This window comes from Mytilus trossulus, chromosome 1 (genome assembly GCF_036588685.1).
Source record: "Mytilus trossulus isolate FHL-02 chromosome 1, PNRI_Mtr1.1.1.hap1, whole genome shotgun sequence".
NCBI lineage: Eukaryota > Metazoa > Mollusca > Bivalvia > Mytilida > Mytilidae > Mytilus > Mytilus trossulus.
In genome coordinates, this window is record NC_086373.1 from 8,648,672 (window position 1) to 8,792,850 (window position 144,179).

Sequence of the window (144,179 nt, forward strand, 5' to 3'; positions counted from 1 at the left end):
TATGGACCTATAATGGTTACTTCTATAAATTGTGACTTGGATGGATTTTTGTCTCATTGGCACTCATACCACATCTTCATATATCTGTATATGGAGAGAACTTGTGTTGTGATGAATTATCCAATAAAATATTTAGGTCGTTTGAAAGCGGGTGCATATTTGCGTTACATATACGAATTCCCAGTTAATTGTGTGTATGTTGCCGATTCTCCTATAAGGGTTTGGATTGTTAGGTCGTCAATAATAAGAATGTGATTTTGGAAGCAAGACAACGACCGGGAGGAGGTAATTTGGCTTTGAAAGGTCGGAAGTGAAAATTTGATGGTAGGTTTGTTTTTACCGATGGCTAACTATCTCTAAGGTGAAGAATATTCTAATGCGAAGATTGGAAGATCCTCAGCTATATTACAGTGCACATTGGGAAATGATATATTTAAAATATCAAACTAGGTTACTTTCATCATTAGCTAGTTCAATTTATATCAAGGTTATATATTTATTTGCCTGTTACAACTTGATTTGGTCTCGAGTTTTATTGCCAAGACTGCAACGACGGTCTTCAAACATTACATTATATATATATATATATAGATTAGACCGTTGGTTTTCCCGTTTGAATGGTTTTGCACTAGTAATTTTGGGGCAATTTATAGCTTGTTGTTCGGTGTGGGCCAGGGCTCCGTGTTGGGGGCCTACATTTACCTATAATAGTTTACTTTTTTTTTTAAATTGTTGTTAGGATGGATAGTTGTCACATTGGCACTCACACCACATCTTCCTATATCTATTTGACAGTTTTTAGTTGCCTATATATGTTCTTAGTGAACAGTTAAACGAAATATCGACATTATTGGGCTGTTTTATAAATAATACAAATAGTTGCTTGTTAATTTACAATTTATATCATATAATGGCATATTCATTTATCAGAAAATTATTTTAATCAAATTTTGCTTGAAATGGCACAGCTATGCGCAGCTCCCCCAATTTTATTGGCGGTTGACGGTTCTGTGAAAATTTTAACTATAGGGTAAAATTGTCGCAGCACCGCCAATTTGGCAGATTTCGCTGCGCTTAGATAACATATTTGCAGTTTACAGACTTATTGTAATCGTATGATAGCATTAGCCTCTGATTTCCAGGGTTAATAGCTTATCTTGAACTTCCCCTTTTCATATATGGTCTGCCACCTCAAACATATTCGGCGATCATCATATAACATTTTCAAAGACACATATGCATTTTTATCAGTTAATTTTAGTTCATATATCTACATGTATCACAAATTGCATTTCATATAATAGTACATATATCATATCACAAATTGCATTTCATATAACAGTACATATATCATATCTGTTAATAAATGCTGTGGCCATTTCCTGCCAATACAAATCTTGTTATTTTTTATGAGCATCTAAGATAATAGGATTTAAAATCTAAAATTTAAATCAGTTATCGGTAGTGCTCATACCACTGTCCGTCGTTATACTACATCGTCAAGTAATAGTATTTGGTTTCTAGTTGGATTATCGATCTTTGCAAGTGATTGATTTACCCATAATCCCCCTTTTTGACGTCGACATTTAGGAAAAGCAGACGCATTTTTTAGCCATAGATTTATCTTCTAAAACCCGCCCACCCTCCCTTAAATTTATTAGTAGAATGCAATTCCTACGGAAGATACTGCTGTTTGGTTTTGTTTGTTTATTTCAGAACTGTATTGTCTAGACTACATCAAATCATCACTCTATGTGGAAAGATGTACAAAAGTTCTAATGACGAGACGGTCATCCAAGAAAAAAGATTAATCCTGGACGAGGAGTGGACGTGCATGCATATAGAAATTGAATGGATAACTTGGAAAGAAATTTATTAGTTTGTTGTATTTTTTCTGATTTTTATTAAACGTTGCGTTGGTAGCGATAACTTCTGATATCCAGGGTTAGTCGCTAGATTTATGGCAGATTTCGCTGCGCTTAGATAACATATTTGCAGTTTACAGACTTATTGTAATCGTATGATAGCATTAGCCTCTGATTTCCAGGGTTAATAGCTTATCTTGAACTTCCCCTTTTCATATATGGTCTGCCACCTCAAACATATTCGGCGATCATCATATAACATTTTCAAAGACACATGCATTTTTATCAGTTAATTTTAGTTCATATATCTACATGTATCACAAATTGCATTTCATATAATAGTACATATATCATATCACAAATTGCATTTCATATAACAGTACATATATCATATCTGTTAATAAATGCTGTGGCCATTTCCTGCCAATACAAATCTTGTTATTTTTTATGAGCATCTAAGATAATAGGATTTAAAATCTAAAATTTAAATCAGTTATCGGTAGTGCTCATACCACTGTCCGTCGTTATACTACATCGTCAAGTAATAGTATTTGGTTTCTAGTCGGATTATCGATCTTTGCAAGTGATTGATTTACCCATAATCCCCCTTTTTGACGTCGACATTTAGGAAAAGCAGACGCATTTTTTAGCCATAGATTTATCTTCTAAAACCCGCCCACCCTCCCTTAAATTTATTAGTAGAATGCAATTCCTACGGAAGATACTGCTGTTTGGTTTTGTTTGTTTATTTCAGAACTGTATTGTCTAGACTACATCAAATCATCACTCTATGTGGAAAGATGTACAAAAGTTCTAATGACGAGACGGTCATCCAAGAAAAAAGATTAATCCTGGACGAGGAGTGGACGTGCATGCATATAGAAATTGAATGGATAACTTGGAAAGAAATTTATTAGTTTGTTGTATTTTTTCTGATTTTTATTAAACGTTGCGTTGGTAGCGATAACTTCTGATATCCAGGGTTAGTCGCTAGATTTATGGCAGATTTCGCTGCGCTTAGATAACATATTTGCAGTTTACAGACTTATTGTAATCGTATGATAGCATTAGCCTCTGATTTCCAGGGTTAATAGCTTATCTTGAACTTCCCCTTTTCATATATGGTCTGCCACCTCAAACATATTCGGCGATCATCATATAACATTTTCAAAGACACATATGCATTTTTATCAGTTAATTTTAGTTCATATATCTACATGTATCACAAATTGCATTTCATATAATAGTACATATATCATATCACAAATTGCATTTCATATAACAGTACATATATCATATCTGTTAATAAATGCTGTGGCCATTTCCTGCCAATACAAATCTTGTTATTTTTTATGAGCATCTAAGATAATAGGATTTAAAATCTAAAATTTAAATCAGTTATCGGTAGTGCTCATACCACTGTCCGTCGTTATACTACATCGTCAAGTAATAGTATTTGGTTTCTAGTTGGATTATCGATCTTTGCAAGTGATTGATTTACCCATAATCCCCCTTTTTGACGTCGACATTTAGGAAAAGCAGACGCATTTTTTAGCCATAGATTTATCTTCTAAAACCCGCCCACCCTCCCTTAAATTTATTAGTAGAATGCAATTCCTACGGAAGATACTGCTGTTTGGTTTTGTTTGTTTATTTCAGAACTGTATTGTCTAGACTACATCAAATCATCACTCTATGTGGAAAGATGTACAAAAGTTCTAATGACGAGACGGTCATCCAAGAAAAAAGATTAATCCTGGACGAGGAGTGGACGTGCATGCATATAGAAATTGAATGGATAACTTGGAAAGAAATTTATTAGTTTGTTGTATTTTTTCTGATTTTTATTAAACGTTGCGTTGGTAGCGATAACTTCTGATATCCAGGGTTAGTCGCTAGATTTATGGCAGATTTCGCTGCGCTTAGATAACATATTTGCAGTTTACAGACTTATTGTAATCGTATGATAGCATTAGCCTCTGATTTCCAGGGTTAATAGCTTATCTTGAACTTCCCCTTTTCATATATGGTCTGCCACCTCAAACATATTCGGCGATCATCATATAACATTTTCAAAGACACATATGCATTTTTATCAGTTAATTTTAGTTCATATATCTACATGTATCACAAATTGCATTTCATATAATAGTACATATATCTATGGAAGCGCATATGGTACACCCCACAAATTGCATTTCATATAACAGTACATATATCATATCTGTTAATAAATGCTGTGGCCATTTCCTGCCAATACAAATCTTGTTATTTTTTATGAGCATCTAAGATAATTGGTTATTTTAAGGAAATTTTGCAGTTTTTGGTTATTATCGTGAATATTATTGAAGATAAAGATAAACTGTAAACAGCAAAAATGTTTAGCAAAATAAGATCTACAAAAAAGTTTGACCACTTAAGGAGTTATTGTACTTTAAGGACAGTTTTTCACAAGTTGTATATGTTTTTTAAATCTTCTCAAATGAATCTAGTATACATTTTGTATTTTATTTCCTTGTACGTCAAGAAACATAGACACTATGGCTAAAATGGAACATATGGGTACAATGCATTTATTAATTTGCTTTTGAAGAAAATATGATAGATGCAATGAACATTTAAATGGCATTTTAAGCCACTCATTAATATATATTGAAAAGCAAAAATATTCATTAATGAAAGATTTAAGCCAAAAAATAACATGAGCGATTCAGGCTCTTGAGAGCTTCTTGTTTATTTAATGTGTAAGAAAAAACTGAACAAATTGAAAAGATATACGACCAAAGGAATAGGTGCTTGAGGACATGCAGGATCCTATCTTGAGCCCCATAGTCCCTTCCTTTTTTTTTTTTTATGAATCCCCGATTTCTATTTGAGACCATTAAAGTTCGTCGATCATGCGATTCACTATAGTCTGTTCGACTTTTCTTATTAAAACAAATTTTAAATATGTTTGATAAACGTCAATAACCTGAGACATATAATATGTCTCTGATTAGACAATAATCCAACAACACAAACAAATCTACATACGTCCTAAAAAGATAGAAAGTCGCCTCGATTCTAGTTAGGTTGTGGAGTAATTCATTTTTGGGGAAATGTTTTTTGTTATCATATCAGTGTTTCTTTTTTTTAATGCTTCTAATTATGATTAGTGAAGTGGTGTATCTTGTGTTTTTCTGAATTGGTGATTTTTCTTGCTTAATGAAAAGAAAACGTAAAAAAATCCCGATGGGAAAAAAAGTATCGACAACAACCAATACAAAAATATTGGAACGATACATAGAAACTTGGATACACTTTATTTTTATGTAAAAAATGACCAAACCCCACACTTTACAAAGTCTTTCTCGTCTGATTACAATCCTGACGAACATTGTTGGTATTAACGTCAGAAAAGCATTATCATATATGCTCTTCTAGACTTTGATAATAATAAATACAAATTCAAAGTTGATGTGATAAAACTGGCGGAAAATCTGGATCCTACATGGATATACGATTCGAACAATGCTCTTTTCAAGTTAGCTGTAGTCAAGTCCTACGGTTTCTCAAAATTAAATTGTCCACAGAGCTTTGAATGTAACGCGCTTAATTCTTCTCTGAAAATTCAATCTTTTAGTCGTGGATTATTAAATCCCCGCTTTAAAAAAGGGGGGTATACTGTTTTACCTCTGTCTGTCCTTCCGTCAGTCCGTCAGTCAGTCCATCCGTCCCATGAATATTTTTCGTCGCATTTTTCTCAGGAACTACAATACAAGGATTTCTGAAATTTGGTGTCAGGGTTTATCTAAGTCAGCTATACCGTGTGATGCGTTTTCAGATTGATCACTTGACAACTTCCTGTTTACCGAACACTTGTATGATTTTACACATGATAGCCAAGTTGAAAATTTTCGTCACATTTTTCTCAGGAACTACAATACAAGGATTTCTGAAATTTGGTTTCAGGATTTATATAAGTCAGCTATACCGTGTGATGCGTTTTTCAGATTCATCACTCGACAACTTCCTGTTTACCGAACACTTGCATATTTTTACACTGAGCAGTAGCTCGCAGTTTCACTTGGGTTTTTTTTTATAATAGAAAGAATTGAAAATATCGTCACTCATTCAGCAAGCTGTTTTACTATAATTGAAAACAAATATAAGATGCAAAAGATATCATAGGGATATTCAAACTAAGAAGTCGAAAACAAACTGACAACACCATGGAAAAAGAAAAAATGACCAACAAACAAAAGTACACAAAACACACACATATAAAACTTAAGACTGATCAACACGAACCCCACAAAAAACTGAAGTTGTTCTGTATTTAGAGGGCATTTCTTTCTAACAAAAACGATAAAAACGGTTCAGCGAGCACACGTTTATAGTTTCTAACATACGTTTGCAAAGTTTGCATAAACTTTGACAAACTATAAATTCGCGAAAAATGCGTCTACAGTTTCACTGTTGACAAGCGGATGATGGTAACTGTAGTTTTTGTCTGAATAGAACTTATTACCCAGTTAGTAAAATTGTATAAGATACCGTGAAAAACTTTTGAACCCTTACAAGTGTTATTTCTAAGTGGTCTTGATTTATTTTCGATTGTCTTCTTATTAGAATATTTGTGGATATCCAAGTGTGTATTTGTTGAACAATCTAGCTTTAGAGGCAGTTATTTCATTGTGCTTTCAATATTATTATCTATTCATTTTTGTCCATTCTGTCTTCTATTTCCAGTATTTTCTGTTATATCAACAACCCATCCAGACCTTCATGCATGTGTATGACAGGCACCATTGTTTGTCTAATTAGAACGAGGTTCACATTTTTGTGATATTTTTGTCTTTAAGTTGTTGTTTACATATATATTATTCTCTATTGTTATCCTATTGTTTTTTATTCCCTTTTTTGTGTCCATTCTGTTGTCTTTGTCTATTATTCTCTAATATATATAAACATCCCATCCAGAACTTCATTCATATATATGACAGGTCAGGCATCGTTATTGGTGAAAAATATTAAGAACGAAAATTAAATCTTATTCTTTTAGCTTATAGTTTACATATTATTTAAATCTAAAGGAGATACTACAAAGCCAATTAAAAAATACTTACATTTTCAAAGTATTTATTCAAATAAATTCCGACAAAACAATTTAAATTATTTTAAAATGAGAAGAAAATAGTTGTTAATTAGATCTGTTTGTGAAAATACACATTTGTGGATATATGTTATTAAGTTTAAAAATGGTTGTGGAAGAACACAATGTTTTTTTTGGCAATTAGTTAAATTATATCAGTAATAGTTTTTCTCTGAAAAATTAAGACACTGTGCAAAGGGAGGCAAATCAAATTTTCCCAAAAAGGTGCCGTATCGCCAGCTGATGGTGCTATATCAGCAGGTGCTCAATCAGCAGGTGAGTGATCTAGACCTTACTGATTATAATAGCATATAGTCTTTTTTATAATATGTACTGTTCCCGGAATCTCGCAATTTATTTTACCGTAGCAAAATAACATCTATGGCAAACAATGTTAACAATTTAAAAAAAAACAAGTTGTATTTAAAACAGAGGTGTAAAACTGTAAGTGCTTCTGTCAAGTATCATTCGTACCTCTGATGAAGTAGCTTCAAGGGGCTTTTCCATGACAGACTTCCCCAGATGAGGATCTAGGATTTTGAAGAAAAAAAACAGAGGATTCCAAACGCGACAACGTTATGAGTAGGTCATGTAAAAAGCTTAATTATGTATTTACTATATATGCAGCTAACCAGTAAGCGCAGCAGGAGGGTATAGAAAGAGACCGTTTCACACTGGTTTACTTATTTACTAGTATATGCACAGAAACGTGGTTAACATTGCATCTCTTAAAATGTTGAAAATATGCTCCATTAAATGTGTATTGTAAGCAGATGGCCGGTTCAACAAGAGAGAAGATTACAACCCAGAAGAAAACGAGATGGAGGTATTGAAACTCGGCTTTTTAAGAAGAATACGCGGTGGAGTTATTGAGACTCGGCTGTTTTTTAAGAAGAATACACAGTAGAGGTATTGAGACTCGGCTGTTTAAGAAGTCTACGCGGTGGAGGTATTGAGACTCGGCTTTTTAAGAAGAATACGCGGTGGAGGTATTGAGACTCGACTGTTTAAGAAGAATACACGGTGGAGGTATTGAGACTCGGCTGTTTAAGAAGTCTACGCAGTGGAGGTATTGAGACTCAGCTGTTTAAGAAGAATACGCGGTGGAGGTATTAAGACTCGACTGTTTAAGAAGAATACGCGGTGGAGGTATTGAAACTTGGCTGTTTAAGAAGAATACAAAGTGGAGGTATTGAGAGTCGGCTGTTTAAGAAGTCTACGCGGTGGAGGTATTGAGACTCGGCTGTTTAAGAAGAATACGCGGTGGAGGTATTGAGACTCGGCTGTTTAAGAAGAATACGCGATGGAGGTATACAGACTCGGCTGTTTAAGAAGAATACACGTTCAATGTATTGAGACTCGGCTGTTTAAGAAGTCTACGCGGTGGAGGTATTAAGACTCGGCTGTGTAAGAAGAATACGCGTTGGAGGTATACAGACTCGGCTGTTCAAGAAGAATACGAGATGGAGGTATTGAGACTCGGCTGTTTAAGAAGAATACGAGATGGAGGTATTGAGACTCGGCTGATTAAGAAGAATACGAGATGGAGGTATTGAGACTCGGCAGTTTAAGAAGAATACGCGGTGGAGGTATTGAGACTCGGCTGTGTAAGAAGAATACGCGTTGGAGGTATACAGACTCGGCTGTTTAAGAAGAATACGAGATGGAGGTATTGAGACTCGGCTGTTTAAGAAGAATACGAGATGGAGGTATTGAGACTCGGCTGTTTAAGAAGAATACGAGATGGAGGTATTGAGACTCGGCAGTTTAAGAAGAATACGCGGTGGAGGTATTGAGACTCGGCAGTTTAAGAAGAATACGCGGTGGAGGTATTGAGATCCACCTGCGCTTTCTCAAAGAAATTTTTACAGTGTGTTGTACTACTTTTGGAACAAATATATCAAAATTACAGAAAACTTCATAGATCTAACTCAAAATATGGACAATTTCATATTTAGGACGTCTTGAAATCTTTTGACAGCTTCTGAAGTGCTAATTTTTAACCTTTTTTAGCTGGACCAAATCACTACTTTCCTTTAAAATTCTGGACCCAAGTTTTTGTACAGTGTAATTCCCTCCCTACTTGTAATTTGAGGCATAAAACTTGGAGAAATAAATTTTAAAGGGGTATACAAGTTAATGGCAAGTAACCCACTGGCGCAATAATGTAGCTTGTTTTCTTCTACTTTATAACTTTAAAATAAACCGTGAATCCACTGACTACCTAATCCGAATGTACCGCCTCTTTCCATGAAACGTCGCACGATACTGGTGTCACCTAACGTTACACACTCAAAGACGTAAGACAAAATAAAAACGTTGGAATGCATGTTGTTCAGATGGCTTTTTACAATAAATTTAAAAGGATTGTTTTTTTTCCTAAGAAGGATTTTTAATTCTTAGATGAAAATTGTTAAGCTTTAGTTTTATTAACAAATTAAAAATAAAAAAGTAACTTGAATTAAAACCATTTAATTATATACATTTTTATTATAAGGGCAATCGATTTCTTTTTTTATGGATAAACTATATGCACTGCAAATGGATTAATTTTTGCACTCCAGAATGTCAAGGCAAAAGGACTACGGCATATCTAGCATGGCAGTTCTGCACAACTTGAATATATGCAAGGGAATTAGCGGGAACAATTATTATAGCTGTTTTTTCTATTAATTTGTATTCTAGCGGATTCGACTATTATAGTCCGGAAAACACTTCAGTTCCGCGAGGAAATCTCCGAGTCTCCCCACCCCTGCTTTGTGAATCGGTAGAGCTTCAAAATACAACATTAATTTTAAAGTTTTCTTACTTTAAACAGGGACGTATATAGAAAACGTATATAGTGAAAAACACAATAAAACGTAGTTCAACTCATCAGCTAAAAACTTAAAAAGTTCTTGATTGATTTTGATGAAATTTATTTTGTCTGAAGTCTTAATGTGTTTTACATGTACAGAAGAATTTTCATTGTTATCAATAAGGAATAAGATTAAATATAAGCAATTTAAAAATGTATAGAAGATATATTCAAATCCAACGATTCTCTACATATTTTCCAAAAATTATGAGATTCCAATCCTTCTATTTTAAGTCCTTGCTTTAAAGCAATAAAATAAAATAGCCGTATTCCAAATCGTCGGTGAAAACTGCAATCATGACAATTAGACGGAACGTTAGAAGCATATTTTATTAAAAATAACGTCAAAATCGTATGTGGGGACATTGTATCGGACATTTTAGTTTTATCTGATATCTTGTATATTAGATTTAATTTATGGGAATTTAATATTAAAATAGAGATAAATGTTTGTACTTTTATCCATTATAAAAAAAATTATGTAGCGAATGGCACTGTATTAAATAAACATCATGAAAACACAGAAAACGTAACCCTACGTTTAATTTGGTTTGAAGGGGACAAAATGTCGGACATTGCTAATCAACTCGCATAAAAAGAATTTGTTTTAAAATTTCCTGATTATTGCATGAGGTGAAAGTGTGATCTTTGTACAAAATACTAGTATAGAAATTATTTACTTTCGACATGGGGATTGCTCTGTAATTCCCTTTTTGGGACAATTTAAAAAAAATTACGGCAAATTTTTTTGCATGGGACACATAATTTGTATCATCTTGATCCCTTTTTCTTATATTTCCGTCTTTTCGAGAGAGAAAAATCGACAGTATGTCATCGCCCACTTTGAATTGCTTTTTCTAGACAAACTTTTATATCGTTTGGTTAAAAAGAATATATGTATTTTTACAGTATTCAGAATTTCACAAAACTAAAAGTGTAACGCGGGACAAGGAAAACATATTGCAAAATAAATGTTTTATTGAGTTTTTATTAATGAAAATGGTCTGTTACATATGCAAAATTGTAATAATCTGAAAGAAGAGTTTAAAAGCTTTGAAATGATATACAACACTTTATAATATCATTGTTAATGTTTAAAAATTAAGAAGATGAATGTGACTTGTCCGTGATTTCACCAAAGTAACACCAGTAGCGTGCGACGTTTCCATATATCCAAGGTTAAGACTTTGAAGGTACTTGAGTAATTGAATCAAATGAGCCGAAATATAAAATATTCTTGAACTTTTATTATATACTTTATTTTTTCATGTATAAGTGATTTGACCTTATAGCATGATATAGATTATCTAACCGAATGTTATTATATTGCCTTTCTTTTTAACTATCGTGCACACTATTTATTATATAATTCTCTTTTTACGTATCACATTCTTACTGCAAATCACGAAATTAAATGAATATAATAAAACACATGAAATGTTGGAAACAAAATATACGCTAGTTGATTTTCTAAGCTCATGAATCGATATTAAAATTCCACGCTAAATATATATATTTTAAATGGTGCAAGTGTGGACACAGATCAGTGTGGATAGAATGTTTGGATGTTTGACAATGTTTTCTGACAAAAGGAGTTCTCTGTCCCCCCCCCCCCCCCCCCGCCCCGTAGCGTTCTATACTATTAACTGTGTTGCACAATGACAGCAAAACCTGAGCATTAAGAGTGTTGTTTATTCTATATCAAGACTGTCATGGAAGAGACACTAACTGCATCGACTACCAAATAATTATGATAGAGAATGTTCCACATCTTTGATTTTCGATATATTTTGTAGGAGAGGAACATATTGTTCATAATGTGATTTTTTTTAAATCTACGTGTATGGAGATGGTATCTGGGAACATATATTTGTGTACTATTTGTATGGTTCTATCTATGTTACTTTGTGGTGGATCTCCCCAGTATCATGAGTAAAGAAGTTCGTCTAAATTCGATTTTTTTTTTCTCTGATTAAAAGACATTTAATGTGTTTCAAGTAGTGTTTATCCTGAAATTACTCACAACAATTGAAAATTCAGTTATTTAAATCTAAATCATGGCGCTAATTTCTCTTTAACTTTGTACTTGTTTGGCTTTATAAATGTTTTGATATGAGCGTCACTGATCAGTCTTGTGTAGACGAAAGCGCGTCTGGCGTACTAAATTGTTATCCTGGTACCTTAATTTGATAACTATTCTCAAAGAAATCGACAAAGTTGAAACGCGGACCGCGAAGAGGACCCCTAAATAAACTGGTTAGGAAACAGACATATTACCGCATGCTCAAAATGGAAGTGGTATAACAGAAAACTTTACTTGTACAAATAATGCAAACACATATTCGTATATATACCTGTTATTGGTACAATACCTGGCTAATATTGCAGGATAAATAAGGTATATTTGACCGAGAATGAAATATCTGATGCAATGATCATTAATACGAAAAATCTAGTTCTATTACTTTATATGCATAATGCACTTTATATGTCTAAATGGAATTTGCAGTGTAACTTGAATACTGTTTGCTAAGAACAAGAAGATATATATAGTTATGATATAATGTACTATGGACTGTTTACCCTTTTTATGACTATATATATATAGATGTATATTGATAGTATCACTATTTTTTGAAAGCTATACAAACACTTTTAAACAGTGAAGAAGTCAAGTTGTAATACGAATTGATAAACTTATTAAACGGGAGTTCCAGTGATTTATTACAGGATGTAAGATATATAATTCATAAAAGTAAAGCAGTTACTTATGAATAGAACGTAATTATGTATTCCATGCCTGGTTATAACGTTCCTATAGAAAATTTAACAAGTTAATTAAATGCACTGTAAATATATGATCACCGTATCAATTTAATTTAAAATCTACAACAAGATCTAAAATTTCATCTTAAAACCACTTTGTTTACATTGGTATCATATAAAATATTAAAATGATCATCCTTTCAAAATTAAAAGAGTATGAAATTAAAACGAGATAAACATTGAAATTTGATAAAGAAAATAGAATACTCATGACTTATCGAGTCGACTTGAAGTTAATATAATAGAGGTAGAAAAAAACCCACACGCACTAAGTTTTTCATAAGAAACTGTCAGTCTTGGAATTTTAAACGTCTATAGACCTGCAATGTTACAATAGCCTATGTTGAGGGTAAAAAAGTTAGAGTGAATGCAGTCATTTGGATTGTGAACGTACAGATTTTACAACATTTATATTCATTATAAGTGGCATGGATTATCTTGTCGGATTGTGTTAGAGAACAAACACATTTTACAACATTTATATTCATTATAAGTGGCATGGATTATCTTGTTGGATTGTGTTAGAGGACAAACACATTTTACAACATTTATATACATAATAAGTGCCATGGATTACCAGTTTGGAATTGACCAAATAGTGACACAAACAACTTTCGTACGAGATGACAAACTTAAGCAGTACCATAAAGAGTTTGAGAGTACTATGACAACTAATCAGTTATTTGGGACTAAACTTCAGACAGATGAAAGTTTCCCACATTTTAAAGTACATTTTGACAGAGGACAACTACCACCAGGATCTCTGATATTTCAAACAGTTTTGGCGGAATTTTTACACAGGAAATCTTTGGAAAATGGTGAAAATAAAACACAATCGACTATGGATATTTGATAGTATAAGTATGAGATATGTTTTTCGAATACTAGTATATATACTTTTGATTGTAGATTATTGTCATATCCTTTTTATTTCTTGTATTTCATGATGTGACATGAATTGTTCGTAAATTTTGTAGATTAGCACCCTGATAACATGTTTATATCCGATTAGAAGTATTTCAGTCACCTAGCGACTTTACATCTTCAATTTTGCAAAAACATTTTGAAATTAAGGAGCAGTACACCAAATTATATGGTGTATGGGGAACTCGGAATATTCCCTTTGGAAACCATTGTTAAACGTAAAATGGGGTTGTGTTGGAATAATTTATTATCCGAAAATAACAAGTAATCTTCCATTATGTATAAATTAATGCTCAAATTACATTTTCAGAACCCCACAAAATTTGAATGGATTACGTACGTTAAATCCGTATTTGACGAAAATGGAATTAGTTTTATTTGGCAAAATCTACTTCCATTTGACAGAAACATATAATACAATTGTATAATATGTCTCTGCATTGGATAAACTGGGGTTAAGGAACATTATTTCACAAAAACTGAATGACCAATTCATTCAACATTGGTTTTCTCAAAAGAATAACTCTTCAAGAGGTGCATTTTATTCGTTTTATACAGAGGAATTTCGTTTGGAACCTATTTGATAAAATTGAAGCTGTGTGACAGGATTTATATGGCAAAACTCAGATGTTCAAATTTAAAATTTCCTGTAGAAATGGGAAGATGTTCCGGAATACAAAACAAATGCACGAATTTTTCATCTCTGTGGAAATGGAATAGGAGATGAATTTAATTATCTATTCAAATGTCAAAAACAGGAAATAAAACTGCTATGAAATAAATATATACCACAATAGTATACTGCAAATCAAACGGAGTACAAATTGAATCAGCTTATAACATTTTGTCATGTAGAACTTAGCAATATTTAAAAAAAATCTTACAAGATACTTGTGATTTATGTTAGTCTTTTTTGAGTTGAATGTTATGGTAGTTTGTAAATTGACACTAGATTTGCTATATTTTACCATGTATGTAGCACTATTATGTTTAGTGTGAATGTATTGTGTATAAAAATGTGTATACGTGTATATATATATATTTGATGTTCTCTTGTACATTTATGTGTCTGAGGTTTATTAATATAGATAATATAGACAATATTTTATTCGCTCAAACACATTTACATTAAATGGTTATGGCATACAAAATTAAGACAATAAACTTACAATAGTTAAATTGATTACAATTATATTAGAGTGACAGTGGTATTCACAGCAAGGAAGAAAAAAGGCTATAAATATCAATAGTTAACACATTATTAATGTTCATGAACAATTGAAAAAAGAACACAAACAAAAATTAGGTTGGCATTGCATATTAAAAGAAATACAAGTTATACAGATGTTCTTAATAAAAGACAATCATTAATATACTTTATGGTGATTTTTATAATGACTGGTAGACTGCTATTTAAAAGTACAGTCAAATGCTTAAGTGTTATAGTGGACTGCAATTTAATAAAATTGAAATTAAGATTTTTATTAATATTTTGTATATAGGTATCCCTTAATGATGTATAGCATGGACAGATTGAGAAGAAATGGTATTCATCCTCAATTTCTTGTCTGTTACAGGATAAGCAAATGCGTTTACTTCTATCAATGTTGGTATAACGCCCTCTTTCAATTGCTAGGGAATGTGCACTTAGTTTAAATTTACTGAAAACTGATCGGTCAGTTTTGAATTTACATATATCAATATATGGGGGCCTTTTTCTAATTCTTTTAGTATGACAAAAGAAATTTAGTTTTTCACATTTATTGATAGAACAATTTATAATTTGATAAGCCTGGTCATAGATTCTTTGTTGGATACTATTTATGTGATATTTTAAATTAAAAGTATCAAAAGTGAGATGACCAAAACATAATTTATTTAACCAGTCTTTTACAATGTTAACCCATTTACTTGTTTTCTCTACATTATTATATATTTTATGGACTAAAGTGTTAGGCGAGTTTACAATATGGTTTAGAAATTTTATAGCTGAAAGCTGAATTTTAAAGTACAAAGGGATTCTGTTTGTCTCAGTTAAACAGGCTACATTTGTCGTTTTGCACTGTACACCTAAAATTTCTTTAATAAATTTAATATGTAAATGTTCAAATGGATCTGAATCTTTGAACACTTGGCTTACACCCCAAACTTCACTTCCATAAAGAGTAATGGAACAACTAAAGTATCAAATAATTTTTCAAGCATACTGCAGGAATTATCTAAAGAGACTGTTTTTTTAATTTTAAACCAAGCCTTTCTCCCTTTTTCCATAAGATTTTTTTTTTGAATGACTTAAACTTCCTGAACAATTTATAGTTATTCCAAGGTAACAAATAGATTTAACAGTCTCAAGATGTTCTTTTTCTACTTTAAAATAATTACAGTGAGATTTTCCATTTGAATTGAATATTATAATTTTTGATTTTTGTTTGTTAACATCAAGTTTCCATAGGGAACAAAATTTAGTTAACTCATTTAGTGCATTTTGTAGCCCTTCTTGGGTTTCAGATAATAAAATAATGTCATCTGCATATAATAATGATGTTAATTTAATGAACTATTGTCTATATATTGTAAAGTTGGTGACACGTACACAATGTTTCACCCGGAGGATTTATCTCATTGGCAATCATACCAAAATTTCTCATCTTTGACTTTTTTAAAGTCTATCTGCATTTGAAAATTTCAATTAGATAAGAGGATATGACATTTTGGATACTTCAATAAAAGCCTGTTCTCTTTTAAAGCAGCAGTTGATATTGTAATGAATAATCCTCAAATTCTACTATGATTTTTATGAAAGTACAACTTGGTGAACTTTCCCATTTAATTCCTGTTTTAAGTTGGGGTTCCATCACATGCAAGTCATATAAAAATGGGTGTTCAAACCATATGTCCCTTTAAAAAAGCATTTTTAAAAGTGTTGAACAAAAAGGGGGGTTATCCATCCGAGACAATCAAGTGAAAACATGTACTTTTTATATAATTTAAAAATATTTAGTTATGACTTCACTACCCTTTATATATCACTACATCGAAACCTTAATAAAGAAAAGTTTTCCAATTCCATTGAATGACCCAGGATGTAACTTTATCTGTTTGCTATAGTTACAATTTATTTTTCAGTAATCTAACAATAATGATTACAAAAATACACAATTTGAAAAAAATCGTTTTTGTGACAAAAATGTCGGTTATTAAATTGGGGATGCTCGGCGGGCGGGCGGGCGGGCGGCAATCAAATGTTGTCCGTGCATTAACTCAAGAACCGTTCAACCAAAGCTTTTAATATGTTGTTACTGACAACTAAATGAAGGTCAAGTTCAATAATGGCCATTTTGACTTTTACCATTCAGGAGTTATGGATCTTGAAAGATTGAAAAATGGCGTTTCCAGTCGTGTCCGTGCATTTACGCATGAACAGTTCTACCAAAGCTTCCCAAATTTTAATATGTTGTTATTGGTGACAAAATGGAGGTCAAGTTTAATAATGACGATTTTGACTTTTACCGTTGAGTTATGGTTCTTGAAAGATTGAAAAATGGCGTTTCCAGTCGTGTCCGTGCATTTACGCATGAACTGTTCTACCAAAGCTTCCCAAATTTTAATATGGTGTTACTGGTGAAAAAATGGAGGTCAAGTTCAATAATGACGATTTTGACTTTTACCGTTCAGGAGTTATGGTTCTTGAAAGATTGAAAAATGGTGTTTCCAGTCGTGTCCATGCATTTTCTCATGAACCATTCAACCAAAGCTTTTCAAATTTTAATATGTTGTTACTGATGACAAAATAGAGGTCAAGTTCAATAATGACGATTTTGACTTTTACCGTTCAGGAGTTATGGTTCTTGAAAGATCGTAAAATGGTGTTTCCATTCACGTTGTTGCATTTACTCACAAACCATTCAATCTAAGCTTTTCAAATTTTAATATGTTGATACTGATGACAAAATAGAGGTCAAATTTGATATTGACAATTTTCACTTTCACCAATCATCAGTAATGGTTCTTGTGATATTGCCAGGACACAAATAAATGCTAAGAAATCCGGTTTGCTGTCATTGTGACAGCCTCTTGTTTAAAGTAAAAATCAAAGTGTCTGTAAGCACTGAAGGATAAAGCTTGTTTTACGGTGTCATTGTGAAGTAAAGTTAATAAATATTGCATTGAATAAAGCATTGCAGTGTACTTGATTATACAATATTTGAATAATAATTTCAATTCTGGACAATGATATTACCAGAGACATATATGTATATATGTCTCTGATATTACTGATATTTAGTGCAGAAATGCATAAGTAATGTTTATCAGTATGATTTGAACTTTCAGCTTGTTTTTAGTGACCACTTGTTATTTAATAAAGCGAGATATATGTGTCTCAATTGATACGTTACTCTAGAGCTAGTACGATGATTTTGTTGAAAGAGGAAGACTGCTTTCTCAAAAGTTCCTAAGACAGGGCTTTGAATCAATCAAATTAAGGTCATTCGTAGAGAAATTTTACGATCGCCATCATGAGCTGATTGGCCATTATGACAAAAGAAAATTATATCTGATATTCTTCCTCAGTCATAATAACCTTCCGTCATTACTGAACTGAACAACGAAATAACACGATGTGTGCCGTTTACGGTGCAGGAAATGCACAGGCACTTGTCTCAGATTGTTATTATAAGATATATAGGAAATTTTTTTGAGACAAGTGCCTGTGAGGAAATGCTTACCATTCAGGAGCACCTGATTTCACTCCTGGTTTTTAGTGGAGTTCGTGTTGTTTCTTATTTATTATTTATAACTGTTGATGTAAATGTCCTTTAGATTTTTGAGTCTTTGATTACTCCTTGGTTTTAATTGTTATTGTCTTATAATGACTAGACTATCACAGTATAATGGCATTATGTTTACAGTCTGTGCATCAACCCATTTGTAGAATCAAATTATTTATTTCTATTTTAAAAATATTCAGATTTTTGAGGGCGTACAAGTTTAATCATTTGGAAGAGATTATGTTTTTTTTCAATACCAGGACTACAATAGGTATTTTATAAAATCTGCATCAAATTCCTGTTGAAATACACCACACAACAATTGGTCATTATCATGAAGTGCCAATCCATATAGGGATTCTTCTGATTTTAGAAGCCATAATGATGTTTTTGTACATCTTGTACAATGTATCATTTATCATTTTGAAATTCATAGTTTCTGTCAGTCTGCCTATTTATTATACATTTTTAAATTTGTGGATATGGGAATGACATTTTGAGCAATTTTGTCCATATCAGATATTCTCTTATCTATTTTTGGTTTTCAATAAATAAGACGACTCACTCATTTTTCAAATTTTAGCAATGGCAGCCATGTCACATTACTTAAAGACAAAAACTTATTACTTTATTCAATCTTAGCTTGGTTGAAATTCACCAGCTCATTCTAGAAAGGTATCTAAAAAAATATGACAAAATAGACAGATAAGAAAGACAATTACTAAGTAAGCTCACCAAGCCCATAAGGTTAATTGAACATATAAGGGGGAGGGTTGAAATCATAAAAGGAACATGTGCTTGTACCAAGTTAGGAACATTGCCAGTAGTTGTTGTATCTGGATGTCGCATGTCATTTTGAACATTGGGTTTTGATGGCAGATATTTTGATTTTAACTATCATGGACTCTGGACAATTTAGATTTTATGGTATTGGATTGACCCTGTCTATTGTTGAAAACTCACTGCATGTTGTCCTCTAGAAGTCTTTTCATTATTTTTGTTTGTCACAGGTTGGGTTGATGTATACATCTTTCACAAGGCACATTATTTAAGAAATAATTCTATCCTGCCATGCTCTATGCTCATTTTAACATGGGTAGGCATTATATTTGCTAATATCTTAATACCGAGCGTTAGCGAGGTATTAAATGTTTACGAATATAATGCCTACCCATGTTAAAATGAGCATAGAGCATGGCAGGATAAAATTATTTCGATTCTAATAGGAATATTTGCACTCTTTCACTTCGAAGCGGACCTATAGTAGACGCTCGGAATGTCACCATTTTGATTTCATGAGCCAAAAACGTTATAGGAAATCAGCAGTTTATCAATAAAAAAAGAACAGAAGCATTTAAACTTACTTTTAGAATGTTTTTATTTAATTTCCTAGCGAGCAACACCAACAAAAATGTCCATTTATTATCTCTGGCGTTGTTCAAAATTCATCTGACGTTGCAATTTCAATTGTGACGTCAATCACGTGCAGCCCATGTTCTATTTGAATTAGAACACAGCTGTGTTTACAAAGCGTAATAAGGACGTCATATTAGAATAAGTATTAGTAACAGGATACCCAATAAGTGGAATGCATTGCAGTGAATGCTATCTTAGACACAGACACTATACTTTATGGCCTAAATATCTGTCATTACCACATTATGTAAAATATTTCAACAGATACAACAACAGAACTTTGGAAACAAAGTACAACACTATATGAAAGCAGGAAGTAAAATAAAGCTTTGTATAACAAAATATTTATCTTTATTCAAGCAGATGAGTGCATATATTACAAAATATTCAGTGTTTTATTTATTTATCTCAAACATCAACACTACAGATTAGGAATGTTATAGCTAACTACAAATATATTATACAACCCATCAAACAATGTACCTACTTAAAAATGACTCTATAATAACACAGCCATTCTATTACAAAGTACTACAGATTCATTATCATGATTATTATATATGAGAGGAATTCATTTTTATGCATTATTTAGTATATGCAAAAACCAACAGTTCAACACAATACAGATTTTCTACAGGCTTGTACAATTTATGCAGAATGTTGTTAAAAAACCATAAAATCATACATCCTTAACAACACAATTTTTTGTTTTTCCAGAAAAAAATGTTCCGATTAAATTTGCTTACAAAGACAAGCTCATACAATCTTTTTAGTCCCTTTGGTTGTAAGTCTGTAAGAGGTTTTAATTACACAGAATATTAATACATTGAAATGGAATTAAAAAATATGGATAATGATTATTTAATGAGATTCATTGCACATTTGGTTAAATTTATTGTTGATGATTAGTCCATATAAATAAGAAATCATTTTAAATGTATTTCCTTAAAATGTGGGTACAGAAAATGTCTTACTTTTGTTCTTGAAATTGCGCCCATGTATGTAGATGGTCACTTAAGAACTAACATGATAATTCTCATATGTATGATTAATGCCCAAAAGTGATGAAAGTACTCAACACATGTGTGGATTAAATAAATATCGTACATGTATGGTGAAAACCTGCTATTATCACAAATTTGATTTATTTTTTAAATTCTATTCAATTTATTAAAGAATTCCATGATTAGTATTTTTGTTATTATATATAAAAGGGTTCGAGATTTTTTTCAAAGGTCAACTTTCAGAATGCCAACTGAAGTTATGATTGTCATTGAGATTTCACTTTGGTTTGTATAAACATGTAAAAATGGCAGTAAAAAAAGAAGTGGTTTACATCCCCTATGTTAGATCTTATTGATAATAGTGTTGGTTGTAACAATTGAAAGACATGATTTAATATAGAAGAAAGGATCTTAAGAGAGGCAGATTAGTAAGACACATTTAATGTAATAGGGACTGAAATTGTCCAAAATGGATTTCTATATAAAAAGGTTAACATATATGTATCTTCATCTTACTTACTTGTTTTTTGACAATAACACTTACAGCAAAATCAAAGAGATCAATCAAAAAGTCTGATGATTTTTTTATACTTAGGTTAACAGTACAAAAAGGTACAAAAATACATAAAGGTATTCAATTATAGCACAATTTTATTCCACATGGATGTCTAAAAGCATAACTGATAATACATATCATTATGGAAGCAATGTTAAAGTTAAATGACTACTCTTGTTATCTGGGTTGCTGCATTTAAAACATTTATGAGGTGATTATTAATGACAGTGTCAGACATTGATGGGAAACAAAATTGATGCAGAGAACTAAAAAAAATCATAGACAAAAAATTTAACAAGTTTTAAGTAGGAATCAAAAGAAAAACAAACCTACTGATATTTTACAACTAACCATTCATCATTTCTTAAACATAACAAGTTAACAAACAATACACACAAAATATGCCTCATTATATAAATACCAAACATATAAAACCCTCTGTATAAAATCTATCAGTAATGTAACAAAATTTTTTGCTTAACACAGTAAAAATGGATTTCTAGAACACCAATAAGAATAAAGACCTATGGAACACATTTTAGGTCTCTATGGTCCAAATTAAACAACATCTCTTTTTTTATTAAATCAACTCGGACTATAGCTGCAGTTGTAGACAGTTCAAAGTCTTTCTATGAGAAATAATACATTTGATTCCAATCGTTATATTTCTGTCAAAGTATAAGGTTTTAAGTGATGTAATTTTTCTGCTGGTTTGGCATAAAATCTAAATCAGTATGTTGACCAACAGGATGAATATTATATATATTAGAAAGAAATTTTTAATGACTGCTTAAAATGCATCAATGTATAAAAAAAGATAAAATTAACATATTAATTTTAGCAGGGTTGAATTATGTACATAAGAATAAAGACCTTGTGTTTGAAAATGTCAAACAGACACAAGACTTTGTCACTTCAAAGATACAGAATACCAGTTAGCCCACGAAAATTTTTAAAATGATGTCAGAAATCAGTGAATAGTCAAAGAGTTTTTCTGGTATTTTAATGGAATTGACATGATCATGAATCAAATGTATTATTCTGACTAGTTTTGCATTAAATTAAGTATTGTAAAGACTTATTATAAATTGAAAAGGCATTATCTAATTTTAAAGGGAGCCCACATACATTGTAACTTTGAAATTCATCAACATTACAACAAATTAACTTCATGCATAGCCTCACCAACCTTGGTTTTGTAAGTTTTATTAAATCCCACATTGAGTATCAATCTGATCAGATATGTTAGTACAGTTTATATTATAACATAGAATCAGGGCATATCTTTATCTACGTTTACTTTCTCTGCTAAAACCATGACTGCCTCCTTACGTTGTTGGTCCATCTCTCTTCGTCTGACCTCTGTATAACCTCCAGACCCAGCCAGCACTACAGCATTGCTGGTCCACCACAGAGTAGATTTAATATCACCATAATAAGAACATGCCATCACAGTTTGGGCACAAGCTTTAGCTGTGCCGGAAATATTATGTGTTAATGGAGATGTTACTTTAATCTGTAGGCCAGTAACATAGCCAATGGCAAAACCAAACACTCCACCTAAAGTCATGTAAAACCAAAATGACAGATTTCCCAGTTTGGGGAAAAATATGACCTCAGGTGCCTCTCCGAACAATGCCATCAATGGTAAGAAGAGAAATGATGCATTGATGTTATTGTATAATGTTAGTCTCCATATGTTGTTATCAACCAATGGCAGTACTTTCTTTGTATATATAGAATTCATTGCTACACTAGCACTGGCTAAAACTCCAAAGACTACGCCCATAACTGACAATGACCCTACAAATAGACAATAGATAATACAGGTTAATATTTTAAATAAAATATTAACTTACATCATTGTTTGGAATGGTCTTTTGATATGTAATAATCAGTTCTTTCAGTATCAAAATTCTTTTATCATTGAGCAATATTAAAAGGTTGTATTTTTTTGGCCAACCTGAGGTTTTCTTGGCTAAATTAATCAGGGTCTATCATTCAAACAATTTTAGAAACTTTCGATTCTAATAGAATAACCTGATATTAGAAGAAAGGTAAATGTGTTAAAAATCTTCATTGCTATATTAACTAAAATACTATTTGATTCCAATTTTAATTAATGTGCTAGTAGCCTTCAATCTTCTATAATACATCACAATGAACTCTAAAATGTCTTTCTTCAAAGAGGGTTATAAACTGACTGATGACATGGAGAAAGTCCTACTTTTGCAATGGAATATGTATTGCAAAAAAACAAACCCTCTCATTTTATTTTTTTTATTTATGCAGCATTTTATATATATACATAGCATTAGTACATCTGGCACCTTTGACCATTCTGCAACAATAAAATAATTAAATTCCAATGAAAACTCTGAATCTACAGTATTATTATACAATGTATCAAATTTCAATATTAGATAAATATTTACCTGCTACTTTTTCTTGGTCGACTCCCATGAAGAATCCACATATTATTATACCACAGCATCCCATTGCCTTCCATGATGTTGTTTGTTTCAGAATAAAGTAAGAAAATACCTGTAAAGGTATACAACAGTCATTTGGATTTTCATTAACCTAATTTGGAATACAATTGATTTGTGTAAACCAAAGCCATTTTAATTTTTTGGGAAAATTTCTTGTAATTTTATTCACTTTTCATTTAATATCATCTAGACAGAAAAAATCTTGTCTTTTTATGCATTAATTATTATTGTCATGTTGTTTATGCAGTTTGCAAACTTTTGTAAGCATCCAAATTATTTTCACTAAACAAGAGAACTAAAAACCCTTAGTGACTGACATGGTCTATTGAAATAGTCTTTAAAGTGGAATACTACAGGGAGATAACTCTGTAAACATCAAATGACCGTTTTAATCACAATCTAAAGACAAAGAAATAATAAGCTTCTCAAAGATCAAAATTGATATATGTCCAAGGAAAATTTGTCCAATAAAGTGTGTGGTTCAAGTTTTTTTGCATTTTTATATTTTTGTCAAAGGGTCAAAGTAAATGTTTTGTTAAAATATTATGAAAATTAATCCAGCCCAATTATTTTTATTTGGTGAAGGTGTTGGGTATTATCTTAAAGAATCAAACCAAACAAAAATTTGACATTAAAATAAAATTTGATTAGCTGACTGGACATAATATCATGGTCATCAACTGTTTCCTATATTTTCAACAAAGTGTATAGATATATACTTTAAAGTGTGTTTGTACCAGTATCACTTGATATGACATACAAAAATTGTATATTATAATTTATCATTTAAGGAATGACTGTAATGACTGTGTCTGAAGAAATAACATACAAAATTTGGTGCACACTGAATAACGCACCTAGTGGGTTATTTAACAGTGTGCACCACATTTATTATGTTATTTCGAATAGACAGAAATATATTACTGTCATTTCTTATAATTCAATTCTAAATTCCCTTTTAAACCATAAAAAAACATGAAATAAGGTTGATGACATCACGGCCACATGACTTAATTATGTCTATGGGCTGATAACAAAATTAAGTCAGCCAATCATAAGACGGGTTACATCCAAAATTGAATTATTAGTTTATATATTTATAATCTACCTACCACATTGAATACAGTGGTTAATGATCTGCCAACATAGTAAAATGCCACACCAACAAACTTCAAACACAAGTTGTTAAATGATATCATGGATACAAAAACAATAGACAGTGGTAGAGTCTACAAAAAACAAAAACAATAGACAGTGGTAGAGTCTACAAAAAACAAAAACAATAGACAGTGGTAGAGTCTACAAAAAACAAAAACAAATTCTGTAAATGTATGGCTTACAGTTACTGTTCAAATTCTATACTTGAAAAGAAAAGTATATGAGATTTGGTGAAAACAAATCAAGTTAACAAAAGAATTGTGGAAAAACCTGAAGTTTAATTTTTTTTTTTATTAAATGCATTTTTTCTTGTCTTTTTTGAGAGGAACACATCTTCTTCTGTTGTACTGTTATACCACTGTACCAGGTTAGGGGAGGGTTGGGATCCCCCTAACACGTTTAACCCCTCCACATTCTGTGTGTATGTGTCTGTTCCAAGTCAGGAGCCTGTAATTCAGTGGTTGTGGTATGTTTATGTGTAACATATTTGTTTTTCGTTCAATTTTTGTACATAAATTAGGCTGTGAGTTTTCTTGTTGGAATTGTTAAGTTTTACATTGTCATTTCAGGGCCTTTTATAGCTGACTATGCGGTATGGTCTTTGCTCATTGTGGAAGGTCGTATGGGGACCTATAGTTGTTTATTTCTGTGTTATTTTGGTCTATGTGGAGAGTTGTTTCATTGGCAATCATAACACATCTTCTTTTTTTAACAATAAAAATAATCTTTTATTTTTTTGGAATACTTACTGCTCTGCATATCTTTAGATCAAAATCTACCTGTGGAAAGGTGATATGATTTGGGAAGAGCTTGGATATATAACTTAGTCCAAGACATATCCCAACTGTTACAACACACTGGTACCATGTGATAAATAATGGGGCATTCAACTGAAAGTAAACAATACAATTATATACTTCAAACAAGGACAGATAACTCAGTCCAAGACATATACCAACTGTTACAACACACTGGTACCATGTGATAAATAATGGGGCATTCAACTGAAAGTAAACAATACAATTATATACTTCAAACAAGGACAGATAACTCAGTCCAAGACATATCCCAACTAATACAACACACTGGTACCATGTGATAAATAATGGGGCATTCAACTGAAAGTAAACAATACAATTATATACTTCAAACAAGGACAGATAACTCAGTCCAAGACATATACCAACTGTTACAACACACTGGTACCATGTGATAAATAATGGGGCATTCAACTGAAAGTAAACAATACAATTATATACTTCAAACAAGGACAGATAACTCAGTCCAAGACATATCCCAACTGTTACAACACACTGGTACCATGTGATAAATAATGGGGCATTCAACTGAAAGTAAACAATACAATTATATACTTCAAACAAGGACAGATAACTTAGTCCAAGACATATCCCAACTGTTACAACACACTGGTACCATGTGATAAATAATGGGGCATTCAACTGAAAGTAAACAATACAATTATATACTTCAAACAAGGACAGATAACTCAGTCCAAGACATATCAAAACTGTTACAACACACTGGTACCATGTGATAAATAATTGGGTGTTCAACTGAAAGTAAACAATACAATTATATACTTCAAACAAGGACAGATAACTTAGTCCAAGACATATCCCAACTGTTACAACACACTGGTACCATGTGATAAATAATGGGGCATTCAACTGAAAGTAAACAATACAATTATATACTTCAAACAAAGACAGATAACTCAGTCCAAGACATATCAAAACTGTTACAACACACTGGTACCATGTGATAAATAATTGGGTGTTCAACTGAAAGTAAACAATACAATTATAATCCAACAAGATTTTCATTTTTAGGTTAAAATAAAGTCAGGAAACACAATTGACCTTGACCCTCATAATTATGAATCATTTAATCATTCTTGACTTTCTATCAAAATACTCTTATACAGCCATTAGTATTAATGTTGATGCAAGCAATGGCAAAGATACTCAATCCATCAATTCCCAATATTTAATGTGTTTAATATATGTTTTCTTGTATCCATAACAACAGTGTGTGTTTATTTTCCTAATACTGGTATTATTTAATATTTCTATAAAATTCAGAATGTACACTCAGGTTTTAACTACATATGACAGCAGTCTGTGAATAAGCACATCTATAACATGTATACTATTAAACGAGAAGACCTCATTTTGTGTGTTGCTTCTCTTCCTTCCACAATAAATTAAATAATCATCATGCCTCTGTGTTCTTTATGAAACATGCATAGTCGCATTTGTCATCCATTCTTATGATTATTCAGATTGAGTTATTTTGGGAGAGAAAAACGACAAAATAGGTGTCCGAATATTGTTTCCTTTATCAGACTGCCTTAAAGTCATAGATAAGACTTCCGGTTTTAAACATGCACAAGAACAACCAATTGTATGATACATGTAGATTACAAAAATGAATAAGCCAATCAGAGCGTTCTCCATATCATGGTTTTTAGATCGCAAGAACCACAACTATTATACCTCCTTAGAGATTTCCGCGTTTATCCACCTGTAAACTACGATTATACTACTATAATATACAGAGACTCTCTGAAATCTGTCTACTTTGTTCTGAAATATTTACTAACTAAGGGGTCATACCAGTTGCATATATATTAATATAAGTAAAAGATGTGGAAACAAGAATGTGTCCATAGTATAGGGATGCCACATCGGCACTATCATTTACTATGTTTAGTGGACCGTGAAATTGGGTAAAATATCTAATTTGGCAATAAAATTAGAAAGATCAAATCATAGGGAACATATTTACTTTAGTTTCGAGTTGGTTGTACTTCAACTTTATCAAAAACTACCTCAACAAAAACTTTGACCTGAAGCAGGACAGACAGACGTACGAACAGACTAGAAAACATAATTCCCATAAATGTGACACAAAAAATTTATTGTTGAAAGTAAAAACTTTAACCTGAAGCCGGGCAGAAGGACAGACGAACGGACAGACTAGAAAACATAATTCCCATAAATGTGACACAAAAATTTATTGTTGAAAGTAAAAACTTTAACCTGAAGCCGGGCAGAAGGACGGACGAACGGACAGACTAGAAAACATAATTCCCATAAATGTTGTTGAAGGTGAAAGTAGTGATTTGGCTAAAATGAAAGTAGGGTAGAGATTAAAGGGAGCCAGGACTTATTCAGGACATCGGGATAGGGTGTTTTAAAGCTTGGGATTACTGGATTGATCTTTATATAATTAGGGGATGCGGGAATATTTATTTTTTCAATTTCGGGATGTTGGGAATATTAATTTCGTTAATATATGCACCTCAGGATTTCATGTTTTTAAGCCCCGAATTTCGAGATTAGGGCCCTCAGATTACGCCTCACATTTAAGCCTTAGTCATTTATATGAGATTCAAATCCTACCATTGCCATGTTAATAGGGCTCTCAGAGGGAAAAGCACTGATAGATTGTCCTAGAAGCACATTTTATTAGAATACTGGTCTATAAGCAGTTTCATTTATTTCATGTTTGAAGAGGTGCAAATTTTTAATTTAATTTGACTTTTACCAAAAAATGCAATGTAGCAAAGGGGAAGAATAATTGTGGTATAAGGCCAGAAACACGAAAAATAATTGAATTTTCACAGAAAGGATACACATAACGGACTTGAATATTGGACGTGTCACCTCACAATACCTCAGGGAATAATTCCTTAAGCAATATAATGCTGGTGACTTTGGAAAAAAGGGAGAGGGCTTTTGATACCTGATATTAAATTCTCCAGTCATAATACCTTTTACAAATATTCATCTTAAAACAGTTTACAAGCGGTATATGCCTGCAATTTAGTGGTTGCGTTCTAGTTTTATTTATTGTAGCAAAAGGTGCAGACAGTGCTATTCTTAGCTAGAATGTCTTTTAATATACAAGAAACAATTTTTAAAGTTACTGATTGTAAGCAAATTTTTTCATGGTATATAATATCTTTGTTTAATTATAAAGTTTTCATGAGAAAATCATGTTCTTAGTAACTTCTTACCTTAAGATCCTCACTGCTCAACAGATACTTGTTCAGAAACACCATAGATATAGACACACACCTAAAAAATACAGATACTTGTTAAGAAACACCATATATATAGACAACCACCAAAATATGACACAGTTATATACTTGTTTAGAAATACTATAGTCATAGATATAGACAGACACCAAAATATGACACAGATACTTGTTTAGAAATACCATAGTCATAGACACTCAGATGAATAATACACAGATACTTGTTGAGAAACACCATAGATATTATTCCATATATGGTAAGAAAAGTTATACATTATAAACTCCAATATGGTATGAAATAATCCTAGTACAAAACAGTCATGTTACGATATGGTTTTTGTAATACAGCAGTTCCCGTACACTTTCACCATGTGAACTAAATGTTTGCATCTTAACTTCCAACACATGATAAGCAAATGGATGAAAAGTTTGATTTTATACTGCACAAAATATTTTGGAAATTCAAATCTAATAAGATTGTCACCCTCCCTCAAACGTACGGGAATCAAGATTACATACTTAAGGAACATCAATCATATACATGTACATGTAAAATGCACTACCAAATGACAATTATGAAAGTGCTGAAAACTTATAATAGAGCAGGGATACAGACATGCCTTCTTTCAAGTAATTTGTAAATGACCTCATAAAGTCGAGCGAAATGGATGATCTTTTCCAGTGAAAGACAGGATTCCAGAAACAATGTATGGCATGTGTGGTATGGAATGATTATCATGATTATGGTACAAATGACAATGAGTATGATTCTTACAGACTCAAGTGCAATGAATTATTAAGTTGGAAATAACTCTGACGACCAACAGCTGTTTTGCCAGAAAACTTAGGGCCAGGGTCCCACGAATCCGGGTCCGTCCGCCCTGATTCTGGTTCTCCCTAGTTTCTGTTCGCCCTAATAGCTGATTGCCCCGATTATATAACAATCAGTGATATCAAAGTTTTCAAATGACACCTACTCAGCAATCAAAATTCAATCAACAGTATTTAAAAGTATCAAATAAAGTGTAACAATGCAGCCAAGAATTTTAATAAATATACATAAATTTTATTATATATATATTTCGTTCATTGGTGTAAAATAAACATATCATAAATGAATATAGGGCGAACGGACTACCAGGGCAAACAAACTCAGTGCGAATTATCATACCTATTAAGATTTGGAGTATAAAAGAGGAAATAAACTGAATTAATACACCTTATCACTATTAGTTCGCCATCACAGGATATCACACATGTTCCGGTAAAATTGACGTAATACAAAATATATGGAAAAGTGATTGTTGTATGACGCTAAAGTTCAAGCCGCCGTGTCAGCCGGGAATAGCAATAAGGTATATTGTCAAAGCAAGGCCTTAAATGTGTAAATACAAAATGAACATCATACTTGGAACAACATGTCCGAACTAAATAGTTGCATTACTGCTAGTCCAAATAATTATAACGTCTGGAAAGGCTATTTTTAATTATTTTTTTTAAATAGCCTTGCCAGACGTCATAATTATTTGGACTACATTACTGCCATTAGACCGAGAGCTAGACTACTGGCCTAGACTGGCTAGTAGCAGAGCTGTGCAAAACTTGCTTCTAAAAACTTACCAATATGTAGCGACAACAGCAGCTATCGTGACGTATTGTGTAAATCTTGACTCCATTTTGTGGCTTTTGTAAAAGCCAAGTGGTCCTCTTCTCATGGATTTTTGCAAGTTCGGGTTGACTAGTTTGGACTGTTGGCACGTCAATAGGTCCGGGTCACGTTAATGCTTGCATCTCTTTCTAAGCTTTGCACTAAATTCCGGATTTCCGGATTTAGTGAATGAAAATTCTCGCTAAATCTTGTGTATTTTAGCAATTATTCAATAGTGCGTTTAATTGTCATAATGAAAAATACTTTGAACATTTGGATTGTAAATAAAAGTTTAGAAAATCTTTTTTACACATATTTATTTAACCCGCATTTTTAGAATATATCCGATTTGTGCAGAGTTTTAAAGTCTTGCCGATCATGGTTATGCAGACGCTTGTTTTTAAAAAGAAGGGTCAGCTTTTTGACCCTCAATAACATGCCTCAGAAAAAGAATATATGTAATACAAATAACTTGTATAACATAACCCCAAGTAGAGAGACTTTTTTCCTGTTTAAAGACCGACCATCTAGATTATGGAATGTTGGTGCAAGAATTGCTTGCTTTGTAGTCATAGGTTACAGCAAAGTTTGGGCAGGTATAAAAACTATAATAAAGTTAACTGTTAGTGTTAACTAGTGAAGACCCGCATGGTTAGTCAAGGTCTTTAACCCCGACTCCCCATAGTGTTAATGGAGCCCTGTTTATAATGAATCCGGGTCCGTACGCCCTAATTCATGTTCGCCCTAGTACCTGTTCGCCCTGATACCTGTTCGCCCAGGGTCCATTCGCCCTGATTTTTATTTTTTACTAATTGTTGTCTAGTGGCATAATTTAAAGTATTTGAATAAAATATGTTGAAGTTTGTTGAAAAAATCACCGAATATTGATATTGCCGCAATCAATTTCATCATTTTCCCTTTGATTGCAGTAGAATACTGGAATAAAATGTATTTATCTTTGTTGATATTTGTTAACAAAATAATTGTATTCAGTCATTCACTAATGTATGCAGTATAACTTAGAATAGTCTCAGAGTATTTTAATGAATGAACTTGTAAATCCGTTTTACAGTTCGTACATTTTTTTTAAATTAATTTCAAGCTGAATAAAAACAAATTTGTTTTTTATAATATAAATCCATCAAAAGACAGGTATCACAATAAGCAGTGATCCGAATTATTTTTTTATAAAACAATAAATTAATGATCCTTAACAAGCCATAAACTTTTAGATATTTCCATGTTTCTATAAATTTCAAGAACATATACCATAAAAATATATCTGATTAATTTTATTCAACTTCAATGCCCTGAATATTAATATTTTGAGTAGGGCGAACGGACTCTAAGGGCGAACGAACTCAGGGCAAACGGACCCAGGGCGAACATGTTACTAGGGCGAACGGTCCCGATACCGTTTATAATTGAGATCCTAATGGTTGAATCTAGTTCAAATAATTATCCTCGTGTATTTTCGACCTACTAACATATTTTTCCGAATTTCCCTGTTATATGTTTGAACATAGACATACCAAATATTTTGAGAGTCGCTAGTATACTTGTGCATAAAGTAATTGTATCAGAAATATATTTCGATCTTTAATTTATTTTTTTATTTGAGTTCATTAGATCGATGGCACCTTTGTTGACAAAAACAAGCGTCTGGTGTTTTCGACCTATCTAAAAAAAACGGTCAAAAGTCGGAAACGACATGTCGTACAAATCCGAAATTGGTTATAAATATGATACCAAAGTTTATATCAAAGTGTTAGAGGCCATCAAACTTATGACTTAAAGAATTAAATGGTCAAATATACAACTCTAAGATATAAAATATTATTTTGATGTCTTTTTTGGACAAGTTGTACACATTTCAGAATGAGGCACTTTTGAAGCCTTGTATGGTCTTGTATACATTCATGTTTTTGTGAAGTGAGGTTGGTGAGTATTGTCTGTAATTTCCACTGACACTGTTTTTTTATGTAAATAAAATCTAACTGATATTTTATTTTTTCTGTAAAAAGCTGTAAGGAGCATGCGTATTTCGGTATTCAGTTTAACTTTAAGTATTACAACTAACCACCTGACAGTCATGTGACTTAATGACCTTGAAGTTAACTTTGCATGCAAAAACAAAAGACCTCTGCCATAAGTTTAGAACCGTTTATTTTAGACTGATTCTTTTGGAAGGTCAAACTAGTATTAGTGAAAAGGGTACAAAAATGTGATATCAAATAAAAAAACGTAAATACTTAATATAATAACTTTATTTGAAAAATCTTCACCACACGTGGTATCATTTGCTATTGTTACTTAGTATAGCAGCCGAATATGACGTCATGCGGGCATGCGCAGCATACGGGAAGTGAAAGTAGAATTAGGTCGAAAACGTCAGACGGTCGAAAACACAATACGAGACGATATGACGTCTGGCAGTGGCAAGGCTATTTTAATTTTTTTCTGGCGTCCCAAAAAAAAATTAAAATAGCCTTGCCAGATGTCATAATTATTTGGACTAGGTTGAATCCAGATCCATACACCTAATCGCTAATCTCGGTTGACACAGCCACTTAAACTTTTGATGCAAACAATGTGTACAGTCACTTTTCCATTGTGGCGTCAGATATTTTGTTTTATGATGTCAAATCTTTACGGAAACCTGTGTGAAATCCAGTAATGGCAGACAAATAGTGATAAGGTGTATACCCCCTGATTCTGGTTCACCCTATAGCATGTATAGTACCTGTTTGCTCTAATTCCTCTTAGCCCCCAGTACCGTGTAATTGATTTCGCAGGTAAATCGTTTTGTAAACAAATGGATTTTGCGATGCATTCAGTGATGTTTATCGACAAATTTCTACTGGTCCGCTGGACCACCAGCTGACAAAATTTACTGGTCTGACGCAAATTTTACTAGTCCCGGACTAACGCTAATTTTGACCCCTGTATATGTGGCAGGAATTACCTGCAAAAAGGTACAAAGTCTATATTTTTTTTTTTATTCAAACATATTTCAAATTTAAAATCTGTTAAAAAGAAACAAAAATACTGTTAGGTTTCTGATTTTTGTTCTATTGTTAGGGATTTTAGTTGTGATGTCATTATAGTTATGAAGTCATATTCAATGTTAACAAATTAAAGAAACACTATCATCAGGTAACATTTTTTCATATCAAAGAATAATTATAAATGAAATTGTTGTGTTTCTTCCTATATTTTACAGGGTCCATAGGTGACTTGTTGCAAGGCAAAATTTCTGTCCCTATCCAATACATTGTATACCCTCATAGACATTTTACAGTGGCAGTCCAAATTTCCTCAATCATCATCCCAAATGGCCTCTTTTGCATCAACCTACCTATTGTATTTATTGTGAACTTGTTCTTGTCCTGAATATGCATGAAATATTTGCCACTGGACATTTATAAGCAACCAACAATCAATCAATCAATCCTATATATTTTTACTGCACTGATAAATATATATTTCACTGAAAGTTTCAGGATAAAGAGAACGAAAGAAGGAAGTTGATTTCTATGCAAATGTCTGAATTAAAAAAAGTGACAAAATAGGTAATGATTTTGAGGTCATTAGTGCAATGAAAATATCTGGAAAAAATCCGGATTTTTTTATTTTTTTTATTTTATTGATTTTTCTACTGAAATAGGGGACTTCATCCTCTTATAAAAAAGTGCATTAAATTTATTACCTTGAAAGAAGATAGTGGCACTTCCTTTATCAGCCACTGGGTCTGTTAACCTGGTAAAAAGTCCAAGAAATGTACTAATTTTCCTGTTTTTCACTTCGGGTCTTGTCATCTATGATCTAGTCCAAATAATTATGACATCTGGCAAGGCTATATCTTTTTTGTTGAGCTTTCAACTTTAGTAAAAAAAAAAAAGCGAAAATTAGCGATCCTACATTTCGTTGTCGTTGGTGTTGTCTTCGCCAGCGTCGTCAACAAATATTCACTCTGTGGTTAAAGTTTTTGAAATTTTAATAACTTTCTTAAACTGTACTGGATTTCTACCAAACTCAATTATTTACATAATAGAATAAATGAAATAATCTCATTTAAGAGGACAATAATAACATACAACTTCAATATTAGATTGACAGTATCTCTTAACATAAAAACAAAAAAGTTTCTTTTTCTGTCTAAGTTTTTTTTACATTGATCTACAACACATCAAAATAGATTGATGTCATTTGTGCATTTGTTCATAGGGACTTTAAAATGTACTGAAGTTAATCAAGATTTCCTTTCTACCAAGTTTGAAATATATAAATCAGAGTGAGAAATGTATTTAGAGTTTAAGTTATCTCCCTTGGTCTACAATTAAGTTAAATCTCCCCTCTGACCAACAGGAATGGCTTCACTGTTTTTATTTTCTTTCTTCATATTTGAATAATTGAGTTGATTCATTTGGTACAAGCACGTGTGACAGGATAACATCTCTAGACTGTAGTTATGAATTATGTACTTACAGTTGGCTTTAAGAAATTTGAAATTTTCTGACAAAAGATTTTTTTGTAAAGTTTGAAGCAAACAGCAAAACAAAAGTTCAATTTGTCTGATTTATGAAGAAATATGTTTATGTTGATCTTGAACATGGTGACAGAAGGATAATAGATCTTGCTCAAACTGTGTCAAACAAAACTAGCTTGATGAACATGAAGTATCTATGCATGATATGTGAAGATCCAGAATTTTAAAATTAAATCTGTAATTTGATAATAAGTCTCTTGTCAGTAATGACAGAAAGAGATTAAAAATAATATGAGTGCTAATAAATGTCACTGAACTTACCTTGGTTATTCTTATGGCATATTGTCTATGAGAGGGGGTAGGAGGGGTCAAGATCCCAAATCCCAGGGTAAAAAACACCTGATCCCGAAATCCCGTGTCCAAAATTAAAAAAAAAGAATTCCCGGATTTTGAAAGGGTCAATCCCGAAATCCCGAAATTAAAAACATCTGATCCCAGGGTCCCGATAATGGTCCTTTATCGGTCATTCCACTGTCTATATCACTCTGTTCAGCTCTTAATATTATTCCGTATTATGTCTTTGTGACGTCAAATACGTTGACCCGGCCTTAATAACTTTGACCCGGACATATCAGCGACGTCATAATGTTTGAACCGACGTTAATAACTTTGACCCGAACTTATCAAGTCATCTTTTGTGTGCTGATGAACCAAAGAAAACACTTCTGAAACACGCAAATATAGCCCGATAAATCGATTATCAGATTATCTGCATATTGATATTGTAAAATATCAGCTGCTTGACATTATATGAAGGCTTTTTGATCTCGTTCGCTAAGCTCACTCGACAAAAAGCTTCATATGTCTCGCAGCTGATATTTTACGATATCAACATGAAGATAACCTGATAATCGGTACATCCCCCTCTTCTATGTTCCCATTAATTTGTCATTTAATACCCAAAATTGTCCACTCTTAAGAACACGCTTTTGCTGGACATTTTTTTGGTGCTGATTTTGCTAATATCAGAACACAGAAATAGAACTTCTTCAATTCAAGTTGAAAGAGGATGTTTTGAAATGAGATTTTTGCAGATGTCACATGTATAAAAACTTATAACTTTATTATTTTTGTTGCAACTTTTTTTTTTCATAGCTAAATTTGAGAGTTATAACTACAACTATTGCATGATAAAAACACAGTTCTGAAAATTTATGAAACTGTAAGAATAACAAGTAAAATGATCTATTTTTCTTTTGAGTCAAACATATTGTTTAGAAAATAACTATGAATATAAGATAAAAAAAGTCATTTTCACAAAAGGATCTACCGTAGTAATCAAATGTTTGGTGGCAATAAACTCATAGGTGGCAAGTATTCTATTTATTAACATCAGAAAGTGTCTGAATAATGAAAAACTTTAGATAAGTACATTTTGTTTTATAGGATAACACGATCATAATTATGTCAGTCAGTAATATGTCACTACATAACATTGCATTGTATGAGGTAAAGCATCTACACTTTGTTGGCAGGTTGATATACTATATCAAAAAGATGTTTTAAAACAGTCTATAAATAGCACAAATGTTCTAGATGTACTTTCTGTTATACCATGTACATGGTGGCAACATATTGCAAAGATTTAAGCTTTATTGATTTTACCAGAAAACATTTTTTTTAATAGTGAAATATAATTATGATTGGTTGTTTTATTAAACTTGTGACATTTACAGATTATTAATTTCTGAAAATAGGAACTAATATAAAACAATAAATGGCAACCATTAATTTAACCTAGATATGAATGAAACTATGTATAATGTAAATTGTGATGATTATAGTAATCTGGTACAAATAGTATGTCACAGATTGGGAAAGTACTATATGTGTAAAGACTGTTGGATAATATATCTTTAGGCAATACAAAAAACTGGACATTCAAATTTCATGATTTTACATAGAATTCATATAAATAAAACTGTGTTTGTGGATAATATGGAAGTACAGGGTGTTAATAGGATTCAAAGAGACCCTAAATACTGGTTCTTCTCAGATAGGCCAAACAAAATTTGGAGTTTTTTCAGTTTCATAGTAATTTTTCTTACTCTTGTTTACTGCAAAGTAATGAAAGGTATTTATGTTATACTTTTTATGTATCTATTGTATTTGAATTTTTTTTAAGTTTTATCAGTTTTTGCAGTAATGGTCAATGATGGTACTCATGATAGTTCCAATAATTTGACACTTTTTTTCTATTTTTGTTGTTGTTTTAAAAAACAAAATGGAAAAGCTAGGCTACAAAATTGAAGTACAAAAAGTACAAGACCTTATGGCAATAATAGTTATGCTAAAAAGAGATTTTTTGTTATAGAAATGTGGTTTAGGATATATATAAATTAAAAGTTTTACAACTAATGAACTGTATGCAGTTTAAAAATATAAGTGATGTTAATTAAGTTCATAAAAAAATAAATAAACATGAGGTGTATATTGTGACTGCTAAGTCAGTTTTTTGGTGGAATATTTAGGTATTTACAAGTTTGAAAAAAGGTCTGATTATGTGTCCGATAGGATCGCATGGAAAATTTCTTCTGGAATATTGAAATATAGACAGACTTGTCTGGCTTGTACCAAAATCTCACAAGTAAATATGTTCAAACTAATTGTCTTGGACAAGTAATTTTTGTAATAAACCGTACAAAAAGTTAAATAAATGTCAACAGCAGCATTGTAATCTACTGTTTCTTGGATAGGTAAATAATTTGTTATTTCCAAACCTTTGTCTTTGATTGATATTGAATAATTGCAATATGAAAATAAATTTATGAGTTTGAAAAGATTCAGACTATATATAACTATATATTCATTTGACAACATGCTGACTATGCACTTTGCACATGATTTTATTGTACTTGTTGAATATTCTACAAAACCACAACTTATCTTTACAAATCAATAAACTGTGTAGTAAGTCTTCAGGTTTGCATCTTTTCTTCTCTGTAAATATTATTATGCATTGTGAAAAACATGTTGCCTTTGATTTATTTGATAACAATCATGTTCATAAAATTAAAATTTTTGTGAGGGTTCTTGCTTATCATGCTTATAAGGGAGAAAGCATTTGCATTTAATCCAGAAAAGTTTGAAAGGATTACTTAGTGTTATTCAGAATATGTATAGTAGATTTTTCTTTTACCTAGAGGCAATGGGAAACCATCCTTCATTCAAATAATTATAAAACAAATTAAAAATTTGGACTGTTTTGAATTAGTGCAAAAATAATCCAATGCCATTAGGGATGTCAGAGTTGGCCATCAAGGAAACCCATTGAAATTCTTCAAAACTAATGCACAAATTGATAATATAATTAAATTCATAATATAATGTTTGAAATATAATATTATCATCATTTGCTAATTATCATCCATACAATGTGATTTTGAACAAGTCAGAATTGGATAACTGTTTCACAGTCAAAGAAACCTAATTTTATTCCATTTCAAAAACAGTGCATGAATTAAATAAGAGTTGATCAGTTGATAATCCAGAACTTTTTGTAAAGAGGGGGGGCGCTGACTGACCTAAACATGCTCATACCTGCCAACTTTTCAAAATGCCAATGAGGGTTTTGCGTGCAAGATGGCTGTCATAGTCCTAAAAAAACTTCAAGGGGGCCTTTAAATACATTTTAATGTTGTTTTTTGGCTTCTTCATATAATTGTAAGTGTAAAGACATTGTAAAATTAATTGTTTTGTTTAAATTGTGGACAAAATTGCCCTTTCAAATTTCAATTTGGGATCCTCCATAGTGACAGTTGGCAGGTATGCATGCTAAAGGCCTGCTGGAGGCATGCTTATGTTGGTCATAAGTGCATGTCAATGATAAAGCTAACCAACAACTAAAAAAAAAAGAATCTAGATAGAAGACATCCTATGGTTAACAGCAATACTGAAAAAAAACAGTTGCAGTTGTCTATGCAAAATGTCAACTCTAAATTGGTCTGAGTCGAGGAAAGAACTGAATACTTAATTCCCCTAAATGACAAAATACTACCACTGATAAGGTTCCTGGACAGACACATGAACACTTGTTGTGGTATACTGATTCATTTCTGTTGAACCATAGACACATCTCTCACTAACTATATTTAAGTGATAGCCTTTAAATTAGTGAATCCAACATTCATCTGGTTATGTCATATCATAAGACAAATATAAAATGCGTTGGTCAATATTCTACTTCTGTTTGACAAAAAATTATGTTTAAAATGTTCTGCTCATGTATTAATTTTTTGACTCATTAAGTGAGCAATGTAGAGCTGGAGTACAGCCTATAATAAGGGAGCAGTAACAGTACATTTTGTTTAAAATTTCATTTTGTGCTGTACAGAGTTACATGCAATGACATGTACACCTGATTTTAGTTGCGCATGGAAATGGGGAATGTGCAAAAGAGACAGAAACCCAATCATAGAGCAGACAACAGCCAAAGGCCACCAATGGGTCTTCAATGCATTGAGAAACTCAAGCACCTGGAGGAGTCATTCAGCTGGCCCATAAAAAAATATGTTACTAGTTCAGTGATAATGGACATAATACTAAACTCTGAATTATACACAAGAATCTTAAATTAAAAATCATACAAGACTAACAAAGGCCAGAGGCTCCTGACTTGGGACAGGCGCAAAAATGCAAAAGTTTTAACTATTTCTGGTATTATAACTCTGATTTGTTATTATTAAAGCAATAGCCTCATATATGAGATGATCACCAATTAAAGAAGTGTAAATAAAAATAAGACTTGTCATCATATTGGGTCTAATCTTTAATTATGTCAACCCTTTATTGTAGGATTGCTGAACACATACAAAATCCATAATAAGGAGAGATTATACAAATGTTTGTACGACAGAGAAGAGAAAAGAGGACTTGTAACTGTTAGTAACCATGACAGCTGTATGGATGATCCGTTACTATGGGGTAAGACAATTGTAACTGTTAGTAACCATGACAGCTGTATGGATGATCCATTGCTATGGGGTAAGACAATTGTAACTGTTAGTAACCATGACAGATGTATGGATGATCGGTTGCTATGGGGTAAGACAATTGTAACTGTTAGTATCCATGACAGCTGTATGGATGATCCGTTGCTATGGGGTAAGACAATTGTAACTGTTAGTAACCATGACAGCTGTATGGATGATCCGTTGCTATGGGGTAAGACAATTGTAACTGTTAGTAACCATGACAGCTGTATGGATGATCTGTTGCTATGGGGTAAGACAATTGTAACTTAGTAACCATGACAGCTGTATGGATGATCCGTTGCTATGGGGTAAGACAATTGTAACTGTTAGTAACCATGACAGCTGTATTGATGATCCATTGCTATGGGGTAAGACAATTGTAACTGTTAGTAACCATGACAGCTGTATGGATGATCCATTGCTATGGGGTAAGACAACATGGACTTTTTTGATAACTATTTATAATTTAAGGTATGTGAGAAGAACACCATGCTCTTTTAACATGAAAAAGCCCTTACAACCATCTCTTTTAGTTGTATTGAGGTTACTTGTAGATTTCTAGGATGTATAAGTACAGTAACTTTTGTTTTAGTCTTTCATTTTGATATCATGAAATCAGTTAAACTTGGACACCATGGTAATCCCTTGGACAAAAGATGACACTCGTTATATGATCTTTAAATTTAGGCTAAAAATACTATTATTATAAAAGGGACAGGCAGATTGTGACCTGTCATCACAGGATTTGGCTTGATACAAATAAACTTTATTGCATGTTTTACTGTATGTATTTATCTGATGTTCATCTCATATATTTATGTTTGTTTCAGGATGTCTAAAGTGGAGAAATACAGTTCAACCTGCCAAGGTACGATGGATAACAGCTGCTAATGATATCTGTTTCACCAAGTGGTCCCATGCTCTGTTCTTCAGTCTAGGAAGAGTAGTGCCAATTATAAGAGGAGATGGGGTATACCAGAGGAGTATGGACTTTATAATTGAGAAAATAAATAATGGGGACTGGACTCATATATTTCCTGAAGGTTAGTTTGCAGAAACAAAAGTCGGAGAGTCCCACTACATTACATATTCTCAAATTTATTTACAAGTACAGTATCAAAATGTTTATGTTTTAAAACACACGTACAAAATATTTTAAAGACATACTTGAGGATATTCTATTAAAACTTAAAATCTACATTGAACCCAGGAAAGGATCTTTTAAATCTTGTATAGATGGGTGTTAAAGGCATGAAAATGTAAGATAAATGTTAATGATGATCCTAATTTGCATTCATTAGAGTACTATATAAATAAGAAAATGTAGTATGAGTGCTAATGAGACAACTCTCAATCCAAGTAACAATGGGTACTAATTATCAATGATACTTTTTGATAGGTCAAAGTACAACCTTCACATAGAGCCTTGGCCAGCTCACACGGAACAGCAACTTATAAATGCCAAAATGACTAGTGTTAAATATTCAAAAAGGAAAACCAAAGGTCTAATCTATGTATAAAAAAAAATTAAAAAAAATACCACTTGTGAACCACACCAACAAACGACAACCACTGATCCATAGGCTCCTGACCATGTATGTTTAAAAATGAAATAACCCTTAAGAAAAGCATGTAAACATTTGATAGATTTCTTAAACATAATTGCCACTTAAAATTTTCTGAAAATCTTGTTATTTTTTCCAGGTAGAGTGAACATAGACAAAAGCTTTATTAGATTTAAATGGGGTAAGTTGCAAAATTATATTTCATTCAGAGTTTTATAAAACTTAAGCTTACATTCATGGCTCAGTTGCACACACATTTTAAAAAAGAGAAAATTTGCAATAGACTAGTTCAGGGAAAGCTTGTTCGCGACCTAGAATTCTGAGTGGGTCAAGCGTTTCATTAAAATTCATACGAGATTATGCGAGATTTGGATAAACTGGGGGCAAAGTCATATATGGTACACATCAATATTCGATGTTTATTAAGACACCTGCCGCTTTCCCGTTTACCTGTGAAGTCGTTGAGTGTCATCTGTTTTTTATTTGTTTATGTCCAGGTGTAATAAAGTAAAATAAAAAATATTGTGAAAAATTTCGAGACCCAGTGTTGAAAATTACGAGAAAAAATTGAGAAAGAAATTTGAAGAAACTTGAAAATTACGGCTTGCAAATAAACAAAACGATCGAAATATTTGATAAAGAAGGAACAAGGTCCTTCAAGTCCCTGAAAGCTGTTAAAAACTTTGAGGAAGTTTATTTATTTGCAGAAATATCATCTTTGGCGATTGAGAATAATTTCCAGAAACATGCTGGTGTAAGGCATTAATTACCAAAATAGCATATCATACTACGGTGACGCTACATGATTTATTCTCTTTAACTTGTTCGGGAGAATATAAATTAACAACTTAAACCATTTGATTTTCATGTAAAACGGAGCTTTTTAAAAAGTTGTTGCTGGTCAAACACATAGTCGATACCATGAATGATATTATGCGATGTATTCAAAAAAAAAAATAATGATTGCTTCATAAATGTTATGTGTTCAATACTGTATAAAATCAGAACATCAAGGGTATATTAATTGTGTCTAACTGTCGCCTGGTGAGATTAATAGTCTAAGGTAAAACTTTATGATACCATATGGCCTATAGGTGTTGATTCACTTTTATTTTTATAACTTAAGATCAGTGCCTAAGATATGGTTATGAAATAGCACCCGACTACCTTCCTAAATATATAGACGATCTGCTAATTTAACATCACAGCATGAATCTGTTCACTTTTGCGTGAAGGTAACACTCAAAGTCAGGTGACATATGAAACCGTTCCTTTTGTAAATAAGATTAATTAACATAACGGTCAAAATAGTCTGTTTTAATTAATATGTCAGTTTTATCTTCAGCTTTAGAAGAATGTAACACACTTTGTATTTATAAACGATAAACTAGTATTTGGGTTTGAAAGATACTTAGATTTTCATTGTAATGTATCTATATTAACAAAATTGCGTAGCGGCACACTTAGGTTAAATGTTGAAGTTGGTCGTTATCTAAATACCCAAAGAGAAAATAAAATGTGTAAATGTTGCAATATGAATGTTTTAGAGGACGAATATCATTTTGTTTTAAAATATCATGTTCAACGTATAGATCTGTGCGTAATACTATATAATTTTATATTTATTCTACAAATCGGCACTAGTTAGATAATGTATTCTAACTCAGTTGAAACTTAAATGACAGTAAAACTATGCAGTTATTAAATGCACGCAGCTTGGAAAATTATATCACATGTATTGTCGTATATTGTATATATATTTCGTTTGCCATAGCATGTACATGTATATATGCTTTTTGAAAATAAAGTATTCAATAATCTGATTACAGACATTACAGTTATAACGATGCCGATCTGATAACTGATAATGCCCCCAGTTTATCAAATCTCGTATCTAATTAGTCGATAACGCAAAATCACGATCGATCTTGCACATGCGCATTGTTTCCCTGAACTAGTGTATTGCAAAATGTCCATTATCTAATTAAATACAAGTTGATAAATACAAAAACCTATAGAATTTATGAAAGCACCACAAAACAAACTTCTCACATGCTGTAAAAGTGATAAAATTGGTGATTATCCTCTTATATATTGTGTCATAGAAGTTGAAGATGTCCTTTTCTCGAATCTGTGTCCTTTTCAACAATGTCCTTTATGCTGACATCAGAATTATCAAAAGTCATGGAGGAAAGATCGAAATGAGTTAGATATAGGAAAATGTGGTAAGAGTTCCAATGAGACAACTCTCCATCCAAGTCACAATTTATAAAAGTAAACCATTATATATATATACTACTTTTATATTTGAATTTCTCTGACATTTTTTTTTTATACAGTTTAATTATCAACTTTTTATTTTTTAAAAATCAAAAAATCAAAAAATAAGTAGTGAAAACAGTCACAAATTAAAAACTCTCGATATCAATGCATATTCATAAATACTAATTTTTGAAAATCAAATAAGTAACAAAGCCAAATAGGCCAATAGAATTGAATACTCTTTGATTGTTACTTTTTGTCATTTTGTCATTTATCAATCTTACAGGCCAATACCTTTCAGAAACTGTGACTGTTGCATGATATTTAGATGACTTAGATTTGTCTTTGTAGGAGTAGGCAGACTGGTTGCAGAAGCCAAAAAAATCCCTATTGTCTTGCCAATGTACCATGTAGGTAAGTTTTCTGTTGTACTGTAAACATGATCAAGTTACCTAATGTATTGTTTTGTTGATAAATTTCTTATTGTACAGTTGGTAGGTTTTATGTTACCATGTAGGTAAAAGTAGACTTTGATGCATAATGTAAGTTTTATTTTATAATTAAAAAAAGTATGATAATACTTTTTTTTTTGCCTCTTAAACTAAAAATTGAAACAGTATTATTAAATGTTCAAAAATAATATTATCCTTCAACTATATAAAAAAAGCTGTGGTATAATTGCCATGGAACAACTCTCAATAAGACACCAAATGACACAGAAATTAGTTCTTCAACAATAAGCAACACCTATACTGCATAGTCGGCTATAAAAGGCCAAAAAGGACAAATGTAAAACAAAACGAGAAAAACTCAAAATGTTCATAAGACATTTAGTGCAAACCAGTAAAACAATGGATCCCCAAAGCAGACAGAATACTTTAAATTGAGCAATACAACACCCCCTATCCCCCCTCCAAAAAAAAATTGAAGGGTGCTGCAAAAGACTCATTACTTACCAGTATGTAGTACTGTAAATTCAGAAATTATTGCGTGCATTTATTATTGCGATTTTGTCATTTTACACTTGAATGCGATTTTAATTTTTACGATTTTGAGAAAAGTCATGCTTAATTAAGTTAAAATATTGCTAAATGCGAGTTTTAATTATTGCGTTTACAACTCAGTCGCATTATTCGCAATAATAAAAACCTCGCAATAATTTCTGAATTTACAGTATATAAAGTATATATCTATATATTGCAAATATGATCAGCAACAAAAAGAGTAACTATAGATTGTGAACAAAACAGACTAGCAAACTTGCCATTTTTTTTGCCAAGTGTTTAATTGAAAATTGTCTATAAGTAGGAATGATTAGATTAAAGAAGTCACTTAGAAATACCAATAATACAAAAAAACTATTCATTTATTTGTTACCTTCACTTTTACATGACATTATATTTTAAATTTACTTATATTTTTTGTAGGAATGGATGATATACTTCCAAATAACAAACCTTATGTACCAAGAATAAGAAAGGTAAAACATATGTTTTTTGTCTGTCTCATATCAGTAGTTCACATTCTTGTTTTATATATGCAAATTTTTATTTTGATCTTGTTCTAATCCATAGCATTTTTATGAACTTATCACACTTCATTGTTATTTTATTGTGAAATTTGTGATGTTACAAAAAATGTATCAATAACTTCAATTTCTGTTCAAATTGGTAATGTTGGGTCAATTACAGTGTGACAGTGTCTTATATTTTTAACTCAAATTACCTCCCCCTTTTTATGCTGTTGCCTTAGTAAAGGTAGCATTACACTTTACCCTTGTTCATCTGTACATCAGTACATCCCAGAATTGGATTCTGTTCACTACCAATTAGTTTGCCTCAACCAAATGTTGTTATGACACCTACAGGTATACACAATGCTTATTACCACAAAACACAGATCAAATTTGAATGTTAGTGATGTCACTTTTACAGTTCTAATGCCCCTTTAAAAATGGAAAATTGCTGAATTTTTCCTCTGTTCTATAACTTAAGTTTGCCTCTACCAAATTTTATGAAACTCAAATACAATGCTCATTACCACAAAAGTTTACTTTTGGTGGCATCAATTTTACCATTGTAGAGGTATGTCCCTTTCAAAATGGAAAGATTTTGGAATTTTTTGTTTCCATTTTATAACTTAATTTTGCCTCAATTGAATGTTATGAAATGTATACACTATGCTTATTACCACAAAACTCAAATTAAATACAAATTAAGGTAGCTTCACTTATAATATCAATTCTTGAGGTATGTCTTTTTATGATGTTATATGCAAGCGGGGGCATCATCTTTGTCCTTCCCAATTTATGTATTTATTAAATACCACTATATTTACTATAGTTTCTTCCATGCTTTGTGTTAATATATTCACAGAAGGTGACACTGTTGATTGGACAGCCAATGGAATTTACAGAAGATGTAGAATTAATGAGGCTCATGAAGAAAACACCTGTAAGTTTTATATAATAAGCTAAGGAGAGAGTAGATAAAGGAAAACAAGAAATAAAATGTCAAAACACGAAAACACATGAAAGAAAAAGGCCAAAAAATGTTGCAAAGAAAAAAAAAACTTTAAACCACCCTCTTATTTGATAATTCTCAAGAATAAATTTTGCTTCAAATAGGAACTCAAGTATTAATAATAAACTAAGAATATTGAAATTAAATGTCTCAATGAAGATATCAAGCAAAATCCTACTCTGATTCATTAGAACACCAAATATTTAAGATTTGACCACATTTTTTCTCCAGGGTATATATTTGGGATAATTTAGGTATCAAATTAAAGCTTAAGGACTTGAAATTACTAGAACCCTTGTTAAAAGTTTTCTTTGAATGATAAAACTATTTTGGATGTTAAAAAAATATATGAAATTATAATAGGAAGGCACATTTGCCCTGTTGTTCAGATCAGAAATACCTGTTTATGTACAACCAAACTTCTGGGAACTAGAATCTACAACTAATCTACAAGGGTGTCTTTAACGTGCAAGAGATGTGGCTCTCTCTTAACACAGGTCAGCCATTTATCGTCCCTTTCCGACGGACTATCATCGTTTCCTCAAGACCATACTCGCAGATGGTGTCAAGGGAGAGCCGAAAATTGAGTTCCTGAAATTTCCATCCCAAACGGGAATCGAACCAGGAACCTTTGTGTTAGTAGTCTGATGCACTAACCACTACACCACGGCTCTCATCTTTAGTTAGTAGATATAAGATGTGGTACAGATGCCAATGAGACAACTCTCCATACAGTTCACAATATGCAAAAAAGTAAACCACTATATACATAGGTCAAAGAACGGTCTTCAAAACAGAGCCTTGGGATTTTGGTATACTGTATTTTTTAGCACAAGTGATGGTGTATAGTTTTGACATGAAATAAGTGCCACTTTATTTCAACTTAAGACAAAGTAGCCATTAATGCTTGAAATTGCAGAATTTAACATAAAAAGCAATAGGGCTTTGAATTAGTGGTTTTATTCCTAGAGAAGTTTTTTGTTTAATCATAGCTTATCATAGCATGATCATGTTAATCAATTATGAATTTGTTTATTTCAGACTGAAATAAGAAAATACATAACAGACAAGATACAAGATGAAATATACAAACTAAAAGAAAAAGCAGAACGATTGCATGTTGAATCATTTCAAGAACAAGTTTGATGATAGTTTATTTTAGTTTTGTTTTAATCACCAAAGTGCTTCTTCCTTGTGTTTATATGATTGGTTACTTGTACTGGGAGGAGATGTGTGTGCGTTTGGATGATCAGCACAGAATATATGTTGGCCTATATACTCTAAACTTAGAAATTATGAAAGATCTGACTATTCGATATTCATTTTATAAATGAAAAAAAGTTTTCATTGTATTATAATATTCTTTCAGTATATGGTTTTATATACTTGTAGCTCTGTCATATTTTGGAAGCTTGTCCAGATACTGAATTTACAGAACATTTCTTTTTTTCATTATTTCAACAAAAAAAATCTTTTTCAAATATAGTTGACTAGTGTTTTTGGAATAATGCAATGATACAATTGATTTCATCAATACTTTCAAATTATCAAACAAAATTGGGGATCACAGACCTTATTTTCTTCAGAGAAAAAAAAAACACAAATTGTCCTCTCAAATTCAGTATTATTAGCTGCCCTTGATATTAACAGGATTTTTTTCTGAAATAAAAACTTTTGAGGCTTATTAATAGTTAAGTCTTTCAATTTCAAGTTTTAGATGTTTCTTTAGAAAACAGAATGATACTTGGTGAAACTTGGTTGTGCAACATGCCCAGAAGGGTTGCTCAGAAAAAAAACACCCTTAAATTGTCTTTATTTCCTCAAAGTGTTATACCTACTTCACAGTTTTATCGTTGAATGTTCTTAATCACATGAATGAATTTTGTTTCAGAATATAATTACATTATTCTCAGGGTATTTAGCACTAATCGACCATATTTATATATGTATATTTTCAACTGAATAGACAGATTGACATTGTAAATACATTTTTGTAATTGTTACTATATTAATTTTATGATTAAAGTTTTACTATGCAAGAATTTAGTTACAATGATTCAGTCTTTTTTGATTACGATTTATATTATATTGCGGTTGTAAAATTGTTTTTTTGGTGGATTCAAAACTTTTATCAATACCTTTGCATGTGCACTTTTAAATTGGCGCAATTTATTTTGGAAATATTTTTTTTGCAATAAAAGGCAAAAAATTACACAATGCAAAAAAATATCCTGCTAAACATTAATCAGAAGTTCCTCTAGTTCTATCCATGTAGTGTTAATTAAATAATTTGCCCGTTAACTGCTACTTTTTAACCGGATTTTTGTGACAAAAATGTTGGTTATTGATTTGGGGATGTACGGCGGTCGGCAATCAAATGTTGTCCGTGCATTAAGTCATGAACCGTTCAACCAAAGCTTTTAAAATTTTAATATGTTGTTACTGACAACTAAATGAAGGTCAAGTTCAATAATGGCGATTTTGACTTTTACCGTTCAGGAGTTATGGTTCTTGAAAGATTGAAAAATGGAGTTTTCAGTCGTGTCTGTGCATTTACACATGAACTGTTCTACCAAAGCTTCCCAAATTTTAATATGTTGTTACTGATGACAAAATGGAGGTCAAGTTCAATGTTGATGATTTTGACTTTTACCGTTCAGGAGTTATGGTTCTTGAAAGATTGAAAAATGGTGTTCCCAGTCGTGTCCGTGCATTTCCTCATGAACCATTCAACCAAAGCTTTTGAAATTTTTATATGTTGTTACTGATGACAAAATGGAGGTCAAGTTCAAAAATGACAATTTTGACTTTTACTGTCCAGGAGTTATGGTTCTTGAAAGATTGTAAAATGGTGTTTCCATATCACGTTGTTGCATTTACTCGTGAACCATTCTATCTAAGCTTTTCAAATTTTAATATGTTGATACTGATGACAAAATGGAGGTCAAATTTGATATTAACGATTTTCACTTTCACCTTTCATCAGTAATGGTTCTTGTGATATTGACACAAATAAATGTTAATAAATCCGGTTTGCTGTCGTTGTGACAGCCTCTTGTCTTTTCATAAATTATTACATATAAAAGCCTGGTTTTTGGAAAGATTAGAACTTGTTCTAAATCTTTACTTAGGCACCACCCCCTTAACAACAGGACAGGTTAGCTACTGTTACTAAATATATTCACAGTAAAATATAGTTCCCTATAGTTCTCATGTATGTGCACATAATACACAAATAAACTGAAAAAAATGGGTATATTATTGGAGCAGTTCAATTAAGAATGTATGTCATTAAGGTGTGTTGATGTGCAGGCTTTTATAAAAACATTTTGATTAGGTAAGTGGGTATTGATTCAACTAGTATGATTGACAACTGTCATTATCACTAAACAATCAGAGACTAGGTGGACCTTGAATTACAATGCCCCACCTCCTAAACTACCAATCAAATTGACCACATTACCTATCAACCTCAGTCTTACATAATTATATACAAACCACTCCAATATGCATCTAATTCTTAATACACAAGTATTTGACCTCATAATTGATTACACAAATGTGTGTATTATTTGTTTGATATTTATAATGATGATAGATTTATTTATTGCCAATTACTTTTGATCTACATTACATAAAGTAATTCTGTAAATTATATCTGAAAGATAAATGATTAATGGATTTAAAACAAGATCTTAAAAAAATGAAATATGAATATAAATATGAATATATAAAAGGTATTCAAGTATAGCCTATAATTTACTTGATAAATTTCCAATAATCATTTGTAATTAATCAACAATTTAGATTAGTTCACTTTTTATCATGAATTGGCTTGAAACAGTTTTAAAATTTGTAAACTTTTAATTATAACTAACCATTGTTTATAAGTTTATTTCCCATCAATCATTATGTATATTTTAGTCATTTGAATTTTTATTAGAAGTATATATATTTTTGCAATCAAGAAAGAATCCACATTTCAATAAAATTAGTTTTTTAATTAGTTTACGTTGAAAAATAAAATTGAAAATGCCCTGTGTTGAAAAATACATTAAAAGTTGATCAAAAGGCACTCTAAAACTTTTTATTTTCAATGCCATATAACCTCTGTTTCAACTTACAAAATGCCCCAAAACAACATTTTTAGATTATTTTTGTTGGCACTTTAAAGCTTTTAGCTGTTGGTCTAAATGTACGTCTTACAAGGATATTTGGTAACATTTACTAGAAGAATTTTTGCATTTTTATGTATTTTTGAAACATGTTCAGAACCGGCAACATAATTGATTGATATAAACTGCAGTTTAAATAGAATTGTGCAAATTTAGAGACCCATATTATTTAATTTGAGCTCATTTATCCTCATACTTGAAAAGCAAATTTCATTTTAAAGACCTGCTGTAAATGCAATTTTCAGCAATAGTGTTTTATAAATGTTCATTCCCCCCCACCATACCTACTGTTCTAATCTTTCCATGAGTGATATCCATCACTTTGATTAAAAATCTTGTTAAATCCTTGTTATTTTTTCACAATTTTTGAAAAGAAAAAGGTGTCAATGCTTACTGTAAGAAAATGTAGAGGGAATCATTTTCTTTTTCAATGATTGTATCTCAAATATAAGAACATGGATCTTTCATTTTTAGCTCACCTGACCTTAAAGGTCAAGTGAGCTTCTCTCATAAATTGGCGTCTGTCGTCCTGCGTCCCTAAACTTTTACAAAAATCTTCTCCTCTGAAACAACTGGGCCAAATTTAACCAAACTTGGCCACAATCATCCTTGGGGTATCTAGTTTATAAAATGTGTCCGATGACCTGGCCATCCAACCAAGATTTGCCACCATGGCAAAAAATAGAACACAGGGGTAAAATGTATATTTTGGCTTATATCTTTGAAACCAAAGCATTTAGAGCAAATCTGACATTGGGTAAATTTGTTGATCAGGTCAAAATTTATATGCACTGAAATTTTCAGACGAATCAGACAACCTGTTGTTGGGTTGCTGCCCCTAAATTGGTTATTTTAAGGAAATTTTGCAGTTTTTGGTTATTATCTTGAATACTATTATAGATAGAGATAAACTGTACCCAGCTATACTGTTCAGCAAAGTAAGATCTACAAATAAGTCAACATGATCAAAATTGTTAGAGGACCCTTTAAGGAGTTATTGCCCTTTATAGTCAATATCAAACAACTTTTCATCATTTTTGTAACTCAAAAACCTTTTTCTAAAACTAAGGGCCAAATTTAACCAAACTTGACCACAATCATTACTTGGGTATCTATTTAAAAAAAAGAGTCTAATGACCCCGCCTATCAACCAAGATGGCCGACATCAGTAAATACAGTAACAGGTAAGCAACACAGGCTCTTGAGAGCCTCTAGTTTTCTACTAATATTTAACTTTTAAAAAAAGTATTTGACACCCATGGCACTTAAAATTTGTTAGTGTCTTCCATTGTTTCTATGTGTTCAAAGACTTTCTGTTGAATGTATGAGTAAGCGGTACACCTTGTCTTGTCTTAACAGATGTAAATACAAAAACTTGATTGATTGTTTGGTCAATATTTAGTGTCACATATTTAATGCTGTTTAGGACCAACAAATCAATTGAATTATCAACATCCCATTTTCAGATCAAACATGGGTCTTTTTTTATAAGACCCCAAAAATAAATTCTGGACGTATATTGATATCACATGGTAGTCATCACTGAGTCATATATACTCTTCAATCATTCTAAATATACTCAATCTATTGCTTATAGTATCAAATAACTTATAATTGTACAACAGTCCATGATAATGAGGTCAAGGTCTGATGAATACTTCAAGACCAACATGTACACCTTAGAATTGTTCAAATATAATTGAACTATTACTTAAAATATTTGAGCAATTAACCAAACCTCAAATATAAAACAATATAAATGAATGTCTTTGTCAGATAAATCAAATAAGACAGATTATATAGACATATTCACTTTACATCTAACAAAGTAGACCTACTTAAAATTTATAATAGTACATGACATGTGATATGGACCTTACCAAGACAAGAGTGCACACACTGAAATGTTGCCTTCTTTACTAATCATTGATATTATATTGATAGACCTAAATATAAAGCCTTATTACAACTGTCACATTAACTCAACATTGATCAATGAACCATAAAAATGAAGTCAAGGTCAGATGAACCATGCCAGGCAGACATGTACAGCAAACAATTTTCAATACAACAAATATAGTTGACCTATTGCTTATAAATTAAGAAAAACAGACCAAAACACAAACACTTAGCAATAGACCGTGAAAATGAGGTCAAGGTCAAGTAAAACCTGTGTAACAGACATATAGATAATAAAATATTTCCATACACCAAATATAGTTGACCTAATGCATAAAGTATTAGAAAAATAGACCAAAACTCAAAAACTTTACTTTGACCACTGAACCATGAAAATGAGGTCAAGGTCAGATGAAACCTGCCAGCTAGACATGTACACCTTACAGTCCTTCCATACTCCAAAAATACTAGACCTATTGCTTATAGTATCTGAGATATGGACTTCATTTGTATTCAGATATCTCAGATCAAATTTATTCGTTCATTGTGTAATCATATGTTTTTTGATTGAGTTAAGTCTGCCAATTGATATTTTATCGTGTGTTTTTCTATGTTGTTATGTAATGCTATTGTTTCAGAAAAAGGGAGAAGGTTTGGATCCATTAAAACCTTTAATCCCGCTGCAAATGTTTGCACCTGTCCTAAGTCAGGAATCTGATGTACAGTAGTTGTCGTTTGTTTATGTAATATATACGTGTTTCTCTTTTTGTTTATAAAGATTAGACCGTTCATTTTCCCGTTTGAATGGTTTTACACTAGTATTTTTGGGGCCCTTTATAGCTTGTTGTTCGGTGTGAGCCAAGGCTCTGTGTTAAAGGCCGTACTTAAACCTATAATGGTTTACTTTTTAAATTGTTATTTGGATGGAGAGTTGTCTCATTGGCACTCACACCTCATCTTCCTATATCTATTGACCACCAAAACTTAACCTTGTTCACTAAATCATGAAATGGGGTCGAGGTCAAGTGAAAACTGTCAGACGGGCATGAGGACCTTGCAAGGTACGCACATACCAAATATAGTTATCAAATTACTTATAATAAGAGAGAATTTAACATTACAAAAATTCTTAAACTTTTTTTCAAGTAGTCACTGAACCATGAAAATGAGGTCAAGGACATTGGACATGTGACTGACGGAAAGTTTGTATCATGAGGCATCTACATTGTATATACAAAGTATGAAACATCCAGGTCTTCTACCTGCTTAAATATAAAGCTTTTAAGAAGTTGGATAACGCCACCACCGCCGGATCTCTATCCCTATGTCGAGCTTTCTGCAACAAAAGTTGCAGGCTCGACAAAAACTAAATTTGTTCACTGATCCATGAAATGAGATCAAGGTCAAATGAAACTTGTCAGACATCAGTAACCTGCAAGGTATGCACATAATAAATAAAGATATCCTTTTACAATGTACTCATAAGAGAGAAGTTAATATAACAAAAAAATACTTTTTTTCCTCCATGTAGTCACTGAACCATGTAAATGAGATCAATGGCAAATGCAGGATGAAATTTTTGCATGCTTTACAGACTTTTTTCAATGTTGAAAGATAGATTTAATAAGTATCAAGAATTTTAAAGATCAATGAGGTCAAGGTATTAAGATAAATTTCAGACATGTACACTACGCAGGCACTTGTCTCAGAATTTTATTTGAAACACCAAGAATTTAGTTGACTTATTGGTTTAAGTTTCTTAGATACAAGCTTAACCAGGAAAACTTAACATTATCCAATGAACCATGAAAATGAGGTTAAGGTCAGATGAACCATGCCAGACAGACAAGTACACCTTACACCAATCAATCCATGCATTAAATGTAGTTGACATAATGCTTATAGTATAGATATAAGAAACAAACTTAACCATGAAATGAGAAAAATATATATTAATCATTTTAGGGACAAGTATAGCTTGCTGTTCAGTGTGAGACAACAATTTGTGTTGAAGGCCATACTTTGACCTATAAATTATGACTTGAATGGAGAGTTTTCACTCATACCACATCTTCTTATATATTTATTCACCCCACAATCATTCGATAGACCACAAATAGTTGACTTATTGCCAATAGTCTTGAGAAAAACAGATCAAAACATAAAAATCTAACACTAAGCAATAAACCATTGAATGGAGGTCAAGGTCAAATAAAACCCACTAGATGCCATGTACAATATTTCCATATACTAATAAAGTTAACCTATTGCATAAAGTATAAGAAAAATAAGACCAAAACACAAACAACAAAACTTCATTTTACTCACTGAACCATAAAAATGAGATCAAGGTCAGATGACACCAGACAGTTGTACATATACACCTTACAATCATTCCATACACCAAATATAGTAGACCTACAATGTATTACATATAGTAACAGAGATGTGAAAATGTTAATCAAAGATTCATTCCTGGGGTATTCCTCAAGGAATAAATATTTGTTCAACATCAGTTACATATACAAATAAAAAATAACAACAAAATTATTTTAGTCTCAATGTTTCTTTTACTGATTACACAAGTGAATGTATTCAATTTATATTTTTTTTTGTACTTAGAAAAATTATCACATCTATATCACATTAATTTCTACACAGATAAAAAATTACAATCAATTAATTGCACATTATTCATTCTCTTCTCTGGTTAAACAGAAACCAATCTTGAACAAAGCCATCAGTAGGTCAAGAGAATTTTGATAAAATTTAAATACTAGCCCTAATAGTGAAATTTAAAACATCAAATCATATATTCATGCAAGTAATTGAAAGTGATGAAAACTCACAAACAATTGTTTATATTGAAAAAAAAGAAATAAAGAAGCTTTTAATAAGCTTATGTAATGACAACTTATTTCTGCACAAATAAGGACAGTACATGTAATAAATTTGATACAGATGGAAAACATTTGACATAAAATAATGTTGTTTCTTAATAGTTCTCTTAGTTTAATCATGTCAGTATTTATTAATGAAAAAATGACAACAATAAAGTATTACAATGCTACATGAAACTCTTAAATGTCTAGTACAATAAATATTTAGCAAGGGTGCTATTTAAACATTTTTTTTTAATAAATAGTTACATGCAGTTAATTTTATCAATATCAGGACTTTTTTTTCATGAAATATAGCGGAACAGTATGCTGTCATAGATTTGTGAAAAATTAGTTTGATATAATACATGCATGTCTGTTAGCTATCAATTTCCTAATGTACAAACATCATTTATTTTTCTTATGGATGTTTAAACCAAGGAAGAATGCATTTAATTTTTTTTATCTCCCTTTGTTAGTATCTATCTTTTTCTTTTTAATTAAGACTTACATATCACATATATATATTTGAAATATGCTTGACTCATTCTCATAATATCTGAGCTGACATTCATAAGTTTGAACTAACTAAGTACTCATCCTATTTGCTGGTAAACATAGAACAGCTATCATTTCTGTCACACACACACATACACACACACAAAAAAACACTTACACAATATAATACAACCAAAAAATGGATTATCAGATTTTCTTTATATGGATTATCAGATTTTCTTTATATGGATTACAGAGTGTTCTCTAATGCTTTCTATAGATATAGGAAGATGTGGTGTAAGTGCCAATGAGACAACTCTCCATCCAAATAACAATTTAAAAAGTAAACCATTGTAGGTTAAAGTACGGCCTTCAACATGGAGCCTTGGCTCACACCGAACAACAAGCTATAAAGGGTGCCTATACACAGATACATATAGTTTAATATTGTAGAATATCTGCTGCTTGAAATCATTTTAAATTTTGTTCTGTGCCAACTCAACAAAAAGCTTCATATAGTGCCCAGGCCCATTGTATATTCATATACAGAAATAAATATTATCATCTTTGTTAAGGCCCCCCAAAAACATATGTCTGTTTAAGGTTACATCATCAATATAAATAGGGTAGGTAGGTCAGTATTTCCATTTTTTTTAATTTTTTTTCATTTAATTTTTTTGTGCCATGATTTTGAGTTGTGCAGGCTGTCTTGCCGTGGTATGAGTTGTCCATGGGCCAAATTTACCCGTATTTGTAATGATTGGATTATTTCCCTTTGTTATTGATTGGAAAAAAGGGCAGCAAAAAATATATTTCATCACCGAGTCATGAATTTCCTTAAAACAGCTATCATATTCATGATTATGAACATTGGGTTGTATCAGGCAACACTATCTTCACTTTTAACAAGAGTTCAGTTTATTTTTCACTTTACAACGGAAATAAAATGGCTTAAGGTCGGTGCTAAAAATAGGGTCAGTCGGTAACCGTAAACAAGCATTTATTTTATTCTGGTTTAATATTAATATTATAATCTATGTTAATCCCAAAAGAAAACAAGGTGACCTAAAAAAAATTATATACATGTATGTTAGGCCACACCAATTTGATTCCTTGTTCGATGGACCCGCCCGCACCTATTTTTTTCAAAAGATTTTTTTTTCATTTTTATTATATTCCCGCTTCCCGCATCCGGAAATGAAATCATGTCCATTTCCCGCACCGTTTTTTTTGTAAATATTATATAAAGATCTCAACATTTGTTTTTTAAAATCACAGTCTAGCCTTTATATAAGGATTTTAAACCTATCAGCACCCCACAACACTGTAAATATCTGCGAGAATATTTGTTTCAGCATGAAACCAATTTATTCCAAGCGGGAGTGCTCCGATATAAATAGAAATACCAGTACAGAACAAATCGTTGGTTTCTTTCCCCCTAACTTATATTCCCTATAAATAAATGTTCGTTGTTAAAATAAAGTACAAAGAACTTCTGACGGATTTGCCTTCAACTGCAATTATAATGTATGGTTACGGACGGTCATACCCGCTGCAGGTTTGTGCACCTGTCATTGTTGATTCACGGACCTGTCGTTCAGCAGTTATCGTTTGTTGATGTTGTTCATTGGTATTTTCCCGATTGGAAATATAACTTTAGATCGTTGGTTTTCCTGTTCGAATTGTGTACAATACTAAGTTGTGGTCCCTTATAGCTTGCTGGTTGGTCTTGTTGAAAGCTCTGTGTAAAAGGCCGTACTTTGACCTATGTTTGTTATTATCAGGTTGGGACCAACCCTCCCTCAGACAAGGGCCTTGAAGGGGTCATTTTACCATGTTTACTATTGAAGAAAAGAAAATAGAAATACTAAGGATTTGTACAGTGCTAATATACAAAACCTTTGACAACTTAGAATTTTTTACTCAAAAAGAGGAGAAATACATTATATTTTAAACAACTTTTCTAAAGTAGGGATGGGTCCACTTATTTTGAATATTAAACTGTTAAAGTAAATGTGTTAACATGGTTAAAGTCCAGGAATATTACAAAATTCTTGGACATATTTTGAACATTTAATACCAAATATTATAGTTCTTTGGGAAAATATAAGCCCTTTTGTACTTTAAGTGTTTTTACAAAAAAAATATATTATAACTTATTTTGACCCCTCATAAAAGGGATATTCATAACATTAAGGGGTTGTTTTGAACCTGATTAAGACTTGGATGGAGAATTGTCTCATTGTCAGTCACACATACATAGATCAGATTTAATTATTCAATTATTTCTTGTTGAACAGGGAAAAATACTTCATAAATTAAAGAAATGTCAAGGTACAAGTGATAAATCAAGTTTTAATATAGTCAAAACCTACTATTTTATGTTTACAAAAAAAAATTATAATCGCTCGCCTTTACTTTTTAAGCTTCGCCTCAAAAATTTGCAAATTAAATATTTTTTATTAAAATTTTCAAATCGCTCGCTCGCCCCAATTTTTGGAGTCCAAAAATCCGTAGAACAAGAAATTAAATTGGTGTGGCCTTATGCCTAAATAAATTCAGTTGAAAATTAAAGAATTCAAATTTCAGAAGATTGTTAATTGGTAAATTGAACTAAAGTGACATTACAGCAAAAAGAAATATATATTATAGTACACATATAATCTATATTTAAGTATAAACTAATCTACTATAAATAAATACAATTTCAAACATTAACAACAGTGGGATATATATTTTGTATATGATGTGCAATCTACATTGTAAATGTACATGTACAGTACAATGTACATATATTTCAGGAACACAAATGGTACTATATCAAACAATATTTACTGAAAGCTGGTTACACAATACATGTACATACGTTTTGTCCTCTTTGTACAGTTTATTGGAGATAACAAGTACATGTATGAAAAATATGGTTAGTGTTATCTTTTGGACATTGCAGTCCTAAAACAACTCAGACTCTTAAGAAAAACTCGTTAAAAAATTTCAACATATTATTTGACTATCTGATTGATATAAAAAAAATTAAAAAAAATCTGCTGGTTATTTGTGACATATATATATATACATGTGATGTTCCCTTATGAGTCATGCCAATATCTTTGAACCCTGGTTAAGTTTAGTGTATAATATAAAGTTGTACTAAATCAAAGGATTGGAAATATTAAACCATCAACTTTTACAATCTTTTGTTCTATTGAAATGAAAAAGAACATTTATTTTAATATGATGACATATTTTTAGAACAGACAAAATATGATAGAAATGATAACAAGCAACAGTGAAGCTTCAATTATTAGGCTAATCAAGCTAAACTGTGACATAAAGATGAATGTGCAAGTATAAAGAAAAATAAATTGTCTCGACCTGGGTGGAGATAAATATTTGTTTCATGTTTACGATAACAACAAATATATTTAAATATGTTAAGTCAATTGAATTCTCTTATCAATATTTCCGTCGCTTGTTTTGTAATCTAGAGTTTTTACTCCTTTTCTGTGAAGAGAATGGTAAATCTTCTGTCCACTCTTCATCATCATCGTCACTATCATCATATGTGTACCATGATGTGTTCTCAGAACTTTCCATGAAGGGCACTAACAGATCTTTAGGTTCAATAGTCAATGGTTTAATCTTAGGAAACTGACGTTTTGCTTGACCTGCAGTTGGTGGTCTTGCAAGTGCTTGTTTGATTTCTGGATACTTATCCAATCTATATTTTGCTGGCTCTTGAAATTTCACTTTTTTTTTATTAGGGTCTTGTGAAACTTTCTGTACTGCCATCTGCAGGGTTTTTTGGAACTGTGCCCTGGCAAATTTTAATCTTTCTTGTGATGGCCAAACAACTGGTTCCTGGTTCTCTTTGGGTTGAATTGGAACAAATTCAGTCCTTTGCCTACGCTGTAATAGATGATTTTCAGTTTTAACCTTTCCCAAGATATTTTGTTGTATGTAAAGATCTATTTCTGCATCAGTGTCCATGTTTCCCTGTATATTTGGGTCTGTCATTGTTAATCTACGCTTTGAATTTGACATTTTCAGCATTCCTTTTAACTCTGGTTTCATAGGTGTAGTGGACAGTTGTTTTGCATCAAAACTGCTTGGGCTTTCATTGCTTAAACCTGGAAGTTCATTATCAAACTGTCGTTTCATCAATTTTCCTTTTGGTGACTTCATCATTTTATTAACAAATGCTTTTCCTTTTGGTGAGCGTATCATTTCATTCATGGCAGCCTTTCCCTTTGGAGACTTCAAAATGTCAGACAACATGCGATCATCAATATCCATGTTAAATAAATTTTCTTCAAAATTAGAAAAAAAGTCCTTTTCCCATTCTTCTGAAATACTGATGTCAGTCATTTCTGACATAATCGACTCATTTTTAATTTTTGCTGGAGATAACGGCATTTTTAATGGACTAATCTGTAACATTCCAGTAGATAACAGAGTTGGATCTTTATTCATTTTGTTAGCTAAGGGAGAGAAAATACCACTGTCTAAGGTATCGTTACAGATTCTGGTCTTTGATATTGATCTCTCTGCTGAAGGTGTTGAACTTCTAACACTGTTGGATATATTCACAAACATTCTGTAAATAATACACATGTAACAAATGATTAAAAACACATTTCATGTATTAAAATTTTATCAAAGTTTAACAGTTTACATTTGTTTTTTTGTGTACTGTTGTTTGTCTGTCTGTTGGTCTATTTTTTTAAACCATGGCGTTGTCAGTTTATTTACTTTTTTATAAACTTGTATTATGAGTTTAAATGTTTTTACAGTCGATTCCACTTAATTGCATACTTCTTAATACATGTAGCATAATTGGTTAATTGCATATTTTTCTCCTGCACAAAACCATTTCCCATTCATCTGTTAAATTTTTTTCGGTAATATGCATAGCCTTACAAGTGACCTTTTTGTTGATTGCATGGAAAATAGCCAGTTAGATATACTTAGTTTAAATACAACTGTAGAGATTTTTGACTGCAAACGGCAATTTCTTAAGTGAAATACATGTACAAACTATATATAATAATAATATAAAATAATATTTTTCCTTGAATGCATCATAATTTTCTATTATCCCCCTGGTAATCCAGTCAAACTAAGATTTAACCTCAAAATAATTGCAACAGAAAAGGTTTTAGTTCTTATCTATAGCAGTATGCCCTTTCTATACACAGAAAAAAGTCCCATGAAATCTAACTTCAGCAAAACTCAAAATCAGCATATTTAATTTCCTATAAAAACTAACATTGAAAAGGGAGATAACTCTTGTAAAACTTAGTCTTTTTTGGTCAGTTTTTGGTTGTTTTTCTTGAAATTTATGTAAAGTATGATACTTTGATGGGGTTAAAAGTTTGTATTGGACTAAATTATATAATCTTCTGCTCATGAAATGTACCAAGCCGAAGTGTTTTGGGTAGTTTTATATTTTTCATGTTTTTTTTCCTTCAAGAAATTGCAACTTTGAAGCTTTGTGACCATTTTGACAATATAATGTGAACATTTGGTATGGTTTATTTCTGTACATGTATATTATATTTTTTCAGCTACTTACTTAACTTAAGAAACTTTAAATCACAAAAAGAAAAATACATTTTTACATGCTTAATTATTTTGATTAAATTTGAGATTCTTTACCTTGACATGTTGAAAAACCCAATAAATGGTCAACTAATGAATTACAAAATCTAGATTATAGCTTGATAAAAGATATGAAAACACCTTTAGAGTTGTTTGTTATACTCTAAAGATTGCTAAAAAGCAAGAATCAATACATACTGATGAAAAGAAGCGGTAAAGTTATAATTTTGTATAAATTTTTATTGATTTTTCTGCCCTTTTTGCAAGAGTTAGCACCCTTTTCAATACAAATCTTCATAGGAATTTTAAATGGTGATTTTTTAGTCTTCCTCAAGTTAGATTTTAAGAGACTTTTTTCTGTGTATATTTGGGGTATAATACTTAAGATTAAAACTTAAAAATCTTCTGTTGCAATTACTTTCAGGTTAGGGTCAAATTATGCTAGATTGACTGGACTATGGATCCGCCTATGGTATAGTTTTATAAAAAAAAATCAAAACTTGCAAATGAAAATATTTTCAACATGTTCAAAGCCAAAGGTGGGTCTCATTGGGCCTTTATCATTTAAGTAAGAGTGACACGTGAAAGTCAAATTATTGTGCCATGAAAACAGGAAATGAGGTCTAGCAGAACACGGGAAATAACGAAAAAATGAGATTTGCTTGTGTTAATAGTGTAAGTGGGATATGGGAATCTGACACGATAGTAAGAAGTTTCCGGGATCAAACCCCCCTCCCCCCCCCCAAAAAAAAAGGAGTGTTTGTATTGTGGTGTATTTGTGTAAATTACCAGGATTACTGACATATTGACAGACTGACTTGTTTTATTTTTTATTCATCATATAGAATGATATTTCTACGTTATTTGGAATAAGTTAAGACTGCATATAAGGCTGAAAAATATATACCACATATGGATATAAACCTTGTAAAAATTAAAATGTAAACAAAAAGAAAAACACTTATTTGCTTGGACTCTCGCGTGTCTATATACTTATACTGTGATCGTGCGCACTAAATGTATCTTGACAAACAGATTTCTATAATATTTTTACCAAACAACTAGTCGTAAATATACCTTAATAATGTTTTATCGTTATTATTTCATTTGACAGCAGTTCATTTCACTTCCAACTTGGCGCCATCGACCTCGTTATGATAAATTTTGTCGGGAAATTCCGGGTCGGCTCGGTTCCTTACTAAGTCGTACCATTACGCACTCGGACTCGTCCCACACAAACACAGCCATCATACATTGCAAATCAAACTCTCAGTCAAACTATATTAACACAATCTGACGAATCAAAGTGGGATATTCATCTGTAACTCATTGGTTGCTATCTGCCTTTTTAGTTATTTTTACATATTGTGAAAATTTATTAGCATTAATTTTAAAAGTCGTTTGTTTTGTTATAAGTCCGATTTGTTTTTAGAGACGAGTGTGCTAGGATCCGAAAAAGTATCACTTCTCCAAGGTAAACAACATGGAGACTCTTCTATGATTTTCCTGAATACACACTAAAGTAAAAGTTTTACCAATCTAAAACTGTAATGGAGGGCTTTTAGTATCTGCAATTCATTTTGTTTGCTGTTTATGAGATTATTTCTGGGATAAAGCGTATTATTTTTTATTTCTATTTCATAATAACTAAGAGTTTCACTGTTTGTTTACAATCTGGCCATTTTTTCGGTTTACAAATTACAGCTTTATTACATCGTATTAAGATAAGATATTTTTATTCCAATTAAAGGGCCCATGAAGAGCAAAGCAATTTATTACAATGATTTTTATAATTGTTTGCAGTGTGAGTTAAAGCAAACACCATTATCTCCCCCTGTACTAAACCTGTCTTAGGATTTCAAATCAGGAACATATGCCTAAGTTAAAAATACAACACAAAATTTATTTAAAAAGCAATAGCTTATCCTGATCATGTCCACAGGCGCTTGGGTATATGATACAGATAATTTTTTTTTATCAAAATATTCAATTTTCTGTCGGTTTAAAGCTCATTAGAGCTTATGTTTGTCTATGTTTTATATACCTTGCCTACTCTAAATAAAGCTTATTTATTATTATTACATGTTCATCACTTCTGTGCTTGTCTCACCTAGTTTGAGTGATTTAAACAACTCAGAGAAATTACCCAATTACTACCCATTTTTCTGCTATCTATAAATAAATAAATTGACCTACCTGGATTCCCCAACGATTTCTCTGGAAAATGTGCCTTCCTTGCCATCAGATTGCAGACATCGTTTATATTTATCAAATTGGTATTGTTCGTAACATTTTTAGTCCATCTCCAGCATATAATAAAAAGATTTTTAACTTTTTTGACTTCTTTCAAATTTACGTACCCAACTGTCAATGACTGTTTTTCTCAAACTTTTGTAAAAGGGAAGTAATTGTTTCCCGGACTTTTTTTCGCAACATATCTCCTAATAATAAAGTAATAGATATGTATACATATTATAAATATAAAAATTGAATATTTTAATCAACAACAAAAAATAAACAAAAATGATCTGTATTATATACCCAAGCACCTGTGATCATGTCAATATAGATCTATTACATATATATCTGTACTTGACCAATAGTTTGAACCCTGATTTATTTTGTATGAATCAATGGCCTTGACATTGCTAGTGTGTTCATACTTTCACATATGTTTTGACGATCTAAATAATAAAAGTTTAAATAGAAAATTTTATCAAGCCTTATTTTGAAGATGTCGACATCAATAGACAACTTTCGAGTTCAATGCATTTCCGTCAAAAACTTTGGTTTTAGTGAAATAACTTGTGCATTTAGAGGCCTCATCACTTCCGTTCCAATGTTGAGCAAGTGCTTGGGAAAACTGTGGTGCTATATTGCACGAATTATTCGGAAATTGAATTCTCATAATTGACAATCAGCACTTGTATGATTAGGGAATTGTGATTTTGTATTAAGTTTTTTCTGGTGACTGATGAACTCAAAAGGGATCGATCGTTTTAGGTTTCCTAGATTACATTATTTCAGATTATGATCCATTTATATTAACCCCTTGACTTCCTCCTCACCTATGCATACAGAGAGTGCACATAAATTGATGCTTTAAATTTACCTACATACAGTACCAAGGTTGGTTACATAAATTGTTCTAGTAAACAGTGATGTTTTTTGTTTTGTAAGATAGTCTATTGCTTTTTTGGATTCTGTGTCTCTTCACTACTGACTTTTCCATGTTTGCAATTACTAGACATCATATCCAACGCTAAACTGTTCATTCAGAAAGTAGTGTGTGCATTTTTTATTGCAATTTATTAAAGAATGGAGTGACATCGAGATTAATAATTTGATTTCCCGAAATACTGTATACATATATAACAATGATAAATTATATTATTAAAGTGTCACATATTGATTAATAGATACCTGTATATATATCAGATTTCAGAATGCAAGTTCTTATTTTTGTGATACTCACCCAGTCGCATTAATAAAAACTTTCTATTTAATTTCTAAATTTACAACTTATTTTGAAAATCATAAGTTGGATGTTTTCAGCTTTTCTAAACTATTTCAACTTTTAAACATAGATATGTGGGATAATTTACATTTTCAGGTAAACATCTATTAGTTTACCATTCAAAACATAAATTTGAACTCTTGACAAATGAGAAAAATCTTGAAAATTGTAAATGAACATATTCATATACAGAGGCGATTAAGGGGAGGGTGGGGGGCCCTTTTGAGAAAAATTTGCTTGCTTATATAGGGAATCACTGAAGCATGACTGGAACGGGCCCCCTCTTTGGTCAGTCAGCGGGCCCCCACTTATGAAAATTTCTGGATCCGCCACTGATATATCAGTAGTTTACACAATTGAACAAAATTATCAATCACAAATACATTGAACAGAACAAATAACAATGACTTCACAGCTGAGTTTATGTTATATATTTATATCTTAATTATTTCAAAGAATTTACAGGTTACCTCCTTTATGACGTGTGCCCTAGAAAGTATATGACAGTTAGATATGTATAACACTTTACATTATACAGTAATAGCTCACATTTGCTGTTTGGGTCATATGATCAGAAAAGTATTAATGCCAGAAAGGGCCTAGTCACATCTTTAAAACAGTCAACCTTTCCACATAATTGTAAACTACAATGTATTTGATTGTTTTACTTTTTGTATAAACGTAATAAAAATGTACACCATGTAATTTTTGTATGCCATGTTTGCACCATGCAATGGGACATTTATATTGACATTGTCCATTCTGAACACATTTTGATTTCTACAATCTAACAGCCTATTTCCTACTTTATTGCAGATAAACTGAAAGATGGGGAAGAATCAGTCTAAATATGAGGACGACCATTTAATGGAAGAGGGGAAGCAGGTACAGAAAGTGCAGAACATCAACAAAATCCATGGATTGGCCAGATTGATATCAGCCAAGCGTGACCACCAACAGATAGTAGCAGCTCAGGGATGGTCCAAACAGGATGAAGATATGGTACTTATCATGTTAAGATAAAGTTTCAAATCAAAACTTATGAAAGAAAGCTGGTGATTGAAAATTTATTAACAATGACATATATACTATATAAAGTAGATCTAGACTTATCATGTTTTCTGGAGAAAAAAACCCAGAAAGTTTAGGAGATTAGAAATCATAAATAATCTGATGGTCCTGAAAGACTATATTGGACTATCTCTTTATATTAAGTGTGGCTTTATACTCCCTGTGCCAGACTACCAGTCAAGGATATTTTTTACATTGTTATCTTTAGTTACCTGTTTTATACCAGTAAAAGATTATATCTACAGATAATATTTAGTATATTGGCTAGAAATATATTTAAAGGATAATAATTTTGAATTGGTATTCCTAAATTTATTTGCCTCGATACCGCCCCAGTGGTCATGTTGTAGCTTGTTGGCCGATTGTCAAGTGCAGGAGGTTGTGGGGTCAAACCAAAGACTTTAAATTTAGTATTTAATGAGTAACCGAAAAGACTAGTCAGCTTGGAATCAAAATAATGTGCCCAGATAAGGTGACATGACTTACTGAGGACTATTTCCTTGTAAACTAGCACATTAGAAATCTTCTTCCACTATAGGGCTAGTACAAATTAAGCAGGGTTAAAATATTCATATTACATTAACATGTTCTCGTCCTGACAATGCATATTGATTTGCTAAGGTCTTTAAGTGGCAATCTATCATCATCATTATTATGACCCCTTCTTTTTTAAGTTGGCAGCATGAGGTGTCTGTTTGCTCATTTATTTTTGTCTTCTGTTCAACTTTTGTACCCTGTCTTGTGCTGCTCCTAGAATTTATGTCAACAACAAAAACTGTGAAAATTTTGCATCTTTTGTTCCATTCCTTTAACCAAATAGTTTATTGGGTCACTTTGACATGACATGGACGCTGTTATATTTTTCTTTTTAAAATGAACCACGACCACTCTGTGTTGTATTTCTATTTGTATCCATCGGATGCGTTTTAAGCCATTTCAACTAATTTTGATTTTATAGTTCATTCTTATGTTGTAATATTACACCACTGTCCCAAGTGAGGGGGAGGGTTGGGATCTGTTTGAATTGTTTTACATTTGTCATTTCGGAGCCTTTTATATCTGGTTTTGCGTTATGGGCTTTGCTCATTGTTAAAGGCCGTACAGTGACCTATAGTTGTTAATTTCTGTGTCATTTGGTCATTTGTGGAGAGTTGTCTCATTGGCAATTACAAAATGTATACCACATCTACTTTTTTATATGTATAAGATATGAATATGAAAACTATGTTTTGTTTACTGTTCTGGTTAAATATTTTTAATTTGTTTTTGTTAATTTACAGAGAAATATGCAGATTCTGAAAGGTTTATTTAAGAAGCTGGATCCCACAGTGATGAAAGCTGTAGGAGACGTCAGGGGAGAAATACAGATATCTTTTAAATATGATTTCAAAAGACATTTACTGCTGGTCAAGGTCATCAAATGTAGAGAGCTAAGATCTAAAGATCTGAGATCCAAAATGTCTGATCCTTACGTGAAGGTAAGTCAACATATATTGGAAAAGCCAATATAAATTATATCAAATTTCTTGATGAAGCTATGGTCTTAGTTCTTAATCACATTGTAAATCATCGTACTGTAAATTCAAAAATTATTGGGAGCTTTTTGTCCAGCCTTCAACTTTAGTTGAAAAAGTGAGACTAAGTGATCCTACATTCCGGCGACATATTTTACTTTTAAATGGACTTAGTTTTTCTTCCAGTTAACATTACATACATGTACAGTCTGCAGTTGAAGTTTTTAAAACAATTATTACTCACTAAATTAGATTCATATACTATCCTGGATTTTTATCAAACTTGGACAGAAGCTTCTTACAATCAAAAGATTATATCAAGAGGAATATTGTTATTGATTTTTTTCCTCATTTTTGTTGAGCCTGCGATTTACAGAAAAAGTAGGCGAGACACTGGGTTCTGCAGAACCCTTACAATTTTTTTATTAATGTGAATAATGCGTATGTACAATAATTACAATACTACTAAGAATTGGCATTCTGATATCTGATACATTTATGTACACAGAATTTTTCTGAAATCACAGTCTCACATTATTGTCCATTCTTCAAAAATCTCATAGACAATAATAAATGCAATAAAAATTTGTTAAATGAAAGTAGTTTTCACCTGTCATCTTTATAAGCTTTCCTGTCTCATCTGAACTTTAATGGAAGACTAAGTTAGGTACCATAAATGTCCTGGATGATTATCAATGCCTTTTGTTATTTAAAATTATTTTCCAGCTTGAGATGACCCCTGATGTAGAAGATGCTGAGGAAAAAAGAACAAGAGTATATCCACAAACCAACAACCCAAAGTTTGATGAAATCTTTGCCTATCCATTGACAGAAACAGAACTAATAAACAGGAAGTTGGTTGTTAAAGTAATGGACAGTGATTTGCTTGGGAGAGATGATTTTCTGGGAGAAGTTATAATAGATATGAACACATTTAACTTTAGAGACAGCCCTATACATACAGCATGGTATAATTTGAATATGGAGGTAGGTCCAGTTACTTTACTAGCAAGGTACCATTTCAGTGTTCTGATGATACTTAAAATATTTATATTCACCCTCACTATGTTCGTCCGAATATAAAGTAATTATATTCTATGGCCTTTACAAACAACAAAAGATTTAATGTAAGACATGCGCTACTCACGTTATTATAACTTAATTCTAAATCTAATCAAATGTATCAAATACATATACAATACCAATAGTTATCATAATTACAAATACAAATTCACATTAAATCATCCGTGAATACACATGTCTATTCTTTAGGCTAAAACAAGAGTCCATGGTCAGAAAGATGACCTCACAGGTTATAAGTGCAAACATATGGTCACATGTCATGAATATTCATGAACAGACAATGAACTTCATTTTATATATGATCTTTATGCACCCTTAAAAAATGTCACCCTTGAAACGTAAAGAACCTCATCAGATGTATTACTCTGAAGTAAGTATCAATTGACAAAAAATCTGTTTAAGATATAAAAATACTTATATCTGAACCCTGGTGGATAGTTGTCTCATTGACAATCATACCACATCTCCTTATTTATATATGACAAAACATTGATTTCACTACATAACAGAATTAACCATTGATTACCTCCCTGTGAAATTGACATGTCATGAGTCTTTGCCTTCTGATAGATAGATAGGTAAATAAATACTTTATTCTCTAAAAACTAAATACAAGTTTACAGAGAAACATACAGGGCCAGAATTGATAATATTTTGGTTTGCCCAAACCCTACCAAAATGTAGACACAGTGGGTAGGTACTAGGTAAGTAGGAAGGCATTTTTTTTTTAAATTTTAAGGCAAAGAGAAATTGAAGTGTTAGATGTTATTAAGTCTAAATGCATACCTGGGCGATAACTATTTAAAAAAAAGCTTTTCACATCAGGACAATATCCTTTTCATATTGGATACAAAATTTTATTAAGTCTGATGAAGACATTTTGTAGTCTGAGCATTTCAACTGAGGTACTTCACAGGTGTCAGTATGGAGTAAAGGGGTGGCGTCAAAAGTGTCATTATGGAGGAAAGGGTTAAAATTTATAATCAAATAAAAAGAATAGGAAAAAGATTAGTAAGATGCTAATGTGATTACATTTACATGGAGTAACTATTATTTTTTTTATTAATATGCTTAATAAATAAACCCAGTTTTCTTAAAACTGTTTTTTTTAGTATTAAACAGTGAGCAAATTGACATAATATTTAGACTTAAAGTGAAAATATTGTTTGTAGAAGTAATTTTCGTTTGTTGTTCAAATTCAAACAGCAAATTGCCTAAACAAATAATGATTGACTGTTTATATTGTAGCATAATTGCTTGAAGTTAATTTTTTTTCTTCAAATTATAGAGTGCAAATCACCAGTCAGGTGGATATTTGTATCCTTATAAATTTATCAGTTTCAGCAAAACATTTTTTTTCAACAAAATGATATAAAAATGTTTTTTTGAAATAGAAGTTTATTCAGAAATCTCAATAGTTTTGCAAGAATGACTTATTAGGTCTCAATATATTGAGATAAATAAGTAATCACTTGACTCTCAAAGCAATTTTTAAAGCACTTGCTGATTTCTTTCTAAATATCCTTATGTTAAAAGGATATTGAATAATATTGTGACTTGAAATTGAGTTAAAAAAAAAAGAGTCTTGTGCTTTGTTTTTTTCTTGATAGTTTTGTGTATGGGAGACAACTCCTGTTTTTTTATGCATTTGAAAATGGAAGGTTACTCAATTTTCTCTTTTGAAAATCCATTGTTCAATTAGATAGTAACTGTCTAATTATTTGATTTTACAGTATACATTGTAATTAATTAACCTCTCTGATTTGCAGACTGACCTTGATGTAACTGGTGACCTTGAAGTGAGTGTTGAATTCCAGCATCCCTCATCATTGCTGGTTACTATACATGGGGCACATGGTTTATCAGCTAGAGATGATGTTTCTTTAGCTGACCCATTTGTAAAAGTAACGGTACCAGGAACTAAATTGATGTTTCAGACCAAGGTATGGCATATTCATTCAAAGCATAATAGATGGGCATCAAGAAAGGAATTTGATTGCCTAGTTAAATGTTCCTGAATATAGTCAGGATTTGGTTTTTTGAGAAAACCAAAGTCAATATACATTTGTAATGCTAAAGTACTGTTTTCAACAGTAACTTTTGTTATTAGTCTGATTATTATAGATCACATGGTGCTTTTGGAACTTGTGAAATATTTATCAAATGTACTGACTGAATAGTGATTAAAAGAGAGTTTACATGTGATAAAGTGAAAACTACCCATGCATGTTATGATATATAGCAAAACCTTTAACTGATTGAAAGGAATGAAGTAAAACTTGACCAAGTTACAACATACAATGTGCATATATTATTTTTTTCTTTTTTTCATCAGATTTTTTAATATAATGTTTTAAAACATGAATTTGGCCATTTCTTTTAATGGGATTTTTTTTTCATAAATATTTTCCTGCAGTTTACACTCAAAGGGAACATGTTTTGATTAAATTACTTTTTATTAAATGTATCTAAACATTTCAAAGTTTTTGATGATCATGATAACTTCTGGATGATTGTTTTTATTTAAGATAGGAGGAGAGGAAAAGATAAATGTTAAAATAAAATTTTTAATCAATGATAATTTACTCTAGTATTACATTTGTATGACAAACCACTTTTGTATTATTTAGGAATTGAAGAATACTGTGGATCCTGTGTGGAATGAGACATTTGAATTTGAAGTAGCTCTTGAAGAACTTCCTCAGAGGTAGGATAAAACCAATTCCAGTTAAATATTTACTAAATTAACATGCATATGGTATATATATGTAGGACTCTAAAGTGCGATGGGGACGCTTAAGTACAATGGTCACGTTAAAGTGCGATGGACTTTGGTCTACTGCTAAAGTACATGGTTTCATACGTTAAAGTGCGATGGTCTGGGAAAATATAGAAGTAAAAACAATTAGTTAATGACGTTAACAGTTGTTTATACAAATTAAAAATGAACATACCGAAAAATATAATATTTGATTATCAATTTTTACACCATATGTCCATAACTGTTAACTTATGTATAATTGATTGGATTTAACCTTTCTTTGTCGGCTGAATCACAATGTTTATTTCTTTCGAGTGCTGGCAAAAGGACTTGTCTCCTACAGTTGACCATTTTACTATATAAATACAAAACAGTATACGCATACTTATCCTGTTACTATTTGAAGCAATTCGATACATTCTAATCAATGTTTATGTTGCAGTTAACTTTTTGATTGCTGTTAAAATGCCGTCAATTTTAAGGAAAAGTAACGTCGGTAAAATAGAGATACATGTTTTCATGCGTTACATGTCTTACTATAAATTGTCTGCTAAAACATAAGTCCGTACTGACTATTGAAGTAAAATACAGAAAATGAGAAAGCTCTGGGAACATTACATTTCTCTCGCATTAAGATTTAAGCTTATGCAAATAAATAGTGCATATAAATCCAACAATGAACGAATTAGGGAATTTAATTTTCAATGACAAATGTATGGGAGGTTGTAAAATTAGTGTGAACGGCAATCTACACCAATTATCCAAATATTCAATACGCCTCGAATTGTTAAAAAATCATTTTACATGAAAATTATTATGAAATATAATGTCAGCAAAACATTAATTACCTTTATAGTAATTATTACTTAATCTGACTTGTTAATTTAGAAACAATTACTTACGCCTACCAGTAAATTGTAAAGCCTATCACATATGTGATACCTTAGCACAATAGCTTTTGCAAAAAGACTTTTTAAACCTCTATGTTTTAATACTTCAAATCTTACCCTTTGGACCATCACACTTTAGCATGATACACTATTGTACTTTAGCGAACAAACAACCAACTCACTTTAGCTTGAGACATCATCGTAATTTAGCATAGACCATTGCACTTTAGCGTGAATATCACACTTAAGAGTCCTCCATATATAAATATACTAACTTTAATATGTATAATCACACTTTAGCAAGGAAGAAATTTCTATACATTTGATTATTTTATTTTTGAGGTAACATGTGAGATTAAACTTTCCTCAAATTATGAACCCTTTAAGGGTCCCTTTTGAAAATGGCTTTTTTGGAGTTGAAAACTCCATTTTTAATCAATGAAATTCGGTCTTTTACAAATGTTCAATATCCCAAAAGTTTTAACATCTTTTTCTTATGTCCCTCTTTCACAACACTAATGGTTGAGAACTGTCAGTTCTGTAGAAAACAAAAATAAACAACTATAGAACAATTGAATAACAAAACAAGCTGTGTAACCATGTTTTGTTTTGATTTACAGATACATAATCTTCCATGTGATAGACAAGAGCACCTTTGGTGGTAATGATTCTCTAGGTCAAGTCATCATTGAACTCATGACCTTTAACCCAGACCATAGTCTGCATGATTTCTTTAGATTGGCAGATTTAGTAAGTACACATGTTTATTAATCAATATCTGCTACACAGATTTAGTAAGTACACATGTTCATTAATCAATATCTGCTACACAGATTTAGTAAGTACACATGTTCATTAATCAATATCTGCTACACAGATTTAGTAAGTACACATGTTCATTAATCAATATCTGCTACACAGATTTAGTAAGTACACATGTTCATTAATCAATATCTGCTACACAGATTTAGTAAGTACACATGTTCATTAATCAATATCTGCTACACAGATTTAGTAAGTACACATGTTCATTAATCAATATCTGCTACACAGATTTAGTAAGTACACATGTTCATTAATCAATATCTGCTACACAGATTTAGTAAGTACACATGTTCATTTATCAATATCTGCTACACAGATTTAGTAAGTACACATGTTCATTTATCAATATCTGCTACACAGATTTAGTAAGTACACATGTTCATTAATCAATATCTGCTACACAGATTTAGTAAGTACACATGTTCATTAATCAATATCTGCTACACAGATTTAGTAAGTACACATGTTCATTAATCAATATCTGCTACACAGATTTAGTAAGTACACATGTTCATTTATCAATATCTGCTACACAGATTTTATGCTCAGTTGTAGATTTCTATTTTGCAAAGAACTTGAAAGAAGTGAAAATGCAACTTTAAGAAATAGCAAAAATGTAATAATTGTCCCATGAAATCCTGTACCTCAGCTTATTTTATTTGAGTTTATTCATTTAATTTTTATGCCCCACCTACGATAGTAGAGGGGCATTATGTTTTCTGGTCTGTACATCCATTCATCTGTTCGTTCTTCCCACTTCAGGTTAAAGTTTTTGGTCAAGGTATATTTTGATGAAGTTGAAGTCCAATCAACTTGAAACTTAGTACACATGTGCCCTATGATATGATCTTTCTAAAATTAATGTCAAATTACAGTTTTTACCCCAATTTCACGGTACACTGAACATAGGTAATGATAGTGCAAGTTTCAGGTTAAAGTTTCTGGTCAAGGTAGTTTTTGATGAAGTTGAAGTCCAATTAACTTGAAACTTAGTACACAAGTGCCCTATGATATGATCTTTCTAATTTTAATGCCAAATTAGAGTTTTGACTTCAATTTCATGATCCACTAAACATAGAAAATTATAGTGCGAGTGGGGCATCCATGTACTATGGACACATTCTTGTTTTAATTGTAGAGAAATACTGAAAGATTGAAGAGTAAATGGGCACAGCATGCCACAGCAGAGGAGTTTAGAGAATCGTTGGTGGCACATGCCAGTTCTAGGCATCCTACATTTCTTTTCCAAGAACATACAGGCAAAAAGGTACATTGAATTTTATACTTAGGATAAATGTTTCAAAAATGATACAAAAGAATGCTATTCCTGTTGGACTTTTGTAAATACCTGATGAATGTCTCAAAAGTAATTGTCAGACAGGCAATATTAAATACTAGATGAACCATAGTTGACTTGTATTGTGGTTACTAAACTGAACTAATCTAAATGTAATGTGAATGCTTAGTCATTTATGCAAATGAGGATAAATATCAAGTCTTGTTAAGTCCAGAGAATCTAAGAACATAATTTTGTGTGTTTTTACAATATATCCCCGTAAAGTTGTTGATTTGTGATTACATCTTTATCCAAATTACAGCATTTAGATCTTATATCTATTTCTAGTTTAATATAGCTTTACCTTGATCATACATACTTTTAATTAATTATTCATTAGTAATTATGATATTGAAGATATATAATTCTGTGTCCATCTTGATATTATTTGATGGATTAAATGCAATTATCTGATTATAATGATAAGTATCCCTTTTCTATCAGAGTTGAGTTTATAGATGCTACTCTCAAGTCACAAGTAGTAGGTTTGTGATGACCATGCCATGTTTTCATTTAAGCAAAAATGATCTAAACAACTTATTGTTACACTATTGTTGCAGTTAAAGGTGAATGTTTGGTACCATTAAAAGGTTTAAACCTGTTGCAATTTTTTACCCCTGTCCTTAGTTAGGATTCTGATGTTCAGTAGTTGCTGTTTGTTGATGTGGTTCATCGGTATTTCACGTTTCTTGTTTTCAGCTCACCTGGCCCTAAGTGAGCTATTCTCATCACTTGTTGTATGTCGGTCGTTGTCTGTTAACTTTACAAAATACTTCTCCTCTGAAACTACTAAGCCAAAATTAACCATACTTAATGGCAATCATTATTGGAGTATCTTATTTAAAAAAAAAAAAGGTGTGTGATGACCCCGCCCACTAACCAAGATAGCAGACATGGCTAAAAATAGATCATAGGAGTAAAATGCAGTTTTTTGCTTACATCTCTGAAACCAAAGCATATACAGCAAAAGGGTTATACTTGTTCATCAGGTCAGTTTCTATCTGCTCTCAAATTTTCAGACAAATCAGACATCCTGTTGTTGGGTTGCTGTCCTGAATTGGTGATTTTAAGAAAATTTGCAGTTTTTGGTTATTATCTTCAGTATTATTAAAAATAGAGATAAACTGTAAACAGCAATAATGTACACCAAAGTAAGATTCACAAATAAGTCAATTATGACCAAAATGGTCTATTGGCCAATTAAGGAGTTATTGCCCTTCATAGTTGATTTTTAACTATTATTTTTTCATTTTTGTAATCTTTTATAAAAATCTTCTCATCAGAAATTAACCAAAATGGCCACAATCAGTATTAGTGTATCTAGTTTAAAAACAGGTGTCCAATGTCATCCATGCAGACATGGCTAAAATTAGAACATATTGGAGAGGGGGGATGCAGATTTTGACTTATATCTCTGAAAATAATGCAAAAGTATAATCATTGCATTATTTCATGCTATAATTTTTTCCTGTTTAAATTGTTTTACACTAGTAATTTTTGGGGCCCTTTATAGCTTGAGGTGTGAACCAATCTCAGTGTTGAAAACCGTTCTTTGACCTTCAATGGTTTACTTTTATAACTTGTGATTTTGATTGTGAGTTGTCTCATTGGGAGTAATACCACATCTTCTAATATCTATTATGTCATACATTCTTTTTTATCAATGTCCACATCTTACAATGTCTTATATAGAAAGGATAGAAAGGATTTATTTATGCAAGAGCTATATTGCCACAACCTGTATTTATAAAAGAAAAAAAACATAAGATATCAGGTATCCATTCACACACTATCAGTACATGCACTGCAAAAAAAACCTACACATAATAAGCAAAGGAACAGCACTTTTTTTGCTATTCTTCATCTCAAAGTCACAGTGATAATTCAATGATATTTTGTATGAAGTGGTATTACTATCAGTACATATCAGTTTGACAACTTTTTTGGTGCCACCAATAAGAATTGTTGTTGTTTATCAGATTGTCTTTTTCTTAATTTTATGCCAACAGGGAAGACATATCTCTGTGTCTTATGTCTTGTGTAAAGAGAGTGCCAATCTCTTGGCACATTAAGAACCCTTACAACAACTCTTTGAGGGCCCATAGGTGGCCTGTTGCAATGCAAAATTTCTGTTCCTATCCAATATACCCTCATTTTCCAGTGGCAGTCCAAATTTCCACGACCATCATCTCAAATGGTCTCTTTTATGACAAGACCTACCTAATGTATTTATTGTGAACTTGTTCTCGTCCTGAATATGCATGAAATATTTGCCACTGGACGTTAAGCAACCAACAATCAATCAATCTCTGTGTCTTAAATGAAAAGTGGAAAGCTTCACCCAATTCTTCTATGTTACATAAATCACAGACCCTTTCTGACCTATCTATACTAAAATATCAACAACATTCAAGGGATCATTCACGCATCAACATTAACATTATGTGTGTCTTAAATCAAAAGGTAAAACCGTTTGATAATTTTCTATATCAAGTCCATATTTTTGGTTGATTTATCTCCCTTTGTCTGTGATTTTTGATTTTTGTTAATTTTTCAATATTATGTTTTCTTGACAAATGCTTATTAAAGGATTTAATTTCTTTTTTTGGTCTGTTGGTATAAAAGAGCTTGTTAATCTGTTTATGTAGTCATGCTGACTTAAATTAGCACTCTTTTCCAATGTTAAGTTTTCTGGTCAGATGAGGTTTATATGTACAAAATAACATACTGTCTCATTAATGTATACCCACATCTCCTTTTACTCATTTTTAAAGGAATATACACTTTCATGTATGTATGGCTGCTATGGCTAAGATATTTTGTTGCAAATCTTGGAAGAAATGTGTCTTTAAACAGTTCTATGATAGAAAAATATCTTTTTTAAAAGCCATTTTAATGTCTAATTATTTCTGTATATTTTTCATAATTATTAGGTCTAAAATTTGCTAGAGTGCAAATTATACTTAAGCTATGTCCAGTCAATAGATTTAATTTGTGCTAACCCGTTTTATAGCTTAAATACCTGGTATTGAACCAATTTCTAATTAGGTCATTGTTCTCTGTGGCCATCAGTAACATATCAGTTACATTTGGTTTACAAGTGTGTGTACTTAGTCAAGCAAATGCTTCTTTTATAAAAGATCCATTTTCTAACTTTTTGCTGTAAGAGGCTATTTTATAGTCAAGACAATTAATGGAGTTTTTACAAATTAACAGTCAGGATATACTTTCAGGAAAAACATTTACAGCTACTATTTCAATTTAGCAAAGTATGTAAAATGTTTAAACCCCTTATACCTGTTTTTATATCCATCTGATGGAAAGCCTTTTTCAACTGATTTTTATAGTTCATACTTAGTTTGTACTGTTACACCAGTGACCACTGTTCTAGGTTAGGGGAGGGTTGGGATCTGGCTTACATGTTTAACCCACCACATTATGTATGTATGTGCCTGTCCCAAGTCAGGGGCTGGTAATTCAGTGGTTGTCGTTTGTTTATGTGTTACATACCGGGTATTTGTTTTTCATTCATTTTTTGTACATTAATCAGGCTGTTAGTTTTCTTGTTTGAATTGTTTTACATTTGTCATTTCGGGGCTTTTATAGCTGACTATGCAGTAAGGGCTTTGCTCAATGTTAAAGGTTGTACGATGACCAAAGTTGTAAATTTCGGTGTTATTTGGTCTCTTGTGGAGAGTTATCTTATTGGCAATCATACCACATCTTATTTTTTTATATAAATATTGCCTATTTTATTTTGCTGCAAATACTATTTATTGCTTGCTTTATTATCCTTTTAATATAAATCAGTGAATAACATCTGTGAGATATTTCTGTATGTCCTCATTAGTTTCTCTTCTATGTATGGACACACCTAGACAGGGAAAGGGGCCCTGAAAGCAAATAATTCCAGTTGAGAGATGAAAACCTGAAGTGGAGATTAAAATAAAGTTTGACTTTTAAGGTCTGAATGGAAAAAAATTATGCCAAATAGACATGAGATTTTAATTGTTTTAGAAATCTAAAAAAAATGATTCTTCTATTTAGTTGTAATATTTATTGAAGAAAAAAGAGACAATATAAAGTGAAGTCTCACTAATTTGTCCTTGTTTGAAAGAAATAAGGAGTTACCTCTCTTAGAATAGCATTTGTATATTAAGATTTTTGATAATGATTATCTCCCTTCAGACAGACATTCCATGATAAAAGATAATTGTAAGACACCTTTTCATCAAGTTTTATGATAGGTATGACAATGGTACCAGATCGTCATTTACACTTAAAAATATAAGTTGTTATGATTGATAAAGATTGTTACTGTGTAGATAATAGGTGTAAATATTTGTCAAAAAATAAATATAAATACGTATATGAGGACTTGATACAAATAAAAGATATGTTTGTGCTTCTCTGTGTCATCTCACAAGTAGAATTATTTTAAGTCGATCACCCATTAAACTTAAGTTTCGGAGACATGAACACGTTGGGTCTATTACTAAAGTCAAAAGGCATTTAATAGATATTTGCCATCAGTCAAAGTTTTTTCTTTATTTCACGACATAGCCTCAGTTATAAATTCCCATTTAACTTAATTGAATTGAAACGCCAAAATTGTCTACGACCTTTTTCTTTTCATTTTGCTTAATTTATTGGTACTCCTTGACTCAATTATCGTTAATCATATTTTGGAAATGAATAAAATATTATTAATATAAATCACCAAGCCTTAAAAGTGCTAAATGACTTTAAAAGTTTTGAACGATCCGCCTATATACTTGCACTAGTTTATATGTATGGATATCTGTCTAAATTATTATATTATTTTGATTTGTAGAGTGGAAATCTGTTTAAATTTTTAGTACAGAATTTCTGATAAGAATTGGTAGGAAGTAGCAATCAATCTATGCCAAAAGCCCACACTGTGTCAAATTATTATATTTTACATCCAAAACCAACTTTTTGTCTTTATTATAAAAACTATACTGTGATTTTTTGATGTGTGTATCTATAAGAATGTATGTTTGATATACTCCAGGTGTAAAACATTATCATTTTATAATAATTTTTTTCGACTTAATTTTGATTTTTTTTTTTTTAAATGAACTCAGGTTAAAATTTGATATTTCTAGAAATGTTACAGATTCTCAATTATTTGTTAAAAACCATGTTTTTATTTTTCAAATTAGAGTGTGAGTGTTTGTGTGTGTGTGATTTAATATAAATTTCTACACAAAATTCATGAATATTTCTATAATATAAATGACAAAACAAACTTAGGAAATGTATCCTGTTTATCAATTCCAATGAAAAAGTAAGGATATTTGAGATGCGACATATTTTTATAAAAGATATGTTCATATAAATGACAGAAAATCAGATAAAGATTAAAAAAAGTTATGCTTTTTTTATAAAAGTTTATAACAATACAAGTTACCATTAGATCAACATTGTTCAACCAAGCATTTATGACTGGCACTTTGAATATGTAGCTGATTTTATTAAATGACTTTCTGTTATATTTGCAAACAATAAAACAAATGCACAATTTTTTTTATCTTTTTCTTTGGAATGCATTTATATTCAAAATCAATTAATGATATTTTAACTCAGTGAAAAAATTAACTCTAATACACCTTTATGAATCAAAGATATTAAAATAGAATTTGATCAGGGATAATACATTATGCAAAAATGTCAAAGTTTTTGAATCTATGATTTAAAAATCTTTTTCAGAATTCTTCAAACGTATCGCTCATACAGGTCTTACCACCAAGAAATAAGGGAAGATGCAATTTGGGTATTTTGCTATAGAAATAATAGTGAGAATCAGTAGATTTTCTTCAGGGACCACCAAGGGAAAAAATACTCTGCTTTTTGAAAATTTATGCATTTGTTAAAATTATTTTCAAACAATATTTCAGGAAAATATAAGAAAATGTTGATAAAATGTCTTAGTTTTAATTATATCTACTTTAAACAAGGACGTAGCTACTCATGAAAACATTATCTTTTGTCAGATAAAATTGTGTTTAGTATAAAAAAAAAATTGAAAAAAAAATCATTTTTTCCACTTATCTTTAATTTAAAAATTCCTTGTTTTCTCTTTTTAATTAAAAAAAATCCTTGTTTTCTCATTTTTATTCAAATTCAATATTTTTTCTCTCAATTTGATGACAAATTCATTTGGGTGCTTTTAAACTTAACTCACTCAACTTAAAAAGATGGTTTAATGAGAATTCAAACATTTTCATAGTAAATGTTCCAACACAGTTTAATATGTGATGATAGACATGTATAAATCAGTTTTAACCAAACAAGAAAGTAAACTGCAATGTGACAAAAAATCTCTTTGAAACAAAATACCAGAACATTCTCTCTAGCTTAAACTCTCAACTTGTATATATTTTTTTTATTAAATAGAAACGCCTTTCTTCATATTTTTTAAGTTCCCAAGATTTTCAGTAATGTTTAATTGCACAAGTTAATGCCTATTTTTTCAGGTGGTTGAACAAAGACACCAGTGTAGGAAATATATTTATTTACAAACTTGATATCATTTCTCTTACATAAATTGGCAAACAACAAAGTTTTAGTTGTACTAATGTTTATATTGTTCATCTGACATTTTCTACTTTTCCAAATGATTCATCATAATTGGTGAAATTGATATGTAAATTATAACATAGATCAATTCAACAGTTGTATGTATATTTCTAATTTAGTTCAAAAGGTTATGTCATACAAAAATGATCCCAAAATGAGTTAAAATGGGGTCTTAGATGAAAGAAAATTATCATTGGAATATCATATACCTCACTTTGCTATCTGATGAAGGTGTAGATTATAACCAAAAAGATAAACCACCATGTTCCTGATTACCACAAATGGAAGGTTGAAGTTAATAGATAATCAGATCTGATTCAGGAAGGTGTTGATATGTTTTACAACAAAATGGTGATTAATGGCTAACTATAAACACTGAAGGTCTTATCTAACACAAAATACTTACACTCAATATACAATGGGATGCATTTACGGTGCAGGTGTAATTAAAAGTGCATTAGCTTATACTATTTATAAAATTCAATATTGTCATTAAAGGATTTTGACTTTTTGAAGTTGAAGAAGACTAGATTAGGTTTCATTTAATTTAGATATTAAGGCATATCTTTGTCATTAAAAAGTTGGCTTAATTAGATTATAGAATGCAATTTGTATACCATTTTCTTCACGATTGGTATACCATTTTCATCATGGTGAATATGTTTTATTTTGTCCAATTATGAAGCGAAATTGTAATTTCTTAAAGAAAATACTTTTAAACACGTAAATTACCAGAAATTAAGTAAGAATTATAATTTCACATCATTTTCCTCACACTAAAAGACTCTTAGTTGTACCTGACTGACAATGGGATGGTACTTGGGTGGCAGCAATGGTAGTAAATAAACTCATCATAGATACCAGTTGGTGGAGCAACTGCATATGATACTTGTATAAAGGTTTTAGTTCAGAAGTAAGACCATAATATTCCATATATTGTGTCCAGATGCCTTAAGTTCTGAAGTTTTTGTCTGACATTTCATTTGTCCTTGACCTCAATTTGAGGGTCCAGTGACAGAGATCACTGAACATATTTTTTTTACTGTTCAGTGATCATCTTCATCTTAAAGTTTTTGTGAATAGGTCATTTTCTTAGGTTTTGGAAAATACAGGTCAAATTAACCTTTTTCTTGTTTAATAAAGTGGAAAGACATTGCGTCAAAAAAACACAAGTTAAAAAGAGTGTTTTTATTTTAGGTCCATAGCACTCCTAGTTAGTTCCATAACAATGGTGTATTAGATCTAACAATAATAGTAAAGGTATATTGTTTACTGATGAGTTCTGGTGAATAAAAGAAAAACAAAATTATTTTGATATTTATTAGTTTACCTGAATGAGAGTCTACAAGGGTATATATGTCTTAAAGTGTTTGTTGTTTTCTTTGCTTGTTTATTTTTTTTTATTATTTGTTATTTTGTCTGACTTGTTGGTATGGTAATGCTGTATGGTTAAGGGGTCTTGGTAAAGTGGATACCTGTCATACCTATTTTTAATTATTTACTGTAATATTTTTTTGTTACACAGATCCTTGCGACTTTGCAGAAACATTTCATATATATTTCAGTTATGCAACTGCTATAATGAAATTGTTTTCTATTTCCCCTAATTTTTTTTCCAGACTTCAAATTATGTCACCTTCCAGCTTACAGGAAATGGTACCTATTTTCTGTATTAATTCCTCCTAAAGGTTTTTTACCCAAGTTCATAAAACTTTGAAGATAGATTGTAGTCATATTATAGTTGTGCACCTGCAAATATTGAATTGGTGAGTTTTGTCCAATTTTTTTTTAGAAAGGGGAAATTATTCATTTTCCTGCAAATTTTTAAAAGATCCTCCTGCAGTTTTGTATTTTAAAATGTCCCAGAAAACTTGAAAAACTGTTGATGAAATGCACCTTTTATTATAAAATATTTCCTGTTCTATATTCCTTTATTTAAATGTTCATTATAGACCATTCTCCATTGTTTAAGAAACATTCAATGCAACCTGGATATTTGACTTGATACTTTACTATTGAATTGAATGAGAGAATATGACATTTACACTACGTTTTTTTTTACCTTGATTATAAGTGTACCACCAGCAATTTTGTCAAGATTCAGTACCAAATGTGTCAGTAAAAAGTTTTATACACTTAAATGTAGAAAAATAGGGTAGGCCTATTTTGGCATTATTACAAAAGATTATTTGAATTTATTTTGAATCTTTTATTTCAATTAAGAGGAGTGTTAAGAAACTGACTCACAGTGGATTTGTAGTCTGCTCTTGTGTTTATTCTATAATATCATTGTCCCAGGTTAAGGGCCTCAAACATTCATTTTTGATTACATGTCCCAATTCAATTGCCTTTAGTTTAGTTTATAATCAGCTTATTAATATTTATAGTGCAACTAACCTCCAGATTCTTATAAATTATTGATTAATTATTATCTTATTAATGTCCAGTGACAAATATTTGAGATGCATATTCTGGAGAAAAGGAGAGAAGAGTTATGAAACAATATTTATTTTACAATTTTATAATTTGCAATGTTCTTAGGTCACATTGAGTCTTATTTCTTAGAGTATCTTTCAAAATAAGGGCTATACTATTCATTCAGCTTGATATTTCTTATACAAAGTAATAATAGTTCTATTTGAAACAAATAGTGTTCAAAACCTGCAGGGGCGGATCCAGCCATTTTAAAAAGGGGGATTCCCAACCCAGGAAAAAAAAGGGGGGTGTTCCAGGGGTCGCCAATGATTTGTAAATTTCAATTCAAATAATTGCCAATGAATCAATGCTTTACAAGAGACCAAAATGACATAGAAATTAACAAATTTATGGCACTGTATGGCTACAACAATGAGCAAAACCCGTACCTTTTGGTCAGCTATGTCGAATAAAAAAACAATTCAAAGGAGAAAACTAACGGCCTGTGTCTGTTAGTTTTGTTTTTGTCACTAACAAACCCGTGCAAAGGCCTTTATACAGACTTGGGTACCCGTTTTTTTAATGGCTTTGTCATGTTGCTCAACACTGTTTATCCATTACCTCCTCAAGCTTAAGTTGAGAATGGAAATGGGGAATGTGTCAAAGAGACGACAACCCGACCATAGAACAGACAGCAGCAGAAGGTCACCAACAGGTCTATAGGCTGTATTCGTATTGACCAATTTGGTAAAGGGACATCTTAACTTCTCGAAAGAAAAGGTGTTTTATCTGCGTTTTATGAGTTTTTAAACACGTATCAAAATATGGATATATGAAGATCAATTTAGTTCGCTTCAGAGTTTGATAAAAGTGAGTTGCCATCCCTTTCACCTGCCAAAAAGTCACAAATTAAACGGCAATTAGATACAAAGGAGAACGTTTTGTGAGGACACTTAGTTCAACAGGTAGACATAATAATTAAACATTTTAACGATTCGTGTAATAACGTATTGTTTCGGCTAAACTTTGGTATTAGTTGTGGTTTAAATAATTACTATGTAGGGAAGCAAATGTGGTAAATATAATTTAGGTCAGTGGCGACTTAAGTTTGGTTTTTGTGTATCACTTAAGACTTGCTTTATAATGATGAGTATTCAGATCGCTGTCCTCTTTAAATCAAAAAATTTAGTCACAAAAGCTAGAGGAACTATTGAGAGTCAATGAGTCGAGTACACCCGTCGGTGTTCTATAGATTTACAACATAACGAGATATCTTAGGTTTCTCTAATTCCATTCACCATGTTTCCTGTGAAATAATTTAAGAAGAGATGTATTTATAATGTTGTTACAAACGTTGATTGTTTACTGTTTAAGATTGACAAAAGATAACATTTAAAACCAACAGCCCAAATTTGCCACACGCAAATACCTATTATTGCATGATGGAAAACACTACTAGTGACTATCTGCAATGGTAATTTTGAAGTAAATTTATAGTTTTTATTTTGAGACTTGAGAAAAAAACGGTGTTTCCTGATGCCCTCCGCTCTCTTAGAACTGTTTCTCATTCATGTAAATGTGAATGTTTCCTTGAAAATAAGAAGTTAATTTTAAATGTTTCATTTAAAACAAATGTTTCTGGTCGCAAGAGAAACAAACGTGAGTTATTTGACAGAACACTATGCGACCATAAATGAATGCAACCAACTATATTTGTATTTTTTATTCACCAGCGAGATGAGAACTAATTTAAGATGCAAGTTTATTTTTGGGTTTTTATTTTTTTATTTTTCTGTGTAATCTTTAATAGAATAGAAATTAAAGAAGTATATGTATGTAAAGAAATACCAAATTTCCAAGTAGAAACTAGAAGAAATCGGAACATTTCAAAATATTATTTCTGTAACTGAATGACACGCAATGACATGAAAGACAAACTATAGAAAATAAAAAAGGTTCTTAACATTGCACCTTGCAGTTAATGAAAATACAACAGTGCCAAAGATTAATTAAAAATAACCAACACAAACTTTGTGGGTCATTTACTGAAGATGTTAATACAGATAATGTTATGTTTTATCATCACAAATCAGAGACCTGTCGAAACAGTTTATTGTTTTTGGACTAAAATGATATAAGCTAGTTGCGTGTCAGAGTTACCTTGCTCCGGGATATTATTTCATCCCTGCTTCATGTCAAGCTTTAAGTACTACATCGCAGTGAAAACAAACTTTCTTAATTGACATTAATATGTTTAAGTACTTATGACATGTAACATTAAAAAAATAAGGGTTAATCCGCATTTATATTCCACAGTTCCTTCTCATAGAAATACATGCTGTGCAAACTTTTTTCGTATATTTGCTGAAAAACTGGTATATATTCAATTATTCTCAAAACTAATTAAACATATTAAAAATAGATAAGAAATAGAAGAAAATAAAATTGATATAAACACATCCAATAGTTACAAGGCTTTATAATGATAAGTTATTTAGGGTCCAGCTTCTTGTGGGATGTGGATTACGTGAAGAGCAATAATTTTTTTTCGGGTTTCTTGTAATAATATATTTTTAAAGTCGACCTTGCATTACTGATAAGCTGATATACTACTTTTTTGGTAAGAACCATATTCGAATGTGGACGAAAATAATTTGTCCAGACAGTATAATGAAATACAGAATGGTTTCAAAAGAGACAGTGTACGTGGAATATAGTAATTAAAACAAATATACTAAAGGTAGCGGGTCAAAGAATTCAAGTTTCTTCATAAATTTGAAGATAATTCAACATTTCAAGGCTGTGCTATTGTAGAAAGTAAAATTTCTCAAAATTAAAAGTAAAATTTGATAATTTGTTGAGAAACATGCATAATATGCACGAAAAGATTAAAAGTATTTATAATAAGGGGAATGAGATCATCTTAATTCAGATTTAATCTTTGACAGGTCTTTTCCTTTCAAACTTGTCGTCTCACAATAGACACAAGTCAAAATTTATAAAAGCTCGTTATTATTGACTTTTGTTCTTTTCAAATATTGCTACAATGCAATATTTCGGTAATATAATTGACAGCTATATTTTTTTTAATTTATGTATTGAAGTTTATAAGTCGCAAAAGATATAATACCTAAGTTCTTGGTTCAGCTGAATTCCTAAATACAATAGTAAACAACGACCACCCATGATCGCGTCGGTTTCTGTGCTCGTTTCTTAATATATATGACATATTATAATCACGCTCATTTTCCACTTTCGATATTGATGAAAATCAATCGATCGAAATCGCGAACCAATAAACACCCCAAACCGCTTTTAACATTCAAAACTAATAACCGTGCAATATTGTCAGAACAACTATCGTGACTGATAGCTGTCAAAATCATAATTATGTGTTAAAAGTTGTTTTATTACATTGATGCTTATTAAAGTAAACAATAATTTATGAGGATTAAATATTTAAATTCTGCTTTTTAAAATGGTTAGATTTATAGTGCATGAACGTTCAAGGTAACAGCTATTACAAATCATTGAAGATCGATGTTTCACACAGTATACAATATTTCGGATCTTTCTGAGTCATCTTAAAAACATCTAGAATATGCCGGAAAATGGTCCTTGATTTTGGGTATTGTTTCTCTTGGTGTATCCTTTGACATTATCAAATTATTGTCAAAAGATTTCTTAGTTTTAAGACAAAGAACAACAGGTTAAGTTACAATGCCGAGTTTTGAAGATGTCGAGATGTCCTATACCGAATGTTTATTATATGACCGCAAAAATAAAAAAAAATCTTAGTATCTGTAGGAAAAAGTAAAATCACAAAAATACTGAACTCCGAGGAAAATTCAAAACGGAAAGTCCATAAAAATCAAAAGCGCAAACACATCAAACGAATTGATAACTACTGTCATATTCCAGGCTTGAAATAGGTATTTTCTAATGTAGAAAATGGCGGATTAAACTTGGTTTATAGATAGCTTAACCTATCACTTGTATGACAGTCGCATCAAATTCCATTATATTGACAACGATGCATGAACAAAACAGACAGACGCAATAGGTAAAAATGTCAAAAATAGGTATCTAGCACCTACATCTTTGTTAGTTATGTACAAGATCCATCCTTGAGCATGTGATGACTAAAGATCATGCAGTATGTGAAACAGTATAGTAGCATGACTATAATTTCTGTGAGATACATGTATTTCGATTCGGTAAAATTAATCCATTGTTTTCCGATCACCACGAGTATTAAACTACCTGTTCTTTTTTTCTAGATTGTGAGCGTAAGTTGCAGAAAGGCAGGAGCACAAGGAAAGGTTCGCATTATAGACGGAATTCCAGTGAAATAGAAGATTAGAAAAATAACGATGGAACTTGTTTACATTATAAGCAATATTTAGAAAAATATTAGGATGGTTAATGATATTTTTATATCTTTTTTACTAATATGATTTTTGAGTACATTAATGATTTGTTTAACCCTTTCATAATTTTTATTACATCTTTTTATTTATACCGACCGTTCCCTACTCCTACAAGTGTGTAAGCCATTCAAGAGTCTTCAGGCAAAGACAGTCATTCCACAAGAACTTCCGTTTGTATTTAATGTATAGGTATTTCATGAATATTACTTAAAATCATTAATAAAATAAAAATAATTCACAAATGAGAGGGCATACCCAGTCACTATGTCTCCTGGTTTGACCATTAGGTACCTGGGGCCGCCCGTTACCTTTTAAGTACATTTAAAACTAATTAGAATTTTTATATTGCTTTGAATCTTAATTTAACAGGTAATTCACAAAGGTATATTAGCCTGTAGCATTGTGGTGTGACATATTTATGAAGCATTTATTGATAATTTCAACTTTCCCGTTCAATGTCAACTTTCTGTCTAAATGACTTTGTGGGGATAGTGGCATAGAATCTTCATAAAGACTGAACATGAGCTTATAATTTAAATCTCCCCCTGTTATATACCCTATCATTTTAAACCCCTGTCCTTTCATTATTCTTATTTTTTATAGGTGCATACTTCATATACGATCCTTAAAAGTTGTAACGATATTACACCTTTCAATAATAGTTTTACTTGTACGTAATAAATTAAGGAAATTGCGCCATTATATATTTTCATAATAAAATTTTGGTTCCCATGAATTTGACTACGTAAGTATGCCCCAGATCAGTGCAGGCAATACCTACCATAGTTGTTCCTAGTGGCGAAACATGAAAATATTGGTTCCCGAGAAATCTTATCGCAAACAAGAATTTTATCTGTCGATTTCAAGTGTCCCACACTGATAATGCTCTGTAGTAAACAGGTGACAGCATTTTTTAGTTCATTTTTTTCTGCTTTTACAGTTAAACAAACTTAATGCATTTTGCAAAGTTAATAATTTTACCTTATCTTTATATAAGATAAGTATCAGAACCTGTTTTTATCTGATGAAATGATTTTAATATCAGACAATCTACAGTTTGTTATCAGTAGTAAACACACTGGGAACAGATGCCAAAAGACAAACTTCGTCAACGCTTCGGTGCTGCTATTTCTCAACTCCCTCAAAAATAACATGGCGTTCAAGTTTTTATAGAATGAGATTTGTGAGTAAAATCTGGAGTGTTGAAATGCTGTTTTCAAACAGTCTTTCTTCGATGAATAGCTGAAATATTTTAAGAACAGTACACATTGTAATAGTACACATTTCAACTGTTCATCTTTAAATAGCTTAAATATTTTGCTTATAGTACACATTGTAATTTGTTTTGATGCCAAACGAATTCTAGTATATATCCATTGGTTTTTTTTCTTTTTTTTTATATATTTTTTTTTCAAATTTGAATTTGAATTAAATGAATATTGTGAATGGGAAAGAAATTTGATGTCAATATTTTATTAATTCGTGCTGTTTGATGCCTTCGATTACAATGTACCAATGACAGAAATCAAAGTAGTATCCACAGAATGAAGTTAGTCTATATTTCATATTTTGTTTCTTTTAAATAAAATTGTTCTTGCATATTTATACATCCATGATAGGGACACTGTTTAACTGTATAATACAATTAAAAATGAAAATCTGTAAATTTGAGTTCCAGTTTCAGTTTGAAAGGAATTTAAAATTGGTCAATACATACAATGTTAGGGTTTTCTTCTCTCTTATAAGCAGAATGTGATGAATTCGAGAATAAACTTTCTTAATGTGTTAAGGAATTATGTCCCAACTTATATTGTTGTGGAAAGCTATTATGGCATCAGGAAAAAAAGTTTTATAGTTAATGAAACAGTTTATGAGGTGATACTGTATCTATATCTATATCTGTATTATTTTGTACTTCATTTTAGCATAAATCTTGCATCATAGTTTAAAATATTTTTTTTATTTATTTTTTTTGTTACTTAATTCATTCCACCTTCTGTACATAATTTTCAAATAAGTTTATTTTTATGATATTTATATTTGTTATGAAAGTTACAAATTGAGCCATGTACGATCAAGTGGCCACATGGCTTAAAGTTGTGAATCATTGCTTTTTAACTGCAGGTTTTAATTCTAATAGAAATATAGACCACATTGTTACTATAATATTATACACATTTTTCTTTTTACAATATATTTTGTTCTATCATGGTAGTAGATCTACCCTAATGACAACGACAGCTGGGCTGCCGAATTTTGTTATAAATTTATAAATTCTATTAGAAACATTAATAAAAAAAAATTCTATAGCTTGCCTCCATGTTTTACGGCCTTTCAACATGTACACTTTATCAATTTATCAGGAATAATCTCTGATAATAATCGTCTCTGAACGCTGGTTCCCTGTTGAGTAAATGGAATCATGCACTGTTACCCATTTGTTCATTTCTTTTCATTGATTCCATTTTTCATGAAGTATCCCTGCATTAATTTTATCTTTAAAGTTTTATCTAGTCTAAAGCTTTCATTTCTTAAGTTCATATAGCTTTATAGCAGTGGAACATTTCTTCAGTCAATTTCAAAGCTTGAATATTAGATATATATTATTTTATTATAATTGAACATCATTAGACTCAAAGTAAAATGTCTCATTAAAGTCCTAACGGGGAAGGTAGCTTAGCAAACTACACGGTTTAACCACTATAGAATGGATACAGGAAATTTATTTCTACCCATGATGGAGCAAGATCAGATCCATATCTCATTTCTAACCAGATAACTAAAGATGTAACTAAAACTGTATGAGAAACAACTCTAGATAAGTCTAGAATTCGAAAGGAGATAGTCTAGCAGAATTAGACGGGTGGATAGATTTTTTTTTTATTCATGGAAGCGCAAGCATGACATCTTGAATTTTGATTGGAAATTTTGTTGTCATGCTTTTCGCTCAGTATACGCTTGGCAGCACTCCTTCTAGTCCGGTTTCGTACAGTATCTCATAGAAGACATTCTGCATACACAATATAGCCATGTTCGTCACATTCTTTTCAGAACTATAAAAATCAGGACTTCCTGAAATTTGTTATGTTGCTTTATGTCGAAATGTTTTACCGTCTGATTTGGTTTCATATTTATCACTCATAAACTTCCTATTTGCCGAATACTTATATTCTAAACAGAAAACACATGCATGTATGAAACTGTCGACATTTCTAGGTAACTACAAGTTGAAGCTTCCTGGAATTAAACAGCATCCTGGACTGTAACGAGGTTTCAGTTTCATCCATCATCAACTTCCTCTTTATCGAATACATATACAATACATATACGGACCACAAATGATGATTTTTGTCACATTTTCACAACTACAAAAAAACTCCCTCATGAAATTGTTACCCAGCTTCATGTGAACATGTGTCATCATGAGTCCAATTTCGGAAATTGGAAATTTTAAAATGTATCCACCACATGTTATTTTGAAATGTCCAATTCACAAAATATGAAATATAACACATGCTTACCATATGAAGCGTTTTCTAAATTATTTCTCATGTAAAACAAATCTTTAAAGTGAGGGTATAATAAGTCACCAATTAGCTGAAACTTCTTGCTCATTCATTCATTGTTGCATTGCTATCATATTTTTTGGACCTCAATGCCGTTTACTACGGTCAATATAGAAACCATGACGGACATCGATTGTACTTCCGAAAGGAAACTATTGCTAATGTATCAACTTAGGGAGCTACCATTTGATTTTTATGGGGGGGCTAGGATGAAATTTGAAAAAAATAGGCAGGACAGGAGTTTTGAGTAAAAAAAAAAGGCAGGATGAGCATCTTGGCAAAACAAAAAGGCAGGATGACAATTTGGGTAAAAAAAGTCAGGATAAACCAGTAAAAAAAAAGGCAGGACCGATAAGAGTAAAAAATAAAAAGGCAGGACAGAGATTACAACTAAAAAAAAAAGCAGGACAAAATTTTTCATCCTAGCCCCCCCCCCCACATAAAAATCAAATGGTAGCTCCCTTATATCCCTATCCAACATAAACTGATTTCCCCGTCTTTCGTTCCGATTTGTTGGGCATACCTATCATATTGAGTGTATGTAATCTTTTTTTCGTCTGAACATGCATTTTATATAAGCAATTAGAAGTTAAGCTTTGAAGTATAAAAGTGTTATCTTCTCTTTGGTCGGCTTGTTGACAACCTCCTTGGTCTGTATATATATATATATATATATTTAACTCGTCTAAACATCAACCCAACGATGTTAGATCTGTAAATTTGCTTTCGCAAATTTTTGGTTCTTCCCTCGCCGGGATTCAAACCCATGCTACTGTGATATCATGACACCAAATCGCCTGCACTGCAGCCGTCCCGCTAGACCACACGACCACCTGGGCTCTCATACTCATATTTGTATATATATATATATACTTTTTTTTATTTTTGGCATATTTTTGTAGTCTTTGCGGTGTGTTTGAAAATTTTAAAATTGTTCCAGCGTTCGCTTAAATTGTATAAATCAAGATTTTGATAGAGTCTTAATTTGAATTGACATGATTCATTTTTCATCGTGCAATTACCGAAGAAGGATATCTGTTATCCGAAATATCTAACATATTGTTCGTTTTATTGTGTTTTTGGTGATGTTGTATTCTTTTAGACTTGTTATATATTATATTATGTAGTGTACTGCATCATGTTTATATGATCCATCGCCCCGTAAGATTTATCGTTGACTATTTATTCAGTCATTTAATATATATATATATATATATGCATGTGGTCATAAGTATCAGTCCATATTGGTTTGTATAAATTCCTAAGTAACGGTCAAAATAATAATCTTGTAATTTCGAGTACCAGAAATATGCATTACTAGTATTTCGAAGTTGAGTATGACGTCCATTATCACTAAACTAGTATATAATCTTGAGGCCAGCTGAAGCACGGGTTCGGGTGTTTCTCGCTGCATTGAAGACCCATTGGTATCGTGGTCTTCGGCTGTTGTGTGCTCTTTTGTCGGGTTGTCGTCTTTTTGACACATTCCCTATTTCCATTCTCAATTTTATTATAAACAATACAAGATATCTTTTTACTCATATTCATAAGCTATATATATGGTATCGCCTAATTCGAATTAAATTCCTCGACTCTCTTACGGGAAAATTAAGACTTTTTGTTATCTTGTGGTCGTATCAGGATGTGCTTCGCCTATTGTCTTTCAGGCATGTCGTCTTTTCTTCTCCAATTTTGTTGACTGTTACTTCTTAGATGTACCATCCACCAAACCGCCTTTATCTTTCAATTATACATGATTCACCATTTAACTTATACGAAAACTATAAAGTCGATGCAAATGACAGACGGCCTATAGAGGTTATTTGAAATAATCTTAGTTTATTTTTTTCCAAAGTATTTCACTCTCAAATTGACTTCCGAAAATTTGGGGCTCGATCGAACCGAATGAAATTTATTTAAAATATGATGTCATATCAACACCGTAGATATTTTTCAGACGGTACAATATTTTAAAACACGTATCGGCAGATTATGTACGTTTAATATTTATTTTACCCGGACAAAACCGCAAAACAGTAAGAGCCTTTTGATATTTTCGATTTTAATATATTTCTAGCAATTTTAAGTTTACGAATTGTGAAAATGTACTTTACGTAAGGTTTGAAAGTCTCCGGTAAAGGTTACCTGAAAATTCATCGATTGTCAAGGGTTACGATCCAGTCCCCTCCTCTCTACTGCATGGATCGTAATCCTTGGCTAGCGAAGATTACCTAGACATTTAGGTGGTATCTGTTATATTTTGTATACACCTATAATGAGATGCGGTATGATTGAAAATTGACAACTAGCAACTAAAGTTTGAATGAAGTTGATGTAAGTAATTTTAATATAGGCAAACTTCTACAATGAGAAAAAAAACCATAACGTATGAAAACTAACGACAATTCTCACTTTCTGCTGGTATTTCGTTAGTTTTGTTTAATCTTTGTTAATTCTGATAATACTGTGAAACTGTTATCGAAGACATAAGGGTGCAATTTTTTTTTACATTAATAAGGCCGTTAGTTTTCTCGCTTGAATTGTTTTACATTGTCTTATCGGGGCCCTTTGTAGCTGACTATATGCGGTATGGGCTTTGCTCATTGTTGAAGGCCGTACGGTGACCTATAATTGTTAATGTTTGTGTCATTTCGGTCTTTTGTGGATAGTTGTCTCATTGGCAATCATACCACATCTTCTTTTTTATAAATGGAATTTTTTAAGTTGTAACCATTCAAACATGTCCCCTCCCAGTGAATCAGTATAGTGCTTAATATTGAAAAAGGCGGTTGAATTTCAATGAAAGAGTCGTGTACTAGCGTCAGATGCTATAAGCTTTTCTTAATAAAAGTTGAGCAAGGACGTAATACTTCTTCTTAAGTAAGACGGATCTCTTGCATAAATCATTTAGTTGAATTTACTCATTTAGTCTTGGAATTGATTCATCGCACGGAAATAGTTCCACGTAATATGACAGTACAACAAAATCTCGTTTTGTATTATGATTACAATGCACGAGTAATTGTAATTATTTCAATATTCTAACGCGCTTTCATTTTTCAGAAATGTTTTAATCACTTATTATTGTTTTTATGTGTGCAAAATGTGCATTACTCTCGAACTGTATTATTTATTTTGTTTCTTGGCACGTGTATGAATACAATTTGTGAAATAGAAATGAAATACGACAAAATAAATTCGTTCACGTGCCATGTGATCATCTGAATGGAAAAGATATTTCATCGCATCAATATAAAATCGTCAACAGTTTGTAGTTTTCCATATTTCATCTATTCAACAAACCGGAAACAAACGTTTTTCTATAGTGCGAGTCACGTGTCTGACAAATTATTAGAAAAAAGTGCGGATATTGCAATACAAAAGCTCGAGGAAAGAATAAGTGTAACGCCATAAGCGTCTTGATTTGATTATCATAGTATAAAAATTAATAACCAATTAATGTTCTTTTTTAATCCTACGGACGCAATGTTCTTTTATTTTAAATAAAATATTAAGAGAATAACCTCGTTCTAAATTCATTTTGCAGAATTGCATTTAATCTTACATAAACTGACAATGGTTATTTGTGGTAAAGGAACCAGTTTAAAGATATAAGAGCTGTAATAATTTGTGGTTGAAGATTATTATATTTGCAGTAGCATCGAACTAGTCTGCCTTAATAAGGGACGCATAGTGCATTTAGAAAAGCAATACTCTGACGAAAGGCTATTATCAAATAACCATATACTTTTGTAATAAAAAAAAGGCAACTACATAGTCATGAATAGTAATTGCATATTTGCATGCATGTGTTTGCATTTATCACATACTCCAACATCTTGCATGGCTGCATCAATCACATAATCACACGTGTATGTCATATCAATCATATAATCACACATTTCTGCCATAAAAATCACACAATCCGGCACACATATGTGTTTCCGAGTTGTCACATAATCAAACATATGAGCCATAGTAAGCAATAAGTCACACACATGGGCCACATATACTACATAATAACACATTTATGTTCTATAGTAATCACATAATCACTCATATATTATATATATATGTTCTGTAGTAATCACATAATCACACATGTATAATCACTATAGTAAACACATACCCACACACATATACTCACTTCGATAGTAATAACATAATCACACACTTTTGGAAAAGTAATCACATGCATAACGATGTCATTCTACGCTTTCTGAACGATACGAAATAAATTGTCTGATTTGGTGTTCAGCAATCCAACCATAAAACAACTAAGCCGGATATATAATCATTCGATCTTTACTTAATTGGCTTGCTAATAATAGAAATATAACCACTCGTTCAGACTCCAACAGGAGATATAAGATATAGAACGTTATTTAACTCAAATGGGGATAAATTAGTTCCAATCTTAAGGTGTGCATCTTGATACAATCGTGTTCTCCGACTCGTTGGATATAATTCTTGGTTTGTTGATTTTCAGATTTTGATAATTTTTCAGAAATTTGCATCCGGCATCAATGACCAGAAACCTTTTACGGGTACACTTAAATAAGAACATTATTGTTGTGTTGTAATTTTTTTTCCCTATCATACACCGTTCCAGGCCAATACTGGGTGACTGTTAGGCCAGGACAGTAGACAATAAGGCCCCAGAGGATATTGCTATCAAGTTAACTACTGTAAACTGGTGCTGTAACTTTAACCTTGTGATGATTTTTCAGGTGACTACAATATGCACAAATTGTTAAATTCTAACATTACCCTATACTGTTCATAGGCTTTCATTTTGTCTCCTTTTATGGCTTTATCCTACCAAATTAGTTGGGAGTTCATTTCAGAACATAATAGACAAACAAAGTTTTGTACATCTTGGCAGTCTGTATCCACAGATGTTTCAAAAGGACCAGCAATGAAGCCACAAGAGAGAAAAAAAACTTACTTACCATCAGTACGGATTCGGATTTCAACTTTGCATTTTAGGCATTTGGTTTTATTTATTGACCATTGTCTCATTCTTAAAATTGAGTTGAATGTTGTAAAAGGAAACGAAAAGGCAACGAAAAGACATCTTTTCTTCTGCCCAGTTCATGTCGTACCCCTTTAATCACGTGCGCATGTGAGATTACTTACTATACATAATGGCATTGGAACACGACCTTAAACACCCTTATTATAACTGATATTTTTATATGGTAATACTTCTACACTTAATTATTATATTCGTTTCCGATGGTATTATCGTACTCATTGTAAACCTTGCACGATGAAAATGATGTACCCATGATTCATTATTCAAGTACGTATTATAGTTATTAAAACCCATTACTCGATGGTATTATTGTACTGAGTGTAAACCTTGCACGATGACAATGATGTACCCATGATTCATTATTCCAGTACGTATTATAGTTATTAAAACCCATTACTCGATGGCATTATCGTACTGAGTGTAAACCTTGCACGATGACAATGATGTACCCATGATTCATTATTCAAGTACGTATTATAGTTATTAAAACCCATTACTCGATGGTATTATTGTACTGAGTGTAAACCTTGCACGATGACAATGATGTACCCATGATTCATTATTCCAGTACGTATTATAGTTATTAAAACCCATTACTCGATGGTATTATTGTACTCAGTGTAAACCTTGCACGATGACAATGATGTACCCATGATTCATTATTCCAGTACGTATTAATGTTATTAGAACCCATTACTCGATGGTATTATCGAACTCAGTGTAAACCTTGGACGATGACAATGATGTACCCATGATTCATTATTCCAGTACGTATTATAGTTATTAGAACCCATGACTCAATGGTATTATTGTATTCAGTGTAAACCTTGCACGATGACAATGATGTACCCATGATTCATTATTCCAGTACGTTTTATAGTTATTAAAACCCATCACTCGATGGTTTTATCGTACTGAGTGTAAACCTTGCACGATGAAAATGATGTACCCATGATTCATTATTCCAGTACGTATTATAGTTCTTAAAACCTATTACTCGATGGCATTATCGTACTGAGTGTAAACCTTGCACGATGACAATGATGTACCCATGATTCATTATTCCAGTACGTTTTATAGTTATTAAAACCCATTACTCGATGGTATTATTGTACTGAGTGTAAACCTTGCACGATGACAATGATGTACCCATGATTCATTATTCCAGTACGTATTAATGTTATTAGAACCCATTACTCGATGGTATTATCGAACTCAGTGTAAACCTTGGACGATGACAATGATGTACCCATGATTCATTATTCCAGTACGTATTATAGTTATTAGAACCCATGACTCAATGGTATTATTGTATTCAGTGTAAACCTTGCACGATGACAATGATGTACCCATGATTCATTATTCCAGTACGTTTTATAGTTATTAAAACCCATCACTCGATGGTTTTATCGTACTGAGTGTAAACCTTGCAAGATGAAAATGATGTACCCATGATTCATTATTCCAGTACGTATTATAGTTCTTAAAACCTATTACTCGATGGCATTATCGTACTGAGTGTAAACCTTGCACGATGACAATGATGTACCCATGATTCATTATTCAAGTACGTATTATAGTTATTTAAACCAATTACTCGATGGTATTATTGTACTCAGTGTAAACCTTGCAAGATGACAATGATGTATCCATGATTCATTATTCCAGTACGTATTATAGTTATTAAAACCCATTTCTCAATGGTATTATCGTACTGAGTGTACACCTTGCACGATGACAATGATTGACCCATGATTCATTATTCCAGTACGTATTATAGTTATTAAAACCCGTTACTCGATGGTATTATCGTACTGAGTGTAAACCTTGCACAATGACAATGATGTACCCATGATTCATTATTCCAGTACGTATTATAGTTATTAAAACCCATTACTCGATGGTATTATTGTACTCAGTGTAAACCTTGCACGATGACAATGCTGTACCCATGATTCATTATTCTGGTACGTATTATAGTTATTAAAACCAATTACTCGATGGTATTATCGTACTCAGTGTAAACCTTGGACGATGACAATGATGTACCCATGATTCATTATTCCAGTACGTCTTATAGTTATTAGAACCCATTACTCAATGGTATTATTGTATTCAGTGTAAACCTTGCACGATGACAATGATGTACCCATGAATCATTATTCCAGTACGTATTATAGTTATTAAAACCCATTACTCGATGGTATTATCGTACTGAGTGTAAACCTTGCACGAATACAATGATGTACCCATGATTCATTATTCCAGTACGTATTATAGTTATTAAAACCCATTACTCGATTGCATTATCGTACTGAGTGTAAACCTTGCACGATGACAATGATGTTCCCATGATTCATTATTCAAGTACGTTTTATAGTTATTAAAACCCATTACTCGATGGTATTATTGTACTCAGTGTAAACCTTGCAAGATGACAATGATGTTTCCATGATTCATTATTCCAGTACGTATTATAGTTATTAAAACCCATTTCTCGATGGTATTATCGTACTGAGTGTAAACCTTGCACGATGACAATGATGGACCCATGATTCATTATTCCAGTACGTATTATAGTTATTAAAACCCATTATTCGATGGTATTATCGTACTGAGTGTAAACCTTGCACAATGACAATGATGTACCCATGATTCATTATTCCAGTACGTATTATAGTTATTAAAACCCATTACTCGATGGTATTATTGTACTCAGTGTAAACCTTGCACGATGACAATGCTGTACCCATGATTCATTATTCCGGTACGTATTATAGTTATTAAAACCCATTACTCGATCGTATTATTGTACTCAGTGTAAACCTTGCACGATGACAATGATGAACCCATGATTCATTATTCCAGTACGTATTATAGTTATTAAAACCCATTACTCGATGGTATTATTGTTCTCAGTGTAAACCTTGCACGATGACAATGATGTACCCATGATTCATTATTCCAGTACGTATTATAGTTATTAGAACCAATTACTCGATGGTATTATCGTACTCAGTGTAAACCTTACACGATGACAATGATGTACCCATGATTCATTATTCCAGTACGTATTATAGTTATTAGAACCCATTACTCTGTGGCGACAGACAATGGCCAAAATACAAATAATGTAGTGTATAGTTTATTAAAGCTTAAGCTCGTTTGATTTTACAAGGCTGTTGGAATCACAAGTACTCTTCTAAGGCTTTAATGGTTTTTCAAATTACTACAGAAAGAAACCGAATCACTCAGATAAAAGCGATGTCTTATCTTTTCAGAACCTTATCTCAAATTGTAATTTGAATTGTGGAAGAAGATAAGACTTGCGTCGCGCGCGTTAAGTCACGAGCACCTGACGTTTGACTTAGTGCTTTGACACTTATAAGACAGTATTATATCTGTTATCAACATTTCATTCAAGTGCTATACTCAAATGTTTCCACATGTTCAAATTAAACTAATTCTGTAATGAGGTTTATACAACTTCAAAAGAAAAATTATCTATTTTTATATGTTTTAAAGTTTTTAGTCTTGTTGAAAAAAAATGTTTTTTCTGTTAATTTTATATGTATAATGAAATAACTGTATACGATTATGTGTGTGGGATTATAATTTTTTCCCTTCTGTTTAAAATGTTTTTGTTTGAAATAAAGTATAATTATAATTTGATTCTTTCATAAACCTTTAACTCTTCAGACAAATTTATGTTTTCTGCTTTAATTCGACCCACTGGAAAAAAGTAAATTGTTCATCTGTAAAAATCATTTCGATTTTCATCAAATCTTTGTGCGATAATATCTGTTGTTTAGTCAAGTTGAAAGATCCCCTAACATAACTAAAGTCACGTTAATTAACAGTCCTCATTCTATTTCTTTGTGGAATTGTTAGAATAGCAGGAATAAGGAATAAAAGGGTCAAAACTGACAACTGATATCTTTTGCCTGACCCGTGAAAATTGTAATAAAAATGGATAAAATCATGTGGTCAGTGGCATGTAAAGATCGGTATTTTTATAATTTTTATATTTTATACATTTCTTTAATTTACATTCGTTTGATCTCCGTGTTTTTAGTTTTCGCAAGACATTAATATTAGTTAATTTTTACGGTTTATATATCAGATTTTGAAATATGTTCCTTTGTCGTCATAAATCCGATTAAATGATAGAAACTTGATGAAATGGCCGTTTTATGTTTTATGTTTATAGACTTTTGTTTATGTACAAACTGAGTACTCACAACATATGAGCATCTGCTCTTCCTTTCTTGTAATTATTGGTCAAAAACGGACGCCAACTACCTATATAACACCAAAGGTTTCTGAACTGTATACGGACTGTGTGAATTAAAACTGCATTAGCCGAAATATTGAAATGCAATTCAAAATGTGTGAATTTCGAAATGTTAGTATTGCAGACTAAATCCATAGAACAAATAATAATTTTGTGTGGTTTGAAAAATACCATCAAAATCTTTTAAGTTATCTTGCTCTTTGGTTTCAAGTGTTTTGTTTACTACTCATTTCTATATTTTTATTAATCAATTAACCAGGGGAACAACATATTTGTGCAAGCAGACATTATATTTTTTTAAGTAAAAAAAGGGGAACATATTTGCAAAAAAACAAACCAGCATATCGTTAACTTTGCTTGAATGTCTTGAGACAGTTCGCCTTATTTTTTTAATGCAAGTAAAGAAATAATGATTATAACTTGTCCTATATAATAAATATCCTTATTTTGTTTTCTTATGGTGTTATTCAACAGAAATAGGAGTTAGTTTACTGATCTCAATAATATTCCATAGGTTTTTCAGTATACCGAGTTTGGACGTACTGAACATGGCATACTACTGGTATGGGTGGTGCCGGATGACACAATCAAAGTTCTTCAGGACAACTAAGTTAAACAATATAATATGTACGGATTATGTAATATTTAAACTGTCTACAGTGACTTTCAGGCTTATCATATATTTCGTCTGATAACTTTTTCGTCAAGATTTATCTACTTTTGTCTTCGTTGTTTAATGATACTAAAGCATGAATGAAAAACCAAAAACCTAAGTCCTACTCGAACTATCAGGAAATTACAACACATAAGATAAACGTCACGACCAGGTATGATTGACAGGTAGTAAATTTACTGTTATAATGAGCAGTTTTGAGTAGCGAACAATTTTCTGATTTTATCGGCCAATTTTCCCCACCGCTTGATAAAAGCCTTCTATTCAATATTTTCACGTTTCTCAAGATTTGATAAAATCTCAAATCTTTGCTTTTTCTGCCAAGGTGTAAACTTCATTGGAAATCAGTCGATGATCTCACGATATACCATGTAGGTTTTCTTTTGTTTTTTTCTACAGAAAGTGTGCAAACCGTTATGTTGACAAGCGTAAAGAATTGGGGGTTAAAAGGAGCAGGGTCGATATTTCACGTCTATGAATGTTCTGTTCATCGGGTGAGATATCAGAGATATTGGTTTGGACAGGAGGTGTACTATCTGATATATCCGAACAATGGAGCCTCCTGATTGATGACGACCTCCTACATATTGGTCTGTTGGTCTGTATCTGTGGTCTTCCATATAAGTACCAGTCCATGCTGCATGGTTTGTATCGCAAGTCCTCCATAAAAAGTAAAATCACAAAAATACTGAACTCTGAGTAAAATTCAAAACTGAAAGTCCCGAATCAAATGGCAAAATCAAGAGAACTAAAACATCAAACGAATGGATAACAACTGTTATATTCCTGGCTTGGAACATGCATTTTCTAATGTTAAAAATGTGGGATTGAACCTAGTTTTATAGCAAGCAAAACGTCTCACTTGTATCTGAATACCTGTCAAAGTAGCAGTTTAAATAATAATCTTGTAATTTTGAATACTATACACATGGATTAATATCACAAAACAGGAATATAACTTTTCAGCCTTACATTGTAATATGTATCTACGTAAATAATAAATTATGATTTTGAATTTTTTCAGCACAGGAAGATAATAAACATTCATTTACCACAATTTTTGTAAAACTGAATGCATTCTATACACTTTTTATTCCCTTTATAAATATGTTAACAAAATTCAAGCAAATTCTAAACCAAATACAAAATATGTATATTAAATATTTATAGATCGACTTTTTACCAAAACTGCATGTCTTCCTGTATCAGTGCTATTTATTTAGACAGGACTGGCCAAACCCTTATGCCTTACTTTTTTGCATGTAGTATGTGTTGCTGTTGTTGGTTGAATTTGATTTAATGTTTTTTAGACATTTTGGAAAACTTTGATTTTTGGGCTATTATAACCTACACGGAAAAACAATTAATTACGATTTTGTCAAGGCTTTGATTATTTTCATCAATGTCAGTTTTGAAAGCAAGAAGGGTTTTTCTGTTTGCCCAACATATACTACATATATATGCACAAAGCTAAAACAAAGTTGCAATGTCCAGATTGCTCTAAGCGTGCATTGTCTTTTAAAACTTGATCAATAATTTCCATCTACACCCCAAGGAATAACATGTAAATTTATTTGACTAATAAGATTCTTCTATATATTTTATCATTGCAGCAGTATACAAATTTTAAAGGTGCCGCCATACAGTCTGTGACAACTCATGTCAAAAAACATTTTTAACGATTTGATCCAAAGCTAGCACGTCTTAAATGACATTTAAAAGCAACGAACAGAATTTTATATTGATAAGAATAAACAAGAACCTAAAAAACAGACGGGAGTTGTTTTAAAAATGATAAAGTCTTTTTTAACAAAAATAATTGTTAGGCATCTTATGTAACCGTACGCCATATCCTGAAAGAGAATATGGTTTTATCAGGACCCCATCAAAACACAGAACTTCTCTTCACTGTCTTGCCACAGAGTCCGTCATTACTTTGGAATTTTTCTTAAATCGCCAATCGTCTAATTAGCTCAATAACCAGTAAAAAGATCATTTTGTAACTTATATGTTCATGAGTCAATCATTTTAACATTATTGTGGTTTTCTAGGTTAAGGTTTAATTTTGATGATTAATTTATGACTATAGTACAATATAACCAATAAAATGATCAATTCAAAAATTTTAAAATCGTAGTTAAATAGCGTGGTAGAGTGGCTGACTTCAATTTTAACATTTATATCATATTAAGATTATGTCATTTAACTTGAATGAACGAATGTATTTAAAAGATACCAGTAGAATGTCTTATGATATAAGTATTAAATTCAAATATAATGTTTTTAAACCAATTGTTTCTTTTTTTGTGAGTCACAAATATCCATCCATAGGTATGTCTCTGAAAGGGAAACAAAAGTCATCATAATTTTCTTTGGTAAGATTTCATTTAGAGATTTGAAATCAGATGTATCACCATTAAAAACCCAATTGTCAAAGCAATGTAACGGAATCTGAATTAACTATATTTGAATTAAATGAACAATGATGTAAATTGTCCTCATTAAATAAATATTTACCTTCGTATGATAATTGAGTCTTCAAGACAAAAAAAAGACTAAAGATATCGCTACACATTAATTTATTCATTTGACAAAGATTTATTTGTTCCTGATTCATTTTCGCTTTGGAAAATGACAAAAATAAAGCTAATTGTTACATTGAAAACTGGCAAATGTTGCCTAGATCGCTTAGACTCATCCTCGAGTCAGCTCTGTGATCTTTATGCCATTTTTCTTCTGATAGACGAGATAGATAAGAGTCATCAATTATTATAGCTCTTTTCCCACTGACAGAGGCAGTAGTCGGCCAAGCACTTAGAAAGCAGTTAGCTGGTATTGACGGACATTTTTGTGCAGTTTTCTCCGTGATCTGATCAAGATAAGGTGACGTTCAATTTTCTATGATAAGCTGATCGTTCTTCAATTTCTTTTTGATGCAAGTTTGTGAATTTGGACGATCTGTAGGTTTTCCCAAGAGATTTCTTGTTATTTCTGAAAGGAAAACATTTTAGAGCTAAGTCGCCATTCTGTGGATACAATGAGAACAATAAATCTGTTTAAGGATGTTTTGATATGAATTTATTTATTGTATAATTTGTATAATGAAGACGTTTCTGTATCAATTGTAACTCATGCAGGACTTCATAAAATCCAATATGAAAGTGAATAAATATAAATTTAGAAATAACGCCAAAATGATGTTCTTGCATTGAACGGAATTTGTTGGCTATTAAAAGATAATATAAAACAGAATTAATCCTCAACATTGATATTATTAAAGAAATACAAAGAGGCATTACTTTTATTTGACAACTTTGCGGTTAATATAAAAAGTTAACAGTTTAAGGAACGAGATAAGTCTGACATATTGTTTAATCAAGATGACAACTTGTCTTAACATCTCGTCAAATCCCTTTAACATTTTTATCAAGTCTCGTGCTGATCGCGTGCAGAGAAATATTATGGCGAACGTGCTTCCGGATTATATGTTAATTTACAAGTGAACTTTTCATTATCTTTTTATCGGGTCAACTTCATTATTCTGACCAGTTACTGAAGTGGTTAACTTCAAATCACAAAAATGACAAAGAGGTCATCTAGAAAGGTCCGTCCGACTGGCGTACAAATTGAACTGCGCGAGTGGATAATCTTAATAGCCGATATGTATATGCCATTACGTTACTTTGCAAGCGCAAGAACCACTTCTTGTTAGAAAAGATGTATACCGTCTTTCTGTTCAATGATAATTTATTTGTATTTATGTAGATATAGGAAGATGTGGTGTGAGTGCCAATGAGACAACTCTCCATCCATGTGTTTGCTTTTTAAAGTTTTTTATTTATTTTTAGTACTGAGAAAGTTAACTTTTGGAACTTACAAATCAAGCGCTTTCTATGAACCAATATCGATGGTGCGATACAAAGTCAATTGCTTAGTACTGTTAATTGTCAGCTATATAAGTATTACATATTTGATGTAGATGTTATATAGCCTGGATCATTGTTGTCAAACCTCCTCCAAGTTCGCGTAAGTAAAGGTGTGGACCTTAAGTAACGCATTATCTGGTCACGTAATAAATATGCATGGTTTATCCTGTGCCTATATTATCTATAGAACTGTCTGTGTAATAATTCCAGCATTCTATTTTCAACTTGCTACTATTGATACTTTAGGATTTAGTAAGAAAGTGCAAACACGTAAAAATGCAACAAAGAAAACGATTTTATTAAACATCAATAGTTGTAAAACTTTGTCTCAATTTTTGCAATTAATTAGAAAAAAGTCAAAAGTCACAATAAAACACAAAATAAAAAAATAAACATTAAAAAAGCACATATATTCAAATTGATGACACCTTGATATGAGTTCATGGTAAATTAGTTTTACCAGCCTCGCTACCGTTGTGTAAATTGTTGTAGGAATAATTCTGAGCTAGATGATGAATTAGGTTTTTCTCTTATCTAAATGATTGTCATTATATTTAAAATTGTGATGGTGCTGATTTAATTATACACTCCATCTAGCTTGTGATGCAAGAAAGTAAACATCTCTCTTTTGTTCAACAAAACAATTAACCTGTTCAGGTGTACACAATAATTTCCTAGTTAAAAATCTGACTCGTTATCTGTCGTAGTTAAAACTAATTAACAATTTGTAACGCCAAATAAAGAATCGTTAAAAAACAACACAGTCTTAAAAACGGAGATAACGTAAAATTAATCGTATGGCATTAAATGTATTATGATATTAATTCACTTTGAACGATGCTGCGTATGTTTTCGTGAAGGTCTTCTGGTTCTACTGATAAGACGTGATCGATAGAAGTTTAATTCCTATGGCCAATAACTGTATCATAATGTGGATTTATGTTTCGATGAGATAACGGTCCTTAAAACCACTATTAACAGTATGAATATATTCCTCGTTTTCTGTATTTCTTAGAACTGGGCTAAGACGTGTCTGAAACTCGGGTAATTAAAACGTATGACAGAATAGTCATATTCCGACTTCTTTCTTGTTTAGAATTGTTATTGGCTATATATGGTAATGTCCTAAAATATAAAACTTAATTCTTTAGTTTATTTATTTTTTAAATCATATTTTTTTTAGAAGCGACTACGGTAAAATATACGCAATTACATATATTATTTCTCGTGTTTTTACATTATTTTTATATTTGTACTTTTCTGGTTATTTTCATCAACCGATTCCATATATTTCTGTATGTTAAAAAAAATTTAGAATGAATATTGAATTCAGTTTCGTCAATGTACTGTACATTTAAAAAGAAAAATGTCTAAAATGTTCAAACGCAAATACTTGTGTGGCCTTTTCTCACAAATAGAATGGTTTGTTCTTATTTTTATTTGAATTGCGAATGAATAATAAGATTTGTAAAAAACATTTAAGATAACAACGGTGAGGTGTATTTGAAAATAAACAGTTAGAAAATGCATTTAAATATGAACAATACATACAGCGGAGAATCAGTGAGAATTAGTTTTAGTCAAACGATGGGTAATTTCTGTTGAGGTTCTGAATTTAACTCATAGGAATTTAACCAAAAAAAACCTATCACTTACAAATTTCATCATGGGGTTTATTAAGAATTAAGATTAAAAATGTAAATAAACATCTGTGATAGCAGATCAAAGAATCGTACAAGATATTTTATTTTGAATAAATTGCATGTTAAGATGATATCGTATACATCAAAAACGTTCAAAGCCCGTGTAAACACTTCGTTTATTAGTCGTTTTATAAGTATATCTTGTATTTTATCAAAATTATTTCTGTTTATGCGATTATGATAAGATTTGAATAATAGACTACATCATTAAATCCTTGAATTTCTTATCAGTCCCAATCTGCAAGATCGTTAAAATGCTGAGCCATTCCACCAAGGGAATTTCGTTTAAGCAGGCTCACAAAGTGCAAAAACTAATGAAAGAAAACACAAGGCAAAACATAGTGCTCTTCATGTCGGACGAACATTTTAAATATTCTGTTTCGTGCTGCATTCTGATTCTTCAATCACGATTCTGGCAAAACAAGTTACATTATGTATTCTCAAATGTTAAAACACATGTTCAACAAAAAGTACTTTTTTTATGACTCGGATCTTGCAACTTACACATCCTTAAGTTGGAACCACAAAAATTTTATATATATGAAAAACTTATGAAAACAAAAAAATCAACAGATTTATACATATATATAGATAGAAATAGAGAAAGATAAACTCTTCTGAAAACCAAAGTTTTTATTTTACTGAATATACTTATTCTCCAAAATTCAATGAGAAAAGCACAAAAAGCAATATATTTTTATCCAACGCAATCATAGGATTGAACGTAGTTTTCAATTTAGACTCGTTTATATATATATATACAATTTAGCTGTGGGAATTTATTCGAAACGTGGAGGGAATAGTAGGTCGTGTAAAAAAAAACGTTTAATCAGACTACACCTTAATATATCTTTCAAAAGAAATCTGCAAACTATTGTAAAACAGAAGACTTGTTATACAGATAATTGAACAATGATTTGAGAAAAATATGAATGAAAATAATTATCATTTAACTTCCCTTTTATCAGTTTTAATGTACCATTTTCTAACGATGTTAAATCAAACGACTGTACACTTGTAAATGTTAAAATATGTAATACTTGAATCTGACAAAACATGTAAAGAAATTTAGAATTTTATTATCATTTACATGCTGAGGTATAGCGATTTAAGCAATTTGTAAAACACTTTAAATTCACTTACATACTTTAACTTTCACACTCTTATGATGTATTAACAGCTTAATATATATTTTTTTTTATTTCATAATTTAAGATTACGTAATTTTCAAATATTGCCAATTACAAAAGTGCGTTTTTGAATGTTTTAATCTTAACTCTCTGTATTCTCAACACTCCATTCATAACTGTAATATACTTAGATTTAGATGATGACTTTTATATATCTTGTGTTATTGGGTAGCTGTCTCAATTACATACACCCTACACCTCCTTTTATTTACGACTACATTGATATAAAGTATAGATAATTTTAGGTTGTAACCAAGAAAGAAACAATTTCAGTCTATAGTTTTCTATGTTGTGTTTTGTGTACTATTGTTTGTCTTCTTCCTTGTTAGCCAAGGTGTTGTTTTTTTTATTTTTGACACAATAATTTTATGTCGTTCTGGTATCTTTTGCCCCTCTTTTTCTGTCTTTAAACATGTAATTTATTTTTTTATTTTCTTAAAAAAAAAAGAGTTCCTGAATGGTGACGGTTTACATTATTTCGTAAGAAAACATCAACGCCATTGCAGGTCACATAAATAGACAGGTGACTGTTATGGATATCGGAAGATTTGGACACTGACATTATGCAATACTTTTACTTAATACTTGAATGCTATACACATTGACAAGATTATATATTTTTATGTATTCCTAGAAATATTTACAGGAATAAACCCTAAACAAGATTAAAGAAGCAAAGCATTCTCAAACATTCAGCTACAAACCTTATAATTTCCATATAATCCTAAAACGCATCCATAACAAATTCTCACCATTACTGAAAACTGTAATCCTTTAACAATGATAGAAAAAATCCACCAAAATATATACAGAAAAATCAACAAAAATTACATAGACTGACTTTGGAGAAATAACGACAAAAGTGAAGCGTTTGTCATTTATATATGAGAAGATAAAACATTATTGAGCGGTGCAGAGAAGGACTAGTTTGAATTTTTGCTGATAAAAGGATTGTAAGATGTTGGGCTTCTGATCCGATTTAAAGGCAGCCTGTCCATCTTATCGCTGATGTAAATACTAGCACATAATATAATGGAACGATCAATATGAACACGTTCACTTCGATCCAGGAAATATCTCAATTATTCAGGAATCGGTAGCAAGCAAAACAGTTTGTAAAACTTATATAAACAGATCTGCATTAAAAAAAATAGATGACGTCTTTAAAAAAAAGTACAACGAAATGAAAAAAATATAACAGATGTAGATAAAACAAAATAAATAAAATAACATGTATTGTAAATCAGGAATTGCATGTGTGACACGTTTCCTGATAGGTGTCATCTTCTGATAATTTTTGTCTTATTTTGGAGGTTTCTTTTTTCAAATTTGAATAATATAATATGATTAATAGTAACGATAGATGGCCTCTCCGTGTGTATCGATTACGATAATTCGTGTTGTTGCATTAATAAGAATCTACAATGATTAACAGATTAATCATTTATCACTTGATACTATACTTGTGTCGGAGATCTTTTCTGCTGTGTTCCCTGAAAATGAGCATATTTAATTCTACATTAGAAACATATTTGTTTTACGATAAACTGATTGATTTTGAGTTTACCGAAATATTCAATTTAGTTTGAATTACTTTAAAGTGTTATATTGTTTTAAAAAATACCAAGAAAAAAACCATTAATTTGTTTTTTGTTTTTGTTAATTTCACATGATGAAATATCGATAACATAACAGCAACTCAAACAAACTTATTTTGAAACAAAAATAAGCAACTCAAAAAGATTTTTTTCGAGAAAAAAGAAAACAACTCAGTTTATCTGTGCAATATAGTCTTTATTGTAAGAATTGCACAATTTTTAATAATTTTTTCCAACAAACATGTAGTGGAGCAGAATCTGCTTATACCCTTGCAGATCACCTATAAGATATCTCCGGGTATTTTTTTTGGTAGGGTTTGTTAGTTTTTGATGTGTTTTTGGATACCGATGTTTGTTTTTTCTCTTTGTCTCTATTTTCCTTCCAATGGTGTTGTAAGTTTGTTTTTGACATCCGAGCTTGTTGTCCCTTTGGTATTTTTTGCCTTTCTTATCAATATAAATAACAATTTTTCTGGATGATGGTATCCTATTTATAAATTGTGGATGGATAAACCAAAGACTTGCATTCATTATACTGTAGAATGCACTTGATTTTAGATAGATGGATAAATTTCATTACTATATATATATTAAAATATATTTCGAAAATTGCCAAAAGCTCAAAATGAAATATTAAGTTTGTATTTTGCCATAGACGTCAATTCATTTTTGTTTCCATTCATTTGTAGATTTACATCTCACATATAAAGGAAGTTAGTATTATTTTCTTATATCCTAACTTAATATAACACATGCAGGATCAGCATTAGTTGTATAGTAATGACGGAAAAATACAAGTATATTGGAACAGGGTTGTCCGAAAATTCATCATAGTCAATTTCCTTTGTTGTAATCGTTTTTCTATGTGTTAATCTTCAGAAGGAACGCTCGTAGACAACTGTTTAGAGAGATACATATAGGGCCTTTATTAATCCATACGCTTCGGGTATCGGAGTAAACTGGTTACTTTATGGTAAGTGGTAACAATTTTACTTATAAATATAGAAGTAAAACATTGACGAAAAGACAAATAGTATCAACTTGTGTTAGAAGGTGAAACTGTGATCAAATTAAATGCAATATTCCAAATTTGACAATTTAACACTTCAAATTGACAACATAAGCAATTTCATTTTAAAGCAAGTTTTGCTCATAACTCTGAACGTGAAAAAGTGATAATATTTATCTGTTGGATTAAAGTTTTAAGTACTTAGACGAAATAGAAACCAATGTAGTGAGACACAATGAGACCTATAACAGTTACCACCAAGGAAATAATGTTGTCACTCTGAAAAATTATGATATTCTAAAGAGAGAAATAGAATAGAGATCGTAGATTGTTACCATGGAAACGTCAATTCCTTTCTGATTGATTCGTATAAATATTCAGACCAGAAATCCAGAAAATGACTTCAGCAATGTTTATATCAGGTTTTTATTTTGTATTCTTAAATAGATTTAGATTTTGATAGATAAAAAATATCGAATCAATCATCTGATAGCGGACAATTTGCACATAAACAATTACAATGATACCCATATTTGGAAGATAACATCGCAATCGTGAGATTGGCGGGGTGATTTATATGCAAATGAATATCAGTTCTGATGGTCGCTAACACAGACAGTGAACTTTTTCATCTGTTCACTTTACTTCCACTTGTAAGAAGGTCAACTCGATTAACCATTTTATTTCATTTTACATCCCATCCAATCTCCATGTAATGGACCGTTTTAGAGATGTGGATTTTAATCTTATATATTTTGCATGAAACAGGAGAAACATTAAATCTATTTTTCAAAAATATTACTTGTAAATGACAACACTTTAATTAAAGGTTACTGCCAGTCGTATTTTGAAAAGGTTGAATTGCGATTTAGAAATTGATCAAAAACAAAAATTACATGCAGAACAAATTGCCATATAATATAGATGCCATGGCATTTGATTTTTATCATGATAGAGGAAAACAGTTTAAATTTGTGTAAAGTATAGGGTTAAAACAACAATGATTCCATCAGAAAATGATATGTTTGCTGAAAACCGACCAGTCAGTCAAAGTATAATATACATACTACCCTATACAACTAAATATCTATTTGTTGTTGCCATTTCAGTCACCATCTATAACAATGATACTGTGATTCTGTTACCTATGTAACTATACGAATATCATCTTCGCTAGCCAAGGGTAAGGATCCAATCCCCTCCTCTCGATAGGAAGTGAATGATATCGCAAACCCTTGGCTTGCGATGTGCGAATATTGATAATACTATTCTTATATACCATATACTTCTACAGATGCATGCAACTATAAATGAATACATGCAAATTACACATATATTTAGGAGCTTCTTCGGAAAACAGTTTAAATTCACCAAAGTTTATCTCATACATTTTTTTAATGCTTTTATGTTATCTCTTTTGGCCGTATTAATTTTTCCTGTTGGAGATAGTCTTGGTTTTCCATGTAGGTTGTGTAGGTTTGCCTTGTCACACAAGTTCAGAGGTTGAGGTTCGTGTCATTTGATGTGATTACTAATCTTGAGTATCATAATATTTTCACGTGGTGCATGCATGCTGAGACCATGCATGCTCTGCTAAATACTCGTCAGACAGCATGATAGCACCCTGTTGCTAAGTATTTGGGTTTCTATGCTTTTTTGTGTACTATTGTTTGTCTCTTAATTTTTTTTTTTTTGGTCATATCGCATTGTCAATATAAAATTAAGGAGATGTGGTATGATTGCCACAACTATTCACCAAAGTTTAAATGAAATATTATATGTTTTTGACTAACGAGTTTGAATGACCCATTCTTTTAATAGTTAATAGTTTCCTGTAAACTCTATAATGTTAAAGTGATGATATTATTCAAAAATACCAGAAAAAGCTTTGATATATTTCTTTAAAATGCGAACAACATTTCATATATATTTGCTGCGTCCGAAGTGCTTACAAAACGATGTATAAATCTTTAAATACCCGAACTATATTCCCAAAACCTACACAGAAAGAGTACCAAAGCCATTTAAGGTCGATTTTGCCGAAGCACAAACAGACATTCAATTCTATTCAACATTAAACATTTTCATTCACAATTCATATTTCTGGAACCATGCATCCAATAATAATGAATTCTATTAGTAAACAAAACTGACGTTTAAACATTGAAATCGTCAGTGTTATGTTAATTTCAAATAAATATGCGAAAGAATCTTATCAATTTCCTGTCATTAAAACGACTTTTGTTTTATAAAATATAATCACTGCTTTGACAAAAATTAAATGTGTGCTTCTATGTAGAAAGCAATCTGCGTAAATTCATTAATAAAAAGTTGACTGTTTCTGCGAGATAAGAAGAATTAACAGAGGCAGTGTTGTGTATTCGATGCTTGTCATGTATCAAATATGACCTAGAAGATAAAGCCGATGACTATCAGCTCAAAGATGGATGGTTTCTCCAGAATTGATCAATCCTTTAATTATATTTTAGATAAACGCATTAAGTTTTTTCTTGTACTTCAGCAAGTTAAACCTATCAAGATTGTTCCTTATCGCTATCTCCAACCGATATGAAAGATTTCAATCAGATTGGAATTTATAACAGGATAGTCTTTAAGGTTTTCATCTTAACTTTATTTCTTCCGGCGTTCACCTCTACTTGTGTTGCTTAAATCAGAACACAGTTTTTCTACAATCTGTTTTCTTTTATTCGTATGTTTGCACGAATCAGTACAAAACTGACTTAACAGAATAGTTAGCGGACAACTGGATTCGTATTAATTTTGTGATGTATAATGTAATGTGTTATTTTGTTTTCCTGTATGCCATCAATTCCATTGGGGTATAATTGTGCAATATTTCTTTCCTGTATGCCATCAATTCCATTGGGGTATAATTGTGCAATATTTCTTTCCTGTATGCCATCAATTCCATTGGGATAAAATCGTGCAATTTACTTTCCTCTATGCCATCAATTCCATTGGGGTATAATTGTGCAATATTTCTTTCCTGTATGCCATCAATTCCATTGGGATATAATCGTGCAATTTACTTTCCTCTATGCCATCAATTCCATTGGGGTATAATTGTGCAATATTTCTTTCCTGTATGCCATCAATTCCATTGGGGTATAATCGTGCAATATTTCTTTCCTCTATGCCATCAATTCGTTTGGGGTATAATCGTGCAATATTCCTTTCCTCTATGCCCTCAATTCCATTGGGGTATAATCGTGCAATATTCATTTCCTGTATGCCATCAATTCCATTGGGGTATAATCGTGCAATATTTCTTTCCTCTATGCCATCAATTCGATTGGGGTATAATCGTGCAATATTCCTTTCCTCTATGCCCTCAATTCCATTGGGGTATAATCGTGCAATATTCATTTCCTGTATGCCATCAATTCCATTGGGGTATAATCGTGCAATATTTCAATAAGAGTGATATATGGATATAACTATGTACCCACTTATATTGACCTTTTGTAAGATACCATTAGTGGATGAACAAACTGTATAAGGCATAACGTATCTCCAAGAAACAGCCTTTAAACGACTTACTTCGTCAATGTGAAAATCCTTACTGCCATTGTTGTTAAAACTAAGAAAACTTTTTAACGTATTCAACATGTTTTTTTCCTGGATATTCTTACCCTTCCTGAGCCCCTGAGATCAACCCAAGTTTTTGGTTGGGTTCGTGTTGCCCATGCAGTGTTTAGTTTTCAATAATGTTTTTTTTGTGTACTATTGTTTGTCTGTTTGGTCTTTTTTCTTTGTTTAGCCATGGCAATGTCTGTTTATTTTTCCTTTGGTTTCTTTCGCCTCTCTTTTTTAAACAGTGCTGTGTATTGTTGCTTTATGTCAAAATATCTTAAACACGGTTATTAAATTAAACCATTCCTCCCGATGTTATAACTTGTATCTTCCAAGAGCATTCACTAAGAGTACACTGACAGTATGTACAGTAATATCAAGTCTGATAACGAGCTATCAAGTCATCTATTTCAACAGCAACATTGAAGTACGGTGGCAAAAGACCTACTTTCACCAAGATGTAAATCAGAAATAGATCATTGCTATTATTGATATCTTTTTCAAACTAAATGTCTTTAGACTTTTAATCCTTCATTGTGAAATTGAACGAGAGTGTCAAAACTTCTATAATATATATGTTACCCTAACGTAATAGAAGAAAACATACTTGCTGTAAGGAAACTAAAAGTATCATGTTTGTTGTCACGAACACACTAATAAGAATTTAAGAAAGAATTCAGAAGGAGTTTTTAATATTTTGCTTTACTCGGTAGATCGATTTTCATTCAAATAATTTGTACCTCGAGTGGCACTAAATGCACATTGCTCATTGCGAATTTATTTCTTAAATCGTATGAAGTAGAATTAATTATGCATGATTTACAGCGAAAAACAACATGAATAGATGTTAGCATGTAATCACAGACGATGAGCTTCCTTTGGCTGATAACAGATTAAAAACTTTATCTACATCTCATCTTAACCCAATGAGTTTGAGTACGGAAATAACAGTCTATTTCTACTATAGATCACTATACATGGACTTTCACCTTAGATCTTGATACAGTTAAGTCTGTCTAATTCTTTATCATGCATCTAATAAATAACCGATTAGGGTTGGTTGAGAACAAAATTTTACGATATAACAGATCAATTTAAGCTATCCAAATTTTAATTTATATTACCGACTTTAATTTTTAATTGTCTCTTCGACTTATGAGTTTTGATTATCTTCGACAATTGTTTTAACAATGATCTTCATAAAATACGTGATGAAATAAAATGGTAAATTTTCTTTTTTCGAGACCTGAATCATCTTCATCTCCATCAAATTTTTATCTATATTTACACTTTGGGGACATTGAAATGAAAATGGATTTCTACATATATCGTGCTTCATCCGAGTATCGGACGAGATTGTATACACAAAACCAAATGCTATCGAACCCCATTTAAGACAAAGGGGTGAAGTATATAAGTAAGGTGTTCCATGTAGATGAAAAGTTCCTAAATCATAAAATTTTCAGTGGCCCATGACCCACTTTTCAGGACTTAGCTTCCACAGGAACATTTAAACCTAACAATTTGTAAGCCAAGTGAAATAGTCTTTAGATTTAATAAATTATGACTTGGATGGAGTGTTGTCTCATTGGCACTCATACAACATTTTCCTATATCTATTAAAATTAAGGACATGAACACTTTATTAATTCCGTGATGCAGAAGTGCTTTGGAATTGATCTTCATCCGAAACGCTCCAAGTTACAAAGAGTGTCCGTTTTGGCTGTGTGGGATGTATTAATACGAAGCCACGTCTCTTTCAAATGAGGACGTTAAATACAATATTTTTTTTAAACAGATTAAAACGTTTGTTAAATAATTGATTGATTTTTGTTTGCTCACATATTTCATGTTTGTTATGGATAAAAGCAAAGTTACCAATACACACATTAGGAACCGTAATATGCGGCCAAAGAGGATGAACGGCGCTAAATTTGGACTGCCACAAGGAAAATGGAGTATATTGGATATAGAAACATACAGTTTGCCTTTTTTACAGTCATCGATATACAGGCCCCTGATAGATTTGTTGCCAAGCTCCTTAATGGCTGGAGAGCGTGGCACTCCATTTTCTGAAGGATTTGGGTTAAACGTCCGCGTTCTGACCGGGCGTGGTTGTGAATGTATACATACCGGCGCAGCCAAAATGGACGCCCCACTTAGGCATTGGTTTTACTGCCATTCAAAAGAAGATATCACTATCAACCAAATGCATGGTCGAATGTTAGAGCGAAATATTGTCACATAATTTCTCCCATTCGTTGTATTAAATTCTTGCTTCTGAGGCGTTTCCCGAACGTTTAGGCTGTACAAATACGCATCCATGTACGGAGATTGACCAAATTTTGTACCATTGATACTTCCACTAAATTATGGTCTCTGGGCGGGTCTCTGCATTAGACATGCTCCAGTTTTGAGTTCTCGTTTCTTTATTATACCCTGATAAATACTAAAATTCCGAGAAAAAAATTCTGATTTTATATATATAAGACTCAAAAGAATACCGTTCTGCCTAGTTTCCGCCTGTCACCATCTTGGAATATCAGTTACTGCAGATATGGATATCAGTTTAATAAAGTCAGTAATAAATAAACTAGGCCACACTCGCACTACGATGTTTGAAAAAATTGAAAATTTTGACGATCGTAGTGCGACGATTGTAGTGCGTCCGTGCAGATCGTAGTACGGTCGTGGTGGGGTCTTCACGATCGTGATGATCGTGGGTAATTTTGAACATGTTCACAACAATCGTGGTGCGGTCGTGGCGAAATCAGTGAGAGCACAGTACGGTCGTGGTAATATCGCAAAGGTCGCTGTACCATCGTAGCGACAGCGTAACGAAAGCGCAATTCTAGTCGGGGAGACTGTGCTACGATCTCACAGCGACTTAACTACGACCTCACTACGACCATCACGTTCTTACCGCGACCCAAACACGATTCTACTACGACTATACCAAGTCTATACCACGCTGTTGAAGACCATACGGTACGATTTTAGTACGCCCGTGTCATGTTCATCACGCTGTTACATGTATTATGACCAGACTATACGTTCATACTACGTTATGGTCATTTAAAAGAGACCTGTAGGGACAATTTGCCGGCAATTTGTTTCATTCGATAAGATAGGTAAATCATGTTTAAAATAGCCCGATAGATGCTAATTATAGTACATGTACATAAAAATACGTCACATCATTTATTTTCATACCTTGAACAGGTATTCCTACAAAAACAAGGCCATGACTATTGATTTTTTAATATTGATTTTCTTTTCTTATTAACATTCTTTATGCAAGGTGCCATACCATGTAACTTGTCAAGGAGCCAAATAATATCGAACTAATTCATTCGTGATTTTCTCATTCTGAATATGTATATCTGTTACACAGTATTTGTCCTGGTCTTTTAAGGTTTTATCGTCTATAAGATAAGACAAGAAAATACATGTACATGTATATATTTTAACCGGAGAACATCTTACATCAGTTGGTCATAGATCACCCTGTGTTACTACTTCCTTCATGTTTTATTGCCTTTTCTGTAATTTTTACAAATCGGCCCTTCGTCGTGATACAGATGCAACAGCTTCTTGATATTTTACCTACAATCACGATTTGTAGTGTAATTGATTGGTTCTGTTATGTTGTTTTATTTTTCTGATGAGTTATGTACCCGTGTATAGACGGTGGTAAAAATTTCAGTACTAGTATCTTTACAGTTTGTGATTTGGCGACAAAATTGTTGTTGACTGCATTTGTTACATATAATACCATGTTCAAAAAAGGTTCCGACGAATTGTTTTTTGTTGTTATAAAACTTGTATACAATGGCCTTATTTTAAGTTATGTGTATATCAAACTAGCAACATGTAGGCTTAATTTCTATAGAATTAATTCTCGTGTTATTGGCTATGTACAGGCACCTACATCAGCTTGACGGCAGTTGTCCCTTGAATATATGTAATAATGTAAACACACGAATAGAAAGAAATTCAAGAGTATGGACAGTCATAGGATTGCACACAATAAGCGATACATTATTTTTTCTTTGATACACGTAAAATTATATACTAGTTAACTAACTGAATAGTCAAAATGAACCAGAATGACTCTATGAATTAAGCAAACATCCGAAAAAATAATGATAGAAACTTTAAAATTTAATATAACAACACAAAAAAAATGCAAAAGTTCTGAGCGAGATTCGAACCCTTTCTTCAAAACCGTCATTTATTAGTAGTCCTGTGCTCTACTGGTGGAGCTACGGCGATTCTTATCATTACATTTCTTATTTCGAAGCTATATTGGTACAATTTTTCGATGTTACAATTTTTTCTTTAAAAAGTTGTTTTTTATATAATAAGGACACCCTAAACCAATTTCATTTTTGAAGTAATAAGTAGTGTGAATAACAACAGTCATAAAAAGCATCACTTTTATTTGGTTTGAAATGTCCTTCTTGGGGGATTCCCTGTTTTTTCCACACAAAAACACTTGAAAATCCGGATATTGGACTTTCATCCTTTTTTAGGGTTAAATTAACTATTGATCACACATATCATACTATATGTAAATCGAGATATTGATCAAAAAGCATTTTTATTTTTTGTTTTTATAGGAAAATTTACTCTGTTGGCACTTTTGAAATTGGCCCTTCTGTGAAAAAATCCTCGGCATATTGGCCCTACCTTTTTATAAAAGATCTCCATTTGTATGTTTGTATGTCATTTGGACCCCTTGTCTTTTATATCCAACATCTCAATCAATCTTGACACATCTGTGTCATCCTTTCTATCGTTCACTAAAGCATCGTCATTTGATCTTGATGGACCAGCAATAAGTTGTGATTCAAGTTGGATTGATCGGTCCTGGATCATGATTCGTTACTATCAGATCTCCCTCTGCCTCTACCCTTAACCTTACGTAGATTTTTGTTGCATGGCTGGGTTGTTTCCGAGAATATCTAAGTATCAATGAGAAATACAAGGAATGATACAGTATTTGTATTGAACACGATGTTATTGCTGGGAGCGTAGTAAGATCGCGGTATGATCGTATAGTAGAAGCTTGGTAAGATCGTGTTGCAATCGGATACATCGTGGTATGGTCGTAGTGAGGACGTGATCAGCGTAGAAAGATCGTGTCGTAGTGAGATCGCAGAATAAGCGTGGTGAAAACGTCGTATTATCGTTGTAGAAGCGTAATGAGGACGTAGTGGCAACGTGATTGAAAATAAAATTGACATTCTTATACCGCGACCTCAACACGATCTGAATTTATTTTAGATCGCGGTGAGCGTGGTGCGATCGTGGTCTAGTGGGACTGTGGCTTAAGAAATCACATATTCTTAAACATGAATACATATGTTTAAACTAATCACTATATATGCTTTGTTGGTGTAAGAAAACCTTTCAAAGAAACAACCCCAACTGTATACGGTTTACCATTAAGAGCTCTTTGGGGAACTTCCTTGCTAGTAGCAACGGTCAAACAACTCGTTACAGGGTCCGTACATTCTCCCACCATTTACGAACTCTTGGTTTTATAGCTAGCTACCTTGTCAGCACCAATCCTTTGCTATTTAGCATCGTATCTCAAAATGACATTTTCTTATTACATTATAATGGAGATAATTTAAGTGTTAACGATAAATGGCGTGGCTTCGTATATAAATACCAGTACTACACCCATAACAAAATAACTTTCACATGGCCAACTTCTTCTTAAAAAATGAAAAATCTAACTATCCCCAAGCTCTTTTCAAAAGTGCACTGTGATTTTCAACTCTGCCGACATTAAAATTCTTAATCAAATATGATACGGAAAATTTCACAGTTCATGTTTATCTTTGGAATATCAATTAAAAAATAAATTAAATTATAATTAAATTCCAAGTCAAGATGCTAATTATTATTATATTTTATCATTTAAAAGCAATGGTAGAATTAACCATGTAAATCAAGTACAGATGTCATACCCGTGTTGTGTAACATTGCTTTAGTAAACCTAAAGTGTGCAGTGTTAATTTGTTTCTCCGTACCCGCTGATGACACCGGAGTGAAAAGCGGTGTGCTTCGACGTCATCGAGTCCGAATTCGAGTCGAAAATTAGACAGTAGAGTGCGACATCAGAAACACGTGACATTGACAGCTTAACTGATCGAAATAAATAGTTTTTTAATCGCATAAAAAGTAGATGAGAATAAGCTCTGCTGTAATAGTCCAACGTTACCATCAGATTGGTTATAACTGAGTGATCGCTCCTGTTGATTTACACGTTTCATTGTCGGAAAACTGTAAAAGGAGAAATTTACGCACCCCGGGTATGCTCGGAAATTGAATTTTAATGACATCTTAACCGAAAGAAGGGGTTAAAATTTTTATTGGATTTTGTAAGATATTCTGTAAATGTTAATGCGGTTTACAATGAATTGAAAAGAATATTAAAAAATATTTGTTTTAAGTATCTGTATCCATGCAGACAACGCAGATTTTGTCATTTAATAAAAGACATTTCAGTGATTTTAGAGAAGACAAATAAACCCCTAAAATAAACCCAATAATTCAAAAGAATATATAAATAAAACAAAAAAAAAGTATTCATATATCTATATAAATAAAACAAAAAAACAAGTAGTCATATATCTATATAAAACAAGTTTTCATATATCTCTATAAAAAACCAAGTATTCATATATCTATATAAAAAAAACAAATATTCATATATCTATATAAAAAAAAGTATTCATATATCTATATAAAAAAACAAGTATTCATATATCTATGTAAAAAAACAAGTATTCATAAATCAATATAAAAAAAAGTATTCATATATCTATATAAAAAACAAGTATTCATATATCTATATAAAAAACAAGTATTCATATATCTATATATAAAAAACATATATGAAAACTTGTTTTATATAGATATATGACTACTTGTTTTTTTGTTTTATTTATATAGATATATGAATACTTTTTTTTTGTTTTATTTATATATTCTTTTGAATTATTGGGTTTATTTTAGGGGTTTATTTGTCTTCTCTAAAATCACTGAAATGTCTTTTATATATAAAAAACAAGTATACATATATCTATATAAAAAAGGCTAAACAATACAATCGTCTTTCAATTATTCTACACAACGTTCCATGATTTTTTTGTTGTTGAAATAACCTAAAGATGGTATTAAAAAGATTTCTGACTTTCATCTTCCTGCGGGGGAGCTGATTATAACCCTCAGGAAGGGGATATTTACCCTTATAGCTAGTGGAGATGGCTAAATATAGGATTTAACTGATTCCCGACATATAAATCTACCCCAATCTAATTAAAATTCAATTGGATAGAAATCTGCCCTTACGCATGATCTTATATATATAAGACAATCTTGCACGACTTCTGAGTCGTTCGTCTTGATCGAACTTTGGTTATATGTGAACTTTTAGTGGACTGTTGTCTTTCTTACTTTTTTCTTTTGTCCATGGTATTATTGTATGTCTTTTGTTCGCGTCAGGAATTATTGGTTTCACAAAAAAGAGAATGTGTACGGGGTCTAAAAATTACGACGACGTTATATCTGATGTATGTAGATATATTTGCAATGACCGAGTTACAATAATTGCAGGATATTAATTTATTAAATCAATCAAACAAATCGTGATGGCATCATCTATGATCAGTCCTTTCTACAATCCTGGTATATTGATTTAATAACCTGATTTATGGTTCCTGCAAAAATTCAAATACATGGTTTAGTTGAATTCATTCCTTTGAGCATTTATAAATGCTGTAGATGTTCTTGACCAGATCATAAAATTCTAGGTCACAACAGTGCCGCCTGCTGTTGTAGACACAATACCGTATAGGTCAGAATTTTGTAATCAACTCGCGATTCAGAAAATATATTTAATTTTCGTCATTAGATAATTCTCGTCTATACTCATCTGAAATGAATGAGTATAGCTAAAACCAAATATAATCAGTTTAATTCTTATTAAAGCTAAGGACATTCATAAACGGTATATTAACCACAAACAAGGGAAGAACATTAACCACTATAGGTCACCGTACGGCCTTCAACAATGAGCAAAGCCCATACCGCATAGTCAGCTATAAAAGGCCACGATAAGACAATGTAAAACAATTCAAACTTGCGAGAAAACTAACGGCCTTATTTATGTAAAAAAAATGAACGAAAAACAAATATGTTACACATAAACAAACGTCAACAACTGAATTACAGGCTCCTGACTTGGGACAGGCACATACATAAATAATGTGGCGGGGATGAACATGTTAGCGGGATCCCAACCCTCCCCTAACCTTGGACAGTGGTATAACAGTACAACATAAGAAAGAACTATAAAAATCAGTTGAAAAAGGCTTAACTCATCAGATAGACAAAAAAAACAAGTGGACGTGGCTGGGTACTTATACATCCCGACACAAAAAGACAAAATGAACAGATCTGAGAAAACTCGCAGTTATCTGACAGCTAGTTCACAGCCACTAACAACTAATAAAAAAATCATGCTTCTAAGCCTAGCTTAGACAGCCATGGACTCGCTACTAAACAGGAACCTAGCTTATATAGCCACGGATAGACGACACATACAACAGGATCAAAACGTATACCGGAAGCTAACTGATAGTTGGCCGCGGATAGACGACCTACAAAGCAGGGTCAAAACATACTCGCTACTATACAGGAAAGAAAGGTTAAAACGTACTCTCTACTACACAGGAAAGCAGGGTCAAACGTACTCGTTACTATACAAGAAGCTAGCTAAGATAGCCAGGGATGTTGGTTTAATAATTACACTCAGTAAAATAAGAATATTGAAAAAAAGTCCTGACAAAATTCATGACGTTTCATCATAAAATCTAATCAAAATCAGCAGTTTTCATGAGAGGGCAGTATATGAATTGAAAATCGTCCAAAAATATTTTTTTTAAATGAATCTGTTAGAGTGTCGCGTCTTTAGTCCATTATGTTAAAAGATGCACGATTTCCCCGTACATTAATGTAGAAATATTATTGGCACCAGAATGAAACTCAATTATAGGTGCTGCGCATTGTACACTTCACAAAGTTCGGACGAATAAATACATGCGGATTGTTTGAATACACGGATACATTTGATTTTCTGTACATAAAGAATAGAAGCAATGTCAATTTTGGATTTTTTTCTTCGCTAAAACTGTTATTCAACTAAATTCTTCAAATTTTGAGGAGTCAATTGTTGTACTCTTAATTAAAATTTGTGACGAGAAAACAATTAAGAAACGATAGAGAAATAAAACAATTACTCCGTCAATTTACATCTATTCTCTGACACGGGCACCAGGCGGAATAAAACTGTCAACAGATTCACACATCATTGTAAATTTAATTTAGTCACATTAATGATTTTATAATGAGAAAAGTATACCCTTGCCCATATGGTCATTTTGGTTTAATGATCTCCGCCCTCCTACTCGATTAAATGGTTTCTCTGTATTTAATTCATTTGTTTAATGTGTAAATTAAGAGTTATATTATTACAGTATTACAGTTATACGATTAGCGGATCAATGAGTTTTTAATCTGTCAAGGGGGCGTGGTACAAGTGATAAATCTGATATTAATTTTATACTAAAGTGTAACTCGATAATTTAAATAAATATTTGCACGAATTATTTATTTTTGAATACAGTTAGTTAAAAGATTCCAAAAGGTTATCGATATATAAAAGGCGAATTTTTGATATTAAAAGCACACTGCATTTGATAAAGCTAATATTCTTGGAGGACTTTACAGTACTATCTTAATGATTGAAGTATAATACTTTCATGATATAATGAACTAATACTACAGAATAATGGAAACAAAATAATGAAAGGAGAAAAATGTGCTAAAAACGTAAGAATATGGTGTTAAGATATAAAAAAATATAAAATAATCGGCAATAAATTTAAAGAGAGAAAATTGATTAATATTTGAGGGAATACAGAAAAGGGAGAGCCCAAATCCAGACCGTCTTCTGTTACATCTACATTAATGAATAGATTATAGACGATTTTAACCATACAGGACAAAATAGACATACATATAGTTCCTCACAATATATATAAATTAATTCAAGTCATGTTTACACTTATATTAAATGCCCTCTTTTAGATAAACACTATTGTTTTGCTGTTTGTCAGATGATATCAAAAGCCCTCTTTAAGATAAAAACTATTGTTTTGCTGTTTGTCAGATGTCAATTTGATAATGAAGCGAAAGTGTTAGAAAAGTAGTCGGTGTGCTTTAGTACTTTGCTTAATTCTACGTATTGTACAATGTAAAAATCAAAACAAGGAAATTATCAACCTCCGTCCTTTTATATACTCAAAGTTTACGGAAATAAAGACAAAAACAAAGAGGATGAAATATATTGTACACAAGTAGCCATATTTCCCGTTCTTACATTATCTTACTTAACATCTGTTAACCAACGCTTCCGGTTTTTGTTTTAACAATGATATAAAACGGATTCAATGCTCAATAAAAACCACAGCATTTCCCTTGGTCCTGGAATTTATAATTTATGGAAAACGATCGCTAAAAACAAAAGAAAATCAGGAAGATTTCATTACATTTTTTTCTTTAATTTTGTTTTATCTAAGCAGTTAAAGGGTGTTTTAGTAGTATCAGTGTGTATATAGATGTATATCCTGCTTAGAAGTTTGTCAGATTGCATGCTTATAGGTCCATAGGCAGCATGCAGTACGGGATTTTATGTTTGTTTTTGCCTTAATCTTTTAAATTCAATCGGTCATCATTTACATTTTTAATGTGTTTTCGAATATTTAATGAAGTTTATCGGTATTGCGAATAAGATTGAAATTCAGTAAATGTATATTTGACATGCATTACTCGATATCAGAGTTTGGTGTAATCTTGAAACCCAAATCAAGATACAGAAAAAAATGTCTACTTTTTTTTTTCTTCACAAACTAATTTTCACTATCCATTTCACCATTTCTTACTAAAACAATAATGTGTAACACTATAATCTATAATTGATATACATGTTTTTGTAAAAAGACATCCTCTTGAACTCATATAAGTTTAACGGGGATTGGTTTTGAAACTTAAAAATATTATGTTAATTTATATTACAATTTAAAGTATAAATTAATCGTCGATCGTCATTTTCACCATTGAATAAAAATACATCCTCTCTTTGACATATTCCCCATTTCCATAATCAATTTTATCATATGATGAGTTAGGGAAACTACCAAAAAAAAATCATACACGTCTTTAGAATTTATACAAAATGATTTTGTTTCTATAATTTAACATTTTTCATTACAAAATCTTAACATATTTCCTTTCGTTTGATATCAACAATTCCATAAGGGAAAATTTGATAAGTGTCTACATAATTACTCTAAATATCAGCACAACAATGTTCAATCTGCAACGTTTAGTTGTTCCCTTGATAGTATTCGAACTAATGCTATATAGGGATATCGAGTCAACATCGCTTGCACTGTGTCCAGTGCCAAAAAGCATGCGTTCAAATCCCGACATCGGAAGAACTATAACTTGCTTTAGTAAATTGGGAGATTTCATATTGTTGTGCAGATGTTTAGAGTAACAATGAATATACTATGTGTTTTAAGCCGTGTATGGCCTGCACTGATGACCTAATGAATGAATCTGTCATATAATTGCCACTTATTTTCTACGTACTTATATATATTCAGTCTAGGTGGCATAGTGTTTTAAAGCGCTGGACACATTTCAAGCGGTGTTTTCTCGATGTCACAAAAGCATGAGTCCAAATCCCAGCGAGGAAAGAAGAAAATGTAATGCAGCTTTAACATTGTTGTGCTGATATTCAGAATAGTTGTATATATCTTTGGACATCGATACGTTGACCATTGGTAATATATATCCTCAATGTACTGCTGCACTGACAGTTTGGCTTTAGATATCCTTGATGTACTGCTACACTGACAGTTTGGCTGTATAAATCATTGATGTACTGCTACAATGACAGTTTGGCTGTATATATCTTGATGTACTGCTACATTGACAGTTTGGCTGTCGATATGCTTGATGTACTGCTACATTGACAGTTTGGCTGTAGATATCCTTGATGTACTGCTACATTGACAGTTTGGCTGTAGATATCCTTGATGTACTGCTACATTGACAGTTTGGCTGTCGATATGCTTGATGTACTACTACATTGACATTTTGGCTGTAGATATCCTTGATGTACTGCTACATTGACAGTTTGGCTGTAGATATCCTTGATGTACTGCTACATTGACAGTTTGCCTGTCGATATGCTTGATGTACTGCTACATTGACAGTTTGGCTGTAGATATCCTTGATGTACTGCTACATTGACAGTTTGGCTGTAGATATCCTTGATGTACTGCTACATTGACAGTTTGCCTGTATATATCCTTGGTGTACTACTACATTGACATTTTGGCTGTAGATATCCTTTGGATTACTGCTACATTGACAGTTTGGCTGTATATATTCTTGATGTACTACTACATTGAAAGTTTGGCTGTATATATTCTTGATGTACTACTACATTGAAAGTTTGGCTGTATATATCCTTGATGTTCTGCTACATTGAAAGTTTGGCTGTAGATATCCTTGATGTACTGCTACATTGACAGTGTGGCTGTATATATCCTTGATGTACTGCTACATTGACAGTTTGGCTGTAGATATCCTTGGTGTACTGCTACATTGAAAGTTTGGCTGTAGATATCCTTGATATACTGCTACATTGAAAGTTTGGCTGTAGATATCCTTGGTGTACTGCTACATTGAAAATTTGGCTGTCGATATCCTTGATGTTCTTCTACATTGAAAGTTTGGCTGTAGATATCCTTGATGTTCTGCTACATTGACAATTTGCCTGTAGATATCCTTGGTGTACTGCTACATTGAAAGTTTGGCTGTAGATATCCTTGGTGTACTGCTACACTGACAGTTTGGCTGTAGATATCCTTGATATACTGCTACATTGAAAGTTTGGCTGTCGATATCCTTGATGTACTACTACATTGACAGTTTGGCTGTAGATATCCTTGGTGTACTGCTACACTGACAGTTTGGCTGTAGATATCCTTGATATACTGCTACATTGAAAGTTTGGCTGTCGATATCCTTGATGTACTGCTACATTGACAGTTTGGCTGTAGATATCCTTTGGATTACTGCTACATTGAAAGTTTGGCCGTATATAACCTCGATGTACTGCTACATTGAAAATTTGGATGTATATATCCTTGATGTTCTTCTACATTGAAAGTTTGGCTGTAGATATCCTTGATGTACTGCTACATTGACAGTTTGGCTGTAGATATCCTTGATGTTCTTCTACATTGAAAGTTTGGCTGTAGATATCCTTGATGTTCTTCTACATTGAAAGTTTGCCTGTAGATATCCTTGATGTTCTTCTACATTGAAAGTTTGGCTGTAGATATCCTTGATGTACTGCTACATTGACAGTTTGGCTGTAGATATCCTTGGTGTACTGCTACACTGACAGTTTGGCTGTCGATATCCTTGATGAACTGCTACATTGACAGTTTGTCTGTAGATATCCTTGATGTACTACTACATTGACAGTTTGGCTGTAGATATCCTTTGGATTACTGCTACATTGACAGTTTGGCTGTATATATTCTTGATGTACTACTACATTGAAAGTTTGGCTGTATATATCCTTGATGTTCTTCTACATTGAAAGTTTGGCTGTAGATATCCTTGATGTACTGCTACATTGACAGTTTGCCTGTAGATATCCTTGGTGTACTGCTACATTGACAGTTTGCCTGTAGATATCCTTGGTGTACTGCTACATTGAAAGTTTGGCTGTAGATATCCTTGATATTCTGCTACATTGAAAGTTTGGCTGTAGATATCCTTGATGTACTGCTACATTGAAAATTTGGCTGTCGATATCCTTGATGTTCTTCTACATTGAAAGTTTGGCTGTAGATATCCTTGATGTACTGCTACATTGAAAGTTTGGCTGTCGATATCCTTGATGTTCTTCTACATTGAAAATTTGGCTGTAGATATCCTTGATGTACTGCTATATTAACAGTTTGGCTGTCGATATGCTTAATGTACTGCTACATTGAAAGTTTGGCTGTAGATATCCTTTGGATTACTGCTACATTGACAGTTTGGCTGTATATATTCTTGATGTACTGCTACATTGAAAGTTTGGCTGTATATAACCTTGATGTACTGCTACACTGACAGTTTGGCTGTCGATATCCTTGATGAACTGCTACATTGACAGTTTGTCTGTAGATATCCTTGATGTACTACTACATTGACAGTTTGGCTGTAGATATCCTTTGGATTACTGCTACATTGACAGTTTGGCTGTATATATTCTTGATGTACTACTACATTGAAAGTTTGGCTGTATATATCCTTGATGTTCTTCTACATTGAAAGTTTGGCTGTAGATATCCTTGATGTACTGCTACATTGACAGTTTGCCTGTAGATATCCTTGGTGTACTGCTACATTGACAGTTTGCCTGTAGATATCCTTGGTGTACTGCTACATTGAAAGTTTGGCTGTAGATATCCTTGATATACTGCTACATTGAAAGTTTGGCTGTAGATATCCTTGATGTACTGCTACATTGAAAATTTGGCTGTCGATATCCTTGATGTTCTTCTACATTGAAAGTTTGGCTGTAGATATCCTTGATGTACTGCTACATTGAAAGTTTGGCTGTCGATATCCTTGATGTTCTTCTACATTGAAAATTTGGCTGTAGATATCCTTGATGTACTGCTATATTAACAGTTTGGCTGTCGATATGCTTAATGTACTGCTACATTGAAAGTTTGGCTGTAGATATCCTTGATATACTGCTACATTGAAAGTTTGGCTGTAGATATCCTTGATGTACTGCTACATTGACAGTTTGCCTGTAGATATCCTTGATGTACTGCTACATTGAAAGTTTGTCTAAATATATCCTTGATGTACTGCTACATTGACAGTGTGGCTGTAGATATCCTTGATGTACTGCTACTTTGACAGTTTGGCTGTAGATATCCTTGATGTACTGCTACATTGAAAGTTTGGCTGTATATATCCTTGATGTACTGCTACATTGAAAGTTTGGCTGTATATATCCTTAATGTACTGCTATATTGAAAGTTTGGCTGTATATATCATTGATGTACTGCTATATAAATGTTTGCCTGTAGAAATCCTTGATTTACTGCTACATTGACAGTTTGGCTGTTGAAATCCTTTCCTTGGTGTACTGATACATTGAAAGTTTGGCTGTATATATCCTCGGGATTACTGCTACATTTAAAGTTTGACTGTCGATATCCTTGATGTACCTCTACATTGAAAGTTTGGCTCAGATATCCTTGATGTACTGCTACATTGACAGTGTGGCTGTAGATACAGCCAAACTTTAAATGTAGCAGTACACCAAAGCTATATACAGCCAAATTTTCAATGAAGCAGTACATCAAGGATATATACAGCCAAACTTTTAATATAGCAGTACATCAAGGATATCTACAGCCAAACTGTCAATGTAGCAGTACATCAAGGATATCGACAGCCAAACTGTCAATGTAGCAGTACATCAATGATATATACAGCCAAACTTTCAATATTGCATTACATCAATGATTTATACAACCAAACTTTCAATGTATCAGTACATCAAGGATATTTACAGCCAAACTGTCAATGTAGCAGTACATCAAGGATATCTACAGCCAAACTTTCAATGTATCAGTACATCAAGGATATCTACAGCCAAACTTTCAATGTAGCAGTACATCAAGGATATCAACAGCCAAACTGTCAATGTAGAAGTCCATCAAGGATATCGACAGCCAAACTGTCAATGTAACGTACATCAAGGATATAGACAGCCAAACTGTCAATGTAGAAGTCCACCAAGGATATCGACAGCCAAACTGTCAATGTAGCAGTAAAGTTTGGCTGTCGATATCCTTGATGTACTTCTACATTGAAAGTTTGGCTGTAGATATCCTTAATGTACTGCTACATTGCCAGTGTGGCTGTAGATATCCTTGATGTACTGCTGTATTGAACGTTTGGCTGTATATATCATTGATGTACTGCTATATAAAAGTTTGCCTGTAGATATCCTTAATGTACTGCTACATTGAAAGTTTGGCTGTATATATCCTTGATGTACTGCTACATTGAAAGTTTGGCTGTAGATATCTTACTTCTACATTGACGACTTGGCTGTAGATATCTTCAGTGTGAAAATTAATTGACGATTTGAATGAGGATATTAAGAGTGCAATTATTCATTGTCGAATTGGCTGTTAATATTCTCAGTGTACTGGTACATTGATGACTTGGCTGTGGATATCATCAGTGTACTGCTACATTGATGACCTGGCTGTGGATATCATCAGTGAACTGCAGTATTGACGACTTGGCTGTAGATATCCTCGGTGTCCTGCTACATTGACGACTTGGTTGTAGATATCATCGGTGTAGTTCTTCATTGGCGACTTGGCTGTAGATATCATCGGTGTACTGCTACATTGACGACTTGGCTGTAGATATCATCGGCGTATTGCTACATTGACGACTTAGCTGTAGATATCCTCGGCATACTGCTACATTGACGACTTGGCTGTAGATATTCTACGTGTACTGTTACATTGACGACTTGGCTGTAGATATCATCAGTGTACTGCTTCATTACCAACTTGGCTGTAGATATCCTCGGTGTACTGATATATTGACGACTTGGCTGTAGATAACGTCGGTGTACTCATACATTGACGACTTGGCTGTAGATATCCTCAGTGTACTGCTACATTGCCGACTTGGTTGTAGATATCATCGGTGTACTTCTTCATTGCCGACTTGGCTGTAGATATCCTAGGTGTCCTGATTTATTACCAATTTGGCTGTATATATCCTCATTGTACTGCTCCATTAATGACTTGGCTGTAGTTATCCTAGGTGTACTGATTCGTTGCCGACTTGGCTGTAGCTATCCTATGTGTTCTGTTTCATTACTAACTTGGCTGTAGATATCCTCGGCGTACTGCTTTATTGACGACTTGGCTGTAGATATCATCGGTGTACTGCTACACTGAAGACTTCATTTTAGATATCATCGGTGTACTGCTTCATTACTAACATTGCTGTAGATATCTGCGGTGTACTGTTACATTGACGACTTGGCTGTAAATATCATCGGTGTACTGGTACACTAACAAATTGACTGTAGATATCCTCGGCGTACTGCTTCATTGACGACTTGGCTGTAAATATCCTCGATGTGCTGCAACATTGACGACTTGCTGAACATATCATCGGTGTACTGCTACATTGACGACTTGGCTGTAGATATCTTCAGTGTGCAAATTAATTGACGACTTGACTGAGGATATTAAGGGTGCAATTATTCATTGTCGAATAGGCTGTTAATATCCTCAGCGTACTGCTACATTGATGACTTGGCTGTAGATATCATCAGTGTACTGCTAAATTAACGACTTGGCTGTGGATATCATCAGTGTACTGCTTTATTGAAGACTTGGCTGTAGATATCCTCGGTGTCCTGCTACATTAACGACTTGTCTAAATATATCCTCGGCGTACTGCTACATTGACGACTTAATTGTAGATATCCTCGGCGTACTGCTACATTGACGACTTAGCTGTAGATATCCTCGGTGTACTGCTTCATTACCAACTTGGCTGTAGATATCCTCGGTGTACTGTTACACTGACGACTTGGTTGTAGATATCATCGGTGTACTGTTACATTTACGACTTGGCTGTAGATATCATCGGTGTACTTCTTCATTACCGACTTGGCTGTAGATATCCTAGGTGTCCTGATTCATTACCAACTTGGCTGTAGATATCCTCGGCGTACTACTTCATTGACGACTTGACTGTAGTTATCCTAGGTGTACTGATTCGTTACCGACTCGGCTGTAGCTATCCTATGTGTTCTGTTTCATTACCAACTTGGCTGTAGATATCCTCGGCGTACTACTTCATTGACGACTTGACTGTAGATATCATCGGTATGCAACTTCTTTGACGACTTAACTGTGGATATTTAGGTTGCAATTATTCATTGACGAATTGGCTATATATATCCTCAGTGTACTGTTTCATTAACGACTTGACTGTGGTTTTAAGAGTGCAAATATTCATTGATGACTTTGCTGTAGATATCCTCGGTATACTGCTACATGTATGATGTCGCTGTAGATTTCCTTAGTATACTGCTTCATTGTCGACTTGGCTGTAGACATCCTCGGTGTACTGCTACATTGAAGACTTAGTTGTAGATATCCGCGGTGTACTGCTTCATTGTCGAATTGGCTGTAGATATCCTTAGTGTACTGCTGTATTGATGACTTGGCTGTAGATATCCGCGGTGTACTGCTTCATTGTCGAATTGGCTGTAGATATCCTCGGTGTACTGCTTCATTTATGACTTGGCTGAAGATATCATCAGTGTACTGCTACATTAATGATGTCGCTGTAGATTTCCTTAGTGTTCTGCTACATTGACGACGTGGCTGTAGATATCATCGGCGTACTGCTATATTGACGATTTGGCTGTAGATATCCTCAGTGTACTGCTACATTGATGACTTGGCTGTAGATATCATTGGTGTACTGCTACACCGACGACTTCATTGTAGATATCGTCGGAGTACTGCTTCATTACCAACTCTGATGTATTAATACTTTGACGACTTTGGTGTAGATATCCTCTGCAGACTACTACAATAACGACATTGCTTAAGATTTCGTCTGTGATTCGTTTGTTTTGTATGATGGCGAATGATGCTATGTATATCAGTGTGTCTTGTTATATGAACGTGATGTGTATTCTGTTGGTGTGTTTACATTTTCTGGCGTTCCACTGACGACTTTTCAGTAGATATTGGGACTGCTACACTGGCGACTTGGTTACAGATATCCTTATAAGATTCCCACACTAAAGACTTGACTGTAGACATCGGGACTGCTACACTGACTATTTTGCTGTAGACATCGGGACTGCTTCACTGACGTCTTTGCTGTAGCCCCTGGACTGCTACACTGACGACTTTGCTGTAGACACCGGGACTGCTACACTGACGACTTGACTGAAGACACTGGGACTGCTACACTGACGACTTTACTGTAGACACCGGGAATGCTACACTGACGTCTTTGCTGTAGACACCTGGACTGCTATACTGACGACTTTGCTATAGACACAGTTACTGCTTCACTGACGTCTTTGCTGTAGACACCGGGACTGCTACACTGACGACTTTGCTATAAATCCACGGTCAACTGTTAAACTAACTGATATACACTGACGACGTGACTATAAAGATATCCTCCAGTACTATTACATTGACGACGTAACTAAAGATATCCTCCAGGACTTAAACACTGACTGCATGACTAAAGATATAATTCAGGAGTATAACACTGACGACGTGACTAAAGATATTCTCCAGGACTTGTACACTGTCGACGTGGTTAAAGATATTCTCCACGACTCGTGCACTGACGACGTGACTGTAAATATATCCTCTTGGAATTGAACACTGACGGCGTGACTAAAGATATCCTCCAGGACTTGTACATTGTTGACGTGAATACAAAAATCTCCTACAGGACTTGTACACTGATGACGTGAATATAAAGATATCCTCTAGGACTTACACACTGACTATGTGACTAAATATATCATACAGGACTTTTACACTGATCACGTGAATATAAAGATATTCTCCAGGACTGTACACTGACGACTTGACGAAAGATATCCACTATGACTTGTACACTGACGACGTGACTATTAATATATCATCGAGGACTTGTACATTGACGTCGTGAATATAAATATATCCTCTAGGACTTGTACACTGATGACGTGAATATAAAGATATCCTTCAGGACTTGTACACTGACGACGTGACTAAAGATATCGTCTACGACTTTTACACCGATCATTGGGTTATATATATTATCGGTGGACAGCTATAATAACGACTTTGTGTATAGCTATCCCTTTGGTCTACTGCACTACTGACAGACTTAAGATATTATCCGGGAACTGTTTGAATTCAACAGCAGTTCTTTGTCGTACATTTATATGTATATTACAACAATTTCATTGGTTTGAGTTACAATTTTTAGTGGATTAAACTGAATTAAAATACTATAAAATTTAGATAATATACCATAAAGTGTTTCATTCTTTCTTTCGGTTCCATCCTTGTTTCCCGACGCACAACAGTTGATGAGATTATACATTCAAATACTAAATGAAAAGAATGTTGGTCGCCATGTTTTGTACATACATTGTTTGGTATATATGTTGGACTCGGAACCGCGATGGTACAGCGAATACGACGATCACGCTTAAGTGTGATGGTTTGACGCTGAAATGTGTATTTGATCACGCTGAAGGTCGGAGGTGGGATTTAGACGCTATCTTGTTGATTATTTTATATACGCCGAAGTGCGAATATTTTTAAGGCTTTCTTTTATGTCGACGTAGAAGTCAATTTGTTTGTTTGGGTTTTAAGTTAGTAAGGGGCTTAAAAATATTCAATACTATACAGGAAACGGAGAGTGATTGGTGAGGCGGGGAAAGTTAAACTTCTGTAGCAGAATCTTATCGAAATCTACAAAATATTTCTTTTTTTAAGCATGATGTGGCGTTGCATTCTCTGAATACAAACGGGGCCACAGACAGACCCTATCCTATGTTCACATACAGCAAATCAAATAGGACGATCTCTCATTAAGTATGCAACTGTAAACAAGGACATACGTAGACAGTAACGAATGCAAATCAATAGTATATAGTGTGGCACTTCTCATCGGCCTATAACTATTGAATATTTGTATAATTTGAACATGCCACCACGCGAAGTTAAGACCATCGCACATCAGCAAACCGACTATCGCACACCAGATAGATTATTGAACATACGCGCAAACATATATTTTTTTGTCCACAAATATGCATGAATGTTAAAGAGTAAATGTAAAAATTAAGTTAAGATAGTTTTTCAAATTAGAGGACCTGGAATCTCGGGGTCATTTTCTTTGATGGCAACATATACTATCCAATAAACAGTGTGTCTACCAACATATGACATCATTTTACTTTTATGTAGGACAGAAAAATATTTTTCACATTTGGTCACCTAAGTCAAGGATGTAACGTATCCGAGTAAGAACGGAAACTTCCGAAGTGTTCTATTACAAAATTGTGCCGGGATCCGAAGTTTTACGCCAACTGGAAGTCTTTCCAGGAAATTGCAAAATACTCCTCGTATTTAACCATTTTTTGAATTAATATATCTGGTTATAAACATATATGATAATTCGTATAGTATATAACTGTGTATGTATATTAAGAATACCTGATCGTGTCATCAAGTAAATGAAGTTCGGGCTTTTAACAAAATTTGAATTTCACAAGGCGTTTTACGAGGTATTGGTTTAGCATTGCCACAGTTCTGACTTTAATTTCTTTTTATTATATTTCTTTATTTTTATTTTTTTTAAATGGTTTTACATTGGGTTAGGGCATGTCAATTTAAAGTGAGCCAAATTGTAAAATATTGGAAATCATAATGCGTTGATAGAAGAAATGGTATAATTTTGCACATGCAGACTGAACCCTTTTTGCGGTTCTCGGAAAAATCGCCCCCGTAACGAAATTATTTGTAATTTCAAGGATATAACCTGCTCTTTTATTACATCATGACAGGAGCCTACATCATGGGAAAAAGTAAAAATCTATCGTCACAATGCTAGTGATAGAAACACATTAAAACGTGACCTTGGTCGTATTTGGAACTTTTCGGATATTTTTTTTTTTTAAATGCACTTGAATCGGCGTTCTATCTACCACTGCAAATGGGGACGAAACGCACGTCTAAAATTCAAATTATAAGCAGCTATATTTTTAAGTTGATATGCATCTATGAAGCTTTCAGTCTATTTTAAATGGTCAATTTTTTTGGTGTGCTTGCTTGACAATACAGAGCAAAATTTAGTTGTGTAATACAATAACGATACAAAACAAACAAAAACAAAATTTATTCAAATTCGTATATAGAGGAACAATTTCTCGCATGCATCAGCCTAATAATTAAGATACTTCAATTCTTTCATCTAACCTATTTTGTAATCGGGATTAAAATCGTTCATACGCATTGAAATGATATACTGTATTGTAAGATTAAAATCATCTCGTATTTGTGAAAATTATACAAATCTGTCATGGTATATGTGTAGATATGTAGATTTAACAATTTTATTTCTGATGTTAGATTTTGTTGTAACAATGATTTATATAGTGTTATGTTCTTCTTCTCACACATAAGACAGATGTATTTATGTACATTATATATACTTTCTCTCACCTTTTTTGTGTATTTTCGTGTCAAGATTTTTATGATAATCTTAAATCTCTTCTTTTTTCTTTTGTGAACATTAATGATGCTTTTCTATCAACACGAGTCTATACTCATCCTCTAAAGACAGCCTCTGATCAGATAAAGCATGACTTTCTATACTGAATATCAATAGGATTGCTATCTGGACACGGAGAAGCAAAAGTAGACGAATAAGTCAAGTAACCGCGTTGATAGGAATAAGAAACATTCAGTCATTCGTTTTTATTATTTGGAAGAAAAACAAACCTTCCGTCATTTGTCTTACAGATTTTGTCTACAAATATGATAAAAGATTCCTGCCTTTTTTTCTTTTTGAAATAATGTGCAGACAATTAATAATATTAAATAAAATTGAGAATGGAATTGGAGAATATGTCAAAGAATATATAGTTTTGACTATTTCATCTTGACTCTTCTTGACTCTTATATAAAATATTCAATATTTCTTTATTCTGAAAAGTTTGTACATTTATATAATATTTGTAATACTATAATATATATATTTGTGTAATCGTAATGTTCTTTTTACATCAATGTTGAACTTTAATTATGTTGTAGTAAAATATAAAATATAAGTGATTGATTGTTAAAATAAATACATCAATATTCAAGTTTTTAGTTACTTTGAATAATACAGTTCCAACAGAATAGTATACATAAATAAACAATTAACACTATAGATACTACAGATTACCAATTTGATATTAGGTAAACATCAACGTAAATAAACGCGAAAATTATAATTATTTTCTTAATACGGAGGGGAAAAAAGAGAATGATTAAAGTTACTTTATACTCACATGTATTGCGTTATGAAACATAGCCTTCTTTAAAAAAAAATCCATTTAAATTTTCCCCTTTCATTCTTTTAAAAAAAACCACACTTTTTGTTTTATTCTTATAATTTAATAGGGAAACTATAACTGAAACAAAAAATCACATATTTTTACAATATTGTACATTGCCGATAGGGTCTATTCAAATATTAAAAAAAAAATATGATTGTTTTCAATCATATAATTAGTCTTTTCCTTCCAATATTGTTAAAAAATAAGATAGGCAAATATGAACAATTAGTGAATAGGTGTGATAATTAGATAATTATTCATTTAGTAAAGGTGTTATATCCGCCAACGAGCAATCATAAAGTAGCATTCACCAATCATAAAGAGGCAAGTATATAAGACGTAGATAAACACTTTGTGATCATTGCTTCTCTAATCGAATTCTGATAATCAGTTACAAGATAAACACCTCTGTGGAAATTAGATTTTTGTATGATATCACTATTTCTGTGTCCTTTAGAGGTAGGTGATTTACTGATATAAAAATGTAAAGTTATTAACAAAAAAGTTGGAAAACAATCAAAATTAAAACAAAAGATTTGTTTGTACCTTAATATATGTTCGGCTTTGATATATACACGATTAGAAAACTTGAGAATTTAAAAGAAATGTTTCATTTATAATAATTTTGTATTATTCAAGGTTATATATACAAAGCGATTTTTTTTAACATTTTATCGAGTTTTGGTTTATTTATATGCATAAATTATATATTCCACTGGAAGTAAAACGAATTTCTATAAAAAAGTATAAATTATACTTATTTCTTTTGGATAAGACGTTACTAAAACTTGTGTCTAATCTGTTTGTACTTTTTGAACAATATCATATGTTAATACTAAACTAAATTAGTATTTCTATTCTTTTTAAGGGCAAATAACATTCTATATTAGTGTGGTACTTCTGGAAAATAAATATTTATCTTTATAAAAAAATGAAAAAAATCTTTTAAAAATACAACTGAAATAATTTTATAAAACAAAAGAAATAAAGATCCGAAATACATCTAGGTTTTTAAAACATAGGTTAGTACAGTGCATCTCTCTGGGTTAAATACACAGCTATAATATTTTATGTTAGTAGATTAACAATAATTTGCAAAAGAAATACAAAAATCAAAAAGATTTAAAGTTTTGTTCATTCCTGATCTTATTTTATGATTCTGAAATGCAATATTTTAAGCCAGAAAACAAATCTGATTTACATCTATATATTTTGCTGAAGGGAAAACGAATCATAAATAATTAGGAATATCCTCCGTAGACAATACATACTGTTAAATATTGTGTGATAATTAGATAAATAGAATAGTAGAAAGGTGAGATACTTTGATAAACAATAGGAAAAGGTGATATAATTAGATAAACAATAGGTAAAGGTGAGATACTTTGATAAACAATAGGAAAAGGTGATATAATTAGATAAACAATAGGTAAAGGTGAGATATTTTGATAAACAATGGGAAAAGGTGAGATAATTTGATAAACAATGAGAAAAGGCGAGATAATTTGATAAACAATGGAAAAGGTGAGATAATTACAGGTGATAATCAGGAAATCAACTATTAACACTTAACCAATCATATTTCAAGATGATATAAGTATGAATACATAATCTATTGCAGTAGTATTTATATCATTTGTTTGAAGTTAACGATCACATCTTTTCGCATCAACCTAAACTGTTAAAGAGGTATGAAATGCTAAAACTTTCCACAATTATTAACCTTATACTTTGTAATATGATTTTAATATTGGTAATTAAACAAACAGAATTTTGCTTAAGTACTCTAATACATAACTTTAATACGATATTAAAACTATTCGGTAAGTGTAAATTTGTTACATTTTAAAAATAAATTGGATTTTTAATGTAAAACGGAAACTATTTTCATAAAATAATAAGGAGTAATTCTTAACCGTCTAAAATTTGAGTCAGTATGGCGACGGATACGACTTTAGCTATCCAATTTTACGTTACAAGTCTACATTAAATTCATCGCATTAAATCGAGATCTTGCCCTTTAATTCCATAAAAGTGTAACGTTGTAACACCAGCGAAATGTGTATATAATTATGTACAAGTCACTTAATCCGCCATCTCTACCTAAAATTCATAAGGGTAACGCAAACATCTTTTATTCAAAAGCAACCAAGGGTGGACTCTAGTAATGTGCTCCATTTGCCATCCTTAAATTTATTACTATTCCCAAATAATTATCACCACAAGATGAAAAAATCAGCATCTTTTTTGTCGTGGGCGGGGCTTATCCTGTTCACGTACAAGACAATTGGCACTTATCTCACAGATCTGATATTGATCTTAAACACGCCTACTAAACAGGAGCTGGAGGCATGTACGATTGATTTTTGTCTGATATTATTATCTGATTGACAAAAGAAAATGAAATATTGAAATACAGAAGGAGGAGTCATAGGCAGAAAGAAATTAAATATAAAGAATAAGATATTTGATTGGTCTATTTGTTTTTGTTGCTATACCCGCTGAGGATACCCAGTGCTGCCAATTGTAGAATGAAACAAATGCGGTGTTGTTTTTTCGATTCATATTGATGGTTACTGTTGGGAGCGATTCAAGTGTTCTTAACTTTGTATTTACCTACTTAAATATATATTGTGTTTGAACAGATGCAGATTTCAAGGATTTCAATGAAGGCAAAAATGTGTGTTTTAATTTTAATACTTTTTGCTACTATTGTTTTGGTTTAGGTTTTGCGATACTTATATTAAATCTTTAAAGAGCAATAAGTCTATATGCACGTGTCGTATGTTTACATTCTTGTAGGATATTTGAAGGGGTTGGTTATCTGATTATCTATGATTATCGAAAGATCTTTTAAATTTATTATAATTTTTCATCACTTTAACAAAACATTTACATATTTAAACTAATGTTTTATAGATATCATCATTTAGTTAGTTTTAAGTTTATTTCATCCGAATCGTAGTAAAACAAATGCATTTGAATAATACCAATTTTTTTTTTGTAGATAATTTGAGTTATTACAAGTTCGAACTGTGCATATTTGAAGACAGTTTGCTAAACATATTTCGTTTACTACTGTTTGTGGATTAACACGAATTCGGAATATTTACTCTTATATATAAATATTTACAATCACTATAAAACAACTATGGATGTGAGCGCTGAGCAACAACATGCATCAAGCTGGCTAAGAGCCGAAGCCCCACGAGTAGGGAGCTACGAACCAACACCAGGAATGCTGCCGTCTGAAGACATTGGGGAAATGTTTACCCCTCATTTCTTAGATCAGAGTTCTCATATGAATGCTGCAGCAGGATACTACAACCAGGCTGCAAGAGCAATGGGAAGTTACAGATCATCTCATGGTAAGAATCATATTATCACTTATATAGTCATTTTTAGATAATTTAAATATTTGCTCTTTGACATTTAAAATAATATGATTAGTCTAGCAATTGTAAATATTGAAATTTAAGCAAAAATATATCTTTTTGGCCGTCTTGCTGTTTGGTTAAAGTATTATTTATTTCTATCCAAAGAAACATTAATTTTGGAATTATTGTTTGTTATATTTATTTTGATATATTTGATATAATAAGTTTTCCTGTCCTAAATATTCCCCCAAAATTATTTTAAAAATAAAAAATAAATGTATTGTATGAAATTTTCGTAAAATTTATAAATAATAACAAAACATGTAGATATGAAATAATACTTAAAAGATGTTATCATGTCTTGTAAGAATGTCCGTTCAACGGAAAATGTGTTGTTTATCTATATCTTTAACAGATAGGAAACCACTACAACCTATTTATAGTCTAGCAAAGGAAACGCGCCGTTATAACAATGTATTAAATATATCCGATCCCAAAAGTTTAAAAAATATTTTAAGTTTTTAAACTATACAGAGACAGTTTAATACAATGAAAACGAATCTCCACAATTATACTGGCTAATCCCCGTCACGGCGTCAACCAGACTCGGCTCGCTCTCGTGTTTCACTTTTAAAATTGCTTCAAATTGAAATAATGGGCTATTAAGAATATTCTTCTGTACTGATGTAATATAAACAAAGTGTTTTCAGCTTCTGATTCCCAAACTGTAGTTTTTAGGCTGAATATTTATACGGATTGTCCAGTTCGCTTTTAAAGTTTAACTTATACCGGAATATTTTTGGTTTGACATTCTTAACGAAATAGAATTATTTGATTCAATATTTTGAATGAATTGTAATTATAGTATTACCTTGCATAAGAGCGGCGCCACATGTTCAAAATTACGAGGGTCAATTTCTACCAGTTAAATTACATTTCTAAAACGTTTTATTTAAATGTTATTTTAATAAAATTAGATGAGACTTTCCCTTTATCAAGCTAAATATTTATTTAATATGGAGTATTTATTTGTTGATGATAAAAGACAGAGTTCATAAAATGACACTTGTCATGTTATCCACTGCGCGATGAAATCATCCGTTTAACACTCTTACTTTCTTCCAGATGTTTTCAATGCCAAATATTCTACTGGGTTACTCAAGTGTCCTAGTACTTAATAATGTATAATTTTCTACATTGTAAAAATGACGGTTCGTAATGTCTTAAGTGGAAACCCTGCTGGTTTGATTCCTACCAGGTCCTAACCCCCAACTGATTTAAGCCGCTTATGTCAATGTAATGAACCCCGACACTTCTGGCGACTGACCACCACTGCACTGAAATATACAGCGCTGTAATCAATTACTCACTGATTGACTTTAATTCATAGACAAATTGTTTCAATTTATTTAATAAAATTCCACTTCAAAACGTGGTATTTACCAGTACATTTTCTGCCACAGAAAATAAACCAGGCATATAACTGGGAAATAAATCTATCAGGATAAAATATAACCGTGGGATTCACTAAACTGAAATTTACAGTCAAAATAAAATCTCACAAAATGCGAATTTACTTCTCTTTTACATTTTGTTTCCACCGATATTTGAAAAGTTTAATATTTATGAAATTATATATTATTTTTATTGTAAATCGAACTGCATTTGTCTGTAAATTATTATATATACAAAAAGTATGTGAAAATATGTTCAAGTATGTGAAAAAGTCTGAAAATGCAGTTTAAATTATAAGATCAATTTGATCTAGTTTCATAAATTGAAGATAAATGAAAGAAGTAAAAATGGGAGTTTTTTAGGGTGTAATTTTACGTGAACTATTTTTGCGTTTATACCAGATCATCATTCCAACAAATTAACTGATTAAGTGACTGCTGAGAAGGAATTGGAACTGCTATACCAATTAATTTGCAAATATTACAAAAAGTATGGGAAAAAGAGAAAGTTTCTTATCACACGGATTTGACATTATATTTTAGTATAAAATTCTCACGCTGCAAAAATATTACTGAAATAATCTTGTTTTTATAGTTATGATTTTATCGAATCAAAGATGTGAAATCTGGAAGCCTGGGGTCAAAGCAACAAGTTGCTTATATTTCTGTTACTCGACAGTATATAATACATATATAATACCAATGCTTTAATTTAACAGAGATACGAAATATTATCTTCTGATAGAATCTATATAAAAAATAAAATTGAAAATAAACCCTTTCCTAAAGATAACAAAATATTTTTGCCGGAGAAGTTATTAGAATATAATACATTAATTTTTTCATATATATATTTTGAAGATTTGTTTTCCCCCAAAACACTTTAAGTGTTGCAGGAATAGTAAGATTTAAATAAACGATTTTCTTTTTCAGTATCCGCATCAAGCCAAGTATGTCGTCCTCACTTCCCCACACCCCTCCACTCGTGGATAACAGATGCAAAATCCATGGTACCACATGCACATTCCGGTTGGCCGATGAGCCCCTTTAACAGCAAAGGTCTTAGTCATGTTTCAAATTCAGCGGGACAACTCTCTGGTTCATCTTCATCCATACCAACATCAAGTTCATTCAATTTCCCGCCAACCCCACCCAAAGACGGAACACCAGAGAATGTGAACGCAGCTACAGAATACACACCAGAATCCAAACCAGTCAAAACAGACATACATGACAATCAGTCGCCATCCTACAGCCACACAGCTCATCCCATGCCGACATATCCATCTTATGTCACACCAGGTTCTGACTATGCC

At 31.9% G+C, this 144,179-nt stretch overlaps 5 protein-coding genes across 11 annotated transcripts in view; 3 read left to right on the forward strand and 2 right to left on the reverse strand.

Moving 5' to 3' along the window:
* Positions 1-20,121: 20,121 nt before the first annotated feature.
* Positions 20,122-30,866, reverse strand: LOC134714461 (GDP-fucose transporter 1-like). The gene is made up of 6 exons (XM_063575733.1): positions 30,687-30,866; positions 29,044-29,104; positions 25,751-25,891; positions 24,956-25,072; positions 23,787-23,895; positions 20,122-23,154 (listed from the first exon to the last, which is right to left on the reverse strand). The coding sequence occupies exons 1-6, from the start codon at positions 30,779-30,781 to the stop codon at positions 22,625-22,627; spliced, it is 1,053 nt and encodes a 350-aa protein (XP_063431803.1). The 5' UTR covers positions 30,782-30,866; the 3' UTR covers positions 20,122-22,624.
* Positions 30,867-31,066: 200 nt separating this feature from the next.
* Positions 31,067-48,560, forward strand: LOC134714467 (tafazzin-like). 2 transcript variants are annotated; one of them, XM_063575755.1, is made up of 8 exons: positions 31,067-31,310; positions 40,058-40,186; positions 41,067-41,279; positions 41,941-41,982; positions 44,415-44,477; positions 45,491-45,543; positions 46,439-46,516; positions 47,627-48,552. In XM_063575755.1, exons 1-8 carry the CDS (start codon positions 31,151-31,153, stop codon positions 47,729-47,731), a joined length of 843 nt encoding a protein of 280 aa, XP_063431825.1. In that variant the 5' UTR covers positions 31,067-31,150; the 3' UTR covers positions 47,732-48,552. The 2 variants fall into 2 exon arrangements, with proteins under 2 accessions (XP_063431825.1, XP_063431816.1); XM_063575746.1 differs by lacking the exon at positions 31,067-31,310 and adding an exon at positions 37,177-37,337 and having other exon boundaries at positions 47,627-48,560.
* Positions 48,561-56,651: 8,091 nt separating this feature from the next.
* Positions 56,652-62,803, reverse strand: LOC134714504 (uncharacterized). The gene is made up of 2 exons (XM_063575805.1): positions 62,715-62,803; positions 56,652-60,633 (listed from the first exon to the last, which is right to left on the reverse strand). Exon 2 carries the CDS (start codon positions 60,630-60,632, stop codon positions 59,493-59,495), a length of 1,140 nt encoding a protein of 379 aa, XP_063431875.1. The 5' UTR covers position 60,633; positions 62,715-62,803; the 3' UTR covers positions 56,652-59,492.
* Positions 62,804-62,950: 147 nt separating this feature from the next.
* LOC134714479 (synaptotagmin-11-like) lies at positions 62,951-90,391 on the forward strand. 4 transcript variants are annotated; one of them, XM_063575793.1, is made up of 9 exons: positions 62,951-62,969; positions 65,971-66,156; positions 67,506-67,703; positions 68,466-68,726; positions 70,592-70,765; positions 71,453-71,529; positions 73,094-73,223; positions 74,437-74,565; positions 87,933-90,391. In XM_063575793.1, the coding sequence occupies exons 2-9, from the start codon at positions 65,983-65,985 to the stop codon at positions 88,005-88,007; spliced, it is 1,218 nt and encodes a 405-aa protein (XP_063431863.1). In that variant the 5' UTR covers positions 62,951-62,969; positions 65,971-65,982; the 3' UTR covers positions 88,008-90,391. The 4 variants fall into 4 exon arrangements, with proteins under 4 accessions (XP_063431863.1, XP_063431853.1, XP_063431838.1 ...); XM_063575783.1 differs by lacking the exon at positions 62,951-62,969 and adding an exon at positions 62,997-63,111; XM_063575768.1 differs by lacking the exon at positions 62,951-62,969 and adding an exon at positions 63,061-63,159.
* A 47,986-nt stretch (positions 90,392-138,377) lies between these two features.
* Positions 138,378-144,179, forward strand: part of LOC134714515 (GATA-binding factor 2-like) — a 16,076-nt gene continuing 10,274 nt past the window's right edge. For 2 of the 3 annotated variants that reach the window (XM_063575814.1, XM_063575832.1), the window contains exons 1-3: positions 140,509-140,712; positions 141,040-141,400; positions 143,797-144,179. The exon at positions 143,797-144,179 is cut by the window's right edge and continues 79 nt beyond it. In XM_063575814.1, coding sequence (XP_063431884.1) covers positions 141,184-141,400; positions 143,797-144,179 — 600 coding nt within the window. In that variant the 5' untranslated portion in view covers positions 140,509-140,712; positions 141,040-141,183. Of the gene's footprint in view, positions 138,492-140,508; positions 140,713-141,039; positions 141,401-143,796 lie in introns of those variants that run through there. The other variant, XM_063575823.1, reaches the window with a different exon arrangement.

What these genes read in the sequence shown, in the direction of transcription:
- LOC134714461 (XM_063575733.1), bottom strand. Translation starts at nt 30,781, where the DNA reads ATGAGAAGAGGACCACTTGGCTTTTACAAAAGCCACAAAATGGAGTCA. An exon ending in GCTGTTGTCGCTACATATTG is followed by an intron (nt 29,105 to 30,686) that starts GTAAGTTTTTAG and finishes TGTATTTTTTAG; the next exon opens with GTGTGTGTCTATATCTATGG. An exon ending in ATCTAAAGATATGCAGAGCA is followed by an intron (nt 25,073 to 25,750) that starts GTAAGTATTCCA and finishes TGTTTTTTGTAG; the next exon opens with ACTCTACCACTGTCTATTGT.
- LOC134714467 (XM_063575755.1), top strand. Translation starts at nt 31,151, where the DNA reads ATGCCTCAGAAAAAGAATATATGTAATACAAATAACTTGTATAACATA. An exon ending in GACTCATATATTTCCTGAAG is followed by an intron (nt 41,280 to 41,940) that starts GTTAGTTTGCAG and finishes TATTTTTTCCAG; the next exon opens with GTAGAGTGAACATAGACAAA. An exon ending in CTTGCCAATGTACCATGTAG is followed by an intron (nt 44,478 to 45,490) that starts GTAAGTTTTCTG and finishes TATTTTTTGTAG; the next exon opens with GAATGGATGATATACTTCCA.
- LOC134714504 (XM_063575805.1), bottom strand. Translation starts at nt 60,632, where the DNA reads ATGTTTGTGAATATATCCAACAGTGTTAGAAGTTCAACACCTTCAGCA.
- LOC134714479 (XM_063575793.1), top strand. Translation starts at nt 65,983, where the DNA reads ATGGGGAAGAATCAGTCTAAATATGAGGACGACCATTTAATGGAAGAG. An exon ending in CCAAACAGGATGAAGATATG is followed by an intron (nt 66,157 to 67,505) that starts GTACTTATCATG and finishes GTTAATTTACAG; the next exon opens with AGAAATATGCAGATTCTGAA. An exon ending in TCTTTAGATTGGCAGATTTA is followed by an intron (nt 73,224 to 74,436) that starts GTAAGTACACAT and finishes TTTTAATTGTAG; the next exon opens with AGAAATACTGAAAGATTGAA.